General features: G+C 37.3%; 5 protein-coding genes and 1 long non-coding RNA gene across 9 annotated transcripts; 2 read left to right on the forward strand and 4 right to left on the reverse strand.

Annotated features, from left to right (window-relative positions):
- Positions 1–8,442: 8,442 nt before the first annotated feature.
- On the reverse strand, positions 8,443–13,082 carry LOC142630886 (uncharacterized). Of its 2 annotated transcripts, XM_075804942.1 has the most exons (5): positions 12,715–13,077; positions 12,267–12,477; positions 11,370–11,761; positions 10,637–10,760; positions 8,443–8,829 (listed from the first exon to the last, which is right to left on the reverse strand). In XM_075804942.1, exons 1-4 carry the CDS (start codon positions 12,942–12,944, stop codon positions 10,649–10,651), a joined length of 945 nt encoding a protein of 314 aa, XP_075661057.1. In that variant the 5' UTR covers positions 12,945–13,077; the 3' UTR covers positions 8,443–8,829; positions 10,637–10,648. The 2 variants fall into 2 exon arrangements, with proteins under 2 accessions (XP_075661057.1, XP_075661056.1); XM_075804941.1 differs by lacking the exon at positions 10,637–10,760 and having other exon boundaries at positions 12,715–13,082.
- A 7,791-nt stretch (positions 13,083–20,873) lies between these two features.
- Positions 20,874–26,294, reverse strand: LOC142630287 (sm-like protein LSM8). Its single transcript, XM_075804270.1, has 6 exons — positions 26,152–26,294; positions 22,306–22,403; positions 21,814–21,854; positions 21,654–21,728; positions 21,265–21,317; positions 20,874–21,137 (listed from the first exon to the last, which is right to left on the reverse strand). Exons 2-6 carry the CDS (start codon positions 22,340–22,342, stop codon positions 21,047–21,049), a joined length of 297 nt encoding a protein of 98 aa, XP_075660385.1. The 5' UTR covers positions 22,343–22,403; positions 26,152–26,294; the 3' UTR covers positions 20,874–21,046.
- Positions 26,295–57,306: 31,012 nt separating this feature from the next.
- Positions 57,307–58,878, forward strand: LOC142632254 (putative aquaporin TIP3-2). 2 transcript variants are annotated; one of them, XM_075806682.1, is made up of 3 exons: positions 57,307–57,619; positions 58,014–58,283; positions 58,372–58,878. In XM_075806682.1, the coding sequence occupies exons 1-3, from the start codon at positions 57,490–57,492 to the stop codon at positions 58,740–58,742; spliced, it is 771 nt and encodes a 256-aa protein (XP_075662797.1). In that variant the 5' UTR covers positions 57,307–57,489; the 3' UTR covers positions 58,743–58,878. The 2 variants fall into 2 exon arrangements, with proteins under 2 accessions (XP_075662797.1, XP_075662796.1); XM_075806681.1 differs by having other exon boundaries at positions 58,014–58,264; positions 58,356–58,878.
- Positions 58,879–59,874: 996 nt separating this feature from the next.
- Positions 59,875–76,502, reverse strand: LOC142630258 (uncharacterized). Of its 2 annotated transcripts, XM_075804238.1 has the most exons (8): positions 76,147–76,502; positions 75,161–75,603; positions 73,592–73,711; positions 73,413–73,466; positions 71,570–71,733; positions 66,553–66,729; positions 65,131–65,212; positions 59,875–60,261 (listed from the first exon to the last, which is right to left on the reverse strand). In XM_075804238.1, exons 2-7 carry the CDS (start codon positions 75,560–75,562, stop codon positions 65,158–65,160), a joined length of 972 nt encoding a protein of 323 aa, XP_075660353.1. In that variant the 5' UTR covers positions 75,563–75,603; positions 76,147–76,502; the 3' UTR covers positions 59,875–60,261; positions 65,131–65,157. The 2 variants fall into 2 exon arrangements, with proteins under 2 accessions (XP_075660353.1, XP_075660352.1); XM_075804237.1 differs by lacking the exon at positions 65,131–65,212 and having other exon boundaries at positions 76,147–76,496.
- Positions 76,503–89,513: 13,011 nt separating this feature from the next.
- LOC142630664 (uncharacterized) lies at positions 89,514–91,350 on the forward strand. Its single transcript, XR_012843394.1, has 3 exons — positions 89,514–89,725; positions 89,807–89,878; positions 91,008–91,350. It is a non-coding gene; the product is annotated as an uncharacterized LOC142630664 (long non-coding RNA).
- Positions 91,351–116,790: 25,440 nt separating this feature from the next.
- LOC142631090 (putative 2-oxoglutarate-dependent dioxygenase AOP1) lies at positions 116,791–118,309 on the reverse strand. The gene is made up of 3 exons (XM_075805166.1): positions 117,930–118,309; positions 117,498–117,819; positions 116,791–117,208 (listed from the first exon to the last, which is right to left on the reverse strand). The coding sequence occupies exons 1-3, from the start codon at positions 118,307–118,309 to the stop codon at positions 116,960–116,962; spliced, it is 951 nt and encodes a 316-aa protein (XP_075661281.1). The 3' UTR covers positions 116,791–116,959.
- Between the last annotated feature and the right edge of the window lie 25,870 nt (positions 118,310–144,179).

Here is a 144,179-nt window from a genome sequence, read left to right on the forward strand (position 1 = left end):
AAGGGGATTCCTAGGTCGACTATAGTACACCAACTGATTCATCACCAAACTCACCTCCACTTGTGAGCCCATCTTCAAGCTTTTGAGAAAGAAGGAATCCTATGCATGGAACAATGAATGCTAGTTACCTCTGCAGCACGGGAAGCCATTACTACTATACCTTTCTATCATAGGAGATGCGGTCGGGAGCATGCTTGCACAAGAAGACTATAGCAAGAATAAAAGAGCATTGTACTATTTGAGCAAAATATTCCATGATTATGAGATTAGATACACCCTTATAGAGAAGTCATGTTTTGCACTCATGTGAGCCGTATAGAAGTTGAGACACATCATCCTACCATTCCAAACATGGATAGTAGCCAAAATGGACCCATTGAAGTACCTATTTGAGAAGCCCACCTTAAGTGAAAGATTGTCAAGATGGTTAATCCTATTAGCGGAGCATGATTTGAAGTATGTGGCAAGAAATACAATCGAAGGGAGTGCAGTATCAGCTTTTTTATGCCTAGAACCCCATAGAAGGAAATGTTGGAAAAGAAGATTTCCCAGATGAGGATATTTTGGATATTGAATTAGGGTTATGGAAAATGTATTTTGATGGAGCTATACTTTTGATCACTCTAGATGGATTCCATGTGCCTTTGGCTGTCAAATTGAACTTAAAGGCAACCAATAACATGGCAAAATATGAAACTTGTATCGTTGGAATGAAACCTCTCCAAGAATCGGGGGTAAAAGAAGCAAAGGTATTTGGAGATTCAACCTTGGCTATAGCACAAGCACAAAAATTATGTAAGGTACAAGAAGAACATTTGATCTTTAGAGGATTTGACAAAAACCTTTGATAAGGTTGAATACACTATCATCCCTACTGCTTAGAATCAGTTTGCAGATGCCTTGGCTACCCTAGCCTCCATGGTTGAAATACCCGAAGGAGTATGGACACGACCCCTAAAGATTGGGAAAAGTTATAAACTAGTACACAAGGGGGAAATCTAGTCTTGAATCTTGACTATAGAAGAAGGAGTTCCTTGGTATTATGACATCATGAAATTCTTGAAAATAGAGGTGTATCCAGATAGTGCCAATAAGAAAGAACATCATTCAATAAGGATGATGGCTATCCAATACATCCTATGTGAAGGACAGCTCTTTAGAAGGTCTTATGATAGCATACATCTCCATTGTCTGAAGAAAGAAAAAGTTAAAAAGGTTATGGAAGAAGTTCATCAAAGGATTTGTGGTCCTCACATGAATGGAAGAATGTTAGCCATAAAGGTCCTAAGGATGGGATACTGTTGTAATACAATAGAGACTGATTGTGTAGACTTTGTGAAGAGTTACCATGACTGCCAAACGCATGCAAACTTGAATCACATGCCACCTAGCGAGCTATACAGCATGACGTCTCCTTGGCCTTTCTCAGTCTAGGGCATAGATATGATTGGAAGGATAGCCCCAAAGGCTTTGAATGGACGGGAATATATCCTAGTGGCAATTGACTACTTCACCAAGTGGGTAGAAGCGACCTCCTACTCTGTATTGAAAGTTTAGCATGTGGCTTGGTTCATAGAGAATAACATCATTTGCCAGTATGGGGTACCACAATAAATCATCTTAGATAATGGCTCCCACTTCGAGAGAGAGGTTCGAAGGATCATGGAGTTGTACAACATTGAGCATCACAAGTCTTCACCATACCGAATGCAAACTAATGGGGCTGTAGAAGCAGAAAATAAGAACATCAAGAACATCCTAGCCAAGATGGTGGTGATATACAAGGACTAGGCCGAAAAACTTCCATTTGCTTTATGGGGTTACAGAACTTCTATACATGCATCGACTGGGGAAACCCCTTAGTCTTTGGTCTATGGAAGCAAGGCGGTCCTTCCCATTGAGGTAGAGATACAATCTTTGAGAGTGCTAGTGGAATCCAAGGTCCTATAAGAAGATTGGATGAAAGAAAGGTATGAAAAATTGGCTTTGATAGATGAGAAAAGAGCTAGGGCACAATACCATGCATAAGGGTATCAAAAGAGGATTGCTAGAGCATTCAACAAGAAAGTGAAACCTAGAAACCTTAAGGAAGGGGACTTGGTCCTAAAAGTACTTAGAGATGAAAATTTGATCCAAGGGGGAAGATGAAGCTAAGATGGTCTGGGCCTTTTATTATCGAGAAAACCAAGTTAGGAGTTGCTACAAGAATTACAAATTTGGATGGCAAAGAGATGCTTCATCCAATCAACATGGACTGGCTCCGAAGATATAACATTTAAAAATGATAAAAAAAATAAAAAAAATAAATAAAAATAAAAATAAAAAAAATAAGAAGAAGCATGCTAGGTTGAAAATCCGAAAGGATGGCCTAGGCAAAAATTAAGGCAAAAGAACCCCACTAGACTGAAAAATTGAAAGGGTGGTCTAGGCAAAAGATAGGAGAGAAGATCATGGGCATGGGGAGATTTCCTATAAGGACGTCATGGGCAAAAATTACATGGCATGGAAAAATGGAAAGAAAAAGAAGAGAGAGAGAGCAAGAGAAATAATGACAATAAGCAAAGATAATAAATAGATGATTCTCTTATTGCTCAAATTAAAAGATAATAAATTATTTCCATTGGGGAGAACATTCCAATCCTTTATCAAATTCAAAAGAAAAGACATGAGAATCATAAAGTGTAGAAAATTAAATTTGGGGCATATCAAGGTAGTCAGTCAATCCTCTTTCTTTTGTTGGACCTCTTGTAAGCTTTGTCATCTATGGGAACCCACTTCATATTAGCCTCTAGCCATTTCTTGTAACCCAAAGTTGGATGAAGGAATTAAAGGAAACAGATCCTCTTGGCCACCCTCCATCGCAGCCAAGACTAATAGATTCTGCCCAAGATCCTATTAGTAAATGACATAGTATGGAACAAACCATCATCGCTAGGAGCTCCTTGATGATCACCAAATTGCCTTGCAATGCAACATGTAGAGTAGTAAGAGCAACAACGAAGCCCAACTAAAGGGAGATAGTTATCCTTAGAGCTGAGGTGGACCATGCTTGAAATGCGCCACCATTCCACTACCCATTGAATATCTGTGACATCAATGCGCTTCATGAACTCAGTGAACTCATCAAAACTCATCTCAGCGTGTTTGGGCCTACAGTCATAATAGTGCTCGGAGAGATATTGACTAGGAGGAACAGTAGGGGGATGGAGCAATCGAAGCCTCTTGTATAGCCATATTTGAAAGGGAAAAAAAAAAGATGGAGAAGAAAAAGAAAGCATGAGTGGAAAAACGAGAGATAAAAAGAAAAGAAAAAATGACAAAGACGATATAAGGAGCCTCGATGGATTGAAAACCGAAAGGCAATCCATGCAAAAATTTGAGGGGTACCGCTAGGTTAAGAACCTGGGCAAAAAGTAGGGATTATATCTAAAGGAGAGGGCTCCCCGTAAAGAAATTTGCTTCCTTCCTATGAAACACATCTAAGCCATTGAGAGTTTCAGCCAAGATCATGCTCATAAGGTTTCCACTCCTCAACTCGCTAACCACCAAGCATATTCTTCGATCTATGCAAGCCATCTCTTGTACCAAGAAGTATCTCGCAAGGATACATAAACAGAAAGCATTAACTGGTCATAGGAACAGTTAGCTAAGAGAAGTATGCAAAAATTAGACGAATGTTCAACTTGTTAAACATGCACCAATGTTATGTCATGTTAAGAAAGACACCTAAAAGAGCCTGGACCAGGGCAAGAAGATCCCCACCAATAGTATAAGAGTGCTAACTTCGGGTTTGCCCATGATTGCGCTAAATTCTTCAAGAGTGGGGCATATCTCCACACCATTAAAGTGAAAAACATGCCAGGTGGGAATCCAAAAGTTGGCAGCAACATGAAGGAGAGGTTCATCCACTTTGATTTGGTGATATGGAAAGATGCAAGAGAGACCAAAAGGAATGAGAGCCTCTTTAAAACTAGGGCCTAGCTTCTTGATCCATGCCGAGACTTCTAAAGGATAGAATTTTGTCACTAGAAAGCCTTGAAGAGTGTTTTCTAAGCTTAAAATACGTTTGGTGAATGTTTGGATGCCCCCAATGGCTATTTTATACTTGAATAGGGCAGCTAGGGTTATTCTGACCCACGACACGTGTACGCAGAGTCAAAGTTGAGTATGCATGGTCAAGACCTGCGTACGCGTACGCATGAAAGGAGGCAGAGCCGAGTTCCTTTTCCTACTTGGAGTGTGATTCCTCCACCAAGACCCCTCCCATGAGTCCTATGGCTTAAAGGAATACTCAATACATAATCAAGCTCAAATTTTCAAGCATTAAAGATCAAGAAAAGCAAAATTGCATAGAATTGTGCAATTATCCCCATAAGTTGTAAATTAAGTACATGTCCTAAATTAAAGCATAAATGTAAAATATGTTCTTAAATACAACCCAATGTCTCAAATAAAAGTGAAAGTGCAGAAATACATGCTAATAAAAAGAAAATAAATAAATAAATATGTTGTGTGTCTATGTCTGTCTATCTGCAGGATCACTGGAATCTCCTCTTCCTTGGCTGGTAGCTAGGAGTCTCCTCTGAATCACCCCCATTGTCACCATCACCACCATCATCGTCATCATCATCATCATCATCATTATCACTCAAGTATACAAACCCTCAAGGACCATAGATCTGCCGGGAATACTCCATCATCTCCATCTTGAGGTTCCCCACAAGCCAAATCAGCTCCTCATGCTCCTGAACAGTGGGCTGAATTTTGAAGGAAAAAGTGTTAGAACAATTGTTGGGATGCAAGAGTAGAAAGTAAAGAGACAAGAATGAAGAAGAACTCACCGCTCGTGTACCTTTAGGAAAAGGGTAGCCTAGGACATTTGTATTGCGTCCCACTAGAAACTCACAAGTAAAGCCATCAAGACCATAGACATAAACTGACCACGGTAAGCGAGGAGGGTCAATGGGAGCACCGGCAGTAGGGCCAACCTGACATGAGTATCCCGTGTGAACATCATTATGTGAAGCAATGCAAAGGAAGAAGGGATATGAATGAGAAGAGAGAATACATACTGTAGGAGTAAGGGAAGGCATGAGACGAGTATCATTGAACTCCTCATAGTCCAGCTCATCTGAAACTCGCTGGGTATAGGATATGCCACTCCTCCACAACTAGTATTCTGTGTCCATCATGGAAAGTAAGGCAAGCATAAACACCAGAGGGTCAATCGGAACCTGTGGGGCATCCTCACCTAACAACAAGTAACGTACCCTCTCTGCTAGGTAGAGCAACCCTAAGCTAGCACCCTCGAAGGGCTTAGTAATCCCGGAGATGACAATGGCAACCACCTCCAATTTTGGGTTCGCAACAATAGGGGCACCCGCCCAAGGACTTTAGTTGACTTGTAACAGCACATAGGGTTAAAGAAGAGAAAACCTAAGAGACATGCAAAAGAAATAAAGAAATGCATTAAAATCCTAACTCACCTCATCAGAAGATAGCCCATTAAAATGAGCCCTGACTGAAGAGAAGCTCTTCAGATCTACATTCACTCCCCGGGCAATGAGACTATATTGAATGGCCCAACAATGGAGAAAAAAGAATGGATACAGTATACAAAATAACAGTTCGTAAAATGATAGTTTGCAAGATAACAGTTTGCCAGATGAATGGGTATAGTTTGCAAGATACAGATATGAACAAGTATGAACAGTTTGGAAGATGATAGTTTGTAAGATGGAAACATGAATACGATTTGCAAGAACATGATGCACAGTCTAATGACATATGAATGAGAAGTACAAGAGGTACAAAAGAAAGGGAAAAGAAACTAACCTCAAGGAGCTTCCAAAGCCCCACTAGCTGGCGCAAAGTCCCCCAACTGAGTGTGTCCAGGGTGAAATAAAAGTAGGCAAGACACGCCTGCCTAGTTGGCATCCAGAGGCCTCTCAAAGTCACAGAAGAAGGCCAACCACCTCAAAGACACCATCTGCCCTCCGTTGGTGAAGAGATATGCCCCTAGAATGTATAGCAAAAAGGCCCTAGCCATCTTGACGTAGTTGTCAACTGCCACCTGTGGGAGAGGCCTGTAATTCGCCTCAATGTCGAAATAGTGGATTGTCTCGATGGTGTACCTCCTCCCGAGCAAGTCTATGCCCAACTGAGTGCTCGACTCGCCCTCCAAGTTTATGAAAGCCTCATCACACCTAAGGTCGGTCATGCAGTGGAAGTCATGGGAGTCATAGTCATCTCCCTATCAACTATGTGGAAGTTATGGGTAGTGTCCCACCACCTCTCAACCGAAGTCTACACTAGAATAGCACTAGTAGACCTCTTCGGTAGCAAACAAATAATCAGCTTGAAGCCCGCTGCACGAATGTGCGTCCTTGTTTCTGTAGTAAGGATCCTATAACATGCTGCCACACGTTTGGTGCTTCCTCTACCTAAAAATGGAGGCAAAGTCTACAAAAGGATGAAAAAAAGGGTGTTAGATTTGCATTTGGATAAAAAAAACTAATAAAATAGGATTTAAAATAGGGTTCCTAACTAGCAACATGCGCATGCAACCCCATGTCTGCGTACGCAGGCACCAGGCATACGCACACAGGTTGGAAACCGCGTACGCATGAACTCAAGAACGGATACGCGTACATGATAACGCCTTAAAATATATACTTGTTATATATTTATGTCGGCATTATCTCCTTATTACTATACTTAAGTTGTATAATTAAGTCATGATTTGCGTTAGTCTCTATTATTTATCTTTATATAATTTCTTGAATAAGATGTCATTCATTGCGTGTGATTTTCTACTTTTAGGAAATCATGTGAAAAAGATGAGTTTATGGGAGTTTGTGAGAGAATAGAGGCCAAACTAAAATTAAAAAGGAGCTAAATGACCATGCTTAAATGTCTAAGGAGGTGCAGTTGGAGTGCTTGGGTCGTCTACCATGTTTGGAAGCTTTAAATAAGGAAAGAAATCAAAGAAATAGAATCTGAAAATGAAAAATCATATTTGAGCATTGATCAATATTTTGGGCGTATCTCTCTCCTCATGTGATTATATAACTTTCTAAATAATTTAACCAATCATGTGATTTAGAGCCCATTTGGATAGGCTTTTCATAAAGCCTTGACGTGAGTTTTAGCCAAAACCTTTCTTCACGAAAGTAGCAAGGTTGTGTTTTTGGAAGCTTCAAATAAGAAAAGAAATCAAAGGAGTAGAATTTGAAAAGGAAAAATCAGATTTGAGCACTGATCAGTATTTTGGGCCTATCTCTCTCCTCATGTGATTATATAACTTTCTAAATAATTTAACCAATCATGTGATTTAGAGCCCATTTGGATAGGCTTTTCATAAAGCCTTGACGTGAGTTTTAGCCAAAACCTTGCTTCACAAAAGCAGCAAGGTTATGTTTTTTAAATGGCAGATTTTCACATTTTAGGAAACTCAGCTTTAATAACCTAGGATGGTTACCACTACTTAATGAATTGAAATAAATTCCTCCAATATGATTTAGAGTAAATTCCTCCAATGATTCAATATTATGTGGCGTGTAGTATAGGATAATGTTTTAGGATTTCTGACAATGTTGAAAGATTTTCACATTTGGTTATAAATCACATAAGAGAATTAGATGTTAAGGTATCTGGATTCTCACTCAATGCTCTTTTTTGTATAAAATAAATAAATAAATAAAAGTAGATTTTAGAATGTGGGAATCCACATTCTCATGCTTGATAAAAGTTATATTTTGTATAGACTACCAATTTTATCCCTCATCCCTACCCTTTAACTAATAGAAATAATATATAGAAAAATTATTATTATAAATTGACAATTTAAATAATTATTTTTATATTATACATGTCATTTAAAAAATGGTATACTATATTTCTATTGAATTATTCAGGATTTATAGTTTATATTTTGTTTCTCGTAATTTATTTGTAGGAGGATTAAAAAAAATGATATTGTATTTACAAATCAAATGGTATTTTGAGAAAAAATATATAATTCTTATAATATTCTTTAAAATAAACCAAATATAAGCATTTCATATTCTCATGATTTTTATTAGATTCTAAAGCAAATCAGACAAAAATAATTACATTTCCAAACATTCAGATTGTCAGGTATTATATTCCTAAGAACCTAGACACCAGGATACATTCCTAAGAACCTAGACACCAGGATAATGTGAATTTTCCCATACCAAACACCACCTTACATGCTTACTAGTGCCTGTGGTAAGCTAGAAAATAATACAATGCAAGTGAACTACCAAAATCAATTGAATAGTAGGAATAATTCAAATACAAAATAAAATAAAATAAAAAGATAAAATAAAATAAGGAATCCATATTCAGTTTATGCTTTTGTATGATCAATTCATCTTTTCTTGAAAATCACACATTGTTAGATTTGACTAGTCAACATTTCCCAACCCTCCACCTGCTCATTGATATATATAATATAAAGGTTCAAATCCACTGTACACTGCGCAAATTCCATTTCCTCTATGAAACAATATACAGTCCAAATTTTCCAAAAAGAAAGTCTGTCACGTTTTGATCTATTCTGCTTCCAATTCAATTGTAGCACACTAGAACATATCTTAAGTCATCGTTGTTGTGAAGTCAGGACCTACACCAGATCATCAAGATGGCACAAACTCTACTACCTGCACCAAATTATCAGATCGTCTCTCTCTCTCTCTCTCCACGTCCACAATGTCAATGGGAATGGGGAAAAAATCATGTTTTGATTGGTTCAAAACAATTGAGCTACCAGCTGCAGCCTTCAAAGTTCGCAGCTGTAAAGCACTGTAAACAACCAAATGGAGGGAGATATGATTATGTCAAATATGAATTTCAAGATGATATCTAATTTCTCAAATCATATATATAAGAGAAAGCTGAGTGCCTCATATTAAGCCAGGAGACATAACTAACTTTGCACAATATTTGTATTACAGTAATCATACAACTAAAAGATTGCTTAGACCTAACTTTGCACAAATAATAGCCCAAACTCTCTTCTGCCATGTAAGCTTCGTATCTATAGTTTGAAGTTTCCACAAATTGCCCATAGATGATGGGATTGTCCAGAGTTATGTCCAACTTAAGCCAAGATACCTCAGTTCAATCATGTTTCCTATGGTACAGGGTAATTGCAGGTGGAATACACATTCAAGATCATGAACATGAAAACCTTAGAAGCATCCTAGGACAACTATGAAACAAACCTACAAGGCCACTTTGTAATATATCCTCTTCTCTCTCTCTCATACACCTTTTTTATTTGCATGGCAATCTCCAATTAACATCCATGTTGTTGCCAGTTCTAATGACAAAAATTTAGTACTTCCACATTTTCAGTACTTCTCATGTTTCATTGGCCAAGAATGGATGAACCATGTACTGACAACTAATATTTGAAAGCAAGCATAAGAAGAAGGGCATGTGAGAAATGAAGCATGGATGAAGAGGGTTTTTTTTTTTTACACATATTTCTGATAAAAACTTTTTTTTTCTCTGTAGATTATAAAGCAAGGCTTGATAAAAGGAAGTACAACTACCACATTAACCAAACATCTAAACAGTGGTAATTGTGTGAGTGCTCTTCTTAATCTTTTCAGTCAATTTAATGTTTCTTGGAAACCTATCTTGGTGCAAGTTACATTATTCTATCTTTTGTAAAAGCATACTTTTTTTTTCCCCTCTATATCTTAAAAGCAACACTTGCCCAAAGGAAGGACAATGGCCGCTTAACCAAAAATCTAAACAATGGTAATTTTCTGGGTGCTCTTCTTGATCTTTTGAGCCAATTTAATATTTCTTGGAATCCCTTCTTGGTACAATCTCTATCAAGATTAAAAATATATAACAAGACTACAAGAGTAGCTAGGTTGTGAGCTGTATTAGTTGGCAACTTGGCTATTCTTTTCTTTGTTGCATTTCCATTATGCTATCTTTTCTACATGTGTGTTCAGAGTTCAGGACTGGTACATTTGGTTGTTAATGGTGACCATCTCAAATGGTTAAGGTGAGTAACCTCTTTGAAAAGTGTTTGATGGTCAATTGACATTTAGTACTTGCCATCTTCAGATTTTATTTCAATCCTCTAACTTTGCGTTCATTCATTTCAATCCTCCAACTTTCAAGTTTATTCAATTAAAGCTGTTTCATCAACTTTTGTTATATGTTGTTATTTTTTCAATTTTTCTTCAAATTTTTTAAATTAAAAAAATTCAATTAATGATGGAAAAATAATTTTTAGTTTTTTTTTTTTTCCAAAAACTTTTAACAAAAGTTGACGAAAAGGCATTAATTTAATAAATCTGAAACTTAGGACTGAAATTAACGAAAGCATTAAAGGACTGAAATGAAATCTAAAGAAACTTAGAGGGTTAGTTTTGCATTTTAGCCAAAAAAATTATGGTGAAAGTCAAATAAATATAGCTAAATTATTGCCAATAATAGAAAATAAAAAGAAGGTATCCACACATAGGGCGGATTATAGGCTTGTACTAGCTGAAAGAGAGCTATCACATCTCATATTTTTAACTAGATATACAATATCATCACCTCCCTGACAATAGATTAAAATTCTAACATTTCCAACCATTACCTGAATAAAAATTTACATTTTTCTCCAAATGTTGATGATGCCGTCTGCTAATGACTTCAGATTTCCCCACAGAGATGATTTCTTAGGAACTTCTGCATCATTTTCCTGCCTAGTAGAATCATCTCTGAACATGGAAAATGACACCTTGCCTTAAGATCCAACTCATAAGTGGTAAAAGGATAAAGAATTCATGAAAAAGAAAAATGCAGGAACAGAAAAACAATCTTGGTTGTGTAAGTTCAAGGGAAAATAACATCTAAGATAGGAGACAGGTTCACAATAAAAAGAAGCTAGACCATTTTAGGTAGAAATAACCCATTAGAGCTTCAACGGTGTGCTTACACAACTGCTCTGAAAAGAGCATAACAAGGACATGTACACAGCAGCACATTCTTTTTTGGATAAGAAAATAACTTCATTGAAAAAGAAATGAGAAAATACAATGAAAACAAGGCACACAGGCAGTGTGCTATGGAAACAGTAAAATATCTAAACTAACTAGCAGTTGAAGTACAAAAATCAAGTAAATCATGCAAAGATTATGGTAGAAACCCTTACTTCACATTTTTGTGAAGGCAGCGCCTTAACTAGGGATACAGCTATACTAATATGGTCATCAATAATTTAGTGATGAGAGTACTGCAGACTTTATAATTGGAACTACATTAGTAACAGTATGAATTTCTAATGATGATAATTCAGACAGAGAAAGAGAGAGGGGAAAAACCCTTACTTCACATTTTTGTCTAGTTCAACAGATCCTTGATCTTGCTCCGCTTCTGACCCTAGACCATCAACATTTGGCAAGTTGTGATCAACAGCTTTCTCTTGTTTATCATCCTCTGCTTTTTCAAGGCATGGTTGCAAAACTTCCTCAATTTCCCCAACTGGCGGATGATTTTCAGTTGCAGCAAAGCCAGAATGATCACTCTGAGCTCCATCATTTTCAACATCCCTCGATATTTCAAGACATAAACGGGAAACATCCTCAGTTTCTTCTTTTAGCAGATGATTTTGCTGAGCTTCCACCTCTTTATCATCCTCTGGTTTCTCTAAGCAAGGAGAAACTTCAGCATCCCCCTTAAGGACATCGCTTTGTTTTGCATCAATATCAGAGTGACTACCCTGCAAGCAAATAAGAGATGCTATAAGCCATATAGAAGAGTTTTAGGAAGCACAGAAAGTGATATATATATACATATATAGAACATGTTTTAGGAAGCACCAATTTATATGAAATTTATGGGGAAAAAATCATAGTATGGCAGCTTGATTTTCAAGTCTAGCACTTTGCTCTGAAAACATTTCATTTCATAATTGTGACTGTGATGATCTTAGGCTAATTACATCTTGGGCATCTAGAAACAAATGGTAAGACGACCACTCTTGGTCAACTTATTTCCAGGATATGATAGTCATACTACAAGCATTGTCTATAATTTTATAACACATTTAGCATCTAAAAAGGCCAAAATTAATCATAATAGGCCATCTGAAATGGCATCAGGAATATTGCCTTGATAACTAGAAATATTATGTATTCAGCATAAGACGTGTGACGTTGAAGATGTACTAGTACATATATACCCCCCAAAACCATATAATTTGTAATTAAAACTAATTTACTCACCGGCATTGCAAGCTTTACAAGGACTTGTTGAGACGGAGAGGAGGATATTGTTGGTTTTAAGAATGGAGTTCCTTTGCTGGTATCCGAGGAAGACAGTTTAGATCTGTATTGTAGCTCCTGAATGATTTTTCTAACAGTATAATAAGAGCCACCCACTTGTTTAACTGCAAAAGAAGCAGTTGGGAATTTTCCAGCATTCATTTCTCTATACCTGCAATTAAAAATACAATATATATATATATATATATATATATATATATATATATATATATATATATATATATATATATATATATATAAACGTAGGTCATAATTCGCATATAAACTCAGCTTGTAATTGTACAATTGAATTGAGAATATATAGTGAAAGATATAGACGAGAAAAGGGCTTCAGTGTCCCAAACAAACAAATATTACAGAGAAAAAATGGAGAAGAGAGAGTAGTTACTTGTTAACAAAGGTTTCGACCAGAGCTTGACGTTCAAGTTTGGAGAGCCTGGTACGAACTACTCTGTCAGTGTCAGGAACAGAGGCAGCATTGGAATTAGAATTGGAATATCTACGCCACTGATCAATATTTTTTACTTTGTTACGGGATTGGGATTGGGATTGGTTGTTGAATTTGTAGGACTGGGTTGTTGCTGCTGCTGCTATTCTTGCGATCAGATTCTTTCCCATTGCTATTTGAAATTCACTTCCACACCAACTACATTTACCTCTTAGATGATGATGCGTTTCTATTTCAGTTTTCACTTTTCAGACAGAGGAACTGAGGGTTTTAGATTTTAGGGTTTTACAAAAAATAATTTTCTATTTTTTCGGGTTTTGTAATTTAAGAAAGCAAATTGACCGTACCGGTCAACGGGATTTAAATGTAATAATCAAATTAAATTAAATATTCATCTTCCTTCTTCATTTTTTTTTTTTTTTTTTTTTTTCCCGCTAATAGAGATCTGGGTCTGGGTCAGACCTCACTTGGTCCAAGCCAGTCTGACCTGGCCCAATGGTTTTTTTTCCCTTTTTTATTTTTATTTTTTTAATTTTCTTTTATTTTGACACCTTTTTTTAATCAGATTTTTTATATCAAAAAGCACATTTTTTTAATAAATATTTTTTTTTTCTTTGAGACATAGATTTTCCTTCTTTTTTTTTTTTTTAAACATGTTTCTTTTCGGCAAAAATATTGTAATACTTACATGAAGTTTAGTCTTGTCCCTAAATTATAAAAAAAATTTGGAGTAATTGCAATTTATCCATTTGTTGTTAGATCCATTTTAATAATGTTTACCCGTGGTTTGGAAAGTTTCAATTAACTCACCTGAGGTGACCTTTGTTAGACCATTGTAACCTACATCTCCTTTTCGCCATTAAAAAACACTAGTCTCTGAGCATGCGCTCACGCGCGTGCTCAGAGGCTCTTCTATTTTTTGGGTGAGAGTTAATTTAGAGCATTTATTATAATTTGGAATTACTATATTTTTCAATCATAAAAAAAATCTAGGGGTGATGAAAAATTATTACACCACACAAAAAAAACGTAAAGGTATGATGAGTATTATGTGTAATGTAAGCTATGTCGTATACATGGCATAAGCTATGTAGTATACACCATCCCCTTTCTTCACTCTATACTTGTCAGGAAGAATGTCATCCATGTTTGCACACCTCCCATCCTTGGAGTACACCAAAGGGATCACATTAAAATCTATCAAAAATATTATCATCATGGGCTTAGCAAATTAGAACCTATTAAAGAAAAACCCAAATTTGGTAAGGATGGGGTGTAAAACTCATGTTTTACACCATCCAATAAGAGATTGCCACATTAGCTTTTTAATTAAAATCAATACATCCTACAATACCTAATAACATCTCAACAAACCCCTAATTTGGTTGGATTTTCACATAAGTATTATAATTTTTTTTTTTATAGAATATAAGTATTAGAATTGATTGGGTGTAATTGCGCTTATTTTTTAATATTTGATAAGATGATATGGCATGTTGAAATTGGAAGGCCATATCCTTATAGAATTTAAACTCATTAAATAAATCTCTAATTATTTATTAATAAATGAATAATGCTAAAGATACGATTGTTCACAATCTTTTTCACATCTATTCATGTGATAACCTCACCTTCACATAATTCTATTCTTGACGCTACTTTTATTAGCATTAAAGCTGGTTGTAACAGATGGTGAGATTAGTGTCAAAATTGGAAATGAATAAAGTTTACAGGTTAGTTACGAAGGGAATTGCAGGGTATAGCCTCAAAGTCTAAGTCAATGCCGCATGAAGATAATGCATTTGATCTAGTGTTGCATCAGTTATATTAGCCATGAAATCATCAAGGTTAGCTCCATTATCTTAACTATCAATGACGTCTTTCACTTCTTGCGCAACTTTTTCCTGTATTAGAGGGTTCTTGCAAAGCATATAGAGGAACCATGAGAGAGTGCTTGCACTTGTATCTTTGCTGCGATCATAAAATTCAAAATTATGTCCCTTAAACATTAATCATTCATTTTGTCTGGATTCCTTTCACTCTCGACCGAAAACCTTGAAAGTATATCCTCCTTGTCACTCTGGAAATCATTAAATTAAATCATCAAGATTCAACTATACCAATAGTCCAGATTATCAAAGCAAGTGGTACATGTCATTGTACCAAAGCCCTTTAAAAGATAAATAGCATTGGAAGTTACAAATAATAAAATACATCTTGAGTTTCCCCAAATAGGCATTGTTAGTTTGTTACAAATTTAGAACTTACGCAACCTTGTTTCACCCTCTTGGTCCTAATTACTCCATGCACAAAATCATCAAGGATTTTAATTTTCTTCTTAAGGGCAGCTTCAGAGCCAATGTTAAGAAACCTCTTCAACTTCTAGAATGGATCGACATAGCGCCAATAGACCAAGGCATTTGAATCATCAAATGCCTTCATGAATGCAGTTCCCTCCTTGCTTGACCCCTCCAAGCAATTCAATTCTACCCCAAACCCGACTTTGAAAATTGAGTCCAAAGTGCATCTCATTAGTATGTCCTACAAATTTAAAAGGAAAAATATCCTACAAATTTAAAAGGAAAAATATCTCACTATGTAATTCTTTTACTCTTCGATAGTAAAATCAAGTGATATCAACACACACTATGGGCTTGCTTCCTGTCTTGCTCAATTACCTTTGCAAGTAAATTTCATAATTAGTAAAATTCAGAACTCTTTCTTCTCAAAACCATTAAGCATGCATTTAGGTAATTTGAAGAACAATTGCTAATACAAATTGCTTTATATGAATTTGCTTTAAATAAAACGTATGTGATGTAATAGACTTAATTTAACATCTTAAAATTAATAATTTCAAATTCACATATTAATAAAATTAAATTCATTCATAAATTTCTTCAATAGAAAAAATTTATCATTTCTATATTTAACCTTCATCTAAATCAACAGATTTCTTTTCTACTATCATATCAAACTCCAATTGCATCACAAATTTGGAATTCATCAATCACAATAGCATGCAGTAATCTAAAGAAACAATAACAACGTGAAAGTGAAAAGAAATTATAGAAATTCACAAAATGTACCTATCGAAATTCATCCCTATAACAAATTGGGGAAAAAAAACCCCTACCATACTAAAAAGGAGAGACACTTCTCTACAAACTACTTTTGCTCATCTCCACAACCGGTGATTTGCTGCTCCAAAACAAAAAATTGTGAGATACTTTAAAGGCTACATTGAAACAAATGATTGAATTCTCTTGCAACGTTTTCATTCTTGGGTCAGAGGATTGCAACATGTCCATATCACTACCTCAGTCACCACGAATTAGTAATTCTAGCCACCCACATGTCACTTCATCACTATCTTCATTAAAGCCTGTGGGAGTCACTTTTTGAACAGTATCCAGGCCCAAGTTTAAACAAGGATCCTGGATTTCCTAATTGTAGTTTGAAGGGATGGGCTTGGTCTATCGCAGCTAAATGAGCTGTTTAAAGACCAAGTGGTGAACAGGGCGAGACTCCTACAATACACATACACTAGCAATCGAGAATATACGTATTGATCAACAAGAAAATAGCAGGGTAGACAAATGTAATAAAGGAAGAAACGAAATAATTGCTCGGGGTCCTGAAATCAGTGGGGAATATATTTCATTGATTTTCTTAGTTATGGATTACAATGAGCTCACCAGGATTTAATGCAAGGTTTAAACAAGCTCAAAAATTACAAACTTAGATGACTCTTTTAGGTCTTCAAGACTTCCAAAATTTGAATCCTTTTGAATCCAAGCATGTGCTCTGGTGGTTGTTTCTGTGATACCGGGAGATATTTCCCTGTTTTCTTTGAATTTTACAGAGCTTTTTCTTAATGATTCTATCTGTTCTTTTTCCTGCCCAATTGCCTCCCAACGTTGGCTGCTCTCCCCCTTTTATAGTGTCACATTAGGGTTTCAGGGTACCATTAATTCTTCCCCCTTGGCCCCTTGGGTACGAGAGCCCCCTGTTTATCTCAGCTCCTTTAACAACTACTCCTTTCCTTATTTTCCATAGCTTCCTTCTTTTGATGTTTTTTCCCTTGAAAGTGTCTTGCTGACTTCCTACTCTGAGACGCTTTTGCCTTCCAAGTCCCTTTCTTTGTCTGTCTTCTCTTTTCAGGCGTACCCCCTTTTAGCCGCCTCTTCCTTTTTGTCATTTTTCCCAGTAAGTGAAGTCTTCTCCTGGGAAAACCGAAGATTTTCCCAACCATTTCCTTTCGTAGATCTCTTATTCTGGGTTCCCGAGACACCGGCTTCCTACCCCTGAGCCGTTGCTTTCCAAATCCTCAGGCCTTGCGCTGTATTATTGGTTGCATCGAGAAAAGGCTCATCTGTTTCTTGTTCTTGGTACCTTCTGAACTGTCTTAATCCTCCTTTAGCCGTGCTGTACATCCAAAGGTCCCAAGCAATCCCCCGGCGTCCTTCCTCAGCTCCTTTTCTTTCTCTGGTCTTGGCGGGCCGAATTCTTTTCTTTCCCCTCTTTGTTTTTCCTATGGACTCCTTACTCCCTTTTGGGCCTCGGGTCCATTATCCCTCTTTCTTTTGTAGCCCCAATCTTTCTCTTCTTTTCCAATTTTTTTATTTCCCACGGATTGGCCCAATGTACCACCTCCTTGGGTCTTTTATCATGTTTTTTTCTTATATATATATTTTAGACCTCAACAAAGCCTATAGTAAAAGTGTAAAACAATGAATAGCCAAAACACAATAAGACCTAAAAATTTACACAATCATACTGTAAAAGGAAAAGAAAGAAAGAAAGAAAAAAAATATTCAAACAATGACCTTTTGTGTTCTGTTTTGATTCTTCGCCTCCCTTGGTCCATTCTCTCTCAATAAAATCCAAGAACATTTTTTCCTTGTAGTCACGTTACAGCCTTATTGCAGATAGTTTTTAGTTGCATAAGAAAAGCAGCGGATAGAAATTTGGAGCCGTACGGTTGTAGTTGGGCAATGAAGGATCTAATTGTTGAATTTTGGGATTAGTTATTTTAGCACATTTTGAGTTTGAAATCGTGAGAGTGGTCCTATTTTTTAGATGGTGTTTTACGTAGGAGTTAAAGAAGCATTTTTACCAAGTTCTGCCCCTACTTAAATATAGGCTATAGGGGTATATTAGACCAAATAAAAAATTCGGTCCAAACAGGGGAAGCCCCTTAAATAGTAAAATAGAAGAATAAAAATGTATTTTCAATAATCTTTTATATCTCTTTCCTCCATCTCCTCCTTTGGATCCATAACTCCTAAAGAGACTCAATTATCCTAAAATCCTAAGATCAAAATTTCACAAACCCCATTGCCCATCTTCATCTTCTTCTACAAGTTCAGTGCAAGTTCTTCATCTTCTTCTGCAATTTTACAAACCCAATTTTCAATGCAAGTTCTTTTCCTTTTTCCTAGGGTTAGGGCTATGATTACAAAAGAGAGAAGGCTTGAGTGGGACTCCATTTCCACTAAAGAAAGAAAAACAAAAAATTCAATTTGATTTGGAGTAGAAAAGGTTGAAAAAGCCAAAGAAATCAAAGGTTTTGCTAAGCTCAAAGGAAAATGCTTTGGCATCTAACTTTTTGTCTCTATTCTCTCTTTTCTTTTTCTCGATTTGGGTTTTTATATTCCCATAATCACAAACCAATTCTTTTATACTTGATATGAGCCCCAAACCCCATCAATTAATTTCTAGGTTTAATGGATTTGTGGGTTCAAGTTTTTTGGATTTGTGGATTTGAATTTTATGGGTTTAATGGATGGTGGGTTTAAATTTTCTAGGTTTTATGGATATTTGGGTTCGAATTTTTTTGAGTATAATGGATTTATCGCTTCAAATTTTTTTAGGGTTTGAATTTCCTTTTGGTTTGATGTTTTTAGATATGCTTCGACGATGTTGAAATCTTGTCATTGATGAGGCAAGGACTTGCTTCGATGAGGTCGAAATCTTGCTATTGAAGGAGCACCTACAAAAGTCTGTTGCTCAACTAGAAATAGGACAACAAGCTTAACCCAAAAAATTTAAATCAATCCAGAAAATTGGATTTTTTTGCTCTCTTTCTATTGTTGGGTTCTTCAAACACAAACATGCTTGTTAGATACAAGATTGGCTACCCAAAGTATATCTCCTTGCTTGCAATTAGTAGAGTGAACTGATTCTTGAGTTGATCGAATGAGATTTGGGTCATGATATGAGATTTGGGTTTAAAGATTTGATTTATAAGATAGTGAGAGAATGAATTCAATGATTTGTTGCTTAGATATGGTTTCTATTGTATCTTATATACTAAAGATGTTTATCTAATGACAATGGGAGATATGGATTACAACTGTCACATGAAGGCTACGTTAAGTGCATTAAGTGGCACTTTTCAAATCACAGGTAAACACTATTAAAATGGGCTTAAAACTTTTCATTTTTGTCCATTGACTTTTGATTCTACATGTCTAACAAAAGGTGGCATTACTTAACTTGATATGGAGCACTAAATAAGAAAAAGAAAAAGAAAAATCTTTAAAACAACATGAATCAAAACATATAAAATATATTTTTTTTTAAATACTTCTTTCAAAAACTGTTTTCTTTGTTTTGTTTTTAATGTTTTTAATTGTAAAAGTGATGAGGCAAGAGAATTTCAAGTGGATAAAATGACACTTTTCAAACCATTAATAAATAACATGAAATTGAGCCTAACCACAAATGAGTAAACTGTAATTAACCCTTACTATTATTATTAATAGTGATGAACTATAAATTTTAAATTTTAAGGAGGTCAAATTCTAAAATTTGAAAGGTGACCGTTATCCCAATATCCATTGGAATTTTCAAAAATTCCCGTGGGAATTTGTGGGCGTCTAGTTTTGTGCAAATCAATTTGGTGATGATTTCTATCATGTTTCTTGTTTTTAGTTCTTCATCGTAGAACTTGGGCTAAAGAGTTCATTTCTTTCTTTACATGAATTCATCGCATCTATTCATGTAGAACTTTTAATCATAACAACAAGAACAGCGACAATAATGATTATGTAAGTATGGAATGGAAAGTAGTTCTTAGATTCAAAATTTAAAGCATCATTTGTATAGTAGGTTTTTGGTTTAGGCAAAATCAACACTCAAAACTCAATTTTCATCACTCAATTCTCAAAATTCATGAGCCCCATCTAAGAAAATCTATTTGGTTTAGCTTTTGTTCTCAATTTTAATAACTCATTACTCAAAAAATTGAGTTAAAATAGAAATTGAGTTTCAATGGCATACTTGTAAATCTGAGCAAATGTGTAAGACCGGCAGTTATAAATTGTTTCCATCAAGTCAGACCACATTTAATTTTGTTTTTTTCAGGATAAAATAATTTCCGAAAATGTTTTTCATATATGGTGGGACTTAAATATTGCCTTAGGCATGCCCTCCTTGTGGTTAAGGCAAGGCAAGAGGTAAGGGATGGCCGACTCTCAGAATATCACTGGCGGTGCGTACAAGGTTTGGGAACGAATTCACCGCTGTATTTAGTGAACATATATAATTGTATCTCATGATCAATTTCTTCTTCTTCTGCTTCTTCTTCTTCTATTTATTTATTTTTAATTCAACTTCATGATTAATTTCTAATTACACCAAAAGGACACTTATTTTAATGGCGTAAACCACTTTTGAAGAAAAAAACAAACAAATGGATTTCATCCCCACTACCCTCACCCTTCTACCTTATGCCATCATTACCACCTCAACGCTATCTACAACATCCACTACCGCTTGTTTGTCATTTTCAACCCGACCCCATTGCTACTGCTCACCACCCACCACTGGCCACCATCTTTGCCACTTTCCTCCCCCCCCCCCCCCTCCCCCACCACCATTGTTGGAAATTTTTTTGGTAAACACTAGAAGAATATTTTTTGAATGACAACCAAACAAAAAACAAGTCATTTTCTTCAAAATGCACTTTTTTCACTAAAAATATTTTTCACATTTATTTTCCCCCAAAACAAATAGGGCCTTACCAATAAAACAAAAGCGTTCCAAAGCATCCACAACATGGGCTTATCACTAGATCATGTTGGAGAACTGAATGGGGCTTGGAAAATGATTCATTTGATTAGGAGAAATTGACATAAAGCTCTTTTATCAATATTACAAATATGCGCATATAGAATATTCAGAACGTTTGAAAACTACCCTGCATGTTCTTTGTAGGTAATAATCACTCACATGGTCTTAACAACTTTGCACCTTTCTTAGTCTTTTAATGGATGACAGGCTTGAGAGGATGAGCCCTCAGTTTTGACAAATCAAGATGAGCATCAAGGTCCTCGTCGAGCTCCCCAACTACGCTTCTACAACATTCAAGGAATTTAGATTATAATATAGCATGTAGTTTTTTTTTTGTTGGGGGGGGAGGGGGTGTGGAATTCTCACCAAGGGAAAAAGAAAATGGATAAAAAGAAAGTTTAAAGGTATTACATGTTGTCACCCCTGATTATGTACAAACCCAACACAAGTTGTTGAACACCTTCCTGCAAGTCAGAAGTGTGAAGTCAGGTTATTTTGAGAGAGAGAGAGAGAGAGAGAGGGGAAGGAGGGGGGGGGCAGTAAATGTGTAATTTGTTCCATTCAGTGAACTATATATAGAAATTCCAAATTCAGCAGAATACACTTGCAAAAAGAATGTCTACCGGAAAGAAGCTAATAAAATTCTCTATCAGGTTGGCCAAATGTTGAGAAATCCAGTGGAAAAAAAAAATACTATATAAAATGTTTTAGATTCTGAAATTAACCTTCTCCAATTGACTCACACACCATAGGAGTAAAACAAACTGTAACTGAAGGCTTATCATAGTAAGGATACAAACCTTTGTGGAGTAGACACGCTCATGAGATTCATCAAGGATAATATTTGTAGCCTGGTCAAAGCCTTTTAAGACTCCCTAAATGAAAAACCAACTTTGTAAAAACAATTAATACATCATTCATAAGATTTAGCAAGCATTGGACTAATATCATGTAACATACCACTATGTTCCGTCCATCATTTGTGATAACTGAAATTGTTTCTGCACACAGGAAATAATTTAAAAATATAGTAAAGAAAATGAATAATAAATAAATGAAGCCCCAAACCATCTGGGCGAAAAGTGCAGGACAAAAAAACACTTAGAACTACCCAGGTCTACATCACTCTTTTCCAGTCTTACACAGGCACAGGCACACTCGCACACACAAAGTTTACTAACCAGTTTTGAAAAGATTTTATCTCTTGCTTTGAAACACGACTAAAGGAGTAAAGTGGGATCCTATGAAGCTCCAAAGTTAGAAGTTTAAGCAACAGTTTTATTAGGCACACTTCAAAAGCCAAGGTGCACCAAGTTACAAGTATGAAAAGCTTACACCTCAATACACCTAGACTCATACCTTGACTAAAATTTGGTAAAACACCCTGTAGATTGTCATATATATACATGAAACACAGAAGCAATAAAATGGGTTTATCAGAAATTTGCTTACGATCTACAAGAGATTCAAGTCCAGGGCCACCTGACATTTTGAGGCTCCCAAAATCTATATGAGAGACTCCTCTACAAGATAGGTTATGAACCAATTTTCTGGAAAAAAAAAAAAAGAAAAAAAGAAAGAGAAAAGATCATAAGTTCCTAAATAGACAGTTTACATAAATTAATTGGAGCATATTATAAGCGCTATAAATGTCACGACCCAAACTATAATCCAAATTTGCAAGCATGAACAGCATGTTACTACTAAAGTTTTACTCGATATCAACATGAACTAAATTAAATTTGTACACAAAATACTACGCCCTTTATTTAATATCCAGAACATTAAAATTTCCCCAAAAGGTTTGATAACCATCAAATATAAAAAGGTTGTAGTCTGTGCACATGGCTCCCACTTCCTAACAAATACATACCAACTTGAGAGTTGAGCAAAACCATACCAAAAAAAAAGGTAAGAATGTCTAAACCAAACAAGCTCCTCAAGAACTCAACTAATGTTCCCACTGACTTCAATCAAATATAATTGGGAAGATAACATCCAGGTTCACACAAACTCTGAAATTTTAAAGGAAGAAGAAGAAGATGAAGAAATGTATTTATGAAATAGATTCAATTAATTAGACACCAACAATATAAAAAGAAAAAGAAAATAAGTAATCCAAAGCCTTCTTTACACTGTCCATCAATGACTCAGCCTCAAATGATAACATCAATAATCCAGCCTTCCTCAGGCCATCAATCATTCATAACTTCTTTGCTGGCGAGAGATGGGAAAAGAAAATCCAAAGAAAACTTAATATGGCTTGATTTGAAATATATATATATATATAATGATATTTGTAACATACCCAACGTGGGGTAGGGGAGAATTAAACATGTCCCCACCCCATACCTGCCTCAAGTTTTAATATTAAGCCTTACCTCTGCCCTGTCCTCTGGCCAGGACGGGCAGAAATTACCATCCTTAGCTAAAAAGCTCAATAATGGTTAAGTGACATGGGAATTTACTATGAACATATGTATAATGAAGCATTTCATAGTTTGTGAATGTGCATGCTAGAAAAATTTTTGGGATCTCAGACTCAGTAAACCTCATTCTTTTTTTTCTTTTTTTTGTTAATGCAACAACATTATATATATATATATATATATATATATATATATATATATATATATGTATGTATGTATTTTGATAGGTAATCAGAGAACTAATATTAATGAGAAAAAAAAAATGAATGGTACAAGATGTTCATGATGATGAACAATAAGAAACACATGAAACAAACAGCAAAACCAAAGAGAGGGAATTCAAAAAGTTAATCTAAGGGAAAACATAAACTCTGAAAGAGACGAAGAATCAGTAAAACCCCAGCAACGAGACCACTTAAAAAGACTACGCTAGCTTAAAACCTTTTAACTCATCCAACGTCTTCTCCATGTTCTCAAAGGAGCGACGATTCTGTTCCAACCAAACAATCCACATTAAGCACTCTAGAATCAAATTCCAAATATTCGAGTTATGCTTCCCAAGCCACTAATGCCACAAGATAACAATTCCGCCATAACCCAATGAATACCAAAAGCCTGAAGCATAAGAGTCCATAAGGTATGTGTAACGGGACAATGAAGAAGGTCTACTGACTCCCCATATATCTCTCATCTAAATTCTCACAATATATCTCTCATGATTATGATAACAAAACCATTCATCAAATAATATTTTGGTTACTTTTTCTGATAAGTTTGTAAAGGTTTGTAATGCATCCAACTCTCCTCACAATGCCATCTACTCCTGGGTATCTCATAATAAGATATCATCAACCCTTAAAGTTGGAATCTTCATCAATCATAGGGGGGTTGGCATCCACCACTGGTTGGATGTCACCGAACAAGGGATGTGGCAGCATCTCGCTACTTGGTGGCCAAAACAAAAATTTCCATGATAAGCTAATACTCTTTCCCCTTACTAATTGAGGTTAGAGCTTGCTAAAAGACTCAACCATAAAATCTTCATCATACTTTATCTCAAAAATTTTGAAATTAACATACAAATCACAATATCCACTAAACTCTTTAAATATTATTTTCAGGAATTATGTAAGAATTCTTATATAACTAAAATAATATTCATATATCAAAAGCACATGAAAATGTATCAATTGAAACCTAGATCTCATTTCAATGAATAATAAGTTTTTAAAAAATTCCTATAGCCTATTAAAAACTCATATTACAAGCGCCTTAGCTGTAACTAAAAGAATCGAGAGCCCAAAGTTGGAAGAGCTCAAACTTGGGCATTTACAATGCCTATCTTAAAAATCCCAGGTTATTACTGATAACTTCATAATCAATAAAAACTCAAAACTTGAATCTCAAAAGATAAAGATCTCTCTTAACTTAAGAAACTCATTTACAAGCATCAAACAGTCACCACTTGCTCCAAAGATTCACAAAACATTAAAAAAATTACATCATTCAAGGTTTATCAGACAATTACACAAATGGGGCAGCAACAGTAACAACCCTCTGCCTGCCAGATACCAAACAATAGGAACATGCCATAACCAAATTCATGCATGAAATTCAAATACCACATGGCACTCATGTAAAATTCTAGGTCAATCCAATTTACCAAAGCCTGGAATTAATTCCACAAAGTTTTTCAGCCTTTTCAAGCTACTGCCAGGTTAAATTTCCTGCGGGTCAGGCTTCTTGCAAAATTCGTTTGATGTGTCAAAATAAGTTGTAATTATATAAGAATGAACTCCCATAAATGTACTAGTGGATAAAGTTTTCCTCCAAACCGATTTGAAGGAATCTCCTCCAACCCAATATGTGGTGCCCACATGTATTTTTAACAAGTCACATGACTCATTAAATAGTTCATGTGAGTAAAAGTATATATGGATAATTTTACCAATAGCCATGTAGTGGGTTGATGGAATATTCCTCCAAATTTGGAGGTAAACTTTTTCCTATACTATTTACAACTAAATAATTCAGCTCAAAGATCAGTTCTCTAGGATTTATTAAAAAAACTCTAAAGCTAACAAACTCAAATCTGCTCCCAGACAGATTTAGTTTTTGAGAGGTTTAATAAATAATATACTCACAGACAGAAGTATTTTAACATGAAACTTGGTTCAAATTACAACTACACTTCCAAATGAATCTATACTTTTTACTATATACATTACAACACATGTAGAAACTACCCGATGGACTGCGTTGTACACTAATATCTGAAATTATAGCCTATAGGAATAGGACAGAATTATCCTACTATAATTGTGAGTTCTATAGCACATTAGCTAAACCAAAGCAAAATTGCTTACTGTCTATTAGTAAAATCAACCTGAGTCCAATAATTTATATACGAAACCAAGGCAATAACAGCATGAACAAATAGTATGGAGTTGAAATATCAAAGCTTAATTTGTATAGGAAAATCTTGTAGTTGTTGTTTTTATTTGAATTGCAGAAATAGAAAATGTCGATTTATATAAAAATAATTATGGGTATGGGTCTGGGTATGGGTAATGGGTTGAACTTGAAAGTCGAAAGTGTTAGGGAAAGGCTGATATTTTGTCTCACAAAGAACGAAAATGAAATACCTCTCTGTCTGTCACATTATATAAACCCTAGATATGCTCTCTCACACGCACAAATCATATTCATCTATATGAATGAATAAAATAAAAAGGTAAGCTTGAAATTGAAGAACCTAAATTTCAGAATCCAGATAAAATAAGGAAGAACAACACACAAAATGAAAAGAGAGTGTGTCTATAAAGAAGAAGAAGAAGAAGAAGAAGAAGAAGAAGAAGAAGAAGCTCACTTTTGCTTTTGCGTGCGAGCAAAAAGCTACAGTAATTGCCCAGCGCCGAGTTTCCCCTCAGTCTCAACACACACACACACGCACTCTCTCTCTCTCTCTCTCCCTTTCGATTTTTGTCACAGCTAAGCCTGCTAACGGGCGAGAAGAAACCAATTCTGAATAATATATACATATATTAGAGCTAATAATAGCGGGCCAGGCCCAGGACAGAAAGCATCATTGGGCTGGGTTCGGGTTTGTTTAAGTCAAAAAATTAAAGTTAGTCGTAAGGCACATTTGTGGGGGAGTGAGAGAGATGATGAGAGCAAATTTCGTTTGATGAAAGCCAAATTAAAGTCCTTTTGGTTTTTTGGATATATACTACTGTAAATTACTTTTTTTTTTTTTAATTTCTTTCCTTTCTTTGTGTGTGTGTTCAAATTACTTAGTGGGTTAATTCCACATTGAAAAATGAGTGTGAGTAAAAGAGGTTTAAAGTCTGTGCTGCGTATCTAAGAGTTAGGCCCTTTTGGATATGCACTACTGTAACTTTCTTTAAAAAATCTTCTCCCCTCTTCCCATGTGTGTGTTAAAAATACTTTAGTATTCTCCACAAAAAAAAAATTTGATTCTAATTAAGAGAGATCGGAGAGAATTTGGTGTTCAAAAATCAAATTAGGAGAGAGACAAGTTAAAAAAAAAAAAAATCAATTTTCAGTAATTACATTGCCAAATTAGGAGAGAGGGTGAGAATTCAATGTTTAAAATATTGAATTAGGAGAGAACAAGTAAACTATTTGGCTTTTACAAAGCCGAGAGAATTTGCCTTCAGCAATTGGTTTTGAAGATGCTCATGTACTCACATGCAACATAGTAAAACAAGTGATGCATGCATGCAAAGAAATTTGTTTTCAATTTGCTCTTGTGCCCAACATAGTTAAAAATGTAGAACCACCGCATACCCTTGATGCAGTGGTCCTTCCACAAATATAAGTGCTTGTGGGGTGTGGGGGGTAAGGACTGGAGTTCAAGTCTCCAAGAGGGAGTTTCACACACATATATACTTAGATTAGGCTAGAATAGAAATTATATCCTGTGTAAAAAAAAAAATGTAGAGATCCAATAATTCAGCCTATGAAAGAATCGATCTATTTAAATCTATCTTCAGTAATAGCCTGTGTGAAGAGATTTCTCCTTGTAACTGAAGCCCATTACACAATAAAAAAAATGTGATAAGAGATTCTCAAGCATATAGTTATAGAGAGTAATGCATAGATTCCAACGAACAAGGTAAAAAAAGTGAGAGATTCTAACGATGTAAGTAATGTGTGCATGGAAGTTAGGGATTAGAGGCTAGATTAGAGAGTATCCAACCTAGTTTGCACTACTAAGGTCATTTGTGCACCATTGATGGTTTGTGAATGGTTAATTCAAAGTTTTTGAGTAAATTGAAATGAGAGTAAACACAGAGAACATGGTTGTTTACATGGAAAACCCCTTGGTTATAGGGTGAAAAACAATGATGGATTCAACCTTTGCTTTTAAGAATGATTCTATTTATGGTAAAAGAGACTATTTACAAAGATTTCAGAGCAAGAATACACATCTATTAAACCCTTTGCTTTTCTCCCCTAGTTCTTTCTTAGCTCACTGTTTTTTATTTCTTTTCCATACACTCACTGATGGCCAACTCCCTCCTTTTATAGACCAAGGAGGCAGTCGAGCAGTGCTACAGCCTATTCAAGGGTTCAAATTAACCCCCTAACTTCATATATATATATAATATAATATTTTTTTGTTAGTTTAATATTTTAATTTATCCTTAAAAATATTTTTTTACACACCCTAATTTAAATATTACACAGCCTTATTACAAGTATTTTCGACTCTAAGAATACAGAGTAAAGAGTCCAGCTTCTCTCCCGTTTAAACCTTCCATTTTTCTCCAGTTTTTATTTTGATGAATGACATGACCTGGCAATCAAATGATCCAACAGCTAAGAAATAAAAGCAAGTCAATCCTATCTTCTTTACCTCTTTCCTTCTCTTTTTTTCTGCAACATCACTTACAGTACGAGAGAAGCCCCTCAAAGCGCACCATCATTACAAATTCTAATGAGCTTCTTTTCAATGAGCTAGTGATCATTTATGTTTTCCTCTTTTGAAAGCCCCAAAAAAGAATTCTGCTATGAAAAGTCTTTATTGTTTCCTGTTAAGTGCTAAATTGAATCAATCTCTCCAAGATCTATTTCTTTGTTTTCTTCTCTTCTCATTGTAAGCATTAGAACACAGAGGCCCTTTGTATAGAATTTTATATATATTTAAATTGAAAGTAGTGGGCTTTTGGGATTTGCAAAGTAGTAACCAACAGGTGGAGGTCAACGGGGTTGGCTCTTGGCATTGGGTTTCATTGTGCCGTTACCACCTTATAGTTATCAACTTTTCTTCATCTTCTCTCTCTCTCTCTCTCTCTCTCTCTCTCTCTCTCTCAGTGTGTGCAATGAGATTTGAAAATTCTCATTTATGGCATTGGTGACCTTAAATTGCACAATTGATTCAGTCTATTCGTGATTATTTTTTGGCTATTTGCTAATACAGACTTGGTGATGGGATAGACTTTTCTCATGCTCTGGCAGTGATGTTGCGAGAAGAGGACTTGCCTTTTTTAAACTATTGGGTTCCTCTCATACTGTTGGTGATGTTGCAAAAAAAAAAGGAGGATAGATTAGCCGAAGAGGAAGTATTTGTGAATTATAAATGTAAATCTTTTTTATAAATTTATATTATATGTGTGTGTCTAATATTGATTATGCACATTATTTTTTGTTATAATGTTGTTTGTGTAAATTATGATGTGGGTGAATGTTTGTGTCTCCAATATAAATGTAATATAACTTTATATAATTTAATAATTAGGAAATAGAGCCTTTTTTTAAATTTTTTTTTTACATGTGTGTGTATTGTTATTGTGGGTGAACTGGGCCTGATGGACTGGGCCGACCGTACAAGCAAAGCCCGATACGAAGCCCAGGGCCCAGTGAATGTAGTGAGTCCAGGATACAACGGAAAGATTGCCCCGGGCTTCCTCATATTTAACCCGACCACTAGCCGAGCACTGAGAGTTCAGCACGGCCCTACTCGAGTGGTCCTTTTGGAATGAGGGATTTGAAATAGTCATGATGGAATTCTATACGCGGTCCGAAGGAGGCCGGTAACCGAGAGCCAATAGTTATGAAAAGAATCCACTACCGAACCTTAATCGGCGTTTGGAACAAGTTCCAAGGGATCCTCTGAATTCGTGAGGATCCCTTGGGATTCTAAGAGATGTGGGAATATGTGAGTGAGTGGCAATAAAAATGATGGTCACCCTACTCATGGAGGGGTATAAAAGGAGGTCTAGGCCATAGTTTGAGGGGGTTGGAAAAAGAGGGGGAAGGAAAGTGATAAGAGAGAAACTGGGAAAACGAGAGAGGAGGTAAGAAAAAAGGTGAGAGTTTAGAGTTCGAGGAAGGATAACCAAGTCTAAGTTGGAGCCCCATAGGTAGGATTGAGATTCAGGCCACTAACAAATAAGTTAAGGGCCCAAGTACTTGCACATACACAAGGTCCTTGTCTTCCACAATTGGCGCCGTCTGTGGGGATCTTACTCGTATTGGGGGCTTCGAATTGGTCTGGTACTTGAGAATTATGGAAGGCCCACAGGTTGGAGAGGACTCTATAGTGGGAAATCGTTCTAAGGCCTTATCACGGGGCAAAGAAAGTTAGAGAGGGAGAGAAGAAGGGGGCAGCAGCACATGCAAGATAGGCATGAGACGAGGGTGGATTTTGACAAAGGATCTTCTCAAGGGGAGAGATCCGAATCTTACATTCTCGAGCGATCTCGTTAGGGTGATCGTGAAAAAGAGTTAAAGAACCTGCGAAAGCAGGTGAATGATATGGAAATTGAGCTTAAGGGCCAGCGCCGTAGAAGGGAGTAGGATGACTTGTCCTTCGACCATGATTACATTCCGGAGGCGTCCTCCCAAGGTAGTGGTTCGTACAGATCAAAGGAAAGATCTTGCGAAACAGCAGAGTGACATAGTGAGTCTCCCCGCCATGGTCGACATCATTATCATAATGTGGCCCTCGATGCAATGAGCCGAGCGTTGAAGAGGGCGGCCCGCTCACCTTTCTCGGAGGACATAGAGCACACAGAGATTTCGAGGCGGTTTACTCGCCTTCCGTTTACCATTTATGACGAAAAGATTGATCTGATGTGCAAGGTTTTCTCATCTAGTCTCAGTCCAACTGCTATGAGATGGTTTAATGGGTTGCAGAAGGGTTCCATCAGGAGTTTCGGGGAGTTAACCAAAAGTTCGGCGCTAGCTTTATTACATGCAGCAAAGTACCACAACCCATAGATGCCTTGTTGTCCATGAGGATGAAAAGTAAGGTGACCCTCCGGTCTTACACGAATAGATACTGGGAGCTCTATAATGAGATAGGCAGCGATAATGAGCAAGTAGTTGCTAGTACTTTCCAGTTAGGTCTTCCTGAGGATTCAGAGTTGAGGGACTCTTTAACCATGCGGCCGCCCGAGGGAATGCACCAACTGATGAGAAGGATCAAGGAATTTAAAAGGTTAGAGGATGATCGCCTGCAGGGCAAGGGTAAGGCCCCGACCACCTCATAGTATCGCAAGTAGTATCGCCCCAACAGGTTTCAATAGAGGGCTACGAGGGAGCCGAGGCCCCCGTTGAGGACCCGAGTCGACTTGTCAAAGGAGTTAATCTGACTTTTAAAGAGCTCGTTTACAAAATCCTTAAATGCACTAAGAATGAGCCATACTTTTGATGGTCGGGTAAGATGGGTGGTTACCTGGCGAAGAGGAACCAAAGTTTGTACTGCACATATCACAGAAAGAAGGGCCATATAACCAAACAATGTCGTGTACTTAAGGATCATTTGGAACAACTAGCGAAGGCAGGACATCTCAAGGAGATTTTGGCTAAGCAAAGGGGGAGGATGTGGGCCAAGGGTTTGGAGGTCGAAACGACCAGGCACATCCCCTTCCATTAGGAGTTATTAAGGTGATCCATGTTGTTTCAAAGGGCGTAAGCTTAAGCATGCATAAGGGAATTTTAACTGTAGCGTTTGCATATGAAGTGGATTCTAGGAATCGACCAGAGAAGAAGCCGAGGAGAACATTGGTCCCGATTACTTTTGATGAAGTTAATTTTGAAGGGACGTCCCAGCTGCATGATGATGCTTTAGTGATAACTTGCATGATCGGTGGCTTCCTGGTGAAAAGGGTCATGCTGGATCAGGGGAGTGGGGCTGAGATTATGTACCCCGATCTCCATAAAGGACTGGGATTAAAGCCAGAGGATCTGAGCGGATATGATGCCCCTCTGGTGGGTTTCAATGGAAAAGTGGTAACACCCGAGGGGCAAGTTAAACTCCTAGTGGTGACTGAAGGTAGGGAAGTGGAGGTGAACTTCATCGTGATTAACGCGTACTCGCCCTACGCTGCAATTCTCGGGTGCCCCTGGATTTACAGCAAGGGGGCAGTGCCTTCAACATTGCACCAAAAGATCAAGTACCCTACCAAGGATGGGGTTGTAGTAGTTCGGGCCGATCAAAAGGCTGCTAGGCAATGTTTGATGGTTACGATAAATCACAATATGAAGCAAAAGGAACAAGTTGATCGAGAGCCATTATAGCAATTATAGATGTCTGAGAGCTCGGCAGGCATGGACAGTGTGGAAGAGTTAATCCACATCAGAATTCTTTTACACTCCGATGGATACTTTTGGATTGGGAAGAACCTACTGACGGATGATTGAGTGGAAATTTTGTTGTTGTTAGTACGAAATCTGGATGTGTTTGCATGGAGCCCATATGAAGTTCTTGAGGTAGACCTCGCCTTTATCATGCACCGATTGAATGTGGACCTCTTAGTCCCAAAGAAAAGCAAAGGCCGAGAAGAGTTGTGAAACCCCATGTTAAGGCCGTCAAGAAGGAGGTGGAGAGGTTAAAACAGGCAGGGCCTATTAAAGAGGTTTTCTTTCTCGAATGGTTAGCCAACACGGTGGTTGTGAAGAAGAAAATGGCAAGTGAAGAGTTTGCGTTGACTTCACCGATCTTAACCGAGCGTGCTTAAAGGATCCTTTCCCCGTGCCAAAGATAAACCAATTGGTGGATGTAACAATTGGGTAACAGAGAATGAGCTTTTTGGATGCTTTCTAAGGGTATCATCAAATAGCTCTAGCTCCCGAGGATCAGGAGAAAACTTCCTTCATTACGTCTGAGGGGAACTATCATTACACTGTGATGCCTTTCAGACTAAAGAATGTTGGGGCCACTTATTAGCGAATGGTTGTCCGAATGTTTAGGGACCAGATCAGCAAAACTGTTGAAGTGTATATAGATGATATGGTGATCAAAACCAAGGAGAGTGTAGGGCATGCGAGGGATTTGGTGGAAGTATTTGAGATAGTAAGGCAACATAAGTTACGCCTAAATACTGAAAAGTGTTCATTTAGGGTAGGATCTGGCAAACTTTTGGGCTACATGATAACCACTCAGGGTATAAAGGCAAACCCCGACTAGATTACTGTGATTCAGTAGTTGTGACCTCCCAGCAACCCCAAGGAAGTATAGAAACTCACCAGTATGATTACTGCCCTGAATTGATTCGTATCCAGATCAGTGAACCGGTGCCGACCATGCTACCAACTATTGAAAAAATGGAAGTTTCTGGTGGATGGAGGGATGTGAGGCGGCCTTTGAAGATTTGAAGTCATATCTAGCTAGCCTGTTTTATCTCGACCAGAGCTCGGGGAGGACCTTTACATGTAGGTGGCAGTCTCCGACCACGCTGTGAGCTCAGTACTAATCAGACAGCATGAAGGGGTCCAAAAGCCCATACATTATCTCAGTAAAATCCTAGTGGATGAGGAAACACAGTACCTGCCTCTGGAGAAAATGGTGTTAGCCCTAGTTCATGTTACAAGAAAACTATCGCACTATTTCCAAGCCCACACCGTGTAGGTACTGACCGAGAACCCTTTACAATCCTTGTTGAGAAGATCAGATTTCACTAAGAGGCTAGCAAAGTAGGGAGCGAGACTAGGGACGTTTGACGTGTGCTATAAGCCAAGGAATTCAATTAAAGGGCAGGTACTAGCAGATTTTGTTACAGAATTCGCCCCCTCGCCAGGGACTTTGCTGACTATATGCCAGGTTACAGTTAGGCCATGGAAGTTATATGTTGATGGAGTGTCCAATGCACAGGGTTCAGGGGTCGGGATTGTCTTGGAGTCACCTGAAGGCATGAGGTTGGAGAGTCTCTCAGATTAGGTTTTAAGGCTTCGAACAACGAGGTCGAGTATAAGGCCCCTATTGCCGAACTGCGAGCGGCACGCAAGCTTAGGGTGGATGAGGTAGAAGTATTTTCAGATTCTAGATTAGTGGTTAATTAAGTGGATGGGAGTTTTAAGGCTCTGGATCAGTGCATGTACTAGTACTTAAAGTTGATTGAGAGTATACACGCTAGTTTTAGAAAGGTTACTGTGAACAGGATACCGAGAAACTAGAATAGTCATGCAGACTCCTTAGCCACACTGGCATCATCTTCAAGTGACCAGATTCCCCAAATGATATTGGTAGAATCTTTAGAGCAACCGAGTATAGACCTGTAGACGGTAATAGCAGCTACTTCGGAGCAAGGGCCGAGCTAGATGGACCCCTATATAGCATTTTTCAGACGGATCTCTACCAGAGGACAAGAAGGAAGCAAAGAAGGCACGGAGGACGGCAAACCGTTTTTGACTATCCGATGACAAAAAATTATACCGACGCTCGTTCAGGGGACCTTACCTGCTGTGCTTACCTTCCTGCAAAAATGACGGGTTATTATCTGAGCTTCATGAGGGGGTCTGTGGCATTCATTCGGGGGGAAGATCCTTCGCCCACCGAGCCATGACTCAGGGGTTTTGGTGGCCAAATATGCAAAGGGAAGCGGTGGAATATGTGAAGAGGTGCGATCAGTGCCAGGTGCATGCCCCAATATTGCACCAACTCGAAAGGAATCTAAACTCAGTTTTTAGCCTTTGGCCATTTGCCCAGTGGGGGCCAGATAATTGGGCCTTTCTCGAGGGCTTTAGGGAACTGCCGATATGTGGTAGTGGTCACGGACTATTTCACAAAGTGGATGGAAGTCGAGGCCTTGGCCAACATTAGGGATGTGGACGTGAAAAGGTTCGTATGGAAAAACATCCTCACCAGGTTTGGAGTTCCTAGAGCAATTGTGTTTGACAACAGGTTGTAGTTTGATAGTAAGGTCTTTCAAGATTATTGTAGTAGCCTTGGGATAAGCAATAGATACTTAACTCCCTCATACCCCTAGAGTAACAGGCAAGCCGAAGCGACGAATAAAATGATCGTCAACGGTTTGAAGAAGAGGTTAGAGGGAGCGAAAGAGGGCTGGGTTGATGAGTTGCCGAATGTCCTATGGGCCTACTAAACAACCCCGAGGAGATCCACAGGCGAAACACCTTTCTCCATGACTTATGGCACCGAAGCAGTAATACCTATCAAGATGTTAAGCCCAAGGGTGGCCTACTTTGAACAAGGACACAATGACGAAGGGTTGATTGGCAATCTAGACGTGCTGGAAGAGCGAAGGGATATGGTATCTATACGACTCGCTCATTATCAACAAAGGTTAGCTCAGGGGTACAACAGGAATGTAAGACCTCGAGAATTTGTGTCGGGGGACCTTGTTTTGCGTAAACGCGTCAGGAGTATGAAAGATCAGAATGTAGGCAAGCTGGAGCCGAATTGGGAAGGGCCTTATTGAGTGACCATTGTAGTAGGAGTGCATATTACCTAGAAAACCTAGAGGAAAGATCCTTACCTTGACTATGGAATGTTCAAAACTTAAGGAAGTATTATTAGTAAATGTAATGTGTCCCAAAAACTTATCGCTTGCGGTTGTAAGGTGGCAAGGATAATGAAATAGAGTGAACATTCAGTTCATTTACCACGTGCAAAGTTATAGTAGTGCATCATTGAATGTGTGTGCCTTTATGGTTTTTCTCTAAGGACAAAAATCTGGCCTCGGCCTGACCCCAGTCACCGACCAGATGGAAACCTTATGGTTTTTCTCTAAGGACAGATGTCTGGCCTTGGCCTGAACCCAGTCACCGACCAGATGGAAACCTTATGGTTTTCCTCTAAGGACAAAAGTCTGGCCTTGACCTGACCCCAGTCACTAACCAGATGGAAACCTTATGGATTTTCTCTAAGGACAGAAGTCTGGCCTCAGTTTTACCCCGATCACCAACCAGATGGAAACCTTACATTTCTTTTTCTTCTTAAGGGATAATGAGAATTTTAATCTTTCCATGAGGGCGTATTCCGAGCATAAGTATTAGGTTGCATTTGTGCTTTAATTACTGTGACGTTAAGTTTTGGATGTCCGAAACCTCAGATAACTAACGAGCATCGGGTTGAAATCTTAAACGTTAATGCCGAATGAAAACACTTAAACAAAATTCTTATTGCAATTTTTAAATTTGGCATAGCAACCGAATACCTAAGTCGGTACCGAACATTCACACTTATATATTGGGAGTATGCAGAAAATAAATAGAAGGCTACATCTTGTACCACATAAACTTGATTCATTAGAAAATAGAAGTCAAATGTTTTGATCTTGTATATATAAAAACAAGAGAGATAAGGAGAACAACAATGGGTAAAAAAAAAAAAAAAACAACTTAAGTATCTCCGGGTCTAAGATCCTGGGGTCACTGTGGCCGCAAGATTTACGATAGGGGAGTCTGGGATGATTGGAGGGCTGCTGGGCAGGGGATCAAATGCCACTATTGGTTGAGCTATCTGTTTGGAAGCAGAAGCCTCAGTCCTTGGCTGCTCCTCATCGAGCACCATAACATGAGAGTCAATTAGCCTTGACAACTCTCGGGATTCGGGGCTTTCGCTGCCTTCATCGTTGTCACCACTGTCCACTTCCTGCCTTTCGATTTGGACGCCAACTGCGGGGTCCTCGGGCAAGGGCACCTGGTCAGCCTTCCTAAATGGGGATTCTTTGGGGAGCCTAATAGCATTGACTGCTGCCATCCATCCATCCATGAACCCGAACTTCCGGGCCTGAAAGATCATAGGGCCCGCTGAGTCGTCGGCATGCTTGAAGCCCTTGCTGTAGTAGTTTTGCTTCTAGGATTTTTCTCCCCCTTTATAATTGGAAAATTCCTTATCCCGGGCGGAGAGGACGCTGGCAGTTTTAGTGAGCTTAAGCTCGGCCTCCCTGAGCTTGTTAAGAGCCTCAGTGGCCTTTCGCTCAGCCTGCACCAATGCTCTCTCAGCGGTTGTAGCACGTCGTTTCATCACATTCAGCCCTAAGACCTTCTCTTTGAGGCTTCCCTCGACCACTTGCTTAAGGGCTTTTTCTTTGTCAGCGTCCTCCTGAGCGTCCTTCAGCCGACCTTCAACCACATGGGTTAGTTGGGCGGCCTACACCAAAAAACCAAGTTAAAATAATTCCGAACTAACAAGTAACACTTGCTATTTATTTTTGATATTTAAAAAGACTAGGGAAGAACTGGAACTTACTGCGATGGTGTGCCATTTCAACTTGAGCACCAAGTCATCATCTTGACAACCGGCATAGTGCTTCATGTCGGCCGAGAGTAGGAGGGCGTGCCCCAAGCTGTCAGATACTTGACCTCCCTCCCTACTTCGCCAATTTCTAACATAAGAACTGGAGGGCAATGCCTTGTCTCCCAGCTAGAAGGTGCACTCCCATGGGGTGGCTGAACCCGAGGAGGACGCCGTGACTTGTGAACCGATTATGACCAGTTGGCTTGGGGGTTGTTTCTCCTGGGGAGTCTTACCAGTTAGCAGTACAGATGATCTACCTGAGGCAAGAGTTGGTAAATGGGTGGCTAGGGGAGCGCTCTCTTGCGTGATAGCCCTACCCGCGCCTTTATGGCATTTCTTTTGTTGTTTGGACACAGGGGAAGTAGTCTGCTAACGGGTGGACTGGGAGGAAGCTTGACCCCCTGAAGTTGGTGCATCCGGAAACCAGCAGTCGAAAGTTATTGACCGTTTTCTCACCATCTCTACTGCGAGGTCAGGATGTGCTGAGATGTTCTCTTTGATAATACTGAAATTAGTTTGAGAGTAACAACCATGATTTGGGCCTTAAAGGCTTTGCAAGACAATTCACACAAATTAAACCATAATTTTTCTCCTCAATCTACAGAATGCCACACAATTTTAAATTCTCACTCAAATGCTAAAAATAAAAGATAAAAATCACTATGCATGCTTGTTATGGCAAGATATTCCCAGCATCCCTTTTTTTAAGTGCTTGAACCATCAAAGCAAGCTACCGTTAATTTGGAAGGGCTCCTTCTCTTGATAATGTACTCCATTGATGATGTTGCTCTAATTGTCCATTCCAGAAATACTTGTTTTGTCCAAGAATTTTATATACAAAATTACTTTTTTTTTAATATTATTTTATGGCTGTGCTTTATCAAATTTATTTCAATACCAACCAAAATGTTCTTTAAGAACCTGAAAACATAAACACCATTTCCATACCAACCAGAACGTTCAGCACTTAATAAACAGAATATTGCATCATAATCAAAACGAAAGTATAAGTTATTTTGATGAAAATATTGGTCTATTCTCTTAAATATTCTTCTTACATGCATTTCTCCAGCAGTTTATCATGCCCTATGCACGACAATCAACTATTCTTTTAGTAGTACCAAAAAATCACTGCAGACTATGGTTTCTTGTGTTCTAAATACAATAAAGTTTTTGTTTTTTTAAGTGCTAAGTATGAAGTATCCATTACAGAACAATACCTATGTAGCATGAAACAACGTGTCAAACATTTATAATGCACAAGAATCAAAATGTGAGAAGAAGAGAGGAAAACAAAAGGGGAAAAGGGGTTGGGGTGATGCAGGACAGCCTAGGCTTCACCACCTAGAACAGTCCTACGGTTAACCTGAAAAAGATTAAATGCATTAATTCATGAAGATAAAGAAGTAATCAACCGTGAGAAATATTGAGACACAACGAGAGAGATCAAACCCTAACACCAGAAAGCTTTTCTCAATGGAATCCAAGACTAGTAGTTCCTCACCATCTTCACTAATTCCTACCAAAATCTACTTCAGCTAACAGCTCAATTTCTTACATTTCCAGTCAATTGTGGAACCATTTTTCCATTAGCATTACAAAAGAACAGATAGAAGAGGTGTTGCCTTGAAAATCTGCAAGCATATGCTTAAAACTTTCACTACCCAATTCATTAAAAAAAAACTAATAATAATAATAACAAACAAGTTTGATTAACCAACTCACAAAAATACCAGACCTGAAACCCTTATTAACAATAACCTTCTCAAAAAGTTTGGGAAAGACCCACCAAACTCTCTCCATGAAGCTCAAGTCCTTGGTCTTGTACCCATCCTTGAAGTAAATCCACTGCCTCATCCTCCACACTATTTTCTCCCACTCCTCCACGGCTCCACATATCTATCAATCCATCAATATGAGATATAACATTTTCATAATTCAAATCAAAGAAATGCTGATTTAACCCCAAAAAAAAAGTTTCAGACCTGGTGACAATCATCCTGCACTCTTAACAGTGGCGGCTCCAGAAATTTTTTTCAGGGTGTTCCTAAAAATTTTTCTCAGAAATTTTTTTTTGGGTGCGTGGTTTTCTTATCAAATATTTGTCCATAATTTTAGCAAAAGAATAAATAATAAACTATAAGTTTATTTGAAATATTAATAAAATTATTAATTATTGTTGTTTATTTGTTTCATTAATTTGTTTGTTTTTTATAAATTATAATTTGTTATATTGTTGTTTCATTAATTATAAAATTATTAATTGTTATTTAGTCTAACATAATTTAATTTGTTTGTCTTTTATAATGTATTGGTTAATTATATTGATTTAATTATTGTTGTTTAGCGTAACAATAAACTATATTGCTTTAATTTATTTGTCATTAATTATACTACTTTAATTTATTATATTGTTTAGCCTCATATACATATTACACTAAAAGAGTCAATCATTACACATCTCATGTGCAACACAATAATTAAAGCAGTGTAACTCGACCCCATGTGCCCATCTACCCCCACCCCACTCAAGAGACAAGCACATTGGTACAAGCCTCATGCCTGATGCCTCAATTATAAAAGCCAACTGCCAATCAGAAAATTTCACAATCACAAATTACAATACACATTACACATATCTCACTAACACCAACACCAACACAAATTGACCAACACTAATGGATAAGAATAAGATAAAGCCAAATTTAAAAAGTAAATAAAAAAAAGGCAAAAAACAAAATATTAATAAATCTACCAATCACAAACTTACAGTTCAAAAGAGAGAGAGAGTTAGACTCTTAAAGAATACAAAGCTCATTCATTGATTTTATTTCATTTCATAGATTTCATTTCAGATAGAGAGAGAGAGAGAGAGAGAGTGAGAGACTGCGAGAGAGTGAGAGAGAAAAAGAGAGAGAAATACCTTGAGATCCCGATCACCGAGCTTCGAGCACCGAGCTTTGAGCACCGAGCACCGAGACCGAAGCAGCTTTGCGATCCCGATTTGCGATCTGCGATGAGTGATGAGGCACGATCTCTGATGAGGCGATGAGGCGACGGAGGTACGATCCGCAATGAGGCGCGATCTGCGATGAGCAACGCACGATCTGCGATGAGGGCCATGAGGCGATGAGGGGCTATTTGCGATGAGCAACGCGCGATCTGCGATGAGGCGCGATCTGCGATGAGGCGCGATTTGCGATGAGTGACGACGAAGACGAGTGAGCTACGGCGACGACGAGCGAGCTGCGGCGACGACGAACGAGCTGGTACTTTGGTTTGCTCTGTATTGGGGTTTGGGGTTTGGTTTGCTCTGTCTGTATTGGGGTTTGGGGTTTGGTCTGCTTTGTCTATATTGGGGTTTGGTTTGCTCTGCGAGCGACGTGACCGTGGGTTTTTTTTTTTTTTTTGAGAATCTGTGGGCTTGCCGTGGGCTTGTTATGGGCTTGCTGTGGGCTTGCTTCTGTCTCTGTTACAATTCTTTTTTTCTTTTTTCTTTTTTTCATATTTTAGTTCAAATTTTTTTTTGGGTTTTTTTTTTTTTTTTGCTTGAAAGTAGAACAAATAAATTTTTTTTAAAAAAATTTGAGGGTGTTCCTAATTTTGTTGAGGGTGTTCTTGATATCTTCATATATAAAAAAATTTAATTATTACATATAAAAAAAAAAATTTCAAGTCAGGGTGTTCCTGGGAACACCCTGACTTGTACGTGGCGCCGCCACTGACTCTTAACTCCAAGAGCCAAACCCAGGAACAAGCACTTCAACCTGTGCTACCATTACCATGCATAGTGATACTACCATCTATTTCTTAGCACTTATATGCCATTTTGTTAATCTATCAATTTTTTTTTCTTTTTCTTCTCTTCTTTCATTAATATCTTAGATACCACACTTAATGAGTTAAATGCAGATGGAAACAAGATTATTGCAATTGGATTGGAAACAAAACATAAGTTAAACAAGGTGTCATGTGACTCTTGTATATGTTCGAGATGCCTCTCTTACAAGGTTTTTTTTTTTTTTTTGGATCGATGTAAAATTGCTTTATGAGCTAACTGAATCCAGAATGATCCTGAGATGAAACTGTCCCACAGCTAACTGAAACCAAAATAGGCTGCATCTCCCAGCTACCCTGCTTAAGGGCTAAGGACATTTCCATGGTAACAAACTATCCCTACTAGTATTAAGTAAATAAAAGAAGAATCGAAAATTAAAATATTTAAGGTTGTGGCTACACTGGTTCAATCAAGACTTTTCAATGGTAGTTAACAAAACCATTTGAAAGAGGAAGTACCTATAAACTTCAAAGCCATCGTGCCTAAAACATTAAGGCTATTAACTACATAATTTTGAGCTATAATTAATATCCTTTGAAATTTTTAGACTCGCAAATAATAAAGAGCCCAATATTAGTTCTATGGTCGAAGTATAAACAAACTCTCTTTTTTTTGTAAGTATAAGAGAGAGTTTAAAAAGCACAATTGGAAAATAAGATAGTTTCAATTCAGTAATAGGAAACAATAAAAGGTGAAAAAGCACAATTGGAAAATACATAATATTCACTAAGTCATTAGTATTGAGATGGTAGATTACAATTCCAGAGAAAGAAAAATTCAACCATCTAAAAAAAGAAAATTGATTTACAAATGAATGCAACAAAGCAAATTGCTAACAAAATTGTTTTATAGGTGCTAATTTCAAGTGGCATAAACATCAAAAGCAAAGGAAGGTTGGCAACGAGTTGAAGGCCTTGAACCCATGATGTCTCCACAGGATGCTTAACAAAGTAAATAAACTGTCTCACCCATCTAATTGCATCAGAAACTTGTGATTCAATAGCATATTAGCTGTCATTCTCTCCAATGGATTCCTCACAAAGCAGCCAGCCCCTCAAGAAGTCTTCCGCTGCCTTTGAAATATAGCTTGGAATAGGTGGTGATTCATAAGCAACGTGAGATATAATGTCAGAAACCAATGCAGAATCCCATGGAGGCTCTCCAGTGAGCATCATGAGCACTGTACAACCAACAGCCCAAATATCTGATGGCCCTCACTTCACAGCCCTAGGACCTCCCAGAAATCTCCTCTTTGCCAGCCCAAAATCTGCAACTTTGATATCAAACCCATCTGCACTAGCCACTAAAAGGATATTATCAGGCTTGATATCACAATGAACAAAACCATGTTCATGCACATGTTTTAACCCAATCAAAATAGAGCGTGTCTATTGGCTAACAAGGCAGTCGGGCATGGGAGAACCAAAAGCACAGTAATTTTCAATTAAATCCACAAAAGGCTTCCTCCCGAAGCAAATTCCAGAAATAGATTGTAGACAGTGTCCCCTTTCTTAGTGGCAGTGATATCTAAAGCAAAGGACTGAATTACATGAGGACAGCCAGTCAGTGCATCAAGAATTCTTTTCTCATTCAACAGAGATATAGAAAAAGGGCCTTCAGTGGCAGATTTGAGGGAAAGCATGTAATTTCCAAAGTGGGTTTTGCAATATACACAGAGAGAGAGACAAAGGTTCTTTCCCCGATGAATGACCCTCTAGACCACCACAACCCTTCCTCACTGCCACTATCACTCTCCATCTCCTTCTTTCTCATTCCCTTCATTACTCTGACCATACCAGAATAAAAAGCATTCTGAAATCTCATGGTGGAAAAGATCTAATTGGAACAACAACAAAAAATTCTTTAAGGGTTCAATAGCAACGGTCGAATAATTTTGAAACTACGCTACGCTTCGCTGTTCTCTTTCAAACAACGGTCGCTAATCTTATTGCGGTTCGGATTTTATAGGTGGAAATTTTTTTTTAAGAAAATAAATAAAGGCGGTTCCAGAAATAAAATATGAGAAATGATATGTTCACAATATTTTCACAATAAATCTTAAGTGGCAAGTAAGTCATTGTTATTGTTAGGGCAAAAAAATAATCTTAGTATTAGGTTCAAATTTGAACCAATAACAACTAACTACTTATAATTTGTTATGAAAATATTGTAAAAATATTGTGGACGTCGCATCTTTCATAAAATAATAATAATAAAAACAAACGGAAAACTGGTTCGGTCTTGGAAGACTGAGCTGGTTTCTATCTTCTAGAGTTTCTCCTCCCATCCATCTGATCTTAGAGACACAAACAGCCATTACTGATGACTGAAGAATTTTTCTTTTCTTTTCTTTTTTTCATCACTAGGAAAACAAAACTAATGGTTCATTCGTTTGGGGTGAAAATAGGGAGGATGGAAAATAGAGAGAAAAATAGGGTGGAAAATGTTGTTTCCCACTGTTCGGTTGGGAAAGGAAAATAGGGAGAGAAAATCTGGGAGAAAGTTTTCTCTTTGGGTCCACATTTTTTTTCTCCCAAATCGGGAGGAAAATTTGGGGAGAAAAGTGCTATAGTAGCACTTTTACAAAAATGCCCTCTACCCACCTTTTTTTTTTTTTTTTAACGTGACCTGATCTATTTTTTTTCAATGATCTCTTCTCTCTCTCTCTCTCTCTCTCTCTCTCTCTCTTTTCAACGTGACCTGATCTATTTTTTTTCAAGGTTCTCTTCTCTCTCTCTCTCTCTCAACGTGACCTGATTTTGTAACCACCTTTTTGCTGGTTACAAAATTTTTTGCCCAATTAATTTTATATGTACACTATTATAATTTTTACATTATAATAATAAAAATAAAAATAATAATTTATATATATGATGTGATAAATTTTATATTATGTAATGAGTACAAATAAATCTATTTCTTACATATTATGTAACAAGGGTATAATAGTCAATTTCTATAATTACATTTTCCATCTTTCCATTTTTTTCTCCAACCAAACAAAATAGTTTTCCACCTTCCGACTTTTCCACCCTTCCAACCAAACACACAAGAGGGAAAACTAAATATTTTCCATCATTCCACTTTTCCACTCCTCTAATCGAATAGACCCTAAAGTATCCTCCTAGACTCTGTTTTTGACCGATTTACAACTAGTCTAATATAAATATTACAAAATAAAAAAGAGATGCTAATAAAATGAGTAGTAATTTTGCATTTCAAACCTTAGAAAAATGGGTTTTCTTTTCTAATAAAAAAATTAGAGGATTGTTACTTTAGATTGACTGACTATGTAAAGTTTAGTTACACTCTTATTTATAAACTTTGCATGTGTTATATATTTAGTTCATAACTAATCCCAAGTCTGAGTAAAAGATAAGGGTTGCACTATGTTGACAACTAAACTAAAATTTAGCATTATTGGTCCCTTTGTCAACTTTCATCAATTTTCTTGTTTAACAGAATAATAAAGAGATATATATTTTTTTAAGGATTTTGTTAACGAATTCCCTAAGGGTGTAATTATATATATATTTTTAAGATAAATTCAAACTATACACATATTTCCAAAAAAAAAAAAAAAAAAAAACACACACACACACACAATCTCTGAATTTGTGCATTTACATGTGTATTTTATTTTTTGAAAAGTGCACACTGTGATAGTCAAGCCGTTACTAATTTTGACATGTACTCTTAGGACACTCGTTAAAAATAATCTTTTTATTATTATTATTACATGATAAGTTCTCTCTCCTTCTTTGGTATCAAAATTCCCCAAATTCTCTCTCTCTTTTTTATTTGGCAGTGTTGGTTTACTTTGGGTTTTACTTTGTTTAAATGAGATTGATGTTGGGTATTGGACAAGTTAAGAGCTTTTTTTTTAGAAAAAAAAAAAAATTGGGAGTTTTGGACACTAGGTACAATTTTTTTTTTCTTGAATTGCTTTTTTTTTTTTTTTTTTTTTTATAAAAAAAATTCAAATCCAACAAAAAAATTATTTTCAGTTTTATAGTGTTTTTCCCTTCACAAACCTATTGAAATTATACTATATTTACTTTTTTTTTTTTACTCTTATCATTTTCTCAAAAAAAAAATAGTCACCTCAACCCAAAAAAAAAAAAAAAAATCATCAACTCAATCCAGCAAATAATCTTTCGACCCAATAATAGTACAATTATTAAAATACAAAAAAAAAAAAAAATCAATTCAAGCCTATCTAACAATCCAAATTTAAAATAGATAAAAAAAAAAAATCCAAATCCGCTCACTTTTTTCGATATAAATTAGATACAACCAAAAACTCTATCTATTTAATTACAATAAGTAGAATAAAAAATAAATAAAGTGTAGAGAAATAGAAGCTGATTATAAAATGTATTACAAACACAAATCCTTTGTCCCATTTTATGCTCAACCAATCACAATTTATCATGTATTCATTTGACTTTCTTCATTATAAAATAATTAGAGTTTTAAAAAAATTGGCAAGTTTTGATTGATGGAGCAAAGTGGAACATAGAGACAAAGAATTTGTATTCACAGTTTCATATAATCATAAAACTATCTTTTACTCTCAACCTACATAAATAAAGACATATTCATAATTCATTACATAATTTACATTACTCAATGAAATGATAAAAGCAACACAATATAACTATAAAAAATCACTATTCATTAGGTTAAGCAACCAAATATTAAAAGATTATAATAAATTTTTTTTTTTGATATCTCTAAATAAATTTTGATATAAATTTATTTACTAGAAATTAATTATATATTTATTTGATGCTTTCTTTTTCACAAAACTTATTTATGTATTTATTTTTGGGAATCCTTACTAAGGGAATTAATTCGTAAGGGGCATTTGATTAGCTTGATGTTACATTACATTGCAATGTTAAATTCATGAAATATTTGATACATGAAACCACATTACAACAATATAAGATAAGATTAAGGTGTTTGGTTCATTAATTAGATTCCTATCATAATCCAATAATGTAACATTCCTATACTTGATTGGAAATAGTCTCAACACTTAAAAATGCAAAAATTTCTCTTGAACAACAAAATACCCTTGGAAGACCTAAGATAACCAAATTACACCTAAAACATCAAAAATACACTTGAACTCTAAAAAAATGACCAAAATACCCAAAACCTCTAAAACGACCAAAAATATCCTAAAACCTCCAAAATTACCCCAAATGCATCAAAATGACCAAAATACCCCAAAACCTCTAAATGACCAAAAATCCCTCTAAAATTTTAAACTAACCTAAAATATATGAAATATCTGAAAAGACCAAAATACTCCTTAAAAACTTCCATAATGGCCAAAATAATCTTGAAACTTCTAGAATGACCAAAAATATCTTAAAATTTCCAAAATGACCAAAATACTCTTGAAACCTATCAAATTACCAAAAATACTCAAAACCATTGAAATGACCAAAATACCCCTGAGACCTTTAAATGGCCCAAAATACCCTGAAATGTATATAATGACCAAAATACCCTCAAAACCTCTAAATGACCAAAATGCTAAGAAACTTTTAGGCGAAACTGCATTATTGGTCCTTGAAGTTTACCATGTATGCGCAATTGGTCCCTCAAGTTTGAAACGAGCACAATTAGTCCCTTAAGTTTTAAAACTGAGTTGTATTGGTCCTTTTACTAACTGCTGTTAACGGTGTTACTTACATGGCTAACGGAACAATGATTTGACATTTTTTTAATGACGTGGAATGTCTTTAAGTAAGAAATTAAAAAAAAAAAAAAATTTCCGCATTTGATGAAATTGAAAAAGCATTGACCTGATTAAAACAAATCTAATATTTGTTTAACTTAAGGCACGACGGAGAGAGAGAAGGGGAAGAGAGAGATTGACAGCCACAAGCCTAGCTGCCGGTGGAAACCAAATCCCTAGCTGCCGCCGGTGGAGACCAAACCCAAGCCTAGCCGCCGCCGGTGGATACCAAATCCCTAGTCGTGCGACCGCCATCGCCTACATCTTGTCTCCTCCGATCCCACCAAGCCTACGGTCATTTCTCCCTCTCTCTCTCTCTCTCTCTCTGTTTGGTTTCTCGAGAAAAATTAACAGAAGAAAATAAAAAGAAAATGTGCCTCTTGCTTTCTTTCTTTCTTGATGTAGTTGTAGGTCTATAAGTGCTGGTTCGTAGCGTTTTTTGAAGGTGGATTTTGATTTTCTTTTGAGTTTCATGAGCTTTCTTTCTTTCTAAGCAGCCAAACAAGGATTTTCTTTCGTCTTTTAGAAAATTTAAGCATTTTTTTTTATCCTCCGTGAGAGAAAATTGAGGGAAGAGAAAGGTCTGCATCTGCGGCGGCTAGGGATTTGGTTTCCACCGGCGGTTAGGCTTGTGGCTGTCAATCTCTCTTCCCCTTCTCTCTCTCCGTCGTGCCTTAAGTTAAACAAATATCAGATTTGTTTTTAATCAAGTCAATGCTTTTCAATTTCATCTAATGTGGAAATTATTTTTTAAAATTTTTTTAATTAAAAACATTCCACGTCATTAAAAAATGTCAAGTCATTGTTCCATTAGCCACGTAAGTAACACCGTTAACAGTAGTTAATAAAAAGACCAATAGAACTCAGTTTTAAAACTTAATGGACTAATTGTGCTCGCTTCAAACTTGAGGGACCAATTGAGCACACAGGGTAAACTTCAGGGACCAATAGTGCAGTTTCGCCAAACTTTTAAACTGACCTAAAATACCTGAAACCAAAGCAATCAAATTTTATTGGCAGTTCAACGGCTCAGCCCAAGATCTTGGTCCACGTGTAGTACCATTATTGCACAAAAATTGGGGGTAACAAAATACTCCGTCTTGTTCTTTGTCTAATATTTCTCATTGCAATCAAAATATCAAACAAATAAGGGGCAATTGTTAATGATAAACCAAGAATGTATTGACCCCTAGTGATGTATTAATTGATTAATTACCCAAATTTATTAATTAATCAAATTAACATGCAATGTACGTGGCAGTACAAACAAATCACCAACTAAAATATAATGCAGCGGAAAATAAAGTTGACACGGTAATTTGTTTATGAATGGGGAAAACCTCCGAGACAAAAGCCCCACTGGGTGATATTAAGGTCCCCATTCTCGAGAATTTACTATTATCACAACAAGCGATTACAAGTAAAGGAATCCCAGTACCTTATACCAACCTACAATTGAACCCTTACCCCAATACTCAATTGGATTTGTTTTGTAGTGACAATCTCTCATTGTATTGCACATCTCCCAATACGTGACTAACCAATAGATGCGCGGATCCTAGTACGCAACTTGATCACTAACTTGAGAAGGATGTTGGCTGCAAAGTTCTTCAGTTCATCACTCGATGAAAATCATGAAGTTTCTTGGTCATAAAACCCTATAGTGTACACACACAGCAGCTTCGTCAAGAGAAAGATGAACTAGGGCAAACTAAGTTTCCGGTTACAATTTGCATGAACAACACTTTGGTCCACAGTTGTGCAATGGTGCTCTCTGTGACAACCCTTAAAATAATCCTTATATATGTTTAGGGTTGTGAGAAAAGAAAGCCCAAACATACATTCACGGATTGACATGAAATTAGAACTGAAAATTTGATTTTCATAAACCTCGACAGATACCCTATCTATTGAGAAGCTGTTGAGCCTTGGGCTGAAACAGTTTTTTAAGCCTCGTTAGATACTAGCTGTCGAGCTTCAATGAACAACACTTTTTCACTTGATTCTTGGACAGACTTGCATGGCTTTAACACTTGAACTTGAAACCTTGTTTCTTGAAGTATTAAACACATCCTAAATCTACCCAAATACAAGTAAATTGCATTTTGTTAAAAGATTAGCCAATTACATAAAATATTGAGATATGTTCCTAACATGATTCACATATGTCCTAACAATCTCCCTCTTTGGTAATCTGTGACAAAACCACAACAAACAAATGAACATATGAGAGAAGTCATAAATCACTCATTTCATATTCACTTGTTGAATACAATAAAATCTATCCTAACACAAATTCTTGAAAATTTTTGCAAGAAGAGAGTTCATGGCAAGGAAGACTTTGACAACCTGTATTTCTAAAACACTTTAAACAAAACTCATTAAGGCATCTTAGTGTGAGACAGAAATAAAAGATTGCATACAACATATAAGAAGCATGTGCATAAAGAGAGAAAAGAAACAACACATGTAGAGATAGGTGGAAGAATTGTAATAACAACCTCAAATGTATATATATCATCAACAAGTACAAGGTTTGCTATCACAAAGTGGTCATAAAACCAAAGGTACATGAACAATGTATCTAAAATAGAAAGAAAAGAAAAGAAAACGATACATAAGTCCTCACTACATCCCTCCAAAAATATAGACACTCTCCCTAACAAAAATCTCCTATACGAACCCTCCCCTTATGAGTATGAATACTCTCATATCCAAAACTATTTCCCCTTTTTGTCACGAGTGACAAAGGGTAAGTATATCAAGTAGACATCTCATCATCACTGGGTGAGCTAGCAGCATCGTCCTCATTAGCATTATCACTGCCAGAGCCATCATCACTCTTATCCTTTGAAGCTGGTGGAGATGGAGAGGAAGCAACAATGAAACCACCCATGACAACCTGTCTTCGGGCGATATGACCAACATAGGTGTTCACCTGACACAACTCATCACTGAAAGTGTCAAGGCGAGCATCCATGAGCACAAGCTGTGCCATGATGTCCTTAAGAGTCACCCCACCTGCAGAAGAAGGAGCAGAGGTGGATGGAGCTGTAGAAGCTGGAGGAATCACCGCCCCGGGCCGTCTCAATCGTAGCTGCGCCTCGCTCCGTTTAACGGTAGCAGCGTCTATGGCACACATGATAGAAAAGTGGTCCGACTCGAGATAGGAGACAGAAAAATGGCGAATGATCCACGTGATAGCCGAAGAAAAAATGAGCTTATCACAGGTCGTTGTATCCCTATAGACATCTATAAGGGATAGAATGAAGTGAGAGGGGAAGTCAAATAGATATGCTCTAGGAGGGATAGCAAAAACTGAGCATGGGGCTTTATGATAGAGTTATAGTGAGACAAAGGATGTAAAACAAAAGTCATCACCATATTAAGGAATCTCAGACCTTTAGCAAAGGCCGAGCAAGGGGTGTACTGACGATCACCCCAATCAGAAGGTCGCTCAAAAAAAGAAGACATAAACTTGTCTTTAGTCACAGTCTTAAGATGATCACGGTTGGGGTAGTCAGGATGCACTACCTTTGGGACGTAGAGCATCTCGGATACAATATCCGGAGTGACCACAATGCACATACCTCGAACGCGAATAACAAAGAGAGGTACTGAATAATCAAATTCGTGCATGTTGGAGTAGAACTCCTGAATGATCACGGATAGACAAGTGACCGAGACGCCTCACAGTGACTTCCAACCCTTACTGTGAATGACAGTGGGTAGGTCAGTATCGGAGAAGTCTGATAAAATGACTTGGCGTTCCGAATGAATGCCTCGTCTAGAAAAGTTCTCTGAAAAGTCCTTGTGAACTTTATGAACATGGAACCAAATGTGAGAGGGGGTAGAATCAGAATACGATGCCCTGGAACAAAGAGGGTTCCGGGTTGGAGTAGATTTCCGTTTAGGTGCCATAGAGCAACTATCCGAGAGAGAGAGAGAGAGATGTAGAAAAGCGCCAACACAGATCAATATAAGAATATAAAGAAATGAAGGTACATATGCATGAACATGTGACATGCAAAATTAAAAACATCATGGGCTCAGCCCAATCTAAACCTATTGGCACACAAGTTTGCAACAAAGTAAATACACATTTAAAATGCATGAAACATTATTATAATGCTAATGTGATGCAATGCATGATGATTTAAAAACATTTAAGCAAGATCTATCCCAAAAATTTCACAAAAACTTCATTAATTTTGAAAAACCCCAAAATTTCTCAGAACTCCCAAAAGTTAGGTCAGAAAACATGAAATGCATGATAGAATAAGTGAAAAAGATCATACCAGATGAAATAAGATGATCTTTAGGCCGAAAAACCTTTGAGGATGAAGTTTAGAGTGAGAGAGAGGTGTTTGGAAATATGAGAGGGTAGAAAGGATCGAGGAGAAATGAACCTGGAATCGCATAGATCCTATATATAGAATCTCTTAATTCTCAATTGATCGAGAGGTGTTGAGGATTAAAAAGGCTTGAAGAAGCTATCGAGGATCTGTCCAAAGGTTTCCACAGCAAAGAAGCTCAATGGATCGAGGAGCTATCGAGCATCTATCGAGGAGACAGAAACTTTCTCAATGGATCGAGGAGATAGATACTTTCTCAATGGATCGAGGAGATAGATACTTTCTCGATGGATCGAAGAGCTATCAAGAAGCTATCGAGATTGCGATAGAAAGAAGCTGAAGATCTCAATAGATAGCCTAGCTGTCGAAAGGTGTCGAGGAGCTATCGAGATTGCTTAAAAACAGTTTTTCAAGGAAGAGAAAAATACAGACATGAATGTAATCAAACATGCTACTTAACCAAGGATCCAACCAACATTTTAAGCTCTTAAAAACATCTTTCATCTAGAAAAAGATCATGCTTTTAGATCCAAAACACACACACACACACACTAAACATGTCTAACCAATTTTATATTTAAAAAGCAAGTCAAGACAGTTTAGTGGGCATACATTAACACATGTATTCCTTGTGATGGTCAAATCACATTGTACCTGCACATGTATCAAAAGTAGCAAAGAATATTGCGTGTTGTGTGTGAGAAATATCACAAGATTGCATGTGTTTATATGTTACGACGATTTGAGATATGAGTAAATCAATTTGACTTACACATGATCAAAACTGCTTGATGGAGACTATCACCTTTGAGGTACATCTTATAACTCTCACATCTCCTAGAATACATGCTTGCAATCATATTTTAAAGCATTTTGATTCTTTTTGCTTTAATTTTTCTTTGCATATTTTGTTTTAAGCATATCATGCATGGGCATACAAAAGAGAGAAAAAAATACCCAATTATGTTAAGCTTTTGAAATTACACTTTTGCTATACTGAAGCATACCGATGTCATTTCATAATTGGCAGGCACCAGTGGTGAGATGATTATTTATGCCTTTCTCTTAGGATTTTCTAGTCTTTCTCGTCAAAAAGAGTGATACGAGTGTTAAGTACAAGAGATAACTTAATCTTACTCATCACAAACAAGAGTCACAAAACTCACTTGTTTAGTTGTGCATAGAGATGCTCATCTAAGCTACAAGAAATATAAAGTTTAGAAAACTTTGTTTCATTAGCCATTCAAGGTACACAAGTACCAATGTACACAAACACATTATTTTTGTATTTTTTATTTTTTATTTTTGTGGAGGAAAACAAAATAAAACAAAAACTGAAAACAAACAAACAAAAACATGTTAAGCAAAGCAATGCATAAAAATTAGACTAACTCAAAATAAGAAAGTAAAACACACAAGTGATGCAAAAACAAAAACCAGAAGGGAAGAGAGAGAGAAAGTGACTAAATCACTTGGAGCCTTTTTCCTTCCACACCTTGGGAGAACCTTTCCTTTTGGCAAACTCTTGAATCGGCGATGATGGGGAAGAATTACAACCGTTTAAGTTCGAAATGAACATGAGGGATTTGAGGAGATCTCCAAGAGGAGCAAGAGAGGATGGAAACTGACTTAGGTTTTTGGATGAGATCATACTGTTGCTTTGTTGAATGGCTTGCCGCTTGTAGCAATTAGGTCGAGTATGTCCAGTTGCTCCATAGTGATGACAGAGATGCTGCTTCTTCTCTTTAGACTTTTGAGCATTACTCTTCTTAGCCCTAGGGTTTTTGGTTTCTTTCTTAGCAAGCTTAGAGGGTGTTCCTAAGATAGATTTACCCTTGTCTATGTTCTCACTAGCTATCACATTTTTCACATTATTGTTCTCAGATTCAACATTATTAGTAGGAGAAACAAAAACAATAGTACTGGAAGAAGCAATATTAGGAGAAGAGAAATCATACCTTAAACCGGTTCGATCAAAAGTAGATTTCTGAAGGTTGAGCATCTCATCGACCTTTGCACTGGAAGTCTTCTCCAACTGAGCTCTAACTTGAAATAGCTCCATTTCAAGCTTCTTGGTCTTCTCAGCCAAGAAATTATTTTCAAACCTCAGTGCTCCTGATGTGCATTGATAATAGCTTAATTTTGCATATATATATATATATATATATATATATATATATATATATATATATATCATTGTTAAAAAGCATTATCATACTTATTTTGAGTTAATTCATGCATTTTATATTTGGTTATGGAATAATGGTGAATAATCAATTTTGTGCTTAATTGAATCTTATTGTGTGAATTTGTCTTTTGCAGGAGAACGAAATTAAATAAGTGGATTTGTGCAAAGAAGAATGCTAATGAACTTTAAATTTACAAGGGCCATGATGAAGTTAAAGAAGGCCAACTCAATTAAATTTAAGTCCAATTGGAGCAAGAAATCAAAGGAAATTTGCATCAAATCCAAGTCCAATTCGGATAAGGATTCTAGCCTGCACATCAGTTAGTATATTTGGCATAATTTTCGGCTCAGATGTCCAACCGAGATGATTCAAGTTGGGATAGAAAGTTAACTTAAATGGCTACAACATTGTAGTTTACCAAAAGTCCGAATTATGATGTTAAATGGGTCAAAATCGTCAGTTAAGTGAAACCTAAAAATTTGGAATTTTCTCCAAACGGGAATTCAACTTGAAATAGGATTCCTTAACCTATTTAAAGGCTCTTTAGGGCAAAATTTAAGGAGGCTAGTGCTAGGGCTGGGGGCTGAACATAGAGAGTGCAGCTACTTCTTTGGTTTTCTTTCATGACAGTTAGTTTTATTTTATTTGTCTAGTTTAATGTTTAGTATTTTATTCTTGTGTTTTATTTTAATTATTATGAGTAGTTAAATTTATAATTAGGGTTGAGGATGAAACATTGTTAAGGATTATCAATAATATTTATGTGATTTGATTTTTCCCACAATAGTTGTTCTTTAATGATTTAAATTGTTCTTGCTTCATATCAATTGACTGAGATGAGATTTTAGATATGAGTTCAATCATGTTTTTCTTATGATTTAAGATTTGTCTTAATTAATTGAATGCTTGGTTTATTAATTCTTGATTATAAAATTAGATATCGCTTGTGATTTGTTAGTCAATGGATACAATTTATGATTTGATTTTTAGAATTGGATATATCTTGTGATTTGTTTGGTTACGGATACAATTGATGATTTGATTTTATACTTAAGAAGCGAAGAAGAACATGCTTTTGATTTTTAAAATAAGGATTTTAATGAGAATATTTTCCATGATAGCAAGATTGATTTCTAGATTATCATGTAGTGAGTTGGGAAAAATCAATGATCATAAATATGTGCTGATATGAATTAATAAGGTGGATTCCAAAACCTTAATTCATTTCCCTTGATTGTTTACATCTTTTTATTGCTTTATATCTTTTGCTTAGTTTAACTATTTGTTTAATTTTATTATTTGCTTAGTTTATTTAATTTCAAAACAACCAATTTTTATTAAACTAGATTAGGATTAATTTGGTTAAGATTTAATTAATTTTCCTACATTCATTCAAGTCCTTGTGGGTTCGACCTCGTTCTTGTCAAACTATACTTTGGTATGGTTCGTACACTTGCGAGTATTTTAAAATTTCACAACAGCTCCTATAGTCTGATTGGTTTCATCAAACTTTGTGGAGAGTTCTTCTCATTCAAGCTCCATATCACTGAGCTTCTTGGTGGTCAACCTATACAACTTCTCATGCTTTTCCGAGACCTTGTATACCTTTGCATAGGCAGTGTGGATGTCATCTTGTTCATCCATCTTCTCAAACTTTGACTCCATTAATTCTTCTTCATCCACATCTTCTACAATCCCCTCAGTAGGATTGACAGTGGCAGTGAAGGCATTTAGGATTCCGTCATCTTTATTTTCAGAATCATCTTTAGGTTTGGTGTCACTCAAAGTTGCAGCAAGTGCCTTGCTTTTCCTAATGGACTTGAGATAAGTAGGACACTCTTGTTTCATGTAACCGAAGCCTTAACACCCGAAACACTTGGGTCTTGAGGGAACAATGTACTGACCGCCATCCCTAGCATCCTTCTTCCCTTTGTCTTGGCTTTTAGACTGAGAAGAACTTGATTGCCTACGGTCCTTATCGAAGCCCTTTGCATTGGCATTCTTCATGAACTTCTTGAATTTTCTGGTGATGTAGGACTTCATGTTAGAATCTTCATCATCGGAAAACTCATCCGTGTCACTGCTCTTGGCCTTCAGTGCCATGCTCTTTCCCATACTAGATTTTCCAATCCTCGTCAAACCTAACTCATAGGTCTGCAGATTACCAACCAGCTCTGTCAAAGGAATCTTGTCAATATCCTTTAATTCCTCAATAGCGGTGATCTTGGCATGAAATCTCTCGAGCAGAGATCTGAGCACCTTTCTCACAATCTTGGGTTCAGGAATGGTTTCCCCAAGATTAAAGGCTGGCTTTACTATGTCCTTAAGCTTGGTATAGAACTTATTAAACGACTCATCCTCCTCCATCTTGATCTCTTTGAAGCTTGTAGTGAGCCTCTATAGCTTCGAATCCTTGACAGCCTTGATTCCCTCATAGGTTGTTTGGAGAATGGTTCATGCTTTCTTTGCAGTTTATGTAAAGGATATCTTCTTGAACTCCTCATTTGTGACCTCACTGAATAAAGCATTCAATGCCTTGCTATCTCCCCAGTTGGCCGGCACTTCCTTCGGCTTTGTCCAGCCTATCTCCACAGTTTGCCACATTTTCTCATCTAGAGACTACAAAAAAACTCTCATGCGTACTTTTTAGTATGCATAGTTAGTGCCATTAAATAAAGGAGGAATAATGAGAGACTGTCATCTATCCATGACAACAGGGGTCAATGGATCACACAGTAAAAATTAAAACTTAATTAGAGTGTGCCTGCTTTTATACCACTTGATAGGCCAATAATGTATTGATCCCTAGTAATGTATTAATTGATTAATTAATCAAGTTTATTAATTAATCAAATTAACATGCAATGTACGTGGCAACACAAATAAATCACCAACTAAAATATAATGCAGCGAAAAATAAAGTTGATACAATGATTTGTTTATGAATGGGGAAACCACCAAGGCAAAAACTCCATCGGGTGATTTTAAGGTCACCACTCCCAAGAATTCACTATTATCACAACAAGCGGTTACAAGTAAAGAAATCCTAGTACCTTATACCAACCTACAGTTGAACCATTACCCCAATACCCAATTGGACTTGTTTTGTAGTGACAATCTCTCCTTATATTGCATGGCTCCCAGTACGTGACTAACCAATAGATGTGCGGATCCTAGTACGCGACTTGATCACCAACTTGAGAAGGATGTTAGCTGCAAAGTTCTTCAGTTCATCACTCGATGAAGATCACGAAGTTGCTTGGTCACGAAACCCTACTGTGTACAAACACAGCAATTTCGTCAAAAGAAAGATGAACTAGGGCAAACTAGGTTTTCGGTCACAATTTGCATAAACAACACTTTTCTCTACACTTGTGCAGTTGTGCTCTCTGTGACGACTCTTAAAATAATCCTTATATATGTTTAGAGTTGTGAGAAAAGAAAGCCCAAACATAAATTCACAGATTGGCATGAAACCAGAATTGAAAATCTAATTTTTATAAACCTCGACAGATACCCTATCTATCAAGAAGCTGTCGAGCCTCGGGCTGAAACAACTTTTTAAGTCATGATAGATACTAGTTGTCGAGCTTTAATGAACAATACTTCTTCACTTGATTCTTGAATAAACTTACATGGTTTTAACACTTAAACTTGAAACCTTGTTTCTTTAAGTATTAAACACATCATAAATCTACTCAAATACAAGTAAAGTGCGTTTTGTCAAAGGATTAGTCAATTATATAAAATATTGATATATATTCCTAACATGATTCACATATGTCCTAATAGTTAACACCATATTTTGTCCACTCCTGATTTACGTGTAAAATTTAAAAAATAAGATAGTCACATTACAATGATTTATAGTAATGCAAATGTCTTGATAATTAATCTTACATTATCATAATGTTTATCTTACAAATAAATGAACTAGACGTAATTAATGACATTACGGTAATGTTGTTGTAATATTTGACACATTACGGAGAACAAAATGCCCTCTTAGTGGGGATTGAAATGAAGATGTCTAGGTCTATATATATAGCTAGGTTGCACTGGGTACATAAGTCCGATCCTTATTCAGTCTAGAATGAAGTTAAGCGTATGTCCAAACACATTCACTTCTGATAATAGAGTTGGGTGAATAGAATAGTAGGTTATACTTTGGAAAGAAGAAATAGAAAGAGACCGTTCCAGTTGAAATCAATAGCTAGCTAGCTAAGTCGTGCATCTACGTGTCAAGCTTCTACCACACCATCTTACGGTTCTCACCAAGTGTCCGTATAATTTGGCTAATTTAAGCTATAACATCTCCACTTTTCAGCCATGCAAAGGCTCTCATCCACCTTGCCTTCCTCATATTTCATTTTCTCTTTCCCTAATTCTCATTTGGTAAACAAGGTCACTAACGAAGTAAAGGAGCAGCTAGCCTAATCATCAGAACTAGATATTGCATCAAAAGTGAGGTTGGTCGTCAAAGAGTGATTATTAGTCTAGAAAGGTTTCAAAAGAAAATTAAATAATAATTAATTATTATCCCGTGCCACCATCAGCATGCCCCGGAGATATGCGTTTGGGAGGGCAGATGAGGCAACCCACCCTGACTCCATCAGAGCCACCTTAGCAGAATTCATTTCCACTTTCATCTTTGTCTTTGCTGGCGAAGGCTCTTTACTAGCTCTTGGTATATCTCCAACTCTGCACTACATGCATGCTCAGCTTTTAACTCTTTTCTTGCTCTAAGCTTCGTGCAGTGTTAATTAAAATATAAGATCTTGATGCTGATGTGCATGCATGTATTAAAATAATATTTAAGTTATTAAAATAATCTTTTCCTAGTAATTTAAGTTTGGGACTATCATGATATTGGAACAAATGATTATGATATTACAACAGATGATCATAAGTTTAAAACTTGTCTCTAGCTACTCTGCTTCTCACTTAAATTGGATCCTTTTTAAACAGATGATTATGGCATTAATTACACCAAATGATCATAAGTTTTCATTCATTAAGTTTTTGGAAGAATCAATAATTCATAAAATAATTCATGGGCATGTATTTTGTGTATTTGGTAGGCAAGATTTACAGGGATACAGGCGGCAATAGCGCGTCAGAGCTAGTAGCCATCGCACTTGCACATGCACTAGCCCTTTTTGCAGCGGTGTCAGCCAGTATAAACGTATCTGGTGGTCATGTGAATCCCGCCGTCACCTTCGGCACCCTCCTAGGCGGAAGGATCTCAGTTGTACGTGCCATCTACTATTGGATTTCTCAGCTCTTGGGTTCTATTGTAGCGGCCCTCTTGCTCAGGCTCGTCACCAACATGGTAAAAACACCAACATATATATATGCCCTGAATCGGCCTTCATTATTAATATACTATATATTGATGTTGTTGCGTTTTAATTAAATTTCAGAGACCAGTGGGATTTTACGTATCACATGGGGTGGGAGAGTGGCATGGTCTTATATTAGAGATCGTGATGACATTTGGGTTGGTGTATACGGTTTATGCGACTGCCATAGATCCCAAAAGAGGTAGCTTGGGGACAATTGCACCTCTTGCAATTGGGTTAATTGTGGGGGCGAATATCCTTGTAGGTGGACCATTTGATGGAGCATCAATGAACCCTGCAAGGGCATTTGGACCAGCTTTGGTAGGTTGGAGATGGGACAACCATTGGATCTATTGGGTTGGTCCACTCATTGGAGGTGCACTGGCAGGACTCATATATGAATACATGGTTATACCAACTGAGGTCCCTCATCACACTCACCAGCCTTTGGCTCCTGAAGATTACTAGTTCCCCCTTCTTGTTTATTTTGTAATAAATTTGCATGTGGTCTTCCCCACCTTGCTCTTGTTTTCTTCTTGTGTTACAAGTGTGTTTGCATTTTATTAATCTATTTCGTTCCCTCATCATCTTCCTCTTCCTCTTCCTCTTTTTGGTTGGAACCTAATGTGTTTGTTTATTAGCTGCAACTGTTGCATGTCTATAGTATTGTACTTAATTAGTGAGTTGTTAATAAAATGCCAACCTTTCTTCGGTTGCATCATATATATATGTTACTGTTATTATAATTACTTAATTCTTTTGTTGGGATAATTATTAAGAACAATGTTACATATATTTGAGTTTAAAATAAACTAGGTCATTTGGTTCTATCATATACTCTTTCATTTTAAAATGATTTAATCAGCTATGCCACCCAAAAAAATTAAATTAATTCCAATAAGTTGGCTGACTGTCATGCTAATCCATATTAATATAAAAAATTCTGGTGCCACAACAAAATGCACAACTTTGGCCACAACTTGTCCATGTGACAAGTTGTGGTTGGTGCATGGACAAGTTGTGGTTGGTGGAAGAGTGATGATGAGTCTATGTGGAAACACTCTTCCACCAACCACAACTTGCCACATGGGCAAGTTGTGGCCAAAGTTGTGTATTTTGGTACGGTACAAGAATTATTCTATTGCTATATAGATAGCCTCGTGAAATGAAATGAGATTGTCTTTCCCTCTTTTGCACCGAACAATTTATTTCTTTCTTAATCACTCTTGTCTAGCTACCTAAGATTAAATTCAGATACTGAAAACACCTTGCCGCTTTCTCCAATTTGACACAAGAATATCTTGATTTTGGCCTGTCCTTTGGATTATATACTCAAAAATGATCCATTGTTTTTCTAAGAGTTACCGGTAACATACTTTTAAGAATTTTACTCCGGGATAAAAGAAACAAGCTGCAGAAGCTAGAAAATTAAGTAATTGAACCAGCTTGAGTTGATTTAGCTTTCCATGATCATTGATAAGATGCACTATACACAAAGGAGGTTGGCATGTTGCCAGCCACATCAGACGGAGTCTATAAATAAAGAACGAATAAATACGGTCGAACTCACGGTTTTAGTTGCTTTTTCAGTTGTGCAAAGTGTAAAAAATGTGTGCATTTAGGTATATGTAATAAACACTATCTATAAACAAATGTATGTAATAAACACCATTCGGAAGTAACATCATTTTACAGATAGTCGTCAAAAGAGATATCTGAGTTTTTATACATTCGAATAGGGAATAGAAACAAGTGGGGTATACTAAATGTACAGTATTATGTTTGGTTGTAGAATCTGGCAACCCAAGGAGCAAGCTCAGTGTTGTGAGGTGTTCTTGGGTTGGCAGAATAATAATCAGACCAATAACATGGGGAGAGTCTATCAGCAAAGTTTCCACCACTATAGATGCAAAAAGGTAGCCAATCTTCACCCCCATTCATCCTCCTCTTGCGTTCTCTTGGGTAAGCCAATGGTGCCTGTACATACCTGCATTACATCAATGGCGGCAATTAGAATGAGAAGAAAGTGTAACCCATATCAATATGGTATATGCTTTTTTCTTTCTTTCCTGTTTCCTTTTACGAGTAAAAGTCATATCATCAAGTCTTAACAAATACCAGGCTCAAGTAATACATAACCAGTGTTTAAATCTAAGAAAATCTACTTTCTCAACAAAAAAAAACTAAGAAAATGTAGCAATTTCTAATGTTTCCTCAACTACTCATGGCAAAGCATCGTACAAACAATTGTTACAAGTCAACACTATTATATTTGGATAGGTAAAGATGACAATGGAAGGGTGAATCCATATGTAACGGTGAAACTACTATAATATTTAATATTTTTCATCATTTTCTTCTCTATCTTCATCTCCTGCAAAGTGAATGGACATTCCAGGCACACATAAACCAGTCTCTATATTTCCTAGTAAAATATTTCATATGTTCTTCTGTATGTAACCAACCACCCAAAGAATACATTTACTATTAATCATTCACAATTATAAACAAGCAATAGCAATCCCTGTCTAAACATTCTGGAGAACTGATAGGTCTGTAAGTATGTTCATGTCCGTACACCTTAGATTAAAGTCTCTTCCTTTTCTCTTCACCACCTCCACTTTCTTCTCCTGCATAGTTACGTTAAAACTGCTACAATAATTCCACAAATTCAATGACAAACTGCCATAATCCATTCCTTACCAGAAAAGTATGCCTTATCAATTTCCTCCGGCTCATCAAAATTGTAGCCCCCACAAAAAAGAAAGCAAAAGCTAGGCACTTTCTTGTTACTTTCGCATGTTAGAGATATACTAGACATATTAGCCCAATGTAATAGGCCCAAGCCCACTCCTACTTGTACTAGTAGTCTAGGGTTTAGTTGCCTATATATACTCATGTTAGGGTTCATTGTAATACAGGTTATTGTACTATACTCTTACATAATAAAGATGTAGCCAGGGATTCTTCCGTGGATGTAACTACATAACCCTCGTGTTCTTAGTGTTCTTATTTTATGCTTCCCCTTCCGCATCCACTTTAGCATATACAACATTGTATAATACATCGCGTTAATAATTTATTCAACATAGTATCAGAGCCAAACTTTGTTCTTGGCATGAACCAAACGTCTCTAGCAAGCAAAGAAGATTATCATGTGCACACCACCATCTGAAGTCACACATGCTTACTTGCTGGATCTAGACTCCATGGCATCTTGCTTCCACCATGGCTCTGTGCTGTGTCAAAATCTAACAACCAAGCAAGCCATGATCGAACTTATCGGATCTGTGCAAATCCAAGCTTCGCCTGATGAAAACCAACACCACAGACGTGCTCCACGGCCTCTTGTGAATAAAACCCAAGAACTTGTCCCCCAACGGAAGCCCCACGCGCCACCATGGGCCGCCAACGACTCCGACACCTCCCCATGTGCTGCCAAAATTCTCGACTCCCAAGTAGGTTTATGGTTACATGCGCCGCTCTGTCGGCCTCACAGACTGCCGATCTGCAAAACCTGAGAAGTCCGGCCGCTTATCTCGCCAACACGTACCTACATGTGTTGCCTGGGTTTTTGGCTTCTCCTCCATGCACCGGTGGACATCGCACGTTCCAGCCACGCACTAAAAATCTATGATCATGTCATCCATGACGTCATTTGATGATGTCAGCAAAAGTCACGTTAGCTTGATCCATGTCAGCCCTAATTACGTCATCAGCCACGTAGCTCACCATGTCAATAGTGTCGCCTTGTCAGCACCACGTCACCTAGCTGACCGTTGACCCAGACTGACCCGACCTGGACCACCCGAATCTGACTCGTGAGCACACATTGACCTTGATTAGGATCCGTTGACTCTGACTTTTGCGTTGACCTTTGACCAAAAGTTAAAATTTCCGAAATGGCCTATCTTGCTCAGTTTTTCGCGTAGATTCTGATTTTCGACTCTATTTCTTCATTTGAAGCTTCAAAATTGGTCAATTGGCACATTCTTCTTGTGGTTTCTTCAAAGGCATTCTTCAAGGCATCTCCAAGTGATATTCTCATGCTTATCCAACCTCAAGCCTTCATCGAGCTTTCGCCTTGATTTTGAGAGAGGGTGTTAGAGATGTATTAGACATATTAGCCCGATGTAACAGGCCTAAGCCCACTCCTACTTGTACTAGTAGTCTAGGGTTTAGTTATTTATATATACTCATGTTAGAGTTCATTGTAAAACAGGCTATTGTACTACATTCTTACATAATAAAAATGTAGACCTTTAAGGAATTCCTCCGTGGATGTAAACCAACAAGGCTGAACCACGTAACCCTCGTGTTCTCAGTGTTTTTATTTTATGCTTCCCCTTTCGCATTCACTCTAACATATACAACATGGTATAACACATCGCGTTAATAATTTATTCAACATTGCATAAAGTATAATTCACTAGATGAGATAGGGATGCCAGAAAACTCATGAACATTACTTATCCAACTCCCCAATCTCACCACCAAATTTATCACGTCCTTAACATCTACAGTGCTCAGTCACAACAAAATTAGTTCAAACCTGAGACAGCCACAAAATGAAAACTTCAAACATCTCAATTGTCTTAAAAACACATCATCCGCCCTATAAAAGTCAATTTTTTCAACTCTTACATTATTTCTTTATCAAAGTTCGCAAAAATGAGCACCACAAAGCCCATCATGTAACCTCCCTCTATTGCTTTAGTTGATAATCCATTCAAGACTTCCACAACAAGGAAAAAGGATTACCACATCCCCCCGGCTGGAAGCTGCTATAGAAATTTAAAGAACCCATTGCAATTACTTTGGAAACTTTAAAAGAGGTAATCTAAATTTTTTCCCTGAAAATTTTCAAGATATGGAATAGCTTAAAATATTATCAGTCACCTGCAGTGCAGATATCTCAAAAGGCTGTTATTGTTAGGATTGTTAACATTTGAAAATAATAATATAGAGAGCAGCACATCCTCCCTTACTTTTTGCATATTTCCATCAGGGTGTGTACAAGAGAGAGAGAGAGAGAGAGAGAGAGACTAGGAGTTTAGGTCTCTTGAAGTGTTTAACTAGGAATATGTTGTCTAAATTTCGCCAATGAGCTCTAGTTAAAATGATACCATTTACAAGGTGGAAGGTGAAGTCATGAGTTCAAGACCACAAGTGCGTGTGCAATTTCAATAAAAACAAATAAATAAGTAGTCTAAATTTCTACATTTGGTATCACTAATTCTTCATTTTATCTATCATATATGGAACATTTTATCACCAAATTCCGTTGGATGTTTCCGTTTCAAAATATTAATGTCATATTATGTGCATCATTCCATGGGATATTTCCTTGTTCAAAATCTTAATGTTATTATATTGTGTGTTAATGCATCAGTATAAATAACTCTCCACTATTCACTACATTAGTCGCTAACCTGTGCAATGCACGAGAAAACTATTAACTATGAAAAAAAAATCAACAATGAATAAAATATAGACAAACCCATGAAATGGATTTGAAATTTTTTCAAAAAGAAAGAAAGCTTTAATTGAAGTTTTGTGAATATGATACATTACGTTTTGTGAAAATGAAGATCATATTTGATATATTTCATAAGCAAATAAATATCTAACCATTTAACGAACCGGGTAAAGAAGAAGTTCGAAATTTTTAAGGTCGGACCGAGATCAAACCAAAGTTAAATTGTGATGACATTATAATTAATTTAATTATTATTTAAAATATAATAAATTGGAAAATTTGAAAATTTGACTAAAATAGTCCAAATAAATATAAATATCTATCTTTCAAATATATTTTTAAATCACAATTTTTAGGTAAATAAAAATATTAAATTCTAAGTAAGCATATATAGATATTGAAGTTTGATAGTCCAATAATATGTTAAGTTTTAAACCCATATTATCTTGTTCTCATAGGATTTTGTTTCCTTAACCAAAGAGTCTTCAGTTAAGTGGGCAGACAATCCAAAGGAAGCTACTGAAGAAAAGTAAAAAATATTAACATAATATGAAAAGTGCTCAAGTTTCAAGAATGTGTTGGCAGCACAATATCCACGCAAAGTGCTTCAAACTTTCATAGTTGGCTTTTTTATTTTCATTGGATAAAAAAATTTCAAACTTTCTCTTCATTTTATCTTTGAAAGTTTCAAACTGTGTATAATCAAATTATTAGCGGCTAAAATTTGACTTTCCTCCACCGTGCCTGTGAGTTTCTGTTCTTTTTTTCCGTCTTACCTCCCTTGTTTTTTTTTTTGTCAACAATTTCTTTCGTTTTCTTTATCTCATCTCGCTATCTCTTCTCTATCATTTGAACAAAAAAGACCCAAATTTTACGAAGATAGACATGAAATGGAAGATCCGAGAGCGGAAAGAGAAAGAGTGCAAAGTCTGAAAGAGACTGAGATGAAAAGAACGAGATTTTGTGATTTGTGGGTTTGGCTTGTATTTGTGATTTACGGGTTTGGTTTCTGTTGCTTGTGTACTGTGTTTGAGGAAATTTATGGGATGAAGATGAAAATGATGAAGAGAGAGATGAGATTATTTTGGTTTTGATGATTTATGGGTTTGGTTTGTGCTAGGTGTGTACTGTGTTTAAAGAAATTTATGGGATAAGGAGAAAGATGACGAAGTCGGAGATGGGAAATTTTTATTATTATCGAGTTCTTGTTTCTTCTCAAAAAAAAAAAAAAGAAGTTCTTGTTTTAGTTTTTAGAAGAAGTATCGGGTGGAGAAATAGGGATAAATAGTTTTTTTTTTTAATGTTGATTTGAATACATATGACGGAACGAATTTAACTTTAAATTTGTAGAGGAAAAAAAGTTAGAGAAAGAATTACCCGTTGGAGTTATTGTTAACCAAAAAGTCATAGGGAACTCTTTTTAGTCGGCTTCATATTCCTTCTTCTTCTGCTTCTTTTTCTGGAAAAATCAAAAAGGTCGTTTTACTGAAAAGTGGTTCTCTTTTTTCTTGATCGGAATGTCTGGAAACAAAGATTGAAACAGGTCTTTAAGTTTAGAATGATACGTGATCCTTGCAACCGGTAAGAATCTAGGCTTGGATTGTCTTACGGCTTGATGCAATTTGCGAACAGATTTTTCAAATTTCTATCTCTCTCCAGATTTCTCAGTTTTTCCTCTCTTTCCACTCTTTGCGACTCTCTTTCTCTCTCCCTCTATTTCTTAAATTCTCTCAGTTTTTCAATTTAACCGAATTTTGTTTTAAACCATGTGGGATAAACTTTAAAGTTTAAAGCCCTCATACGGTGTAAAGAAGCCTTAATAGCAAGAAAAAGCTTTTAACTGAAAATGAGCATATTAAATGAAAATAGGTCTATTAACCGAAAAGGTGCCTATTGAAAAATGAGAAGTCCCAACTGTTCAGTGTTTTTAAATGTAAAGTTACAATTGTTCGTGTTTTTAAATGTATATGTGGCATTAATTTATATAGCCACGTGGTTTAATGAGGAGTGGTCAACAAAAAGTCAAACGTTTCGGCTATTAGTTATTATATAGATTACCATCCAATCAACCTTATTCTTCCCATGGAAATGTATTTGGAAGGTTAAGGTCCCTGCTAAGATTGCTTTATTGACATGGGCAACAGCTCAAGGGAAAATTCTCACCAGGGATTATCTTCAGAAGCAAGACATCTGTCTTATTGATTGCTGTTGTATGTGCAAGAACAGTGGGGAGACTACAGATCATCACTACTTCACTGTGCCTATCTGTTGGATATCCGGTCTATAGTGTTCTGTCAGTTTGGGATTCAGTGGGATATGCTTGAGAGGGTAATGAATTTGTTGGCTTGCTGGACGGGGCTTTGGGAGACATCGTTCAGTTGATGTATGGAGGGCCACTCCTCTTTGTGTTATGTGTACCATCCGAAGAGAGAGGAACAAGAGAAATTTTGAGGGGATTGAGAATTCTTCTTTTGAGCTGAAACTGTCCTTACTTTGTTTGCTGTATGATTAGATAGCTGCTTTAAGTAGTTACTTATTCTCTCCTCTAGAGGAGTTTTTTGACTTACGTAAATTGTGTTGATCTTTGTAGTTTCCCTAGTATATTGCTTGAGTACACAGGGAGTTCTCTATTTAATTTTCAATAGAAGATTTTATTACCTATCAAAAAAATATAAACAACAACCAAGCCTTAGTTCCAAAAAACATTCTCTATATCCTTTTACTGAAAAAATATGCATATTTGTTAGTAAATTTCCTCAGGATCTACCTTTACTATTGTTAACTAGTAACAAACCTTACCTTATTCCATCAAGCACAGCATCCCAGCAGAAATGAGTATGACCAAACACATGACATGCAGATCCACTCCCCTGGATTCCATGTATAGACCTTATCCGAACCTCAAGATAATCCGAGCCAATAATTTTTGGGAGCTTGGGATAGAATAGCATCCTCTTCTCTGGACACAGCTCTTGCCTGAAGAAGATGGAATGCAATCAGCAATGTGCCACACAAATTATAGGATGCTCTATTCACAAAACAACATAACTAATCTGTAGTTGAGGTTCAGGGGTTACTTGGGAATTTTATAGTTGAACAAAATGCTCTATATTCGGGATGCTCAAATTTCCAATACAGTAATGCTACTAAAAATTCACAAAACCACTGTGGCTCAACCAACATTGCTCCAGTTTTTTCGACATAAAGTTCACTTCATATGGCATGAACCATTTGTATTCTCTTCTTTCCTTTTGGTAAAGACAGAAATAAAAGGGAAAAAATGGGCAAAACAATTTACAGGAATCTTTTAAACAAAGCCAAGATAAAACTTGGTGTACAGGAGCACACCATTGACACCCGATACATTCCAACTACCACCTTTCCACCACTTCCTATACAACACCAATTTAGTCTGCTTCACCACCACCCACTACTGCACCCTATGAAGCACGGGTGTGTATTCAGATTCGGGTGTGGGTGCAGATACGAGTGCGAGACTCGACAATTTTTGAAAAAGTAGGATGTGGGTGCGGCAATTAAAAATTTATTAAAAATATTTTTATTTATATTTTCTATATATTGCTAAGCATACTTTTTCATATAATTGTAAATATATACCAATTTAAGAGTAATAGTAGATAATAACTAAAACATGATATTCATAAATTAGAATACAACCCACAAGTTGAATTTTATTATTATTTTAATATGTATTTTGGCCAGTTTCGGCCCAAATCGGCACGAATCTGCTGGAATCGGCCCATATCAGCGCGAATCGGAAAAAAAAAAAGGCCGAATCGGCGCGTCAGAGGAGCGTCACTGTGTCGCCATGAGTCCGGTGCAGGTGCAGCGGCCCTAGAGCTGCACCCATTTTTTCTAGACTGCACTACCCCATATCAACAACAACTACTACACCTCAGACTTCCACCAATATTTCCCCAGACATTGCTAATTGCAAGCAATATAGCAATGCCATCACTACAACCATTAATGCAGCTGCTACTATCTTCATCTAACCAATTCCACAAACTCTATAAGTTCTTTGGGTTTCCTTTGCTAGTTTGTGAGCATGTATCAAATTAACATTATGTAACTGGAACTATAGAAAATATTGAGGCCCTGTCTCAAGTGCAAGAGGAAGTTGGGAAAAAATATTTTGGCCATTTAAAAACTCATTCGAAAGAACCCTATAAAATGAAGAGATTGTTGGATATGGAAAATGAAGATGCTGTAGTTCAAAAATTTTACTTAAAAAAAACATAAAGAAAACTATGGATGGTTTTCCTAGAAAATGAAATTAGACAACCATGAAACAAATATTTAAAAAAGAAGAATGTAAAACAGTTCATCAGCAAATGGCTAAGTTCTTCTATCGCATCATTAGATTAAGCTCAAGGCTCAAGCCACCTTCTTACTGCATCATTAGGGAGAATTCTTGAAGAAGTGCATAGGACATTAGATATGCTTCAACGCTATAGGCAAGAATGGAAGAAAACAGGTTGTTCAATTATGTTTGATGGTTAAAGAAGGAAAAAGAAAAAAGGAAGATGATCTATACTCAATTTTCTAGTGAACAGTCCTAATGGAAGCATTTTTCTTACATTCGATATTACACCTTAGAAATTTCAAAAATAGCTAAGATGAAGTTTGAGAAGCTACATGACATTGTAGAGAAGATTGGAGATTGGCCAGGGATTTAATACAAAAAGAGGAAAATAGACAGATAATACAACCAAGTCCAAACTATAAATTGGCCTGAGGTTTAACACAAAAGAGGAAAATATTGATTTGGACTTGTTATGTCTCTCATTGCTTAAATGAGATCCTTGAAGATTGTTAGAATAATGATTAAGTGATTAAATTCATCATTTCCTAATAGCTTAACCTTTTGGGACGATCAGTAATTTATCATAGTATTAAAACAAGTAGTCTTGAGTTCGAACCTTGCCTACACTATACATTCTATTTAAAACGTTAAAAATCCCATGTGTTGAAGCCCACACAAGAGGAGTGTTAGAATAATGGTTTAGGGATTAAATTCAACATTTTTTAGTAGCTTAGGCTTTTGAAACCATTGGTCAATGGTAATTTATCACAGATTTTGAAAAAAAGCTTAAGGACCATCAAGTGACAATTGCAAAGAATAAGAATATTACTATAAACATATATTCTACGACTTTGTGTCTAACTTGGTTGAAATTTTTCACTAGACTGAAGGATTTGATTAGCCATGTTGTTAGATGGTTTGCAACTGATAACACATAGGCCTCAACCCTTGCTTTCTTATTTGATTAGAGGGACAAACACCAATGCTTCAGGTTTTCTAGTAAAAGAAAATTTTTTGACCCGCCAATAAAGTCTACAATTTTAACTAGTAAGTAAATTCAAGAAAATGACTAAGACCATAAACATCAATTCTGATAATTTATTTAAATGGCTAATCTATATAATAACTAATAGTCGAAATGTTTGACTTTTTGTTGACCACTTCTTATTGTGCCATGTGGCTACACAAATTTATGCCACGTATACATTTAAAAACACCGAACAATTGTATCTTTTCAATATGTCTATTCACAATTACGCCTATTCTGAATCGGTGTCAATGTGTCTATAAAAAGGCATCCCTTATTTCATTTTAAAAAGTTAGTTTTTTCATTCATTCATAAGAATCTTTAGAGAGAGACAAACACACAATTCTATTCGTTGTACCTGGAAATTGTAGTGCTTCTTCTACATGTTGTTGATCATTGTATCTTGGTCAGTTTTATATCAAACATTATGTATTCATTTGTTTTGTAAGTTTTACTTTATTTCTCTTAGGGCACAAGCCCTAAAAATCTAATTCTAGCATTAGCATGAGAGCATCTATATCAGTACCGAAAAAGAGAATTCCTTGAATGTTTACATAGTTAACTTCTCAAAGTAACATCATGCATATATTATCAATTCAAGGATCTAAACTAATCCGACTGAAGTCAGGCCATGAATCCTATATAAAGATTGACGGTGTACAACACTAATAAAAAAACTAGCAAAGTTGGCACTGTCATTAAAAGATATACTGTGGGCCACTTCATCCATCAGTTATACTTCTTAGTGCCCAAAAAAAAAAAAAAAAAAACTTGAACTGATATACCTTCAAAGCATTAGTTAAAAGGCTTATATGATTCACACACATATATATGAATCCATATATATAAAAATATATTAAAGGATTTCAAGAATACAAAAGCACAATTCATTAAACTTTAATATTACCAATAAAAATTTATCAAAAAAAAAAAATTACCAATAAAATTTTATGTGTTCATCGATAATATAAAGACTATCAAAACACTGCCCCTTAACTAAGGGACATGATCAGATTTGTGCATATATTGTTTATAGATCTTATTCACAAAACTACAAAAGTAAATTATATGTGTAATAATATCTAACAATCTTGAGACAGATTTTCCTCAATTTATTTTTGTGATTTCAGTGGAAAGTTTCTGTGTGCACTAAATAAGTTTTGAGAAGTTATTTTGTGATTGAATTGTGATAATTATATAAGTTCAACTATTGGTGATTTGCATAAATAAAATCGTGTTTGCACGTAAAGGGAGTTTTGTTTTCAACCTTAATTTTTTTTTCTTTTTAAAACTAACTGCCTGCACCGTTTGGAATTGGAATACACAATATATATTTATATATAGCAATAACTGATTGCACTATTTGATAAATTTTTTGAAATATTTCGTTAATGTTCAATAATTATTAATGGCCCACTAAATTGACCTTTTATATAACTGTTGCAATTGTATGATATATATAACATTCATTGTTATAATATATTATATGAATTTGGTTGATTCTCTATCAGTTTTCGTGGTATAATATATTTAAATACTTTTGGATTGTTTTGATTCATAGGGAAGAGAATCAGAAATCCAAGAAGAATAGGATTTGTAAGGTGTGTAAAGAAATCATTCGGTATTATTGTTGCTACTATTGGTGTGGCTTGATTCTTAGACCATTTCATTATTTAACAAAAAAAAAAAATCGACTTACAAATAGAAATTTTGAAAAAGATCCACATGTTTCGTGTGTTTTTAAGAAAGATTAAAGATAAAAGTTTGAGAAAAAGTAACCAAATAAAGAAATCATTCAATATTATTGTTGCCACCATTGGTGTGGCTTGACTTCTAGACGTTTTTATTATTTAACAAAGAAAATTAACTTACAAATAGAAGTTTTGGAGAAAACCCACAGGTTTTTTGTGTTTCTAAGAAATATGAAAGAGAATAAATTAAGAAGTTACCAAATGAATATGAACCACTATTTATACCCAAAAGATTATAACCCCTTAACAGGCATATTTTCATTCAATATGCACATTTTCGATCAATAGACACATTTTTATTTAATAGACACCTTTTTTGCTAATAAGCACCTTTAATATATATCAAATATGAAGAATTATGACATTTCAATAGGCACCTTTGGTATGTCTAATTTGAATAGTTATGACATTTTAATGGCCACCTTTTAGTATATATATTACAACATATATTATATATACATATATATATATATAAATAAAATTAGGTTTCTTATTCATTCTCACAAAAAAACTAATAAATAAAAATTATTTCTTTTTTTCCTTGAAACTCATCCGGTAGCTATTCCCGTGCATTACACGGGTTAGCAACTAGTAATATAAGATTCTTAAAACTTGGTCATAGTTACAATCAGCAAATTTTCCAACTATCCAATTTAAATGAGAAGGAAACTAACTGAAGAAGATTGAATATCAGAAGAGTGATTAACTGACCTGGGAACAAAGTGAGAAAATGTAATTATTTGGCTACAAGTCCCCTGGATTTCCTTGACCACATTAAGACTCTTTTCATTGATTGCATCAAAGTACAAAGAAAGGGAGGTATCTCCATTTGAAAGTCCCCCAGGCCACTTGCATGCATGAAAGTCCTTGCATGCCTACATAGAGAATCAAAAGGATGGGCACAAACCTATTTCATAATTGAGGACCTACTGCATTATAAAGCAGTCAAAATGAAAACCCAAATGATGTAAACCAAGTAACCAACAAATAATGGAGATGGATGGATATGCAAAGGAAGTAAAACATCCCACAAGGATATCATTCTGAGGTTTCTACGTGGAGTGCTGCTATATATGTGCCCAAGATTTCAACATACAAAAATCTATATGCTGTCATTATAAATGCCTATATGAAATGGTTTGAGTAAATGAACATGATATCATGTTTTAAGACAGTAGTGGGTGCCAGACACATCAGTTCCAAGATTTTTACACCGGGTGCTGCTATATATGTGTTCCATCAATATAACATTTATAATTATGCGTGTTTGAGTGGCTGCAAACTGACAAACCATAAACCATCAAGAAAACGTTACAAATATATGTTCATATTTCACCTACAAAAATGAACTTTTATTTTTATCAGTTACCAAATAGTGCACTCAAGTGTCCAACAACCAATTTCAAGTGGAATAGTGTGCAACAAATCCTAGCCTATAAGGCAATTAATCACCAAATAAACTGAGAAAAATAAAAACACTACAACATAGAGTGATGAGATTCATCATAAATAAACATGACTCTGTGACCAATTTAGTGTGTACTAATTAAACAATCCATTCAAATGTCCAATAAGTTTTGGTAAAAGCGTGCTTAAGCACAAAGCTAGAAGCACCAAAGCTCCAGCGCTTTTCGCCTCAAAAGCAAGGTGCACTTTTTTTCCCTTTATTTATTTTAAATTTTCAAAAGAAATAAACCAAAACTGAATATAGCCATAGTATCTTAACATTATTGATATAAAGTATAAACCATTGATTTCGTGTATAAAATTCAATGTTACAGTCTGCTACTATACACTTCCCAATTCCTCCAACTTAACAAATTCTATAAGACCCATTTGGGACGGCAATCACTCCACAGTCCACCATTGATCATATATTGACTAATTCTTATAAACTGATACTTATTAAGTGATTACATTATTAAATAATATTAGTAATTAGTCAAAGTGCATTAAGGTTACTGGAGATTCAAGAAAGGATATTGACGGAAGTATTCATATTTAGCTGATTTAGAAAATAAAAATGACTTGAATTGCAATTTTGTGGTAAAATCGCAAAAGGAGCGGCTTATATAAATGTTATATGAATTATATTAAATGTTTTATTTCAATATATATGATTATTTGATCACTAATTGTTGTATTTTTCATTTATAATTATTTTCAAATTTATCAATTTTTTTTTTAAATGTGCGCCTGGTGCTTTTACCAACACTTGTCCAATTACTGTTCCATTAACTAATATGAAAAGAAAAAGACAGCAAATTTTTACACACCATGCTACAAATATAAAGCCTGTAAGATGCAAATCCATTATCTATGAGGGCCCAAAAAATCTAGGAATGAAATTTTTTTATCTAATACACAACTAGTTAGGCATCATGAAAGTGTGCAGAACATTGCCAGTTCAGTTTAGTCATTTTGCAGTAGGTGACTATTCTTATCAGAGAAAATAAAAGGCCTGCTGCTCTGCTAAGAGAATAGGACCCACATCAAGCATTATTAAAGATAAAAAACATAAAGACCCTTACTAGGAGGAAGGAAAGTGAATCACCATCTCCAACGATTGAATGCGGATGCCAGTTATATCCTTCTCTCGATCAAAGCTCTGCAATAAAAGGGGGACAGTCCATACATGAATTCATAATTAAGCACCACATGGAAAAGTCATCAATGTTATTGGAGCTAAAAATTGCAGAATGGATGCAAAATACACTCTAATAAACCAATCACCTCATGGTACCAGGAGAACAAAGGAATGATTCCCAAGCCATCTACAACCATAGGATTAGTCTCAACTCCAAGTACTCTACATGCATCAAGCAATTTATTTAGCTTTTGAAGAGAATCAACCTGGAAACACAACTTTAGATGCTCAGATGATTATTTCCATAAGCATTGAAATATCAGAAAAATAAATTGAAGAACAAGCTTTAACAGGAATCAAATTCTGAAAAAGATATAACTAATGTCATTGCCAAGCATTGTAAATTGAGCAGGAGCCAGCCCTAGAAAGATAAACTTTCACTGTCTAACTGATAACAGATATTTATCAGATGTAACCATATAGTTTCAGTGAAAGGTCAAATGTATAAGGTTTAATGAGAAAACTAATAAAAAGAAGAAGAGGGGTAGGGGTGGGAAGTATATAAATAAAATTAGGGCTTTTAATAGAACAAACAGCTTGTCCAAAGCTCAGGTTCAGATTATTAAGATTCTCCTCCAGAATTAATTAATAATTAAGGAAGCTAAGCTTAATTTTAGAACAGGCCGATTTTTTAGATCAAGTTGAACCTGAAGTACATGAAAGTTAGCTCTCTTACACACTCCACCAAGTGTAATACACATGAGAGTAATAAGAGTCTTTAGTAATAAGTAGAATAGTCTTTGCTCAAGCTAGGATTATCAATAAGCTGCCTCTGTGTTTATTTTATTTTATTTTATTTTAATGTAGGGAACTTTCTAAACAACAGCCCTTTGGACTCGCCTTTAGCTAGTAAAACCTACAGGCAAATGACCCCACCTGTAGAACCAGTAGTCAAGTAATCCAGGGGCATTCACCACTGATGAGCTAAGCAGTTTGTACTTATGCCCAGGAGCACTGCCTCTGTTTTTCACCAGCCTAAAGAATCAAAACTCATGCTTTATGTTCTTATTTCAATCAATTAACAAGCCAAACTAGAGAAACACAAGGCCAACAGAGCTTATGAACAGTTCAAAAAAGGATGATACAGTGACATTACTTCTTAAAAAGAAATGAGACACTTTTCAGCACAAAGTTCACAAGTTATTTAAAGCTGCTTATGATAAACAGTTGAATAGCTTCTTGAATATCTTAGCCTTGAAATTTCAATAAATGATGGCACAGCTATTAAATCATAACATGCAAATGAACTATAGACTAGGCGAATGACAAACTCTATTACACTGTTGACCATGATTAGGCACTGTCACCCCACCATACTTTAACAGGGCCTGCTGCTTTTTAATAAATCAAACTTCAACAGGGTTATTAAGCTTAACCATAGCAACTTGATCCAATATCAAACAAACTGAGCTAGAGTATCCAAACATTGGTCCCACTTGGGCCACCTCATTGACAGATTCAAACCTGTAATGGTAAGAAATTGTTTAACTAACCAATGATAACCTGAGAAACCATCCTGCATGCGTACATTCATAAATATACAAACAAAGAGACAGATATAAACCTAGCACATCTCAGTATGGAATAATCGAACGTAACATATCTAAAAGAATTTGAAGGATGCGAATTTCTAGGAAATCAATGATGTTTCTTACATAATCTTCTCCTTCCCGACGACACCAAAGATCATGGTTTCCTGGTACGTAGAAGACATGCTCAAATCTATCCTTCAAAAGAGACATAGTCAAAACAAAATTTCCATATATTTCTGCCACATCACCGGCTATGAGAATAATATCCTTCTTGTGTCTCACAGTAGATATGGACTTCACCCATCTCATGTTCTCTGCATAGTCTGTGTGCAAGTCAGAGAGCACAAAGACACGCAAGCCAACAGCATCTCTAGAAGTTAAAGGTAGTATTTGAGGCCGTTCAACGAAACCCCTCTTTATGTCTGTTTTGTATTTGCTTAATGTAGCAATGTGTTTAGAAAGATAGTTCAAATTCATGGGTTTTTGAGAGGCACATGAGTAAGAAGGGATGAACCTCATTACCATGTGGGGTGTGAGAGCCAACCAAATTCCTTCAACCTACAATGCTGCAAGAAATTGTACATTTTTTTTTTTCAATACAAACAAATAATTAATCATTGGTATCTGTCATGGTTTCTTAAGTTGGAGATGAAAGCAGGATTGAATCATTAATTACATCATATATAATAAATCATTATACAGATTCACGGAGAATTCAGATATTTGTTAATTTTTTTGTTCTTTCAACTTAAATTTTTTTTTTTTTTTTTTGAATGAACTAATTCCTATTAGATTAGATTAGATTAGATTAGATTGGATGTGTGGGTTACAGTAATCCATTAATTAATAAAAATTTATAGTAAAGAACTTAGACTGTTGTAGATGTCAATGTAGCTAACTATACCCATTTCGTTTTCTCCTACGAATTTTAACTCAAACTTGAAAGCAAGACCAAACATATTAACCTACGAATACATAATACTTTAAAGAGCTTAGCCAATAACCCACCAAATCAAATCCAAAAAAAAAAAAACTGATTTACAATTGGCATAATCAGAATAATTTATAAAAAATCAAAAACTGATAGATGGTGAGAAATGAGCGAGTACCTTCTTCACTATAATCTCCCAAGCTTCTTTATGTCTTTGCAAGAAGAAGCGTTGAGGACTTTATATTTAATATTTTATAATTTCATACCAATGAAGATTTTGTTTTGTTTTGTTTTGTTTTGGGGGGGGGGGGGGGGGCTAATAATATTTATCCATACTATAATTGGAGACGGCATAAATAATGGATTCTGAGAAGATCCGTCACACAGTCGGGTTCGGGTTGACGGCATCATAGTCATAGAGTCAACTGGGTCTGGGGGATTGAAGTAGAATTCATCTAAATGTTTTTGAGTTTTATACCACACGACATCATTTTGGTCATATCAATGAGTGTGGAAGTTTGGACATGAATTCCAGGACGCTTCGGCTTTGCTGAGCTGAGCCATCAAGTGGTAATTGTCCAAGGTAGCGTAGCATTATTGGGCTTGTGTTGGTATTGTTGGTTGGGCCAACCTTGCCCTACAAGAGTGAGGGGGGTTCAATCACAAATAATTGATTATTCTATAAGTTAGTTTCCTCACAAATTCCAACAAACTTTCTAGATAGATAGCTTCGTGTAGAAGCTTTGAAAAAAATTAATTTTTCTTCTTGGTTTATGCGTTCACATTTAAATACTTTCCATTGATTCCAAGCTTGGGTTGTTTTGGTTACAAGCTTGGATTCAAAGGTTGTAGAAGCTTTGAAAAAGTAGTTTTTCTTATCTTTGTCCTACATTAGATCATGGCTTGTGAGTAGTTTCACCATTATCCCAATGGTGGTTAATTTATTCGGACGATCAAATCTTTGACTAAATTATATGTCCCGGTTAATTAGGGTTTTACTTTATCAAAGCAAGCTCGAGCTAGGGTCATGCTTTCTACTACATACTTGGACCATTCTATCAATGTAACTTGACTCTATTAATAAACCTCATCCCTTGGATTTTCAAGAATTGTAAATCAAGCTCTTTTAGGGCCAAGATTAAGAGTTTTTTTTTTTTTTTTTGGGGAAATTCGGGTGGACAAAATATGGTTTTGACAAGCCCACTTGCGTAGGTCCTCCCTTTTCCATAAAAGTAAATTGCCCCTTGGGGCCAACGCAATGACTAACACACTTGAATATAAACCCATTCAAGGTCTCTTGCATTCCTTATGTGATTCATGATAAATAAAAATAAGACCACCTTATTTTTTAGTAGAAATTCTGATGTGCAGATTCAGGAGGCTGTTAAATTATCTCTACAGGTTCCAGGAATTTAGCACTATGAGAAGTATTTGGGGCTCCTTTCTTTTGTTGGACAAGGAAAGAAAGCGTGGTTTACCCAACTTAAGAAACGTATTTGGGCTAAAATGCAAGGGTGGAAGGAAAAGCTTTTATCTTAAGCAGGGAAGGAAGTGTTGATCAAGGCTGTGGTCCAAGCTATTCCTACGTATTCTATAAGTGTTTTCAAGTTACTGGTGGGTTTATGCAAAAGATATTGAAGCCATAATTCGAAGGTTTTGGTGGGGTCAAGGAGAGTCTAAGAAAAATGCATTGGGTTAAATGGAGTACGCTTTGTTCTTCAAAATCAGTCGGAGGTATGGGTTTTAGAGATATTCAGAAATTTAATAATGCCTTGCTTGCTAAACAGGTGTGGAGGTTGCTTCATCAAAGGGATACGCTTGTGTTCAAGGTATTTAGTGCAAAGTATTTTCCGTCTGGAAATATAATTGATGCTAGTGTTCATCCTCGGTGTTCATATGATTGGCGGAGCATCCTACAGGCGCGTGAGGTAATTAACAAAGGGGTTGTTTAGAGAGTTGGTGATGGGAGTAAAATTGATGTTTGGGGTCATAGATGGTTACCTACACTTGATCATAGTAAGATTATTTCCCCAAGACTCAATTCAACAGTAGTTCATGTAAAGGATCTGTTTTACCCAGGCACTAGAGTATGGGATCCGGGGTTGTTGGAGAGGACTTTCTTGCCGTGGGAAGCTGAGATGATTAAGGTCATTCCTGTTAGTGAAGGGCGGGTTGAAGACTTGCTGACTTGGCCTTTAACTCCCGATGGAAATTATAGCGTCAAGAGTGCTTATAGGATGCTGATGGATGAAGTCAGCTGCCAAGAACCTGGTTCCTCGTCCCAGAAGCAGTTCCAACATGTTTGGAAGGGTATTTGGAAGATTCGGACACCAAATAAGATTCGCCATTTTATATGGCGTGCTACTAGTGAGTCATTGCCTACAAAACAGGGCTTGAAAGCTCGGCATTTGCCTGTTGAGGATAATTGTGAGCTGTGTGGGGAATTTCAAGAGACTACATTGCATAGTCTATGGCTGTGTAAGCATGCTCAAGCGGTGTGGAAGTCAAATATCAGTTTTGTTCCGTACTACAGAAAAGCCTATCGAACTTTTTATGATCTACTGGAGGAAGAGTTGCATAACAGGTCTGCATTTCATGTAGCTTTATTTGCTACAATGGCGTGGTGTTTATGACAGAAGCGAAATCGTTTGCTTGTGCTTAAATCAGTGTGGCCTATACATGAAATTGGTGAAAGAGCAAAAGCTTTGGTTGTTGAATTTTTTTGATGCAAATAAGCATGAGGTTAGGCCGAGAGTTGGAAGTCTTCCTGCTTGCTGGGTTCCACCTGTGGCTGATTGGTACAAAGTCAATTATGATGTAGCAATCTTTGATTCTTTGGGTTATGAAGGTCTGGGAGTGGTGATAAGGGATAACTCTGGTAATGTTATCACTGCCTTGAGTCAGAAAATTGGGCTTCCTCATTCTGTTTACATAGCTAAAGCTTTGGTTGCTCTTTGGGCTGTTGTTTGTGCTAAAGAATTGAGCATCTTCAAGGTTGTAGTGGAGGGTGATTGTTTAAAGGTGGTTCGGGCTTTGAAATCTAAGGAGCGTTGCAATACTTTGTATGGGAATGTTATTGAGGATGCACGAAGGCAAGGGGTTTCTTTGCAAGCTTGTCAATTTCAACATGTTCGAAGGGAGAGTAATAAGTTGGCTCATGCCTTAGCTAGGAGAGCGGTTTCATCCGTAGATTTTGATGTATGGGTAGAAGAGCTACCTAGTGATTTAGAGGATGTTTTCTTGTATGATTTTTCTGCTTTAGCTTAATAATATGAATTTACTTGCTTCTCAAAAAAAATAACAAAAAAAAAAACTCATATTTACATTGGCAATTTAGGACTCAACTTATCTAAAAGCTCAATAGTGTAAAATACTAAAACTTATTTGTTTAGACCCCCAATTTTAAACTTATGACTAAATTGTTTTTAAATTACATAATATATGTAAAGCACAAAGAGTAAGGGAAGAGAGATGCAAACATAAGATGACACCGAGACATGTTATCAAAGAGGAAAACCTAAGTACTCGGTGTAAAAACCTTTGCATGGCCCTCCAAGCCGAAATGATCACTAATATGAATAAAGTTTGAGTACAAGGATATCAAAAATGCCCTTCAAGCCTAACCTACCCACTGTACTTGAGCCCTTCGAGTTCCAACTTCTAACAGACTTCACCAAGTCTTATTTTTACTAGTTATTTGAATCCCACAATTAGATCCAAATTGCATCCACCAAAGAATAGCTTCATTCAATGCTTCCAATAGGCACCATGTTAGGACATATGTGGAACTTGTTAGAATATATGTTGTGTAAATTGGCTAATCCTTTGACAAAATGCACTTTACTTGTAATTAGGTAGATCTAGGATGGATTTAGTATTTCAAGGAACAAGAGTACAAGTCTAGTATTGGAGCCATGCAAATCTATTCAAGAAACAAGTGAAGAAGTGTTGTTCATTAAAACTCGACAGATAGCTAAACAGATAATATCTATCGAGGTTTAATGTGTATGCTCGACAGCTGCTTGACAAAAACAGTATCTATCAAGAATTATGAAATTCAGATTTCCAGATCTGTTTTCACGCATATCCAAGTGTATTTGTGTAGGGTTTCTTTTCTCATAACCCTAGACATATATAAAGATTATTTTAAGGGTCGTCTCAGATGATGCAAGTGGATGCAAATTCATTATTCATGCATATTGTGACTGGAGACAATTTGCCATAATTCATCATATTCCTTGAAGAAGCTACTGCATCTTTGCGCTAAGGGTTTTGTTACTAAGGTGCTTCTTGATCTTCATCATTTGGATGAACTGAAAAACTTTACAGCCAACATTTTCCTCAAGTTTGGATGAAATGTGTAGATAATTGGGGGTTTACAATTTCTAACTCTCAAGTGTATTTGTAAGGTTTTATTTTTTTCTCTCTAAAAGTCTCCTTACAATTTCGTGGGTAATGTGGGCTTTTATAGTGTGGGTAAAGAAATTATGAAAGCACACTTAACATGCTGGTAGTGCATCTCGCAGATCATCTCCACTCTTCAGCTTCCAGCATTTGTTTCTTATGTGACATTTCACGAGTTATCCACTCGTAAGCCAGTTGCGAGCAAGTCTCGAGTTACCCTGTTCTTCAAAGTTCTTCACCAATCTCTTGCACTCAACCCTTACATTAAATCTCACAAACATACAAGGAAATGATTGAATAAATACAATCAAATTTAACACGAAATTAAAGCCAACAAAACATAATTGAAAATTACAACTTTACATTATCCTTCACTCTTCAATGATTTTAGGGAAGCAACCACATGACATTAATCTCCTTACGATGGAAAATATGTCCCAAGTCAGACTCACCTCAAAACACACACACACACATAAAATATATACCCCACCTTTATTTTGTCTAAAAAATAGCAATCCTTAAAGCATCAGTACCCGGTGTTGTATATGGTATATGTTGCTATATTTTAGCATCAAAGCACAAAAAAATATCATTACCAAGTCTTGTAATTCTAAAAAATTTACAATTGTGCTATAGTACCATCATAAATTTATGATAGTACTGTCGCAACGTTCTAAACATAAATACTATTTTTTATTGTCTCTCTCTTCTTTCTCTCTTCCTATTTCTTATTTTTCTTCTCTCTCTTTATTTCTCTCAACAACCAAGCCACCCGTCCCTTCTCTCTTTCAGACTCTCCTCGTCGCTCTCTCTCTCTCTCTCTCTCTGGTAGCCAATGACAAGTTTGAGGAGGAAGGTGACAGCTTGGTGGCAGCAAAGATGGTGGCGGCAATCGAACTCGCCTCTCTCTCCTCTATCACTAAAACCCTCACCCCTTTATTTGATCTTGTGGGTATTTGTTTTATTTTTGGGTGTTTGTTGGTGGGTATTTAGTGGTGGGTGTTTTGGTTGTGGGTATTGGTGGTGATGGGTGTTTGATGGTGGTGGGTATTTGCAATTTGGTGATGGTGGTGGGTGTTTGATGGTGGTAAATTGATGGGTTTATGCAAAATATTTCTTTTGGTTCTTTGAGTTTTTTTTTTTTCCTTCAAATTTTGGTTCTTTTTGGTTTGGGTATGTGGCTGTGTTTGTGCTATGTATTTGTAGTTGTGATGTTCTATGTTACTGGGTTTCACGAAGAGAATAGAGAGTGAGAGAGATGGAGAGGAAGAGAGAAAAAAAGTCAAAAAAGGAAGAGAGAGAAAAAAGAATAAATGAATAAATAGTGTTGGTTTTGATATGAAATATAAAAGATGAGATGTTGTGTGTATTGTAAAATGATATGGTATAATAGATAAAGTAACTTTTGAGATGATAAAATTGAATATTTGTTAGAAACCGGATGCTAATGCTCTAACATTAGCAAAAACTATTTTCTAAGATGTTTGGCTCGATCCCTCTTGGGTACATAGGCAAACTTTCAAGGTGTAGCCACATTGCCTCAACCCATCATGTCAAATCAAAGGGCATAACAAAAATTCATATATTAAAATTCTATATCAATAATATTTTTAGAGAATATGTAAAGGAGTACTTATTGCTTGTCAATTAAGTTAAATGTCTTATCTAACAGAAGACTACTAGGTTAAAAAGCTGCAAGGAAAGTCTAGGCAAAAGTTAGAGCCTAAAAAAAAAAAGATTACTAGGTTGAAAAATTGCAAGGCTGGCTAAGGAAAGTGAAACAAATAATAAATGGAAATTAAATACTCATTAGGTCAAAAACAAGCAAGAGTGGCTTAAGTAAAAGTTAGGGTGAGAGAGAGAGAGAGAGAGAGAGAACCATATCAAGCAAGGGGCAATGTGAAGTCCACAAGGAGGATATATTCAAATGAGTGAGTATTTTAGAAGTTATCTATAATAAATCAAGTGGTAAATTCCCACTTTTACCATGCCTTTTAGGATAACCATTTTTTGTGTCTCCTCTCTTGCTTTCTTGACCTCACCACTCACTCAATTTTGATTTGGCATGATAATTGGCTTCCAGTGAAACAAAAGCCAAAAATTATCTCACCAAATTTGCATATAGACCCCTATGCAAAAGTCAGTACTTTTATTAATCAAGAGAATCAGAGCTGGAGGGAGAATATTTTGGAAAATTGTTTGCTGGACTTTGAAGCTTCAGCGATTAAAAAAAATACCATTGTGCAGAACTCCACAAGCTGATATTCTGACATGGCCATATAACCCAGCTAGAGAATATTCTATCAAGTCTGGATACAAGTTTTTACAAGATGAATTTCTCGCCCAGTAACCTGGTCCTTCAACCTTAGAGCATTTGAAACCCCTATGGTATGCCATTTGGAATTTAAATTTCCCAAGAAAGGTAAAAAATCTGCTATGGCTTGCTTGTAAAAGTTCTTTGCCTCCTAAAACCAACCTGGTATGTCGACAGATTATTACTGTTGATTTATGTGAAGTCTACAAAACCTTCCAGGAAGATTTCATCCACGCTCTTGATCTCTGCCCAACATTCAAAGAAATATGGAACCATATCCCACTATGGAACCATGACAACTTCAGACAATGCTCGAACTTCATCGACTTAATTGGGTGTATCTTTGCTGATAATAGAGACCCTACTCTATTCTTGGTGAATTGGGCAATATGGAATAGACGTAACAATCTCAGGTTGGGAAAGCACTCTTGTACACTCGGCCAGATTTTGCAGCAAGCTAAAGGGAGACTCTTGGAATATACCTCAAACCACTCGGCAGCAACTTCACCATCGATTAGACCCTTAACATCCTGGCATCCTTTTGACACATCATGGTATAAGATTAATTTTGATGTGGCACTATTCGAGAAAGAACAGTTGGAATTGGAGTGATCATCAGGAACCAAGTTGGAGTAGTTATGGCTTCTCTTACACAACAAATACCCCTACCTTTCACGGCCATTGAAGTGGAAGCACTAGCTGCAAGACGTGCTCTAGAGTTTGTAGTAGAACTTGGAGTGGACCAAGTTATTTTAAAAGGCGATTTAGAGATCCTCATCAAGGCATTACAAAAAGACTCTAGCAGCCTAGCTCAGTGTGGTCATCTGGTTACTTATGTGCAGTATCTAGTGTCTAGTTTCCCACCCTTGTATGCTTTTCCCATGCACGAAGGCACTGCAACTCCGTAGCACATTCTTTAATTAGCATGAAGAGCAATTTGCTCCCCTCTTTTATTTGTCTAGATGAACGATGTACCACCAGAAGTTGGAACCGTACTTCAGGCTTATTTAAATAGCCTCCCTTAATTCTTCAATAAGACTAGGACTTTTTCTCAAAAAATAAAAGATACTTAACAAATACATCAATACGTAACAAGCAAGAATAGAATGACCTATTTCAAAATACTACAAAAGGATAGGGGTCTAAATCCAAAATTTATGGGACAAAATCAAGACCATAATTTTGTTATACATATGAACTGGACCAGCTTTCACAATTTTCATTTACCTTAATTAGCACTTAGAAAAAAAAATACATACATACGTGTATATATATATGAACGATCTAATCTTCGAGAGCCTTCCGGACATTGTTGCATATGGATACCCAGTGACTTGTACCTGGTTTCAATTTGTTAGGAGAGAAATCTATAATAGGGAGTTTGGGTTGTTCTTGAGAAGGCATTGTTTGTTGCTTTGCTTGCTCGATCTCTTCTCACTTGTTCTTGTGTCTTAAGGTTATCAAATAAATAAAGGTTCAATCTATTTATAAAATATGAGAAAAGAAAATGTCATCCATGTTTATATATAGTTTTGACTTTTATTTTTTTAATGGCCGTTGGAAGTTGACAGTTGATGGCAGGTAACATCACAGAGTCACTACAACAAAGTGTAGTTATTTCAACCCTTTTTTATCGAGGGTTTACTAAAATCTGTCGATACAACCTATAAATAAAAATGTAGAGAGCTTTATTACTAAACTTTATTTCAAATGTTATTTGGTCCCTCAAAATAAGTTAAAGTATCCATGAAATAAATGGGAAAAAAAAAAAACTCACCAGTTTTTTCAGCCAACAACCCTTAGTAAAATATTACAAATTTTTCAGCCCTTGAAAAAAGCCCACAACAAAATTTTCAACCCTTGCAAAAAGCCCACAACTAAATTTAAAACTATAGCAGTATTATATAAATTTAACACAAATTAACCAATAAAACACAGAGCTTATAACTACTTTCACTCTCAGAGCTTAACTACTTTCACTCTCAGAGCATAGAAATCGCAGAGCATGGAGATCTCATAGCTCGTCGATCATGGAGATCTCATAGAGCTTGACGATCATCGATTTTGTACGAGTTCATCTCCATTTTGTGACTCTTCATCTCTCTGCCGAGTTCATCTCCATCGATTTTGCTCGACGATCACCGTTTCTCAGCTCCGATTAGGTACGAATCACAAACCCTAATTTCGTCTTTGATTTTTTTTGATTTTTTGGTTTACCCACACTGTTTCGTCTCAGCTCCGTGTTTTACTTGTAATGCGATTGATCTAGGGTTTCATTTCTCACTAAAAATTTTTGTGAATGATTCATAGCATAGTTCGTGTGTAAATTTAAGTGTTTGAAGCTCTGTTGAGTTCCTTTTTGTTTGGTTGCTGTGAAAATGTAATGGCAAAAAAGAGATTCTTAGGAGCTGTTTGATTTTGCATTTTTGATTTATGGCATAGATATGTGGATTTTATTGGTTAATGTGAGAAATTTTAGCGATTAGAGGTTACTTAGTGTGGAAATTGAGGTGTTAGTTTTGAATCTATGTTGAGTTGGCGTTGTTTGGTTGGTGAGAAAATGTGAGGGGGCAACGAGTAGTTCTGGGTTAGTTTTGTGTGAAAATTTAGGTTTTAGGTGATTGAAACTCTGTTGTGTTGCTTTTTTTGTTTGATTGTTGAGAAAATGTAATGGCAAAAAAGAGATTCTAGGTTATTTTGTTTTGAAATTGAGGTTTACAAAGTAATCCAATTCTTAGTGCCGGTTGTCCTTCAAATTTCATATTTGTTGAGTTTTTGGTAATTCATGAATGCCATGACCACAAAAAAAAAAAAAAAAAAAAAAAAAAAAAAAAAAAAAATTGTGTGTGATGGTGCCTAAGGATATTCAGCTCGCTAAGAGGATCAGGGGTGAGCGTGCTTAGATAGAAGGGTCTTGTGTAGATAAAGAAATTTGGGCAGATCTGTGTTTCAGGGGTTTTTTTTTCTTCTTCTTCCATGTTATGGCTTTTGCTTGGTTGTTAGGTTTAGATTGTTTATCTTTTATCTCTGTTTAAAGCTGTAGTTTAAGCTTTCAATGTAGTAGTGTAGTCATTTGCACTAATGGAAATTTATTGCTTCTGTCTAATTTTGGATCCTTTGAATTTGCACTAATTGGTACTTGGTGTTTTGGCATTACTTTTTGGCTAAATTAATGCGTTTGATTTTGCAGTCTGGTGATGGTTGAGCTTGTTTTGTTTACTATAGCTATCATTGTGATATTTTAGATTGTATTGAAACCTTTGATTCCATTAGTTGAAATACTATTGGCTACATTTCTCTTCCAATTTGCTGAAAACTCTGCATATGATTAGTATGGAAAGATACAATACAACTGAACAAGTGAAATGTGTTATAGGGTTTGGACTTGACCTCATGGGGTTGGTCATGGAAAGCTTTGATTGCGTTTATGGTTTCGTCTAGGACTGATTTGGGAATCCCATGATTGATAACTTGGAAGAAGCCCCATGTGGCAGTGGCATCTCTGATTTGTTCCACAAGTTGGTGTCGTTTAGTGGGGGAGTTGAAGTGGGAAAGATCGATTAAAGGGATGTTTTTTTTGGTGCATGTTTGAGAATTGGGTTTTTTGAGGTCAGAGAGAGTCTCAGGTGAGTGAATGAACATACGAGGTATTGAGGTGATGCCAGATTGTTTTGTTTACTAAACAGTTTTCACTTGTAGCTGTTTCTCAAAAAAAAAAAAAAAAACTTTGCACCTACAACTTTTGCATCAACTTGGTTCTATGTCTAAGCCTAAATTGGGTCCAATTTCTATATAGTAAGAAAACAACCAAATCCACTTTGTTGGCTTTGAAAACCTTGCTAGCACTTATCATTGACCCACCAAAAAATTTCATACCCACAAGAAAACCCAACTCCCTAAGCCAAACTGAAAACCCAGTCGCCATTATCAAAGTATCAAAGCACCTAAATCAACACCCATCACACACCACCGTCACCGTCACCAAGTCCCCCTAACATATAGTTTCTTGCGAGTGCCAATGCCATAAGAAAAGCTTTTGGGCTCGAAGCTAGCAAACAGGATGCAATAATTGCCGGAAGTGCCCGACCATAAGATCTAAACACCTGCATCGACCAAAAAGCAAACATATTGAAATGTTTTAGACCTTAGACAAAGTCAATCCTGAATTATGAATAAACCAACACAGATTTTTTTCTAGTGAAAAATTCATTTCTTAGAAAAGATTATTGCAGGGTGCATATCTGACCTGGAACTAAAAATAATGTAATTGAAGTGTTTCATCATAAATCTTTGTTGAGAGTTCATTATATCAGAATGCTTCTATACCAAAAAGCAATGATGTCACATAATTCCCTCGAGGAAAATAACTTGCATAAATAATATATATTAAAAAAGAGAAGTTCAAGAAATTGGGCAAAAAAGTTAGATCATCATTTCAAATAAGGGGGACTCATTATTGCCTTGCATTGCTACTGTCACTGATTCATTTCTTTCTTTCTTTCTTTCTTTGCGTCGTCTCACAAATCCAGCTACTATTTGCGCTCTCTCTCTAATCTTTTTCTTGTTCTGTTTTCTATGGGCGGATTTTTTTTTTTTTTTGATGGGTTATGGGTGGATTTTTAATTGCTGTATATGACAAGTATAAATTTAGTTTTTCAGTACTAGGGTTTTTGTTTCTGAGCTGATTTGTTAGTTTCTTGCCCTCTAGTTTTGTTTTTGTTTTTGTTTTTGTTTTTTTTTATTCCAATTTGTCTAATTCTATAGGTCTTCCATTGTTACCTTCTTCTCAGCTCTCAGCTCGATCGGACGCCAAATCTGAGTTTTTCAATCTGTGTCTAATTCAGGTAATTTTTTTTTTCATTTCGATACCCTTTTGGTGGAATTGGATTTGTAAAATGCTAAAATGATATATTGGGCAATTTATATTGAGAGTTCGGATCTTTGAACTTGTTAACTTCTTTGTTTGTATTATATGATCTTATATAAATCAGAGTGCAATTCACTTTTTTCTGACTTCATTTATTGTGTAATTAAAGATGGGAGTTTAGTTTGTTTAATAAAATTGAATTCTAATAAGGAATATGTTGGTTTTTTTTTCATGATTTTTGAAGATGGGTTTGTTTTTTTTTTGGGTTTTGCAGATTTTTTCTTTCTTTCTTTTGCAGTTTGTGATGCCATCATTGATTCGTATTAGAATTGTTAGCTTAATTACTCATGATGAATGCTTGCTGAGTTGTTAATCTGCATTAATTTTTAATGTTGCTGTTATGGCCTTCTCTTTGCCAAAAAATGGGAGTTTGGGTTGTTGAACAAAATTGACTTCTACTAAGGGGTATGTTGGTTTTTTTCATGATTTTTGGAGATGGGTTTGTTTTTTTTTTGGGTTTTACAGAATTAAAAAAAAATTATTATTATTATTATTATTATTTTAATTTTTTGTGGTTCATGATGCCATCATTGATTCAATAATAGAATCTTAACTTTAATTACTCAGAATGAATGCTTGTTGAGTTATTACTCTGCATTAGTCTTTAATGTTACTGTTTTGACTTTCTCTTTGCCAAAAAAATGGGAATTTAGGTTGTTGAACAAAATTGACTTCTACTATGGAGTATGTTGGATTTTCCAAGGTTTTGGAGATGGTTTTGTATTTGTTTTAGGTTTTACAGATTTTTTTTTTCTTTTTTTTGTGGTTCATGATGCCATCATTGATTCATATTAGAATTGTTAGCTCATAATGAATGTTTGCTGAGTGATCATTCTGCATTAGCTTTTTATGTTACAGTTTTGACCTTCTCTTTGCCAAAAAAAAGGGAGTTTAGGTTGTTGAACAAAATTGACTTCTACTAAGAATTATGTTGGTTTTTTCATGATTTTGGAGATGAGTTTGTTGTTGTGTTGGGTTTTAGAGATCTTTTTCTTACTTTTGTGGTTTATGATGCCATAATTGATTCGTATAACATCCTGCATAACCAGGAGTTGCCATACTTGTCTGCCTCCAACATGCCACGTCCAAAGCACTCCCCTCAACTTGATAACTTGGTCCTTCTTTAACAAGTAATTTCTTATGTCCAAAGCACTATACCTAATTTCTTATGTCCACCTACCTTGAATATGCATCCCACATGGGTGGTACCAATTGTGTAAATATGTTTTATACAATTATTGCTGCTGGTCCTCTAGGTGACGAGCATTAGTGGGAATTTGCCAACAACTTGATGAAACCAGGGCTTAGAAGATTAGGAACACAGCACAACAATATGTTAACAGCACATATCTTCAATTAGCAAATACTATGTAACATTCAATTTAACGTGTTCCTTCCCCTTCCCCACCTTCTAACGGTAGATTTCTCACACAAACCATGTTCCTTCCCCTTCCCCACATTCTAACAGAGGTCTATCAAAATGATGTCCACCATAACGCCCAAACCCATTCTTAATAGCCTTTACTCTATAACACCAATCCCTTCTGTATCCCCTCCTTTTGCTCTACATGTGTTCCACGGTTTCAAAACTTCATCCCTTCAGCTAGCTAACGCCAACCTCTCTCTCTCTCTTCCAAAGACAGTTTCAAAACTTCAGACCTTTGGCTCTCTAAAACAGTATATTTGATGATTCACTTCAGACCTTTAAAACTTGAACGCAACACTAGGTGAGAGCTATTGAAGAGGGGGCAGACTTCATAGAAACAGACATCCTTGGTAGTTAAGATGGAGTGCTGATATGCTCCCACGATGTAACACTGGATCTTGATAATAGAACAAAAATTGCAAACTTCAGTCAGTTTGCTGAACGAAAAAGAACTTATGAGGTCCAAGGTGTGAATATGACTAGGTGTATGCCTCTCAATTTCTGGCTTAATATTACTGCACATCTGTTTTATTAAGTCCTTTTTTATATGAAAACTGGGGTATACATCTATTCAATTATTTTAAAGTTTTCTCTTTCTTCTTTTCCCCTTTGGTTTCAGGTTACTATGGTGAGAATTACAAAAAGAGTCATTAATACTTTACTTTGCCAAACTATATTTTAGCAAGGTGGTTAGAAATTTACAATTAGTATGTCTTGATTATGTTCAATTCAGTTTTATGTTACATCAAGGCATTTGTTATCTACAGCCTGGGAAAAATGACATTCTAAGTGTGGATGCACGTCCCTCAGATGCCATAAATGTGGCAAATAGATGCAAGGTATATATTTTTCACAGATTAGCATTGCATTTGGTACAAGTCAATTTTGCACAATAATGAAATTCAAACTTTCAAGTTCAAGACAGCTGAAGTTACCTTGATGTGAATGGAGATTCCAATTGGTGGTTTTATTTTTTTTTTAAATTAATATGCTGTTGTTTGAGTGTGTGTGTGTGTGTGTGTGTGTGTGTGTGTGTGTGTGTGTGTGTGTGATGAAATATGATAGGGACTGCACAACAATGCCACCCCATTATTCCTCTTGACGTCCTTTGAGACTTCAACAAATCTAATAACATTCCACAGTTATGTATGAATGTTTCTTTAAAGCTTCTATAATCAGTTTGAAATTTGCTTTGTGCAGGCACCAATATAATCAACAAAAAAAACTTTCTAATCTCTATTTGGCATTTGTTTTTTTTTTTAATTGGTTTTTATTGTGTGCCATGTGGAACATTTGCATTCAAATTCATGTTGAGATGCAACTTGATTCTAGATATTTGGTTTACCACCAGCTTTAAATTAGGCTGGTTCTTGTATTCTGAACCTAGAACTAGATTGAAAGCTAGAAGGAGCTGAACTAGACCACCCGGATAAATGCAGGTGTGTGAGGTCTGTTTCAGATTGATTGATGGAAAACATCTACTCCTAATTTATTTTGATATGGCTAATGACAGAAAGGTAGTTAATTATAGTAAATGAAAGATAAATAACTCAATATGGACACTAGTTTAGTAGTGCTCATGATGAGGGCCCAGATTTCCAGAAAAGTCAGACCCACACCCATTTTCTATGCCTTCGCATGGACCCCTGAACTTTTCATTTGAATTTATAGTATAGTTTTCATTGTTACTTTAATAACTAAATTGTTGTGTGGTTGTTCTTGTAATTGCAAACATAGTTTTGATAATTAAACCAATTAACTCACAACCATATATAACAACCATTGCTTCACAACCATAGCTAATTACGTAGTATAAGTCAAGCTTAAGTATGATAGTAATTATTTGACTTAAAAAAATTTTGAATAGTTTTTGATGATTATAAAGGAAAGTTGATTAGTTAAAGAGTTTTATAGTGATGTTGTCAAGTTCTTTCCAATATGGCTCACAAGCAATTGATTGTTTTACAGGTTCCTCCTAGGCTGGACAGCAAGGCTAGCATAGCCATAAACAAGGGGAGGATATACATATCCAAGACCAGCCCACAAAACGTCTTAGATTCATACCTTTATAAGAATCATTGAGGGATTTGTGTAGTTTTTGATTCTGCTAAACTGATAAGTGATAGGCCTAGACCTGTGTGTTTATTAAAGCTATGGTATATTGAAATTTTTCGGGGGGATTTTATAGATGCTTCTCTCCCCTAATGATTGTTTGATCATACAGGATTATTGATACTTTTCACTTTGTGTATTTGGGTTCTTGTGCAGTCCTTTAATTTCTTGTTTTAAGCTTTCTTAATCAATTGCCAGGTTTATGGTTGGCATCAATTTGCCACCACTTGCTACCATGTCTAACTTCATGAATGTATATATATATATATATATATATATAGTGCATGATTGTGGTTTTTTTTTATAAATAAAATAAAATCTTATTTTGAGGGTCAAGAGACCCCTTAAATAACCTTATTTATCAAGGGTTATAAGTATAAATCTTTTAAACCTTGGTAAAAGGTTATTTAAGGGTCTCTTGACCCTCAAAATAAGATTAGAGCACTTGTTTTGAGGGGCACGAAGGCTCTCAAAATTTCTTTTTCGACGGTATATGTTTCAAAGGTTATCAAGGGTCGGTTGGACTCTTAAAATAACTTCTTTCAAGGTTTTTTAGTACTTTTTTTAGGGGTTTTGACCCTTGAAAAAAGTCTAATTTGTTGTAGTGAGTCAAAGTGCATTGTATTCTTAACAAGGATTAGAGTTGCACTACATATTGTCAGTCACATAGACACAAACACAATAGCAAAATGCATTGAAGGTGGTACCAATTTTAAGTTATGTGGAACAAATATCACCTAATTGAATAATTAATCTTCATCCCGGCATGGTTCTCAAGATGAGTAGTCTCTCAAACAATTCTTAAGTACGTTGATTTTCCAAAAGAAAAATCTATTCAAAAGATACTTCTTTAGAGAAAAACTATTTTCTCTTCTTTTAATCATACATATATTTTAATAACTTGGGCTGTTACTTTATTTAAAAACTCTTATTAAATAAAACCGATTATCTAATTGAGTTAGCCTTTTGGGCCAGGCCAATTGGGCTTTAGTATGTACCTTGGGATAGGACTAAAGGGAACAAGTAGGACTCTAGCTCCAATAGACCTCGGGATTATCTGTAAACTCTTGACAAGTCTAAAATTACCATTAATTATATAACAAGTACTACTATGGAAATATAATTGCACTCTAGGCCTTATTAAAAAATTATATCCCAAGACTCTAATATAATATCATTGGACCCCTCCGTAAAATATCCATAGTCAACAAAGTCATAATAAACTGTCACTTTGTAAACAACTACTTTATTCCTTGAGTCCTCGGTTTAATCTTTTAGTTATTCATATTTATGAAATCTCATTTCAATAAATGTAAACTTTAGGAACTTCTTACTAAAGTAGTCAGCCCTAAATAACCAATTCCCATTAAACTTATCTCAAGGGGATATTTCGTGTCTCTATAGAGAGAGATTATGGATTCCATCTTAAAAATATGTGTTCCCTCAACACTACGTGTTGTTACCTAACATACTGAGGTTTTGACCATTACATTAGATACCACTCCTGATATATCAAATTAACCTACATTTCATGATCGGGTTCACTATCCTCTTAGGATTGAGAGTTTATGAAATTAGAAGTCGTGAGATTTATTATTCAGGTGACAGTTGTTAATTGAATAATTAATTTCACAGCGGTCCAATTCAATATGTCTTACACACTTAAGACACATCAACTAGAAGTCTCCACTTCCATGATCAAGACAAACCATCTTAGTTGATATGTTATAGTCTTTGCAGATGAAATGCCCAATTTCATCACCGAATGCAAACTACATTTTAAGTTTATAAGGAACTTGTGATTAATATTTTCTGTAACTAAATCACATAAATCACATACAATGCATCTCAAGAACTATAATAATGTCCAATTAGTTCATTTACAAATAGTCTCATATAATTAAACAATTTAATTATTTATAACATGCCAATAAATTGGATTTTAGGGAATAAACCCTAACAATCTCCCACATGCCCTCAAAGACAATTTTGCATATATCTGACACTTATTTCCCTTTAAAGTAAATCATATTCACTTTAAGGAAAGACTTAGAAAGAAGTTTCAGCCAGATTTATTGCATAAATTATCTTTTCTACTACTACATCCCACGCTCTAGTATCTCTCTAATGAGATCATACTTAAGCTTAATGTGTACTTTCACCGTCTAGGGTAAACACATATCTTGTAGTCAAACTTCATGAATCACAATCAAACTACAAGTCAACATTTGTACAACCAGTAACCATCAAATCCTCACTTTGATGGATAAGCATATAATCCCTCATTCTTCTAAGATATTTAAGTATATGCTTTGCTCCCACTAAATTAAGTGATCTTAGTTAAATCCGAATGCCCCCCCCCCCCAGTGTAGCAAGCCCTTCGAAAGATGAAGTCAAAGATTATCCTAAAGATCAAAGAAGAAGTGGATAGGCAGCTGAAAGCTAGTTTTCTTACTGCCATAGCCTACTTTGACTGGGTTGCCAACATTGTTCCCATTCTAAAGAAAAATGGGAAGGTACGCATGTGTGTCGATTATAAAGATTTGAATAGGGTCAGCTCGAAGTATAATTTCCCCTTGCCACATATCGATACCCTGATTGATAACACCGCGACCAACATGTTCTTCTCCTTTATGGACAAATTCTCGGGTTATAATTAGATCAAGATGGCTAAAGAGGACAAAGCCAAAACAACGTTCACCACCCATTGGGGAACTATGCCTACGATGTCATGTCGTTCGGCTTGAAGAATGCTGGGGCAACCTACCAGTGAGCCATGGTAACCCTGTTCCATGATATGATGCACAAGGATATCAAAGTCTACATGGACGATATGATCGCCAAGTCTCACACTCCTAGAGATCATTTCATAGATTTAAGGAAGCTATTCTTGCGCCATGTCAAGTACAGGTTAAGGCTTAACCCTAACAAGTGCAACTTCGGAGCCAGTTTAGGGAAATTGCTCGGCTTCACAGTCAGCCAAGAGGAATTGAAGTGAACCCCGCAAAAGTCCAAGCCATTAGGGACATGCCTACGCCAAAAATCGAGAAACAAGTTTGAAACTTCTTAAGAAGGATCAATTACATAGCCCACTTCATAGTGCTATTAACCGCCACGTGCAACCCCTTGTTCAAGCTCTTAAAGAAGGATATAAAAATAGAATGGATAGATGAATGTCAAGTGGCCTTTGACGAGATTAAGCAGTATCTTTTGAACCCTCTTATTTTGGTTCCCCCAACGCCGAGACATCCGTTGATTCTTTGTATAGCAGTGCAAGAGGCATCCATAGGTTGCATGTTAGGCCAGCTAAATGAACCCGATCAATAAGAGAAGGTGATTTACAACCTGAGTAAGAAGTTCATCAGCTATGAGATCAATTATATAGCCATTGAGAAGACGTGTTGCGCCTTAGCATGGGCCTCACAAAAAGTGTGGTAGTACATACTTTACTACACCACACAGTTGATTTCCTACATGAACCCTATCAAGTACATCTTTGAAAAGCCTGCCCTCATAGGGAAGACCTCCCGTTGGCGGATGCTGCTATCCAAGTTCAATATCATATTTGTGACGCGAAAGGCCATTAATGGCCAAGCCATAGTTGATTACCTAGCGGACCAACTGTTGAATGGTCTGGATTTCTCAGAGTCCCTCTTCCCAAATGAGGATGTTTTAGTGATAGAGCCTGAACCAACCGATGTAGAACCATGGTGTTGGAAGCTTTATTTCGATAAAGCTGCCAATAGCACTGGAAATGGAGTGGGAGAAGTTCTAGTATCCCAAAGGGCCAACGAATCCCTGTTTCAATCAAGCTGAATTTTGATTGCACCAACAACGTCACAGAGTAAGAGGTGTGCATAATAGGCCTACAAGTTGCCTTAGAGTTCGGCGCGTACGATCTAAACGTCTTTGGAGATTCCCTGTTGATCATCTCCCAGATAGAGGGAAAGTAGCAAGCCTGAGACACTATGTTGATTTCGTATCAGAAGTGAGTTAGTCGCCTAATCCCAAAGTTCCAAAACATCACCTTTGCTTATTTTCCCCAAGCACACAACTAGTTCGCAGATGCTTTAGCAACCCTGGCTAGCATGGTTAAGTTCGTAGAAGGAGATAAGATGTGACAATTGCACATAGAGGTTCGCAGCGTGCCAACGTACTACATGAACATCAAAGAATGCACGAACATCGAAGCTGAAATCGACGAGAAGGCATGGTACCTTGATATCAAGGCTTATATCAAGAACGGTGAATACTCTTCCTGAGCTGTAAACAATGAGATGAAATTTATTAGGCTCATGGTGTGCCAATTCTTATTGAGTGGGGAAGTCCTATACAAAAGGAACCTCCACACAACTGATGCATAGATGCCTCTGAGGCTATCCATTTGATGGAAGAGATGTGTGAGGGCTTGCTTGGAGCCCATGTTAGTGGAACCCTATTGTCCTGAAAAATCATGAGAGTTGATTACTATTGGCTCACCATAGAAAGCGATTGCATTAAGCATGTGAGGACGTGCCACCATTACCAAGTGTACCAGAATAGGAAGAATGTTCCCCCTCAACCCCTTCACACTCTAGCAGCGCCATGGCCTTTTTCAACTTGGGGAATGGATGTCATCAAACCAGTGTTTTGAAATTCTCCAATAGGCATGAGTATATCTTGGTGGCTATCGATTACTTCACCAAGTGGGTGGAAGCTGCTTCCTACAAAAGCGACACCCAAGCTGTGGTGGCCTAATTCTTGAAACAGAACATCATTTGCCACTACGGCGTACCAAGAGAGCTCATTATAGATAATGAAAAGAATTTGAATAGGAAAATGATGGAGCAACTTTGCTAACAATTCAAGATCGAACACCAGAATTCGGTTCCTTACTGTCCTTAGATGAATGGTGTAGTAGAAGCCACCAACAAACAAATAAAGAAGATCTTGGTGAAGATGACAGACACCTATAAGGATTGGCATGTATTCTTGCCATTTGCCTTGTGCACCTATCGTACTTATGTTCGTACTTCCACGGGTGCAACCCCGTATTCCTTGGTCTATAGCATGGAAGCCGTCCTCCCCACAGAGGTAAAGATCCTATCTCTTAGAATCCTATTGTAGACAAAGCTATCAGAAATTGAATGGGCCCATTCCCAATATGAACAACTGAACTCGATAGATGAGAAGCGCATGACTGCAATGTGCTATGGATAGTTGTACCAACACCGAGTTGAACGAGCATTCAACAAGAAAGTTAGACCCAGAGTCTTTAAAGAAGGCGACCTAATCTTGAAAAAGCGCAACCAACCTATGCCTGATCATAGAGGAAAGTTTGCCCTAACCTACAAGGGCCTATATGTGGTGAAGAAGGCCTTCTTCGAAGGAGCCTTGATTCTAGCCGACATGGATGGGAATGACTTCAATATGCCCACTAATTCTAATGTTGTCATACAGTACTTTGCATGAGGAAGCCTCCAAGTGCAACCTCTTTTTCTACATTCCTATGTAAACAAAAAAAAAAAAAAAAAATGAAAAGGTAGATTGAAATCTCGAAAAGGTGGTCTATGCAAAAAGAGAGCAAAAGAAAGAGCGTGAGAGAGCCTGTTAGATTGAAAACCTGAAAGGGCGGTCTAGGAAAAAATTAAGGCAATCCAAAATGTCAGTTGAACTACGTGATGACCTAATCTTTCCCAATAGAGGTACGTAGGTAGCCACCTTGGCCTGGCCACAGTATAAAAGAAAAATCAGTCAATTGAATCTGCTTGGGTGTATGATCAAGATCAATGAAAGATAGCATGCACCCTCTTGGGTTGTTCTATGTTTGCAACACGCATGGCCCGTCGTGGTTTTATTCAAAGATTTTATGGCCCATGCCAACGAAAGATGTACCCCAATGGGAAAGGAAAAGATCCGTCTAGAATAGGATGTATCCCTTAGCGGATCATAAGTCACCAAGAAAACTCCTTCATGAGTTCAGATCATCAACCAAACCCCCAATAAAGTACAGTATCTGTTAGGATTAGTGCCCTTAAATCCTATTGTATGATACTATGTATGGCGTTATGTATGACTTAATGTTGTGTTTAATAAAGTTGTTTTATTATTATCTAAAATAATTGTAACATGAATATTGGGACATTATCATATAGTCCATGAGATGCATTGTATGTGATTTATGTGATTTCGTCACAGAAGATATAAGTCACAAGTTCTTTGTAAATTCAAAATTTATAGTTTGTAGTCAATGATGAAATTGGGCATTTCATCTACGAAGACTATAACATATCAACTAAGATGATTTGTCTTGATCATTGAAATGGAGATTTCTAGTTGGTATGTTGATATGTTTTAAGAGTTAAAACATATTGAACTGGACCGCTGTGAGATTTATTATTCTCCTAACGACTGTCGATTGAATAATAAATCTCACGACTTCTATTTGCATGAACTCTTAATCTTGAGAGGATAATGGACTTGATTATGAAATGTAGGTTGCTTTGATATATCAGGAGTGAGATCTAAGGTAATGGTCAAAACCTTAGTATGTTGGGCAGCCACATTTAGTGTTGATGAAACATGGATTCTCAAGATGGAATTTATAGTCTCTTAACGGAGATATAAAATATTCCCTTGAGATAAGTTTAATGGGTTCAGCTATTTAGATAATTAGGCTTAACCACTTTGGTAAGAAGTTACTAAAGTATATATTTATGGAATTAGATTTCATAAATATATAATGAATAACTTTAAAGGATTAAACCGGGTACTCAAGGATAAGATGTAGTAATTTACAAAGTGATAGTCTACATACATGTCTTCGTGTTACTATGAATATCTTATGAAGGGGTTGCATGTACAATAAAGTCTTGGGATATAATTTATAGATAAGGCCTAGAGTGCAATTATATTTATATAGTGGTATTAAATATAATTAATGGTAATTTTGGACTTGTTAAGAGTTGACAGAAAAGCCCAAGGACCATTGGAGCTAGTGTCTTATTGGTTCCTTTTGGTCCCATTCCAAGTCACACACTCAAGCCCAATTGGAAAGGCCCAAAAGGCCAGCCCAATTAGATAATTAGTTAGATACAAAGGGAGAAATATATAGAATTTTTTGTAGGAATTTTTTTTGTATGAGACATATGTGAGAGTGAGACACTCTAACATTCTCCATTTGAAACTGATTGAGAGACCACACATCTTGAGCGTTAGTGGAATTGGAGTGAAGATTGAAAGTGTTCCCGAGTACTTCTAATATTTGGTTTTGAATTTCATCACTCTAAGGTACGCTCTCTTGTTCTTGAATTCTGAAACTTACATAATGCATGTTATCGATTGTGAATGAAGTAGATCCGTTAAATTTCCGTTGCGTATGTGTTGTATGAGATACAAACCATGTTTAATCCTACAGTATCATGGAAGGGCTCCCACACAGATCCAAGACACAAAGGCAACCCCCTCATGAATTGTGAAGAAAATATTTCCCAAGGAGTTGATAAAACCCCCACATGGGTGGAATCAACACAAGTCCCCCAATGAGCCATGAATGAGAAGAAGAAATTTCCCCAGTGGGTCATACATTATCAAAGACTTCCTTGTGGGTCACAATCACCACCAAACTTCTCAGCAAGTTATCGTCCCTAGTGAACTACATACCATGAAAACTCCCTCGTGAGTCGCCAACACTTTTCAGCAAATCATACTCCTCGGTGAGTCTTTCATCATCCTCAGCGGATCTTTCACCAAAGACTCCCTTGTGAGTCGAAACACCAAGGCCACTCATGCACATATCCTATAGAAATTGAATATGCAAGCACAGGCTGCGCACTAGCCAAGCAAGTTAGAATACAGGATTCATGCACATACCCTTTAGGAATTGAATATGCAAGCATAAACCCCATTCAAGTTAGACAAAAAAGAATACAGAGCTTGTGCACATATCTCGAGAGAATTGAACATGCAAGCACAGTAGAAGAGGTAGAGATAGAGACAGAGACCAAGGTCAACTTGAGGCCAGAGCCTTACCAGAACAAGTAGAGATAGAGATGGAGAAGATGAGTATTACCCTAAGGTGCAAGCCACCTAGCGAAATTTGAGGCAAGATCCCCAGATGGACATGATAGAGATGTATCCTTTTAAGCTCCTAAGAGCACCTTGTTTGTTGGTTGATGGTTGCGGTTGTTGTCCTTGTTTGTTTTTCTTTTTAAGTGATTCTTAGATAGTGAGTCACTTGCCTTTTTCTTGCAATTGGCAAAACAGGTTCTGGGATAATGAACCTGTCGTTGCTTGTTTCCTGAGCAACAAAGGTGGGAATTCGGACATATGAATCCCATGCGACTCTGTAGAGTTGAACCTCACCCCATGTATGCGTGTTTTGTGCCATATGCGTGGATTAGGCCCGAGTCGTACATCGGGAAAATTTTTTTTCTCTCTTATTCTTTTGATTCCATTAGCAGAGCTCATGAATTAAAAAAAATGGGCATCTATAGAAACCGCATTTTGTACCCCTTACGACTCGAGCCTTCATTCCCCAATGATGCTGAAATTCTAAAGCCAAAGTTTGGTTTAGGGCCCGATCAGATTACAAATTGAATTGAGAAATGTTAAAATAGAAAATATAAATTTTTTTGAGCAAATAAATCTACTTTTGGAAAAGAAAGGCCAAAGAAACCCTTAGCCTACGTACGCAGGTAAGGACCTGCATACGCAGGCCTAATGCATGCATATGCAAGTACAGACATGCGTACGCAACTAGGGTTCCAGAAATCTATGAAAGGTAAGTTTTCTGCCTTAAAGACTGGGATTTGGAATGAATCCCACATCGTCTAAGAGTCATCCCAAACCCTCATCTTTCAACTATATAAAGCCTTACATGATATATTTCGAAAAAACACAGAAAATCCTAAGAGAAAACCTAAGATGCACTAGAAATAGTTGTTGATGCCTCACGACTACTCGACCACCCATCGCGGTGATGCTTGCATGCCTTCCACCTCTCTCAGCCAAAGAGTTGTTATGGATATGGAGGTATGTCGTACCTCGGGTGTGTGACTGGAATCTAAGTCAATTTTTTGGAAATTACCAAGGGTAAGTGAAGTTGCCACCAATCATTGGGTGATTGGTCACCAGACTCTATTTGATTTTATTACCTATCCTATGTTAAGAAAAAGGGCATAACGCTTATCCAAAGATAGTCATTTGTGTTGGTAAAATCATAATTTTGAGACGTTGGCAATTAAAAACTAGCTATTGGCATTTGCTTATGGGGCTTTGAATGTGTTGAGCTTTAAGGTTTGATTTTGGAATGGGTGTGGTCTTGATTGATGCTTTCCAAGTGTGTTTGGAATCATTTTTTGATTTTCACGGCGAAAATCTGATAGCATTTCACCTTATTTTCGTGGCAGAAATTCGGCAGCGTTTTGCCTCAGATGCATCATAGCACACAAAACGCTATTCTCACCAAGCTTTTAACGTGAGAATGCGGGAATGGGGATGCCCCATTTTCACCGCAAAAATCCAACAAAGTTTCACGTTTGGTGAGCTATGGTGCACCGGCAGGGTTTCGCGTTTGTGTATACGATGCATATCGACATGCTCATACTGTGACGAGCCAAAGCCCTTCAAAGCATCAAGCATGTTGATGCGTGTCACATACACGGGGAAACCAATGTCACTTGGCGACATAGATCAAGACAATCACACCGTGATAATCGTGCACACAATATAGCATGAATATGCACCTATGACAATCGCCTTGAGCACATATCCACATTACAAGGTCAAAAGCTCTCATGACTAGAGAGGGTCACTCACGTAGCCATGAGAGTCCATTATACAAAGTACACAATCACCCATATACAAGTAGATATAGATAAACATACATCATGCATAATGCAACCACATAGAGCAAGAAGTAAATCAGACATTGCAAACGTTCCAAGGGTATGGCCCAGTAAGGTACAGGAAATGTAAAATAGACATTGTCATACCTAAGGAACGCGGCCCAAGCAAGGATTAGGAAAATAAAAGGGGGTACATGGAGGGGGACCCTAATACATGCTTTAGGGAAGAGGCTCAGAGAGGGGGAAAGAGAACCGCTCTGGAGGGGCTAGGCCCCCTAATCTACTAAACATTTCCCCTTGGTGGGCTTGCCTCTTCTTGCTTGATTTCTTAACCTTTTTGCTTGCGCCTAGAAGGTTGTACCCTTGCTCTAAGAGTCCATGTTCCATGCATGTACATGAAAAGACAAAAGAAACAAGCCAGCAGACAAGCAAAGAAACAAATGGAAGGAAAAGCATGCTAAAGACAAGTTAGGAAAAGATGCCAAACAAGGGCAAACAAACATGTTATCAAACAAAAGGGGGTGTCCTAGGAGGACAAATGTAGGTTTGGATCGAATGTCCATAGTTCCATTGGATTGGAGTATGGACGACACACGACTCATGCATGAACATGTAAGCAAGCGTGCAAAAAGAATGCGTAGAAGTAAGGAAAGCCTAACGGGTGGCACAAAGCAAGCACGACAAGCGTATCAACATTGCACGGAGCGGAAAAAGGTGTGTATCAAGCACACCATGAGAGTGTATCTCGCAAGTGGTTACACCCAATCAATCCCTAGGAGGGATGGATGCGACCACACAAGCACAAGCCCATGTTGGGCACAAAGCATGGCAAAGCCTGAATCTAGGGAGGCTAACATAGCCATCTAGCATAAAAGAAAGCAAGAAAACATGGACATGCAAAGAAAATTATCCAAACCCTTTAATATAGGCCTAGGTGTATGGATGTAAGCCTAGACCACAAGATCTAGATCTACACCCCACCAATGTGGGCCAAAACACAAGAAAGAGACACATCAAGAGATAGAAGGGCTTTAGAAGCACATGGCATAGCAACTAACATGTAGATCTAAGCACACAAGCATGGAACGAAGCACATAAACACATAGATATAAGCATAGGCACATAGATAAAACATAAACATGTAGATCTAAGAAAAAATGGCAAGGAGCCTAAGAACATGTGGATTTAAGAACAAACATTAAATTTATACATATCCTAGCCCAAGAAGGCAAGGCCAACAACATCAAAGTGATAAATCATAACATAAGCAAGAAAACATTCTAGGAAAGCTATAAAGACATGCTAGGAAGCATGAACATGTTAAGAAAAGCAATAAAAGCATATTATAAGCAAGATAAAGCTAAGAAAAGCTATAAAAAGAAAAGTGTGTGGATTGTAGATAGAAAGCTACATCCACACCCTTAAACCTCAAATCCAAGGTATGGAACCAAGGAGAGGAAGATCGGGTGCAAGAACACTACCTTGATGATTGTAGAGAAAAGAGGAGAATCTAAGGTGTTTGAAGGTGTTTGGATGTGTTTTGGAGAGAAATTAGAGAGAGAGAGAGAGAGAGAGAGAGAGAGAGATAGAGAGTCTACCCAGAAAAACTGCCAAAAACTTTGTTGTGTGCAAAATGACAACTTTGGGGACATTTATACTGAAAAATGACCCTTCGGCGTCTGGCACACCTTGTAGGGCTGCCAGCCACCCTGCTAACATCAGTAGTTTTGGCCTTTTCTCAGTCCAGCTTTTGATGCATATTTGAAGGACTTCCCAAACTTAGATTGAGTAGATTACAGTATCCCTGGAAAGCTCTAGATGTCTAGTTTCCAAAACACTAAAGAAACTAAAAATCCAGTGGTCAAATCAAAAGTTATGCTCTTGGGAACTGTGCTAACGCGCTTTACATGGTTTTCTGGATCTCTCAACCGTTTTAACTCTGATTTTGACCCATGAATAGTTGTTGGAAAGAGAATTTGATAATATTTGCAATGGCGCTAGTCCCAACCCATTCTGACCTTTGGATCAAAATTAAGGTTTTTGGTGTCTTAAGAGTTAACACCAAGTTAAACTTGGTCAAATTTCGTCAAAGTTGACGAAAATCACCAAGTCGCTCAGGTTTGATGTACAAACATGAAAATTTTTATTTTGGGATGATGTTGACCGAATTTGACTTTTAATCAACCTAGGGTTGACTAGGAGCATTTTGGTCAATTTGACCTAAAATGGCACTTTGAGTGCTCCGATACCCAAACAAGTTGAGCCATATCAACCTAGACATTTCCGCAGCCCCATGGAGAAAAGAAAATATTTTTGGAATTTTCGAGGTCTAGCACTCAAATCAAGGGCGAACAAAATATAGTGTCTACAATAATGATCAAAGACAAAGTTTTTCACAAAACATCCTCAAGTCAATTTTATTTGATTGGGACATTTTGGTCTTGATATTTCGAGTTTAAGATTACTAATCACTTTTGTATTTGATTGTGAATAGATTGACTGAGGGGAACGGTCAAAATCAAGCTTGAAAAGCTTCTTATTTGAGATATTGAATTCTAATCTTTTTCTTTCATTTCTTAGTTTTAATTCTATTTGCCTTTTGTTTTCTTGTTTAATTTATGTTTTAACATGTTTAGAAAGCCTAGGGTTTAGTAGTTTTCTATCTAGAAGCATGCTAGGTTGTTAGTTTTGAAGTTTTAAGGTTCTGCTCTATTCTTGTGTTCTTGTTTTCTGGGTTAGTGTTCTTTAGGGTGTGTCTGTGTGCACATGCTTCTTCTATGTGTACGCAGGCTCAAAGTGTGTATACGCATACAACTGGCCTGCGTACGCAAGCCTACATATGAGCACACATACTCGTGCCTAGAAACCCCAATTCTAGTTTTCTAGTTCTGTTTCTTCCTTTCTTTTATATAATATGACTCTGCTTTGATCTTCTCACATGTTTTTGAGTATATGTTCCTCTGTTTAACCACCTATTGGCATTTAACATGCTAGATTTGGGTTTCTTTTATTTCTTGCTTTGATGCCATGATCATCCATTCACATGTCCATCCATGGATGCATAGGTGCTAAGATGCAGTGAGGTAAGTGAGGTAAGACAAGCATTCACATGAACATGCATTGATTTGAATATGATCTTGTGTGGATGATGAACATGGATGAGGTTTGTTTGTTTGTCTTTTTCCCTCAATAGTGAGATGCAATAACATGTTTGTTTGATTATTTCATGATTTGTGTGTTGCCTTGGATATGATGTATGCTTGCTTCCTACCATGCCTATGTTCTACCTTGACCATGATATAATGCCATATGAGATGAGATGCTTTTGATAGGAAAATTTTAGGCAATGTAATGGTTGATATGTATGATAGATGTGTTAGGTTTTAGGACGTTTGATGCCATGTTGATTGTTAGATGGATGTTGGTGTGTGTGTGTGTGTGAGTATGTAATACAATATTGAACATTCCTTTATTGAGATTAAAACATAGGACACAATGAATGGAAGTCGACTCACAGGTTGGGTGATTTTGGGTGCCTAACACCTTCCTAAAATTATACCCAAACTCCAAACCCATACTCTAGGAGTAAGATCGGTCCTTCCACATAAAGGGGCTATATTCATGGTTCCTAGACCATAAAACTAGGTGGCAACTCCTTGTCTTAGCCCCGGTCCATTCAGCCAAGGCGTACTACCCAAATTGCGCATTGCACCCACAACAGGGAACCTCAAGCTGGAGATGATCGAGTACTCTAGTAGATCTATCGTCTTGGAGGGTTTGCCCACCTGGGTGATGATGATGATGATGGTGGTGGTGGTGGTGGTGGTGGTGGTGGTGATCTAGAGGCCACTCCTAGCTACCAGCCAAGTAAGAGGTGCCACCAATGATCCTGCAGATAGACAGATAGACACAAACATATAACATATTTCTAGTTTTTATTTCTCTCTTTTATTAGCATGTGTTTTTGCACTTTAGCTTTAATTTGAGACATTGGGTTGTATTTAAGAACATCTTTTACATTTTTGCTTTTATTTAGGATATATACTTAATTTACAACTCATAAGGATAAACGTTTTGTTTTCATGCAATTTAATATTCCTTGGTCGTTGATGCTTGAAAATCTGAACTTGAGTGTGTTTTGAGTAGTCCCTTATGCTATAGAAATCATGGGAGGAGTCTTGGTGGAGGAATCACACGCCAAATAGGAAAAGCAATTCAGGTCTGCCTTCCTTCATGCATGCACATACACACGCTTGCGTGCGCAGGTTTTGACCATGCATACATAGACTTGACCCTGCGTACGCATGCCACGAGCCAGAAAAAACCCTAGCCACCCTATTTAAGTATAAAATCGCAGTTGGAGGCCTCCAAACCCTCACTAAACGTATTCTAAGCTCAGAAAACATTCTTTAAGACTTTCCAATGGAAGAATTCTCTCCTTTAGAAGTTTCAACATGGATCAAGAAGCTTGGCCCTAGTTTCAAAAAGGCCCCTATTCCATTCGGTCTCTCTTGCATCTGCCTATATCACCAAATCAAGGTAGATGAACCTCTTCTTTGTGCTGCTGCCAACGTCTAGATTCCTACTCGGCATGTTTTTCACTTCAATGGCGTAGAAATATGCCCCACTATAGAAGAGTTCAACGCGATTATGGGTGAACCTGAGGTTAACACTCTCATTCTTCCTACTATTGGCGAGGATCTTATCGCCCTAGTCCAAGCACTTTTGGGGGTTTTTCTTGACACGGCGCAGCACTGGTGCATGTTTAACAGGTTGAATATCTGCTCAGTTTTTGCATATTTCTCTCGGTTGACTGTTCTTGTGGTCGGTAGGTCACATTCTTATTGTCTCAATGCTTTTTGTTTGTGTCTTCTTGCGAGATATTTCTTCGTGCATGAGACAATTTGCATAGATCGAAGGATGTGCTGTGTGGTTAGCGATCTAAGGAGAGGAAACCTTATGGTTATGATCTTGGCTGAAACTCTTAATGGCTTGGATGCGGTTCATATGAAGGAAGCAAACTTCTTTGTGGGGAGCCCTCTCCTTCTTCAAGAATAATCCCTAATTTTTGCCTAGATTCTCAACCTAGAGAGATTCCTCTAATTTTTGCATAGATTTCCTTTTGGTTTTCAACCCATCGAGGTTCCTTATATTGTCTTTGAATTCATATTTTTTGTCTTGTATCTCTCCTTTTTCCACTCGTGCTCTCTTTTTCTCTCTTTTCTTTTTCAGATATGGCTATATAAGAGGCTTCGATTGCTTCATCCTCTTACGATTCCTCCTAGTCAATATTTCCCCAAGCATTATTGTGACCGCAAGCCCAAGTGCGTTGAGATGAGCCATGATGAGTTCATTGAATTCATGAAGTGCATCAAAGTTTCAGATATTCAATGGCTGGTAGATTGGTGGTGTATTTCAAGCATGGTCAACCGTAGCTTCAAGGATAACTATGTTCCTTTGGTCGGGCTTTCCCGTTGCTCCTACTATTCTACATGTCATACACAAGGCAATTTGGTGACCGTCAAGGAGCTCTTAGTGATGATGGTTCCTTCCATAGGTTGGAATTTACTAAGAGGATTTTGGGCAGAATCTGTGAGACTTGGTCGCGAAGGATGGTGACCAAAGGCATTTTCTTTCCTCAATTCTTTCATCCCGCTTCAGGGTACAAGAAATGGCTAGAGGCTGACATTAAGTGAGTCCATATAGATGAGAAAGCTTATAAGAAATCCAACAAATGAAAGAAGGCTAACTGAACATCTTGATAGGCCCCAAATTTTACTTTTTTTGCACTTTATGATTCTCATGTCTTTTATTTTTGAATTTAATAAGAGGATAAGAATGTCCAAATCCCCTATGGAAACAATTTATTATCTTTTAATTTGAGCAATAAGAGAATCATCCCTTTATTATATTTACTTATTGTCATTATTTTTCTTTTTTTCTTTTTCTTTTCATTTTTCTATGCCATTCCCATGATGTCTTTATAGGAATTTTCGCCACGCCCATGGTCTTTTCTCCTATCTTTTGCCTAGACCGCCCTTTTGAGTTTTTAATCTAGTGGGGTTCTTTTGCCTTAATTTTTGCCTAGGCTGCCCTTTGAGGTTTTCAACCTAGCAGGCCTTTTTTTTTTTTTTTTTTTTTTTCAAATGTTGTATCTTTGGAGCCTATCCATATTGATTGGGCAAAGCATCTCTCCCCCATCCAAATCTGTAATTCTTGTAGCACCTCTTAACATGATTTTCTTGATAATAAAAGGTCTAGACCATCTTGGCTTCATCTACCCTCTTGGATCAAAAGTTTTATCTCTAAGCACTTTTAGGACCAAGTCCCCTTCTTTAAGGTTTTTAGGTTTCACTTTTTTGTTAAATGCTCTAGCAATCCTCTTTTGGTACCCTTGTGCATGATATTGCGCCCTAGTTCTCTTCTCATCTATCAAATCCAATTGCTCATATCTTTCTTTCATCCAATTTTCTTCCAAGACCTTTGTTTCCACTAGCACTCTCAATGATTGTATCTCTACCTCAATGGGAAGGATCGCCTCGCTTCTGTAGACCAAACAGTAAGGTATTGCTGTAGTCGATGCTTGAATAGAAGTTTTGTAACCCCACAAGGCAAATGAAAGTTTCTCAGCCCAATCCTTGTATGTCACTACCATCTTTGCTAGGATATTCTTGATGTTCTTATTGGCTACTTCTATGGCCCCATTAATCTGTGGTCAGTAGGATGAAGACTTATGATGCTCAATGCGGTATAATTCTATGATCCTTCGAACCTCACCCTCTAATTAGGAGCCATTATCTGAGATGATCTCTTGTGGTACCTTGTATCGACAAACAATGTTATTTTCTATGAACCGAGCCACATAGGGGCTATCCTTCCAATCACATCTATGCCCCAAACTGAGAAAGGCCAAGGAGATGTCATGTTATATATCTCACTAGATGGCACATGATTCAAGTTTGCATCTATTTGGCAATCATGGTAACTTTTCACAAAGTCCACGCAATTGGTTTTCATCATATTCCAATAGTACCCTATCCTTAGGATCTTTTTGGCTAACATTCTCCTATTCATATGAGGACCACAAATCCCTTGATGAACTTCCTCTATGACTCTTTTGGCTTCTTCTTTTTTCAAGCAACGGAGATGTATACCATCATAGGATCTCTTATAGGGCTGTCCTTCACATAGGATATATTACATAGCCATCATACTAATCGAACGACGTTCTCTCTTATCAGCACTATTAGGGTACACTCCCAATTCCAAGAATTTCATGATGTCATAATACCAAGGAACACCTTCTTCTTCTATGGCCAAGACTGAAAACTCAACTTTCCCCTTGTGCACTAGTTCATAGCTCTGTTTAATCTCTAAGGCTTGTGTCCACACTCCCTTGGGTATTTCAACCATGGAGGCTAAGGTAGCCAAGGCATCTGTAAACTAATTCTGAGCTCTAGGGATGATAGGGTATTCAATCCTTTCAAAGGTTTTGGTCAAATCCTCTAAATATTGTTGTTAAGGCTTCAAATGTTCTTCCTTTACCTTTCATAATTTCTATGAATGGGCTATGACTAAAGTTGAATCTCCAAAGACCTTTGCTTCTTTTACCCCTAACACCTAAAGAGCTTCCATTCCGGTGATACAAGCTTCATATTCTACCATGTTATTTATTGCCTCAAAGTTCAACTTAACCGCCAAAGGCACATGAGATACATCGAGGGTGATCAAATGTACTCCTATTCCATTCCTATATTAGTTCATGACACCTAAAGAGCTTCCATTCTGGTGATACAAGCTTCATATTCTACCATGTTATTTATTGCCTCAAAGTTCAACTTAACCGCCAAAGGCACATGAGATACATCGAGGGTGATCAAATGTACTCCTATTCCATTCCTATATTAGTTCATGACTCCATATAAGTAAATTTTCCATGCCTTTCGTTCAATATCTAGAGAATCCTCATTTGAGCAATCCACCCTTCCATCAACTCCTTCTATAGGGTTCTCAACACAAAAATCTGACACGACGCTTTCTTTAATTGTTTTTTTGGCCATATACTTTAAATCAAACTCTGGTAATAGGATTAAACATCTCGACAATCTCCCACTCAAAGCAAGTTTCTTAAATAGGTACTTTAATGGATCCATTTTGGCTACTATCCATATCTGGAATGGTAGGATGATGTGTTCCAACTTCTGTACGGCCAACATGAGTTCAAAACATGACTTTTCTATGGGTGTGTATCTAGTCTCATAGTCATGGAATCTTTTGCTCAAATAGTACACGACTCTCTCATTCTTATTATCATTTTCTTGTGCAAGCATGCTTCCAACCGAATCTCCTATGATAGAGAGGTATAGTAGTAATGGCTTCCCTTACTTTGGGGGTACTAGGATAGGTGGATGGAGAAGGTATTCCTTGAGAAGTTAAAGGCTTTCTGACATTCATCGCTCCAAGCATGGGGTTCATCTTTTCTCAATGGCTTGAAGATGGACTAATAAGTGGAAGTAAGTTTGGCAATGAATTGACTAATGTATTGCAGTCAACCTAAGAATCCTCTTATCTCTTTCTCGCTCTTGGGTGGAGTCATCTCCAATATGGTTTTGATCTTTGGGCTTGGTAATAATGCTGGGATTTGGGAGAGTTCCATTGTTTAAGAGGTCTAGTACTTTGTGTTTAAGGCGGAAATGATTGTTGGTCTTATAGCCGGACTTTTTTTTTTTTATGGAAATGGCAATATTTATTGAGGTTCCAAGTAGGAGGTACAGGATTGGGCATAGGTGTGGGATCTAGAGGTTTGATGAATCCTTTGGAGGTCAAATTTTTATATGATTGGGCAAGGGTCATTCCTAGGTCTAAAAATTCTCGGCAGGCTTTTTGTGTGAAGCTTGGGTAGGCTAAGGTTTGTTGGGGTATGATGGCACTTACATTCACGGGATTGGGTGCTTTGGAAGTAATTACTCCTCCTCCATTTGTTTTCTTGATTGGAGGCTTGCTTTCATCTTTCTCTAATTGTCCATTATTGATATCATCTTCAATCCTAGTTCCATAATCACACAATTCCCCAAAAGAACTAATAGGCGATAATAGAAGCCTACTATTGTATGCCGGAAGCAAACTCTTGATAATCATGTTGATTTGGTCTTTCTCATTCAGCCTATTAACCATCCTAGATGATTTTCCCTTCCACCTTGTCATATATTCGAAGAATGTCTCCCCCACTCCTTGCTTAGTGGTTTCCAAGTCTTTTAGAGTCACATCAATCATGGCATTGAAGATGAATCGATCCACAAAAAACTCCACTAGCTCGTTCCACACCTTGGTCTTGTTTGGATCCAAACTATAGTACCACCTTGATGCACCTCCCATGAGTGAAAGAGGGAATGCATGCAAAGTTTGCTTCTCATCCAATCCTTTCATTTCGACAATGCTTAGATATCTCCTAATATGTTGTTTCAAGTCTCCAGTTCCTTCAAAGTTTTTTGCATAAAAAATCATGAATTTTGGAGGCAATGCAATGAGAGTTTTTGAACTTATGCCTCCCATGTTATACAGACAATCACCCATCCTTTAGTTTGCGAAAGGCTAGTTGCATCTTCTCCATCTTTTCTTTCATGGTCATAGTATCTATGGTGAGCTTCTCAAATTGCTTGTTCCTTTCATAATCATCCTTATCCCTTTCATCCCAACCTTCTCCTTCTCCATCATCGTGAATCTCAAGATGTGTGGTCTTTTTGAGCCTAGCCTCCTCTAGCCTAGTAAGATGCCCTCCCATTTTCTTGAGAACATTGCTTTGCTCTTCCATCACCTTGAATATCTTTTGTGCAGTCTCATCATCAATTGGCACGGCCATTGTTACTTGAGATGTTCTCCTTCTTGAAATACTTCTTCTTGATGTGTGTCCTTAATCTTAACCAAGCATCTTCCTTGTTTCTCTCAGACCCAAATATGAGTGGGGACATGCTTTCTTGATCTTGATAATGCAATGGTGCCTGAAAAGAAGTCTCATCTTTATTAATTCCATGTCCTAATTAAAAGATCATTTTTAAATTTAGACGTTCTTAGAAAGCCTTTAATTCCATTTTAATGAAGGCCCATTTACAAAATCATTCACTTTCCTCTCATGAACTTTGCCCTTTATTTCATTTAGGTTTTAGTCTATTTACAATAATGCTCTCATCTTACTCTCATGGGCTTTCATTAGAATGAACTTAGAGATTTTCAACCCTTTCTCTCAAATATGGGCTTACAATGTATTCATCACCTTTGGACTCTTTTTTTTTTTCATTTTATTATTCTTATTTCATTTTTTTGAAGTAACCCTCTAGCTAGGATATATTGTAGCCTTCCTTTCAAAGTCCATGAATTTCTCATCATTTTGGGCCTTGGCATACAACAAAGAGGCCCAAGATTAGGGAATTTCATTTTGACCTGTAGGATGTTGGATGCTAAGTCTACAACATACTTGTTACCTTAAGCCTAAGGTTCTCTTTTTCAAAAGACATTTTGATTTGGGCTTATGATAGCAATTAGGCTATAGTCTTATGAACCTTTCAAGTTAAGATATACCTTTGGACTTTGGATAAGCCTCTTATATGTGAGAACTTCTTTTCTTTTATCCCAAATATCTTAGGGTATGCCATAACGTTTTGCTCATCCTTTAATTTTACATCTTTTATCTTTTATTTGTCCTTTAGAATTAGGTGAACACAAGATATATGGTTGAACACACAAGAGATATAAAGGGTACCCTCTCTTTGATATGATCTAGGATCTCTCTAAGTGTAGGTAGGCTCCTTAAAGCTAACGAGACATATCAGTAGGACACTCACAACTAGGTGGACCATGATTCCAACTAAGGGGTAGACCTTTGTGGATTGGTGGCAAATCGTTAATGTACTCAAAGCTCATCATAGGCAATGGCACACATTGTGAGTTGGTGGGATGAACTTCAAAAGATTTTGCCCTGAATGGAGGGTACTCATTTTCCCACTCATCACCAACCAAGGTAAAGGGAAAAAAGAACCAAGTGAAGTGTGCAAACAAGTATTGAAAAAGCATTTATTAAGATTAAGAAATAGGACACATTGGAATCAAACTCTCTATTTCCAGTGGAGCCACCACTGTGGGCGCAACGTGCGGTACGTGGGGAGTACGCCTCGGCTAAGTGGACCAAGGAAAGAAAATGAGTCGCCACTTAGTTTTATAGTCTGGGAACCATGCATATAGTGCCTTTACGTGGAAGGATTGATCTCACTATTAGAGTATGGGTTCGAGATTTAGGTATGATTTTAGGAAGGTGTTAGGCACCCAAAACCGCCTGACCCGTAGGTCGGCTTCCATTCATTGTGTCTTACATCTTAATTTCATTAAAAGCATCTTCAATATTGCATCTTAAACTCACACACACTATAGCATACATCTAAGCATACAACATGGCATTTCATCCCAAACCTTAACATACATCTATCATGCTTCTTATACCATCACAAACCCTAGCATTTTCCTATAAACACATTTCATCTCATATGGCATTGTATCATGGTCAAGGCACAACATAGACATGGTAGCAAACAAACAAACATACATCACATCCAAGAAAGAAACGTAGGCATGTTAAGATCATGAACACGTTATCATATCCAAGACGAGGCATTTACAAACACGTCAAGGCAAGATCAAGATCATATGCAAATTCATGTGAATGCATAACTTACCTCACTGCACCACAGTACCTATGCATCAATGCAAGGCCATATAATATGCATGTTCATGGAAAAACAACAAAAATGAAAGATAAACTCTAATTTTAGCATGTGAAGGAACAAGCAAAGCAAGCAGCACGAAAGCAGAGACTCAAAAGCATAAAAAGAACAGAACAGAGGCATATATTATAAATGAAATAAAGAAATAGAAGCAAAAAACCTTAAATTAGGATTTTTGGGCTTAAGTACGCGTATGCATACATAGGGCCTACGTACGCAGCCCAGTTGTATGCGTACACATACCTCATGTATGTGTGCGCATGCAATAAGCATGCGTACAAATACAAGCCCAAAAACCCTAACCCAAAAACTAAAACACAGAAAAAGTAAAAAACAAAATCTAACAACCTAACATGCATAAAATCATAAAGCAAAGAAAACCTAAGCTTAAAAAACATGTTATAATATAAATAAACAAAAGAAAATAATGAAAATGGAAAGATTAAAGAAAGAAAAGGTAAAGAGATGACAAAGAAAGTTTAGAACTAATACCTCTAAAATTGGCTTTATTTTGACTGTTCTCCTCAATCAAATCTATTCACAATCAAATGAAAATTGACTTGAGGATATTTTGTGAAAAACTTCCTTTTTGATTCACTATTTCTAGTGAATTTTAGGTTTTCCCTTAGGATTTTCTATCTGTCTTGAAAAGGTACCATGTATGGCATTTTATATTGAGAAAATGGTGGTTTGGAATGGCTCCCAGACGATGTGGGATTCGTTCCAAACCTTAGCATTAATGTAGAAAAACTTGTCTTTCATAGTTTCTGGAACCCTACCTGCGTTCATAGGCCAATGTCTGTGTATGCATGCATAAGATCAACGTACGCATACGCGTGTATGCATATGCAAGCCGAGGGTTTCCTTGGCCTTTATTTTCCAAAAATAGATTTATTTGTTCATAAAAAATTATATTTTCCATCTTAACATTCCTCAAGTCAATTGGTAATCTGATCGGGCCTTAAACCAACCTTGGGCTCTAAAATTTTAGGATCATTGGGAAATAGGAGCCCGAGTCGTAAGGAGTACAAAATGCAGTGTCTACACCTAGTAACGACTTCTATTTGTTTTGCTAGCTAATTTGTTCTCTACTAGATTTCTATAATGAAATCCAGCAATGTTTTTGCCATATTTTTATGATAGAAATTTAGATGGGTTTTGAATCTGTAAAATTGTAATTTACAACTATTTTCTGTTGGCTTTAATTCCGTGCCAAATTTGATTGTAATTCTTCAATCCTTTTTTCCCTGTATGTATATGGGATTAATTGTAAGGGATACGTGTGAGAGAGCGTGAAGACTCAAGCTTAAAAGGATGAACAAGTGGATTTTGCAAGTGTTTCGCAAGAAGCCTACCTGCAAAAGAGCCATATGTAGAGCACATGACAGGAAAATGAAGAGTCATGCCAGCCTAGAGGTTTTTTCGAGTGTCTCGTGGGAAAGCCATCCCGCGAAGTACTCGTGAAACTTTTTGTTTGGAAAAAAGTTATGTTTTGCTTTACCAAGTCTTTACCCACACTATATATACCCTCATTACCCACAAATTGTAAGGAGTGCTTTTCAAAGAGAAAACCCTAGAAAATACACTTGAGAGATAGAGATTGTTATACCCACAATCATCTACACATTTCCTTGCGGTTTTCCTCAACTCCTACCTCTCCATCTCCATATCCTTGAGAGGTTGATAACTCAAACATTGACAACACCCATCCTGAGTGTAAAGTGAGAATTTGGTGCTGTTGGGAAGCATTGGAAGGAGCCAATCATTAGCAGATGCAATTGGTCTGAATAGCGGGATTCGGAAAGCTAGAGAAGATAAGGTTCTGAGAAGCCAGTTGGTAGTAGGAGCTTGGAGGGCTCAAGTACATGGGGTAGATTAGGCTTGGAGGATCTTTTGTTATTCGTGTACTTCTCTAGTGGATCGATTTCGACTTGGAGGGTCGCGAAGAGGATTTTCATTGAGTTCTGAGGATTCCTCTTCGATAACACATCTTACTGTTTTCTTGTGTTTGCATTTCTCTTCCCTACTCTTTAAGCTTTCCTTTTATTGTTGATAATGAATGAATATGGCTTAGGGTAGTGTTTTCAGTTATTTGTGCTCTTTTACTCTTGTTTTGCACTTAGCATAAGTTAGAGTAAAGGCTATTTAGCCATCATTTTAATTTGGAGATTTGAATAAGCTCTTGTGTTTTTACACAAATCCGAGCTTTTAGAACCAATAGCATCATGTCACACAAAAACTTGATCATCGCCAAACTTTCTTGGTGAAAGCTGGGCATCATTTTGCCTTGTGAATTTTCATAGAGAAAATCTGATAGAGTTTCACATCAAGTTCTTCTTGGCACATAGGCAGAGTTTTGTGTTTGTATATACAACATACACCAGTTACCCAAACCTTTTCCAAATGGGGTTTTGGCATGTAACCCATATGAATGGGATGAGGTCGTGTTGATTGCCTCTTAAGAGACAATGGAGGTTCAACTGTTGTTATCTACCCTTCCTACGTCAAGGGTCTTACAATGGAGTTGCCGCTTATTAGATTAGAGAATATTGGAAACTAAAAGAATGGAAAAAGTACACCATTTTATTGATGAATTGAAATTGAATGTACATCTATTTGATAATAACCAAATGTTACATCGCTTTGGTCTTTGATAATAACCAATCTTGAGGTGCCCCCTCAATCAAGACTATTAGGACTTTTGATAAAGGCATTTGAAGATCATCGAACACCCCTTTTATGGTTGAAAAAAAACAACATTCACATTGTTGAGAGCACCACCCAAGACGTCTACTTTCCAACGGAACAAACCTCCCTAAAAAATTTTGTGTTTCAAAATTTATGATCAAAACAATGAGCAAAGTTAATTTTTTAGCATTGTTTTCAAAGAAATTTGGAGTACTTTTGAGTTGTGATGTTCCGAACTATCAAAATAACTTCAATTACCCTTTTTTTACATATCAAGCTCATCATTGGGGTCGGGGACTAAAGATTATTAACCTAGTACAAAGTGAGGTGTCTACACCCTAGGTTTATACATGTGCCATTGCGTGCCTCTTGTAAGCCTTAGGTGTTGAATGCTATTCTATAATAACAATTTTTTACCATGAGAATCAAAATGCTATTGAAATTACTTTCTATGGCGTCATTTATAAGCGTATCAAACATATTTAGATTAATTATCACTTCGTTCTTCACCACTTGCTATCTAAGATATTTCCTCGAATCATTGATAAATTTTTTTTTTTACTTGTTTCTCTAACTCAATTCTTAGAGAAAAACAATTATCAATAACTTGTTGATCAAATAGTTGATAACCTAATATTGCATCCACTATCCCACTTTCATGATCTTGTCTTCAAACTCAATTTGCTCTCTCACAAGTCAATACAAGTTTGAGGGTAGCAACTAGAATATAATAGGCCTCGTAGGCCCAAGAGCCCATGGCTAAGCAGTAACTTCTTTCTTTTTTTTTTTTTTTTTTTTTTGAGCTAGGAACGGTTTGATGGATCCTTTTAACATAGTATATATTACCTGTATATTTTGTACTTCCATAATCATACTTGATCGATACATAGCTCTTGAAACATAACGAAAGCTCAAGATTTTGATAAATTTGAGAATTACATTAAGAAAATTACAATGAAACAAATAGAGCATTACTTACAATGACAACTTGGTATGCTCACACTGAAAAAGACAAAAGAAACACTACAATACTTTGACTGACTAAAATAAATAAAACATATAGATTATTTCTAATCATTATATTCTAATTGGAAAGCAAAAATTTGATAGGACAGATATTTCACAGATGCAAGGCAAGATGGCATGCGATCCATCAAATTATTATGACTCCTCAGATCAAGGTAATGAGCCCGTGTAAACCTTTTATCTTACAAATACATCCATTAATTCCTGTATATCTTGTATGACATTCTTCTTCTTTTTTTCTTTTTTTTTTTTCTTTTTTTTATTGAGAAACAAACACACACACATACAAAGTTGAGAAAATAAGTTCTAATATAAAGACACACCACAAAATCCACTCAAAAACCATGGTAACTTTTAAGGGAGGGTGAGTAAGTTATACTACATACAACAGGCACCTTCTTAAAATTCCATTTACTTTTCAAATGTTATTCTAATCAAGTTTCTTCTCCCCAAAGTTCTCTTCAATCAATAGAGTTTAACCATGAGCTTCTTTAGATCAAAAGGCAACACCACAGTAGGCCTTGATTGTACACGGATGCCTTTGGCCCTCATCAGTGCTGTAGAAACGAAGAAATCCTTGATGATCAAATGGCTTAAATTGTAGTGGGTTTTCATCGTCGACTAGCTCTTTTGGTGTTTGAATTGTCCCGCTATTGAATGAGAACAATGCAAGCGAATATCTGTTTTTGTCTCCTCTCATAACAACCCTGTGGTGAGGGGAATATATCCTGCCATTGCTCCAAGCCTGGACCAATCAAAACAAGTATTTGTCAGCACCCTATCAATTCTGTTCTTTCGTTCTTTTTAATTTTTATTTTTGATGGTAATTTCATATGTATGTTATCATCAATGAAAAGAAAATTTTACTGTATCCAAAAACCAATTGGATTGTAATTTCCTAAAGGATTAACCTACAAATATTTCACCACTGGAGAAACTAAAAAGTCAAACATAGCTCATTCACGACAAAACTTGTTTATATGAAATATCCTGCACAAACTAGCATTGAGCTAAAATTGGTGACTGTAACTTACTGTGAATGCCTCTCCAGCCATGAATATGAAGGAAGTAGGGGAGGGCTTAAAATGAATCCAACTGTCATCCTTTGTTTTGATCTCTAGACCACTCACATCATTTTGGTGTAGTATGGTCAAGAAGCTCTTGTCAGTATGAGACATGGCGCCAATATTACTCTCGTTCTCATTGGGCACACTATATTTGATGAGTCGAAGAAGATATGTTGTTGAACTGATGTAAGAATCAGAGTACTTGTTCACTCCATAGCTTTCAAATACCATACTTTTCACCAAACGTTCCAATTGGGAAACAATCCTTGAGTAGGAGTATATGGTGTCACTAAACAAGCAGGAACAAATAATTAATTAGATTAAATATATATATATATATACTAAAAATAAATAATAAAGTTTTTAGGATTATAATTAAATATAGAAATATAATTATACCAAAAGCGCTTGTTTCCACGAGGCCACATGAGATTTGTGAAGTTTTGAGTTCTGCTGAGAATTTGTGCGTCCTCAATTCCCATGCTTTCATTGAGTGGCATATATGGGTTTTGGCCAAAATAGCCATGGTAAGGTTTGCCAGAAGTGTTTTGGGTTTTGGTTTCCAAAGGGACATCAAATAAATCCACTAACAAATCAAAAACAGAATTGTGAAGCTCCGAGGAGATGATTTTATCATCATATGATGCTACGAAACAGCCGTAATCTTCGAGAGCCTGCCGGACATTGTTGCATATGGATACCCAGTGACTTGTACCTGGTTTCAATTTGTTAGGAGAGAAATCTATAATAGGGAGTTTGGGTTGTTCTTGAGAAGGCATTGTTTGTTGCTTTGCTTGCTCGATCTCTTCTCACTTATTCTTGTGTCTTAAGGTTATCAAATAAATAAAGCTTCAATCTATTTATAGACAATGAGCAAAGAAAATGTCATCCATGTTTATATATAGTTTTGACTTTTATTTATTTAATGGCCGTTGGAAGTTGACAGTTGATGGCAGGTAACATCACAGAGTCAAAGTGCATTGTATTCTTAACAAGGATTAGAGTTGCACTATATATTGTCACAGTCACATAGACACAAACACAGTAGCAAAATGCATTGAAGGTGGTTCCAATTTTAAGTTATGTGGAACAAATAACACCTAATAATAATATTATTATAAATAAAAGAACTCTGACTTTTATTTTTTATTTGATTTTTTTAAGGGTTTGAATGTTTGATGTTGGAGCTTCACCATGTTGTGGCGAACATCTTTTTATAAAGATTGGTCAACGTTTATATATATATTATATATATAGCCGTTTTCTGGTAAGATATTGTTTAGCTACATTGTATTGTCAATAGAAAATATACATAACTATTGAGGATTTTTTTTTTCCGGATAAATCAATCTTTTCCTGGATTCCTGAGTTTTAACCTATTGAACATTGGCCAAATGTTAATAAAAATTAGTAAAAGGTGCGTGGGATGTATGGTTTTGCTTTCAAAGTCAAAACATGTAAATGATTATTGCTTAATTTTAAGATTCTCATGTATAAGGTACTAGTTATCTAATAACAACATTTGTACCTAGGGATAGATGGCAATGGGGCGGGACGGGGCCAAATGACAAGATCTTCACCCTTGACTTGTGTGGCTTTGTCTTACTCTGTACTTGCCTGGGCCCTGATGGCGGGGTGACATGCCTTGCCCCATCCCTACTCCTTGGGGCTTCACAGGACCCTGCCCCTTTGTTGATACCCTTTTTTGTCCAACCCTAATTAATGCGTCAAAATAATGCTTTAAAGCTAAGAAAATGGTCAAAACCATTATTTTTAAAGCCAAAAGTGGGGAATAAATTAAAATCAACATAATTTACCCCAATCGGATGATGATGCAAAAATCCGAAGTCAATTCCACCATTTCTGGCAAGAATTAGACAAAAAACCCTAACCAATGATGCTAAAAAAGTTGACTTTTTTATCCAACCATCTGGTTAGGATAAATGTTGGACTATCTTGTAGATCATAATTTTCCCTTCGACATGATTGGTCACGGGCCAATATCAAAGTTAAAACGGATGAGATATCAAAAAAAAATTCAAATTCATGATTAAATGTTTCACTATTTTCAGGTCAAAGAGAACTATTTTTGGACCGTTGTCATGCAAAAAATTTTAACAACTTTGCCACAATTGGAACAATCTGCTAGAACACGATTGAAGTATGATGTCTCAACTACCTTCCATAAAAAAGGCTCAACGATATCCATCAAAAATTAGCCACATACTCAATTCAGATAAATGGCGAACCCTGTGACAACATCACCCCTAGTAGAACCTTCGACAAGGCAATCTTCTCTCTCCATATTTATTTCTGTTGTGTACAGAAGGTTTGCATGGCTTAATTTGAAAGACAGCCAATACTAGCAAAATTATGGGAATTTCTATTCGTTGCAATGGACCCCGACTAACTCATCTTTTGTTTGCAAATGATAGTCTTGTTTTTTGCAAGGCCAAAGAGGATGAGTGTTATAAATTACTAGCTATCCTTGCTGCATATAAGCAGGCCTCTGGACAGCAAGTAAAGAGAGCAAAACCACTATATTTTTTTCGCAAGTCAACATCACAGGATATGTAAGATTTGATCAAAGATGCTCTTAGGGTATTAGCTATACAATAATATGAAAAATACTTGGGTTTGCCTTATTTTATTGGTCCAAAAAAGAAGGAGAGTTTTGAAAACATCAAATAGCGGGTATGGAAGAAGCTCCAAGGATGGAAGGTAAGCTACTATCTCAGACGAGTCGGGAAGTTTTGATAAAGACAGTGGCCTAAGCACTGCCTACTTATACCATGTGACACAGGACAACCAGAACAAAACTGAAATAACAATAAAATAAAGGGATATGACCTAGGAGTCAACACCTAGGCCTGGCTGGGAGTCAGCACCAAGCAGGGAAACCAGACCAAAAGAGACCAGTTGGCCATTTTTTCATTTATCAAAATATCAACTATCTTCTCGAGGAGTACAATAGGTTGCTTATAAAGGATTGCTAAACCTTAGTTCTAATTGGCTAGGAAACCCTAATTGCCTTATTACAAAAATAACATTGCTTCCAAATTAAAATATTAATAGCCTAATAAACTACTAGGACCTAAAACATAAAAAAAACAATTGACTTACAAACATATATAATACTAAATAATAATTTTCTTGCATCTCCCGCATCATTCTCCTTTGGTTGGAGAAAACTCGACCTCGAGTTCTAAAGCATTGAAGGACTAGGATGCCAACAAGTAGCACTTACTTCAAGTCTAGAATCACCTTAGGGAGCATAGAGAAAAGATAAACCTTGAATTCCACCATGTCAAACTCTTCTGGAATAACAAAATTAATGTGTGGAATCAATACAATTTTATCTTGAACCATTGGAAGCACTATGTTATCCATTTTCTCCACTTTAGCAAATTGTTTGTCTTCATGCACCATGGAAGGCTGATCAAAAGCAGATTCATTAGCTTCTAATATCACATCATGTGCACCCTCTAACATAATACTCTCTTTAGAAACCATCTCTTCACCTTGTTACTCTTCAATAGATTCATTTCCTTTCACGCATGTCAAAGCAACACTTGCCAAGGCATGTACGTCTTTGTCAACATTAGGCTTTGGTGTCACTTGAGGTTTATCCACTACCAACATATCATCATCAATGTTGTCTTCTATGGGGGCAGCAATAATTTGGTTTCCCTATTGAATTAGTTTGAGTCTTCATTTGCTTCATCTGAGCAATCATGTCTTGAACATCTTTCATGAGCTTTTTAGATAATTCCTTCAACTCTTTGGTAGATTGTTCAAAAGTGCACTGAGGACATGAAATGGGATGAGAATTCATCCTATTTGCTTCAACTTGAAAAGTACCACACTGAGATTGTGGTAGATACTTAGCTCAAAAGTATGGTGACAAATACTCATCACAAAGCTTTTCTTTCATATCTTCCCACACACTAATGGCAGGTTCATACTTTAGATAGCGGAAATATTCAAGATCCTCCCAAAACATTTGTGCTCTACCTCTTAACTCCAACTTTGCATACCTAACCTCTTTGTTATATGCAAAATTTGCTTGCTCAAAGAATTGCTCCATCCCATTCATCCAATTGACAAAATCCTGTGGATTGGTTTTACAACCATCAAAATAAGGTGCTTCAGATATTACCATAGCTCACTAGGTAAAAAGATTTTTTCAACTTGACTTGCTAACTATGGCCCACTAAAGAAGGGATTGTCATGGCATTAACCAAATAAAGCTTCACTGTTTGAACACCAAATGAAAAACCATTGTATCAACGTGGATTGGGCTGACTTTATGGGTGTTTTTTTTTTTTTTTTCTTTTTTGGGTTACTGGGTTCAGTAGTTTGAATGGGTTGGGACAATTGGGCCTAATTAAAGTTTTTATTATTTTTTTTAAAACTGGGTTGGGACAGTAAAGGCTGAGGCAAACGATGGGTTGTCTTTAGGTTGGGTCAGATGTGTTTAAGGTTAATCAGATCAGGTAGGTCACGTAAATGGCTAAACAAGGGGAATAGGGGAATTTAGACAGTCTAGTGGGTTATCTTATGAGATTGGATAGATATTCAGGCTTGGAGTTGCAGTAGAACCAGCACCGTGCGCCGTTGAGGCTTCCAAAGGTGTTTATGGTTGTGGTGGCTGGCTTTTCTAGTAGCTGGTGTGGTGCTTCAACGGTGGCCAAGATTGACAGATGGGGTTTGTTGGTTGTTGGGTCAAAGGGCTTTGGTTGACAGGTAACCTTCTGGTGGCTTGATATGCGTGGGTATTGAGAGATGGTTTTCTAATGTTGGTCTGGCAAAGATGTTATGAAGGGATTTTGGAGGTGGTGTGGTGGCTAGATTTCTAGTGGTGGAAAATATGCGGTGACAACTTTTTTTTTTTTTTTGGTTCTGGATTGACTGCAATGATGCTTCAAACAGATCGGTTTTGCTCTGATACCAAATATGACTTAGGACAACCAGAACAAAACTGAAATAAAAATAAAATAAAGGGATATGATCTAGGAGTCAGCACCTAGGCTTGGCTCGGAGTCAGCACCAAGCGGGGAAACCAAACCAAAAGAGACTAGTTTTCCATTTTTTCATTTATCAAAATATCAACTATCTCCTCAAGGAGTACAATAGGTTGCTTATAAAGGATTGCTAAACCCTTGGTCTAATTGGCTAGGAAACCCTAATAGCCTAATAAACTACTAGGACATAAAACATAAAAATACAATTGACTTGCAAACATAAATAATACTAAATAATAATTTTCTTGCGTCTTCCGCATCATCATGACATGCTTCAAACTTCCGATAGGTCTGTGTCAAGACATTAAAGCTCTTATCCACTGATTTATTTAGGGGCAAAGTGGAGATAGCCAAAAAATCCACTGGATTAAATGGCAGGAAATCTGTAAGCCCAAAACTCAAGGTGGAATGAGATTCAAGGATTTGTCTATGTTCAACAACGAACCCTTGGAAAAATAGATGCGGCACTTGCTCCATGATACAAACTCATTATTATACAAGGTTTTCATGGATAAATATTTCCCCATATGTTCATTAATGGAGGCAAAAAATCCAATCTTAGTGTCATACACATGGAAGAGCATCATCAAAGGTAGGGAGGTTATTTGGAGGGGAGGGGTATCAAGGGTGGGAGATTGTCACTCAATTTGGATTGGCATGATAATTAGCTTCTAGTGAAACAAAACTGAAAAATTATCTCACCAAATTTGCATATAGATCCCGGTGCAACAGTCAATACTTTTATTGATCAAGAGAATTGGAGTTGGAAGAAGGATATTTTGGAAAATTTTTTGCTGGACTTTGAAGCTTCAGCGATCAAAAAAAATCCCATTATGTAGAACTCCGCAAGCCAATATTCTGACACGGCCATATAACCTAACTGGAGAATATTCTATTAAGTCTGGATACAAGTTTTTACAAGATGAATGTCTCACCCAGTAACCAGGTCCTTTAACCTCAGAGCATTTGAAGCCCCTGTTAGGATTTGTGCCCTTAAATCCTATTGTATGATGCTATGTATGATATTATGTATGACATGATGTATGACTTAATATTGTGTTTGATAAAGTTATTTTATTATTATCTAAAATAATGGTAACATGAATATGAGACATTATCATATAGTCCATGAGATGCATTGTATGTGATTTATGTGAAAAGTCACAGAAGATGTAAATCACAAGTTCTTTGTAAACTCAGAATTTATAGTTCGTAGTCGGTGATGAAATTGGGCATTTCATCTGCGAAGACTATAACGTGTCGACTAAGATGATTTGTCTTGATCATGGAAGTGGAAACTTCTAGTTGATATGTTGATATGTTTTAAGAGTTAAAATATATTGAACAGGACCACTGTGAGATTTATTATTCTCCTAAAGACTGTCAAATGAATAATAAATCTCACGACTTCTATTTGCATGAACTCATAATCCTAAGAGAATAATGGACCTGATCATGAAGTGTAGATTGCTTTGATATATCAGGAGTGAGACCTGAAGTGACGGTCAAAACCTCAGTATGTTGGGCAGTCACATTTAGTGTTGATGGAACATATATTCTTAAGATGGAATTCATAGTCTCTTGATGGAGATATAAAATATTCCCTTGAGATAAGTTTAATGGTTTCAGTTATTCAGAGAGTTAGGCCTAACCACTTTAGTAAGAAATTACTAAAGTATATATTTATGAAATTGGATTTCATAAATATATAATGAATAACTTTAAAGAATTAAACCGGGTACTCAAGGATAAGATGTAGTAATTTACAAAGTGGCAGTCTACATTTATGACTTTGTGTTTCTACGAATATTTTATGAAGGGGTTACGTGTATAATAAAGTCTTGGGATATAATTTATTAATAAGGCCTAGAGTGCAATTATATTTATATAGTGGTATTAAATATAATTAATGGTAACTTTGGACTTGTCAAGAGTTGACGGAAAAGCCTAAGGCCCATTGGAGCTAGTATCTTATTGGTCCCTTTTATTCCCACTCCAAGCCACACACTAAAGCCCAATTGGAAAGGCCCAATAGGCCAGCCCAATTAGATAATCAGTTAGTTATAAAGGGAGAAACATACAGAATTTTTATGAGAAGAGTTTAGAAAAGAAAAAGAAACGGTGTGTGAGAGAGTGTGAGACACACTTTCATTCTCCTTTGAAAAACTGATTGAGAGACCACACATCTTGGGCGTAAAGTGGAATTGGAGTGAAGATTAAAAGTGTTCCCAAGTGCTTCAAATCTTTGTTTTGAATTTCTCCACACCAAGGTACGCTATCTTGTTCTTAAATTCTGAAATTTACATGGTGCACGTTATCAATCATGAATGAAATAGATCCTAGTTCGTCGTTTCCGCTGTGGGTTTTTTATGAGATGCAAAACCAGAATTTTTCCTTCAGCCCCTACGATAGGCCATTTGGAATTTAAATGTTCCAGGAAAGGTAAAGAATCTGCTATGACTTGCTGGTAAAGTTCTTCGCCTCCTAAAACCAACCTAGTATGTCGACAGATTATTACTGTTGATTTATGTAAAGTCTACAAAACCTACCAGGAAGATTTCATCCACCCTCTTTATCTCTGCCCAACAATCAGAGAAATTTGGAACCATATCCCACTATGGAACCATGACAACTTTAGACAATGCTCTAACTTCATCGACTTAATTGGGTGTATCATTGCCGAGAATAGAGACGCTACTCTATTCTTAATGGTGAGTTGGGAAATATGGCATAGACGTAACAATCTTAGGCTAGGAAAGCACTCTTGTACACTCAGCCAAATCTTGTAGTAAGCCAAAGAGAAACTCTTGGAATATACCTCACAGCACTCAGCAACAACTTCACCATCGATTAGACCCTTGGCAGCGTGCTAGAATTCAAGTGATCATCAGGAACCAAGTTGGACTAGTTATGGCATTTCTTACACAACAAATTCCCCTATCTTTCACAGCCATTGAAGTGGAAGCACTAGCGGCAAGGCGCGCTCTAGAGTTTGCAGTAGAAATTGGAGTGGACCAGGTTATTTTAAAAGGCTATTTAGAGATCCTTATCAAGGCAATACAGAAAGACTCTAGCAGCCTAGCTCAGTATGGCCATTTGGTTACTTATGTGCAATATCTAGCGTCCATTTTCCCACCCCTATACGCTTTTCCCATGTATGAAGGCACTGCAACTCTGTAGCACATTCTTTAGTATGAGGAGTAATTTTCTCCTCTCTTTTATTTGTCTGGATGAACAATGTACCACCAGACGTTGAAATTGTACTTCAGGCTTATTTAAACAGTCTCCCTTAATTCTTCAATAAGACTAGGACTTTTTCTCCAAAAAAAAAAAAAATTACATAACAAATAATCAATACGAAACGAGCATGGATAGAATGACCTATTTCAAAATACTACAAAAGGATAGGGGTCTAAATCGAAAATTTTAAACATTATAGGACAAAATCAAAATTATCCTAAACCGGAAAGGTGCAAATAGAAATTTAGTACATATAAACTGGACTAGCTTTCACAATTTTCATTTACCTTAGCATTTAGAAAAAAAAAAAAAAAAATACATATGTACGTATATATAAAGTTATGGCATATATTTTAAAAGCCTCCTTTTAAAAAAATGGACAACTGTAATTTTGCACAATAATCAGAATAAGAAAAAACATTAATAAAAATAAGTTAATTTGTTCAAATTCAAATGACTAGCATATTCTTTTTTCCTTTTTTTTTTTTTGTTTTCTTTAGGGGGGAAACAAGAAAATTTAATTAACTTGAATTGGCTAAATCAGCCTGGAGTGCACAATAAAACTGTGGTAGAACAACCTCAATCCACACTAAAAAATCTAAAATGTTAATAAAATATCTTGCTAGACTCACACATTCTTGATTGTCCAACATTGCAAGTTATATATATATATATATATTATGCCTATGCATATTATTATTTTCAGAGGGGAATTTATTGTAGTAATCGAACTTTGTGGTCAGGAGCAGAGTGATTTTTCTAACAATGAATCAAGTCTTTAGGTCTGAACTTAACCTTGTGGCGGATTGATCTTATAGAGCCTTCGAATTCTTTTTGGTCTTGGAAGGTTTTTAAAGCCTTGTTTGTGGGTACTCACTCTTGCCAAGTCACTAGCTCCAAGGATAGGGCATCTATGGCCGAATAAGAATGCACCATCGGTAGGTAACCCAAGGACATTTGAGATCATTGTAAATAATGAAGGTGTGATTTCTTGGGGCACATTGGAAATGGGATGAGTGTGGTGGCTAGGTCTGTTCAAGATCTGATAGGCACAAATGAAACCAGCCGACGCCAATCTGGGCGTAGCAGAGATGACCTTTGTAGCAATCGGGTAATATATACATATACATATATATATATATATATATATATATACACATATATACATATATATATATATATATATATACATATATATATTGTAAGTGCACAATTGCACTTGGACCCAAGAACAGTTATGGGCTCAGGCCCAATGAGCCTTAAACAATATGAATTTGTAGAGTGTGGGCTTGAAACCCAGGTTAGAAGTGTATGAGGATGAAATGACAAACTAAAGATTGCAAGTACTTAGAAACAAAAAGGAGTAATGTAAATAGGCCTCCTCGGACGTAAGCCGAGAGTTGTTCTTATATTATATCTCTCTCTTTGTCCTTTTTCTTTTTAGGTTACAATCAGTTCCGTCCCGTTTCTGTTCTAGGTCCCTCCTTAAATACTCCTCTTTTTAATACTTTATCCACGTGTTGCCCCCAATTCCTCCCTTAGTTAGATATTTCTTTTCTTAGTGCCTTTGAACAGTAACTAGAAGTTTCCCTTCCACTGTTTAAGTGTCACTTCCTCATTAATGCGGCCAGGGTGGTGGGTGCAGGGTCTTTAATGTGGAGGTAGCAGCCTTTACCTTTGATATTCTTCCAACATCGGCGCTTCTAGGACATTCAAGGGTTCTCTCCCTTTAAACATTGGTCTTGACCGTGTCATTCCCTAACCTTTACCATGAAGTCTCAGGTTCTTTGATGTCAGTCCGAGGGGAAAACCATCCTCGGCTGGATCCTCGGATCCTCGGCGTATAGGCCGACCCATAGCACCAACAATCTCTAACCCCAGGGTCAAGTCGGCCTTCCTTAACAAGGCCCAAAAGGCCCACGTTCCCACCAGGATCCTTTTGCCCCACACAATAGCCCCTCAAAACTCTAATTTTCGACATCCGAGGAGAAAAATAGGGTTTTGATCCGACGAGGATCCCCTCTACACACTTTATAAGTGATGGCACTTGTGGAAATCGTTTCGCGTCCTAGAAGATGCCACTTGGCGGTTTTATTTTCAAAAACGCGCGCATTTATTACTGTAAGTTACTCTTTCTCTGCCACGTTCAACGGTGAGATGGGCATCCAACGGTTCTCATTACTCCACGAAATTTTAGGCGGGACAGACATAATTTCGAGGCCGCCTTTTCGCATGTCGTGACGCTTCGGGAACCCGCGCCTTCATTTAATTCCTCAGGGGGTAATCCCATCAAGACATCAGCCATCATACCTTACTTTGCAGAAAACCGTGGAGATTTGCACACCTTCAACCTTGTAAGTTCTTGCTCCTATTCTTAACCTTTTCTCCTCGATATTTGTCCTCGGCTATCACTACAAACACTCTCTCTTCTAAAGTCTAGTCTATCGTCCTTCTGTAATGGGAAAATTCAAGTGTCTAGTTGATACCGCCGCTGGGATGGAAGGCTTTAGAGCCAAATACCATATTCCCAGCGACGTAGGGTTAAAATACTGCCCGGCAACAGCCGTGGCCGGTTCTAGGACAGAGGGAGAGGTTATCATTCCTATGATAGCCTTTATAGAGGGTGGGATGACCATACCAATGAAACCTGTAACTAGGGAGTACCTCCGCAACCATCGGTTGTGTCCCGATCAATGCCTCCCAAACGTTTTTAGAGTTCTAGGTAGTGTAGATGCTCTAAACGAGCAGATGGGTTTAAATCTCACATGGCACGATGTCGTGTTCCTATATGAGTCCCATAAACTTTCTAAGGTAGGTTATTACATTAAATCTCGGTCTAGCACCGTTAGACTAATCTCCTGTCTGCCCAAATCAAACAAAGGCATGAAGGACGACTACTTGATCGTGTCCGGGAACTGGCACAACGGCTTCCACTGCCCAGTTGAGTGGGGGGATCCAAGTGCGACGCCGTAGGATTAATCTCCCCACAACTCAACTTCTCTTAACACATACACACAGAAATGCGTATTCACACTTGCTTAAATTTGTTAAACTTCTATATAAATCTGACCAAGTTTGTTTGTTTGATATCTTTTTTGCAGATAAGCAACACGTGCGTCCTCGTCTAAGTCACTGTAACGTCGCAGATCTAAACCGGGTACTTCGCTCCGAGGTGTTCGTTAATGAAGACCTGCAACTCCGAGCTGCTCATCTTATTCTAGGGTACACCCCCCTTTCCAAAGACTTCCAGGAGATAGAGGACGCCATTATTGCAGGCGACCGAAGATGAAAGAGGATAAACGTAGCTCGGCCCCATTTTTTGGACGACCGTGACCTCCCAGACGCTCCTAACACCATTCTGTACAACCGGGCGATAGCAGCAGTCCCCCTTGCCGTGCACTCACAAACAACTGTCATTCCGGAAGAGCAGGTGTCTTCTTCACACACACTCGACGACGAGATAGATCAATTCCATCTCGAAGACACCGAGAGACCTCGCGGGAACCAGTTTGTGGTACTTTCCGACGAGGAAGAAGAAACCACCGAGGCTTCTGGAATTGCAGGGCTTGTAGTTGCCCTTCCCGAGGACGAATTTGAAGAAGACATGGGACGAATGGAGGGTCTTCTCACTAGTAGGGCTGCTAAGGTTGCAGAGAAGAAGAAAGCGGGAACGTCCCAAGTTCCCCCAGCTTTACCTCCTCCTCCTCCTCTAGCTGAGCCAAAATTGCCAGCCGAGGACCCCAAGAAGAAGAGAAAGGGGGATAATGAGGGGACGATTACTAAAGACCCCAAGAAACCACGCCAACAACTCCCACCGGCCCAGCAGCAGAAGCTGGACAAGGGCAAGGGTAGAGCCCGTTCAGTTGAACTCGGGGAAATCAGGGATGAGGCTGTAGTGCGCCGAGCACCGACCACCTGGTCCCCCGATCTAAGGCTGGACGGCGCTCCCATCTCTGCCGCCCGTATAAGGGCGGTTCAACAAGGCCATGCCCACCACTTGGCCGAGGTCTTGGAACGTCCTCTTCTGCTGCCCAAGGACATGGAGACCTTGGAGAAGATGGGCCAGCCACAACTATTCCTCTCTCTAAAAAGAGACTTAGCGCTGGTAAGTTTTTCTACTTTTTTTAGGAAGATTCCACCTTTAATAATATTTATAGGCAAGTTTGTTTGTTTTTTTTTTTTTTATTGCTCCTAACTCCATCGTACTTTGTTTCAGGCTATTCAGGAGGTCTTTGTAGCTGAAAAGTTTATTGAAGACACTCGGAAAATAGCCAGAGCTGAGCTCGAAATTAGGGTGGAGACTGAGAAAACCTTAGGTACAGCCCTTGCCGAGAACGAGAAGCTGACCTCGGAGGTAGCAGAGATGAGGAGAGAGAAGAATGGGGTCGAGTCAAACTTGAAGACCATGAAGACCCAGATAGAAGGACAGCGCAAGCTCCTTCATGCAAGAGATGAAGAGCTCTCCCAATCTCAAAAGGAGTGCTCGGATCTGAAGAAGCAGTTGGCGCTGATGAAGGAAGAAGCCAGTTCCTTCCAACTCTCTCTTCAAGCTGCCAAGCAGGCAAGTTTTGATGAAGGGGTAGCCACTACCGAGGAGCAGCTGACAGAGGAGTTCGCGGCTTTATGCCGCGAATACTGTCAAAAAGTATGGGGGGAAGCTTTAAACGTAGCAGGAGTTCCTCAATCTTCGGATTTGAGGAAGTCCGAGAACGTTTGGCTTCCCCTAGAAATACAGGAGATTGAAGAGGCTCCTGCTGCTACTACTACCCCCGAGACAACTCTTCCTGCCCTACCTCCGATGGTCCCACAGCAAATTCCTGATCCTACAGAACCTTCTGGTTCCAATAAAGAGAAGGAAGGAGGAGTGGATGCAGAGAAGGACTTGAGCCAAACAGTGGAACCCATCGTCCTTTCAATAACGACAGTAGATAAAGGAAAGCAGATTATGACTCCTTTTGAGCTGGAGTTGAGAAAGACCGAGGGCACTAGTACCTCTCAGCAAGATCCTCCTCCAACAGCTTAGGACCTAGCTTAGGGCTTCTCTTTTTCCATTTTTTTTTTTTGAATTATATGTAATGCATACTCAATTGATTAATGAAGAATGATTTCGTTTACTTTTCACTTGGATTGTCTCCGTTTCTACTTTACTCTTTTTTGTACTTATTACAAAAGTTTCCCATTAAGTCATATCAAAAGTTTCTTAGAGTATGAAAATCTAACTCCAAGGATTGCACAATCATAACTTCCACATAATCATGCGTATATTACTAAAGATTTAATACAAGGTGACATAGTTAATACGTTTGAACACTGCCTTGATTAAAAAAGGAAAGAGGACTTCATATAACGGTTAAGCCCTTATAATGCACAACACTGTTTCTAGTAGGATGTAAGATCCGAGGACCATTCCTTACACAAATTTACTCAATACTTAAAGATATAAAACTTAAGATCCAAGTTAATAAACAGTAAGGTATTAACATCCAGACACAATCAGAAGTTAAGTTTAATCAAAGTCATAGTCCGAAGATAAATCTTAAACAATCTTTCGTTTAATTCTTCAAAATTGTAACTGTAAATGATAAGACATCAATTTCCACAAGGTTTGTGGTCCGAGGACTACACTTAACCAAATTTCTGTTTGATTCTTTAAAATAGTAACTTCAAATGTTAATTTTCCCAAAGTAGGAGGTCCGAAGACCCGGCATAACTAAGGTTCTGTTTAACAAATGACAAGACATCAATTTCCACAAGGTTTGTGGTCCGAGGACTACACTTAACCAAATTTCTGTTTGATTCTTTAAAACAGTAACTTCAAATGTTAATTTTCCCAAAGTAGGAGGTCCGAAGACCCGGCATAACTAAGGTTCTGTTTAACAAATGACAAGACATCAATTTCCACAAGGTTTGTGGTCCGAGGACTACACTTAACCAAGTTTCTGTTTGATTCTTAGAAATTGTAACTTCAAATGTTAATTTTCCCAAAGTAGGAGGTCCGAAGACCCGGCATAACTAAGGTTCTGTTTAACAAATGACAAGACATCAATTTCCACAAGGTTTGTGGTCCGAGGACTACACTTAACCAAGTTTCTGATTGATTCTTAGAAATTGTAACTTCAAATGTTAATTTTCCCAAAGTAGGAGGTCCGAAGACCCGGCATAACTAAGGTTCTGTTTAACAAATGACAAGACATCAATTTCCACAAGGTTTGTGGTCCGAGGACTACACTTAACCAAGTTTCTGTTTGATTCTTAGAAATTGTAACTTCAAATATGAGAGCTAGCCATAACTTTGAAATATTAATTGACAAAAGCTTATTTGATTAATAATAATACCTTCTAAGATTATTTACATTCCATGGACGTGGTACAACTCGTTCATCTAGGTCAGCTAGCCTATACGACCCTATGCCTGCTATTGAAACAATGCGATAGGGGCCTTCCCAGTTAGGTCCTAGTTTACCCCATGCTGGGTTCTTAGAAGTGCCTACAACTTTCCTTAATACAAGATCACCAGGTGCAAGTGGCCTTAGCTTCACGTGGGCATCATATCCTCGTTTTAGCTTCTGCTGATAATAAGCCAATTGGACCATAGCTGCCTCACGCCGTTCCTCAAGTAAATCAAGATCTTTCTCTAGAAGTCCCTGGTTATTCTCGGGGCTAAAAGAACTTGTCTTTAGAGTAGGAAAACCAGATTCTAGTGGTATCACCGCCTCGGCTCCATAAGTCATAGAAAATGGTGTTTCTCCAGTGGACCTGTGCAGTGTGGTCCGATATGTCCACAGAACATGAGGGAGCTCTTCTACCCATCTGCCTTTCGCATCATCCAACCTCTTCTTGAGCCCATTGACTATGACCTTGTTAACGGCCTCGGCCTGCCCATTCCCTCGAGGATAAGCTGGGGTAGAATATCTATTTGTGATACCCATGTCACCACAATATTGCCTAAAGGCGTTGCTGTCAAATTGAACGCCATTGTCTGAGACAAGTGTGTGCGGTATACCAAATCTAGTAACAATATTTTTCCATATAAATTTCTTGGAATCAACATCTCGGATATTGGCTAATGGCTCAGCTTCAACCCATTTAGTGAAATAGTATGTTCCCACGAGCAACCATCTTTTGTTACCAGCAGCTCTCGGAAATGGCCCGACAATGTCCAGGCCCCATTGTGCGAAAGGCCAAGGGCTAGACAGAGGGTTAAGAACCCCTCCAGGTTGGTGGATATTAGGGGCGAACCTCTGACATTGATCACACTTTCTGGCATAGTCCTGAGCCTCCCTCTGCATATTGGGCCACCAATAACCCTGAGTAAGGGCTCTATGAGCTAAGGACCTTCCCCCAGTGTGACTCCCACAAATTCCTTCATGCAATTCCTCCAGTAATGATTCTGTTGATTCAGGGTGTACACACAACAAATACGGTCCTGAAAAGGATCGTTTGTATAGCTTCTGGTCCTCGGACAACCAGAAACGCGGCGCCTTTCGACGTACCTTTTCTGCTTCAACTTTGTCTTCGGGAAGGATGTCATTTTTGAGAAAAGATATGATCGAATCCATCCAACTAGGACCAGGCCTTATTAGATGGATGCGAGGTGCGTTAGCAGCTACAAGAGAAGGTTCTACCAAATCCTCAACGAGAATAACCCTTGGTAGACCTTGAGCCGAGGATGTTGCCAACGTAGCCAAAGAATCTGCATGAGTATTTCCACTCCTAGAGACATGAGCTAAGGCAAAGGAGTCGAATTCAGCCTGCTGACGCTTGACCTGGGCCAAATATTCCTGCATTCTGGAATCTCTAGCTTCCATGGTACCCATGACTTGGCCGACTACTAACTGAGAGTCCGAGAACAAATGGATTTCCTTGCCACCCATCTTACGTACCATTTGCATGCCTACCAAGACCGCTTCATACTCGGCCTCATTATTAGTAGCCGAGAAGGCCAATCTCAAAGATTTTTCAAAGACAATTCCTTCAGGGGACATTAGAACAAGTCCAACGCCAGACCCTTTATGATTAGCAGCCCCATCCACATAAACTTTCCAAGCCGAGGGCGATACGGCTGTGATCACACCAACTGATTTTTCACCCATGTGTGCTTCCTTTGAAGTTTCTTCTAACAATGGTTCAGCAAACTCTGCCACCAAATCAGCGAGGACCTGACCTTTCACCGAGGTGCGAGGCTTGTATTTAACATCAAAGGCTCCCAAAATGGTTCCCCACTTTGCCACCCTGCCGGAATAATCAGCCTGCGCAACACAGCCTTGAGAGGCAACTGGGTCAAAACAACCACAGTATGAGACTGGAAATAGTGAGGGAGTTTACGCGTGGCGTGGACTACTGCCAGAAGCGCTTTTTCCAAGGGCAGATAGCGCACCTCGGCCTCATTCAAGGACTTACTAACATAGTAGATCGGCCTCTGCACTCCATTTTCATTCCTTATAAGAACTAGACTCACCGCATGAATAGCCACGGCCAGATAAGCGAATAAAACCTCGTCCACCTCAGGGCGAGATAAAATGGGTGGCCGAGAAAGATATTGCTTAAGCTGTTGGAAAGCTGACTCACAATCCTCAGTCCATTGAAATCCTTTCCACTTGTTCAACAACTGAAAGAAAGGACGGCACCGGTCAGCTGACCGAGAAATAAATCTATTCAACGCAGCAATCATTCCGGTCAATTTCTGAATCTCCTTTGGGTTCCGAGGCGGCTGCAAATTCTGAACAGCCTTAACCTGCACTGGATTCACCTCTATGCCCCTATGAGTGATCATATATCCTAGGAACTTTCCAGATCCCACGCCAAAAGAACACTTGGCGGCGTTAAGGCGCAACTTATACTTCCTCAGCATCTGGAAGGTGTCGGCCAAATCTGTCATGTGCGAAGGTACCGTCTTACTCTTCACCACCATATCATCCACGTATACTTCTATGTTTTTCCCCGATTCTTTGCTCAAACATTCGGGTCATCATTCTTTGGTAAGTAGCCCCCGCATTTTTTAACCCGAATGGCATGACCTTATAATGATAGTTCCCGGTTGGTGTAATGAAAGCAGTCTTCTCCTGATCTTCTAACGCCAAGGGAATTTGGTGGTAACCCTGGAAGGCATCCAAAAAACTCATCCGAGGATGTCCGACAGTAGCATCTCCCAGTTGATCAATAGTGGCATTGGGAATGAATCTTTAGGACAGGCCTTGTTCGGATCGGTAAAGTCTACACATACTCTCCACTTGCCGTTCTTCTTAACGACAACAGTATGAGCCAACCATTCAGGGTAGAAAACTTCTTTGATAGCCCCCGCCCTTTTGAGTTTAAGAACCTCTTCCTTCACAGCCTCAGAATGTTCTCGGGAAGATCGCCGAGGTGGCTGCCTCCTCGGAACAATGGCCGGATTGACGTTTAAATGATGACAAATAAAGTTCGGATCTACACAGGCCTAATAGGGTCCAATGCAAAGACATCTAGATTATCCTTCAGAAATTTCAACAACTCCATCTTCTCTTGGTGTGGCAATCGTATGCCAACTTGAAAGAACCTCTCTGGATCATCGGTTATTACAAACTTCTCTAACTCCTCACAAACAGCCTCATCTTCTATCATCGCTCCAGGTGCCTCCGGAGGCATTAGTGCTATGACTCTGGATGGGCAAGGTTGATGACTCGAATTTTTGGCTGACGAAGCACGCGGCCGATATGCATTGCCTAGCAACTACAGTGAGCACGGGGATTTCCTCAACATGCTCCCCGAGGGGAACTTTACTTTAACATGTAAGGTAGAAGAGACGGCTCCCAAAGCGTGCGGCCATGGCATGCGAGGATGGTGCTGTATATGGAGTGCGCGTCGGCCACGATGAAATCTACGTCAGCGTTTCGAGCCGGATTGAACGGGTAAACGGATCTGCCCTTCGGCAGCGGCCCTTCCCTCAAAGCTTATAAGTGGGGAGTCATAAGGAGTTAAATCTTCCAACTCCAACCTCGGCCCTTTAAATAGATCGGGGTACATAATATCTGCACCGCTGCCTTGATCTATCATCACCCTTCTCACATCATAATTCCCTATCACGAGGGTAACCACGAGAGCATCGTCATAGGGCTGGATAGTCCCTACTTTATCCTCCTCGGAGAAACCCAAGACAGGTAAAGTGCTCTTTAATCTCTTCGGCTTGCTACCCACATCCTCGGCTGCGAATGGGAAACCGCCATAACCACTAGTAGGACGCTGAGCCGGTCCTACCGGGTGCGGCGAAGATAACATTAATCGTCCCCAATGCTTTGGCCGAGATGAACTATTCCTCTGGTTGTTTGAACCAACTTGGTGACACCGCGGTGGGGTGACACAAGTCTTGCTTTAACTTTCCCTCAACTGACGAGTTGTTCTAAATGGTTCCACGAGTCCGACATTTCTCGGTAGTGTGGCCCGCCTCACTGATGGTGCGACGGAAAAGGTTTTGATTTCTTCTCGCGGGGTCACACTGCCATTTTGCCGGGCCATCGAAGAAGGGCTCTTTACGAACTTTTTCTAATAGCTGATGCATTGGTTCTCGGAATCCAGTATTTACGGCACAAGGTCTTTGCCGAGCCGGATTGTCCGAAGTAATCCCTCCTTGGCTTGTTGTTGTGGTATCTGTCTCCGACACTGAAATCCCTTCTCTCCTACGGGATAACCTTCTCCTTTCCTTTTCCCTGCTTCTTTGATCTTCCTCTACCCTTTTATATTCATCAATACGATCCATAAGACGGCGTACGGCTGCGGACGGGCTTTTTCGTCAAAGACTTTCGTAGGTCGTGATCGATGGGAGGCCCCACCTTAAAGGTATTAAGCGCCACCTCATCAAAGTCGCCGTCTATTTCATTAAACATCTCCCGGTATATCGGCGGAGTATGCTTTTAGTGTCTCCCCTTCCTTCATGACCATGGATAGCAACGAGTCCAATGGCGGGGACTGCTGCTACAAGTAATGAACCGCGAAGCAAATGCCCTAGTCGGTTCCGCAAACGAGCCTACGGACCCCGATTTGAGACCGTTAAACCATCTCATAGCCACGGAGTCCCAAGGCTGGAGGGAAGACTTTACACATCAAAGTCTCGTTATGAGAGTGCTGCTTGCCATCCTTTGGTTGAAGTGACTCACGTGTTCCACCGGATCGGTCCGGCCATTATATGAATGGTAAAGGTGGGGCTGGGTGAACCTCTGGGGAGCCTCCCCCTCTCAATCCTCCGTGAAAACGGAGACTTAGAGAGTTGGTGCAACGCCCTACTCATGGTATCGTTGCCTAAGCCCCTAGAACGAAGCTTCTTACGTCTGCGGGTTGGCTGGTCGTTCTCCTCACCGAGAGGATGTTGCGGCTGGTGGGGGAATATGACCTCGAGCTATGTAACCAACTCTCCTATCCTTCTACGAGGAAGAACTAGACGAGGACGGGGAAACCTTACGTTTAGCACGGGCGTAACTTCCTCTTTAAACGATTGATTTCTTTCTGCATGGATTTAGAACCCTCATCGTGGGTAGTGCTACCCCCCACGAGTATGGCTAGCCCCTGGATATTCTGTATGGACGCTTCCCTCACGATCCCTACGTTGTTCAAGACGTTCGAAATGATCTTCCGGTTGTGATCCTTGTGACTCTGCATGATGAGAGCCTAAGCCTGCCATAATATCCCTACTACTTCTAGACTAGATTCCCACAGACGGCGCCAATTGTAAGTGCACAATTGCACCTGGACCCAAGAACAGTTATGAGCTCAGGCCCAATGAGCCTTAAACAATATGAATTTGTAGAGTGTGGGCTTGAAACCCAGGTTAGAAGTGTATGAGGATGAAATGACAAACTAAAGATTGCAAGTACTTAGAAACAAAAAGGAGTAATGTAAATAGGCCTCCTCGGACGTAAGCCGAGAGTTGTTCTTATATTATATCTCTCTCTTTGTCCTTTTTCTTTTTAGGTTACAATCAGTTCCGTCCCGTTTCTATTCTAGGTCACTCCTTAAATACTCCTCTTTTTAATACTTTATCCACGTGTTGCCCCCAATTCCTCCCTTAGCTTAGATATTTCTTTTCTTAGTGCCTTTGAACAGTAACTAGAAGTTTCCCTTCCACTGTTTAAGTGTCACTTCCTCATTAATGCGGCCAGGGTGGTAGGTGCAGGGTCTTTAATGTGGAGGTAGAAGCCTTTACCTTTGATATTCTTCCAACATCGGCGCTTCTAGGACATTCAAGGGTTCTCTCCCTTTAAACATTGGTCTTGACCGTGTCATTCCCTAACCTTTACCATGAAGTCTCAGGTTCTTTGATGTCAGTCCGAGGGGAAAACCATCCTCGGCTGGATCCTCGGATCCTCGGCGTATAGGCCGACCCATAGCACCAACAATCTCTAACCCCAGGGTCAAGTCGGCCTTCCTTAACAAGGCCCAAAAGGCCCACGTTCCCACCAGGATCCTTTTGCCCCACACATATATATATATATATATATATATATATATATATATATAATTATGTCCTAGTTTAAAAAATACAAATAATTCCTGGAGAGAGAGAGAGAAATTGAGCGAGCCAGTGCGATAAAAAGAAGGAGAAAACTAAAAGTGAAAAGGCGATTGAAGAAGAAGAAGAAATCAGAACTGCAAATAGGGTTTATGAACTGATAATTTACAAAACGATGTCATTCAAGTTAAACTCTATTTTTTTTTAAATCTAAAACTAAATGACACCATTTTGGACCTAATATTAATTATAATATCATGTTCTAAATGACATCTTTTTAGTATTATATTTATAACTAAAAATAAAAATTGAAAACCATGATATAATTTAACTTGTTAGCCTCTATTCCTTATAGTTATACGATGTCATTTTAGTTTTGAGCTTAGGTTAGATTTCTCAAATTCTCATTTAGATCAACCTCTCTCTCTCTCTCTCTCTCTCTCTCTCTCTCTTCCTTATAGTTATACGATGTCATTTTAGTTTTGAGCTTAGGTTAGATTTCTCAAATTCTCATTTAGATCAACCTCTCTCTCTCTCTCTCTCTCTCTCTCTCTCTCTCCATCCTCTACTGTTCAATGCGATCATTCTCCAAGTTTTACCCTCTCTTATCTTTTGTTTGCCAAGGCTATCATTTGGAAGTTTCTAGAGAAAGTTTCGAAGCTCAATACCTAGGCTACAATGCTTCTCCTTACTATACTTTCTACTAGGTTTTTTTGTGTATTTTGTTTTCAATGGTTTTGTTTCATTTTTTATAGGTTAGGTTTTTTGTTTTTTCTTTTCTTTTTTGGGGGAGGGGGGTTATGATTTTGAATGGGATATTTTTTATTAGTAAGAATATTGAATTTGTATGCAATATTTAGTGCGTGTCTTAGAGAAATATTGTAAATTATATTTTGTTTGAGTATTTGGGTTATTCGATGATTCTAATTATAGAGGAGCCTGTAGTAGCACGTTTTGAAACCGCTGGTATAGGAAACCTATTATGGCATTTCAACACTGGCGCTTCATAAATCACTGCAATAGGAGACCTATAGCGGCGGTTTCCAAAACCGTTGGTATAGGAAGCCCTATTGCAGCGTTTTCAAACCAACACTATAGGTCAAAATTACTGATTTTTTTATAATTATTTTCTTATTTGAAAAGATCATATCCCGGCGCTTTAAAAGCACTGTAATAGGTTAACCCTATCCCAGCGCTCTCGAAAGCTTTGGGATAGGATTACTTTATTCCCTTATAGAGGAGACCTATCCTAGCACTTTAAAAAGCGCTAGAATAAGGTTAACCTATCCCAACGCTGTTAAAAGCGCTGGAATAGGGTTACTCCGTTCCATTATGGGGTATTCCTATCCCGGCGCTTTTAAAAATATTGGAATAAGGTTCACCTATACTAGCGCTCTCGAAAGCGTTGGGATAGGATTACTCTATTCCCTTACGGAGGAGACCTATTCTGACGCTTTAAAAAGTGTTGGAATAGGGTTAACCTATCTCAACGCTGTTAAAAGTGCTAGAATAAGGTTACTCCATTCCATTATGGGATATACCTATCCCAACGCTATAAAAGCGCTGGGATAGGATTACTCTATTCCCTTATAGGGGAGACCTATCCCGGTGCTTTGAAAAGCGTTGGACTAGGAATTTCTCATAATAAATGACCAATACCTCCCTAAAACTTGAGCAATGACCAAAGTACCCCCAAAACATCGAAAAAGACCAAAATACCCTCGATAAATTAAATAAGACCAAATTACCCCCATAAATCAAAAAAGTGATCAAAATGCCCCCCATAAACGCAAAAAATGGCCAAAACACCCTCGATACCTAAAAAAGACCTATACACCCTCGAAACCTAAAAAAATGACTAAAATAACCCCAAAAACCTAAAAACTGACTAAAGTACCCCTCAAAACATTGAAAATGAACAAAGTACCCCCCATGCCTGAAAAAGATCAAAATACCTTCGATTACTTGAATAAGACCAAAATACTCCCATAAAGCACAAAAAAAGACCAAAATGCCCACATAAACACAAAAAATGTCCAAAACACACTTGATACTTAAAAAAGGACCGATACAACCTTGAAACCTAGAAAATGACTGAAATAACCCCATAAACCTAAAAACTAACTAATGTACCCCCAAAACATCGAAAATAACCAAAGTACCCCCTTTGCCTAAAAAAGACCAAAATACCCTCGATTACTTGAATACGACCAAAATACCCCCATAAATCGAAAAAGTGACCAAAATGCCCTCTTAAATACAAAAAATGTCTAAAAGACACCCGATACCTAAAAAAGACCGATACACCCCTGAAACCTAAAAAATGACTGAAATAACCCTAAAATCTAAAAAATGACCAAAGTACACCTCAAAACATCGAAAATGACCAAAGTATCCCCATGCCTAAAAAAGACCAAAATACCCTTAATTACTTAAATATGACCAAAATACCCTCATAATCAAGATGGAATCCATAATCTCTTTCTATAGAGACACGAAATATCCTCTTGAGATAAGTTTAATGGGAACTGGTTATACAGGGCTGACCACTTTAGTAATGAGTTACTAAAATTTATATTTATTGAAATTAATCCTAACAATAGCGAGGGTTTCTTTGGCTTTATTTTTCCAAAATTAGATATATTTACTCATTAAAAGTTACATTTTTCATTTTAATATTTCTCAAGTTAATTTAACATCTGATTGGGCCCTAAACCAACCTTGAGTCTTAGAATTCAGCATCATTGAAGAACGGGGGCCTGAGTCGTAAGGAGTACAAAATGTGGTGTCTACAATTACTGACCCCTTCCGCAAGAAACTCTTGGGGACTGTGCCTGAATGGCTAGGGCGTTCCTACTATACATCCTACAGGCCTATCCGTTCACCAATAGGGGTAGACGATGTCCTTGAGGTGGTTGTCCCTCTTTCATGACTTCAAGGGGGCCCGGGAGGTCAACTAGGGGCAAGCGTGTCTCGCCTATCTATACTCATCCCTCGACACTTCAGCCGGGGGATTCTGAGCCAACTTGTAGGGACTTGGAAGCTCATTGAGGTTAGTTCCCTTTTCCTTCTTTTGTAGCTCATGTATTTCGATTCTTGCAATTATTTTCATTCACATGTCATTTAGGTTTAAAGAAAACTGCATATCATGCTCTTACAAACTGTTTCTATGCCCTCATCTTGAAAACTACTCACATCTGTATCTTACAACTGCTTTACTTGCAAACTATCATCTTGCAAACTGCAATCATTTTTCTTGCAAACTGTCAATCTTGCCAACTGTAACTGCTTTTCTCTCAAACTGTCATCTTACAAACTATAACTGCTTTTCTTACAAACTGTACCCATTCATCTTACAAATTGTGTTTCCTATTTTCATCATCGGGTCATGAAGTATGGTCTTATTGCTCGTGAAGCGGAGTTGAATCTGAGAAGCTTCTCCTCGGTTAGGGCCCACTTTGACAGACTTTCTTTTGAGAAGGTAAGTTAGACATTCACTGTTCCTTGTTACTATCACTTGCATTCCCTTAGGATTCTTCTTCAAACCTTATGTGCTTTTACAAGTTAATTGGAGTCCTTGGGCGGGTGCCCCTACCGTTGCGAACCCAAACTTGGAGGCGGTCGCCATCATCACTTCCGAGATCACCTAGCCTTTCGAGGGTGCTGGCTTGAGGGCGCTATACTTGCCAGAAAGGGTACGCTACCAGTTGGTGGGTGAGGGTGCCCCACAGGTACCAATGGACCCTCCGGGGTTCATGCTTGCTCCACTTTCTATGACAGATGCTGAGTACCAGTTGTGAATGAATGGCATTCCTTATGCCCAGCGGGTTTCAAATGAGTTGGACTATGTTGAGTTCAACAACACTCGCCTCATGCCTTCCCTCACCCCTGCGACATGTGCTTCTCATTTAGTTCTATTTTCCTTTGCATTGCTTTGCAATTCCCAACACTTGTTCTACCACCTTTTTCTTTCAAAATTCAGCCCACTGTTCAGGAGCATGAGAAGCTAGTTTGGTTTGCGGGTGTAGACACCACATTTTGTACCCCTTATGGCTCAAGCTCCCATTCCCTAGTGATGTTGAAATTCTAAAGCCCAAGGTTGGTTTAGGGCCCGATTAGATTACAAATTGACTTGAGAAATGTTAAAATGGAAAATATAAATTTTATGAGCAAATAAATCTATTTTTGGAAAAGAAAGGCTAAAGAAACCCTCAGCCTATATACACAGGTCTGATGCATGTGTACGCAAGGACAGACCTGCTCATGCAGCTAGGGTTCTAGAAACCTATGAAACACAAGTTTTCTACACTAAAGACTAAGGTTTGGAATGAATCCCACATCGTCTAGGAGCCATTCCAAACCCCCATTTTCAACTATATAAAGCCTTACATGGTATATTTCAAAAATAAATAGAAAATCCTAAGGGAAAACCTAAGATTCACTAGAAATAGTGAATCAAAGAGGGAGTTTTTCACAAAACATCCTCAAGTTAATTTTATTTGATTAGGACCTTTTTTGGTCTTGATCTTTCGAGTTTAAGATTACTAATCACTTTTGTATTTGATTGTGAATAGATTGGCTGAAGGGAACAGCCAAAATCAAGCTTGAAAAGCTTCTTGTTTGAGGTATTGAGTTCTAATCTTTTTCTATAATTTCTTATTTTTAATTCTTCTTTCCTTTTGTTTTCTTGTTTAATTTATGTTTTAACATGTTTAGGAAGCCTAGGGTTTAGTAGTTTTCTATCTTGAAGCATGCTAGGTTGTTAGTTTTGCAATTTTAAGGTTTTACTCTGTTCTGGTGTTCTTGTTTTCTCGGTGTTTGTGTGCACATGCTTCCTACATACTATGCAAGCTCGAAATTTGCGTACGCATACAACTAGCTTGCGTACGCAGGCCTATATATGCACACACATACTCGTGCCTAGAAACCTTAATTCAATTTTTTTGCTTTTGTAACATGCTAGATTACAGTTTCTTTTATTTCTTGCTTTGATGCCATGATCATGCAGTTTGGTAAGTGAGGTAAGACATGCATTCACATGAGCATGCATTGATTTGAATATTGTAGACACCATATTTTGTCCACCCTCGATTTACTTGCCAGACTCTGAAAATTCCAAAAATATTATATTTTCTCCATAGGGCCATGGGAACATCTAGATTGACGTGGCACAATCCGTTCAGGCATCGGAGCACTCAAAGTGCCTTCTTCGATCAAATTAACCAAAATGCCCTTAGGCAACCCTAGGTTGACCAAAAGTCAAAGTCAATCAAAATTATCCCAAAACAACATTATGCATATTAATACATCAAAGCCGAGCTACTCAGTGATTTTCATCAACTTTGACCAACTTTGACCTGAGGTTGACTCCCTAGGGCACCAGAAACCCTAATTTTGATCTGATCGTTAGAACGGGTTAGGGCTAGCGTCATTGTGAAGATTATTAAATTCCCTTTCCAATGACTATTCATGGGTCAAAATCAAAGTTAAAATGGTTGAGATATCTAGAAAATCATGAAAAGCACGTCATTACACTTCCCGATGCCATAACTTTTGATCCAACCGTTGGATTTTCAATTTCTTTAGTGTTCTGGAAACTAGATATCCAGAGCTTTCCAAGGACACTATGTTCAGCTCAATCCAATTCAAGGAAGGCCTTCAAATATGCATAAGAAGATGGACCAAGGAAAAGGCTAAAATTGATGGCTGGCGACCCTACAAGGTGAGCTGAAAGCCAAATGGTCATTTTTCCATTATAAATGTCCCCAAACCCCTCATTTTACATTAAAAAAAAAAATAAATAATTTTGGGCAGTTTCCTTGGGCAAATTCTCCCTTTCCTTACTCTAAGTTCTCTCCCAAACGCATCTAAATACCTTCAAACACCTTAGATTCTCCTCCTTTCTCT

Source organism: Castanea sativa, chromosome 4 (genome assembly GCF_040712315.1).
Source record: "Castanea sativa cultivar Marrone di Chiusa Pesio chromosome 4, ASM4071231v1".
NCBI classification, from domain to species: domain Eukaryota; kingdom Viridiplantae; phylum Streptophyta; class Magnoliopsida; order Fagales; family Fagaceae; genus Castanea; species Castanea sativa.

Excerpts from the sequence above, each read along its gene's own strand:
- LOC142630886 (XM_075804941.1), bottom strand. The coding sequence starts at position 12,944 with ATGGGAAAGAATCTGATCGCAAGAATAGCAGCAGCAGCAACAACCCAG. Across the intron at positions 12,478-12,714 it reads GTCGAAACCTTTGTTAACAA|GTATAGAGAAATGAATGCTG; the intron begins GTAACTACTCTC and ends TTTTAATTGCAG. Across the intron at positions 8,830-11,369 it reads GAACTAGACAAAAATGTGAA|TGCTTTACAGCTGCGAACTT; the intron begins GTAAGGGTTTTT and ends GGTTGTTTACAG.
- LOC142630287 (XM_075804270.1), bottom strand. The coding sequence starts at position 22,342 with ATGTCAGGTGGCCCTGGACTTGAATCTCTTGTAGATC. Across the intron at positions 21,855-22,305 it reads ACTTGAATCTCTTGTAGATC|AAACAATTTCAGTTATCACA; the intron begins GTAAGCAAATTT and ends TCCTGTGTGCAG. Across the intron at positions 21,138-21,264 it reads ATAATCAGGGGTGACAACAT|AAGCGTAGTTGGGGAGCTCG; the intron begins GTAATACCTTTA and ends TGAATGTTGTAG.
- LOC142632254 (XM_075806682.1), top strand. The coding sequence starts at position 57,490 with ATGCCCCGGAGATATGCGTTTGGGAGGGCAGATGAGGCAACCCACCCT. Across the intron at positions 57,620-58,013 it reads AGGCTCTTTACTAGCTCTTG|GCAAGATTTACAGGGATACA; the intron begins GTATATCTCCAA and ends TGTATTTGGTAG. Across the intron at positions 58,284-58,371 it reads GGTAAAAACACCAACATATA|ACGTATCACATGGGGTGGGA; the intron begins TATATGCCCTGA and ends CAGTGGGATTTT.
- LOC142630258 (XM_075804237.1), bottom strand. The coding sequence starts at position 75,562 with ATGGTAATGAGGTTCATCCCTTCTTACTCATGTGCCTCTCAAAAACCC. Across the intron at positions 73,467-73,591 it reads TGTTCTCCTGGTACCATGAG|AGCTTTGATCGAGAGAAGGA; the intron begins GTGATTGGTTTA and ends CTTTTATTGCAG. Across the intron at positions 66,730-71,569 it reads TTTTCTCACTTTGTTCCCAG|GCAAGAGCTGTGTCCAGAGA; the intron begins GTCAGTTAATCA and ends CATCTTCTTCAG.
- LOC142631090 (XM_075805166.1), bottom strand. The coding sequence starts at position 118,309 with ATGCCTTCTCAAGAACAACCCAAACTCCCTATTATAGATTTCTCTCCT. Across the intron at positions 117,820-117,929 it reads CGTGGAAACAAGCGCTTTTG|TGACACCATATACTCCTACT; the intron begins GTATAATTATAT and ends CTGCTTGTTTAG. Across the intron at positions 117,209-117,497 it reads TGGCTGGAGAGGCATTCACA|GCTTGGAGCAATGGCAGGAT; the intron begins GTAAGTTACAGT and ends TGATTGGTCCAG.